Source organism: Gouania willdenowi, chromosome 13 (genome assembly GCF_900634775.1).
Source record: "Gouania willdenowi chromosome 13, fGouWil2.1, whole genome shotgun sequence".
NCBI lineage: Eukaryota > Metazoa > Chordata > Actinopteri > Blenniiformes > Gobiesocidae > Gouania > Gouania willdenowi.
In genome coordinates this window covers 11,660,057-11,804,235 of record NC_041056.1, presented here as the reverse complement: position 1 = coordinate 11,804,235, position 144,179 = coordinate 11,660,057, and the positions used below count along the sequence as shown (strand labels likewise).

At 37.0% G+C, this 144,179-nt stretch overlaps 1 protein-coding gene across 1 annotated transcript; it reads right to left on the bottom strand.

Annotated features, from left to right (window-relative positions):
* Positions 1-58,542: 58,542 nt before the first annotated feature.
* dph1 (diphthamide biosynthesis 1) lies at positions 58,543-142,158 on the bottom strand. The gene is made up of 12 exons (XM_028465626.1): positions 142,052-142,158; positions 139,344-139,493; positions 125,469-125,532; positions 104,696-104,817; positions 93,133-93,287; positions 89,540-89,661; positions 84,450-84,518; positions 84,047-84,203; positions 75,213-75,313; positions 66,822-66,900; positions 60,264-60,398; positions 58,543-58,948 (listed from the first exon to the last, which is right to left on the bottom strand). The coding sequence occupies exons 1-12, from the start codon at positions 142,101-142,103 to the stop codon at positions 58,868-58,870; spliced, it is 1,287 nt and encodes a 428-aa protein (XP_028321427.1). The 5' UTR covers positions 142,104-142,158; the 3' UTR covers positions 58,543-58,867.
* Between the last annotated feature and the right edge of the window lie 2,021 nt (positions 142,159-144,179).

The following is a 144,179-nucleotide window of genomic DNA, read 5'->3' as shown; positions in this document are numbered from 1 at the left end:
ATATGTGTTTCTTATGCAGCAGAAGTAACTCTAACATTTGTTTCTTTCTGTGAACGCATGTAAAACAAGTTATCTGCCCGAAAAAGAAGGAATTACTTTCAAAGTGGGAAGCCTGTTGCTTGGCTCTGATGTGCTGATAAAAAAAATGTGCACATGTACAAATCAACATCTTGGAATGGAGTTAGCTGGCTCTCAAGAGGAAACGGCGCACAGTGTGCGCACACACACACACACACACACACACACCAACACGATAATGCAAGTTGTGTCGATTTGGCCTGTGTCTGGTTTTGGAGTGAGTTGTGTTGAATGTTGAGGATGTGTGTGTGTGATTTTTTTCTTTGTGTGATTAAAGGCACTTTCTGCAGGTGGCTTGTTCTGCCAAGAAAACAGATTACTTCGGAGCGGGGTGGAATAATAGGAGTTGGAGAGGTGAAGGAGTGAAGTCGGAGGACGTTGGGGAGAAAAAGGAGAGAGGAGGGGAGCTAGATTTAGATGGCAGTTATCATAATCGATATGAAATCGTTTTTGTTCCGGTCTCAGCACCTTGTTTTCTCACTGGGGCCCGGGTGTGGCTTCCAGAAGAACAGGCAGGCCAGATGACTTCATTGCCATATGGTATCTAACCTCTCAGTCACACTCATGTAGAACAATACGCAGCGTACCCATTCTCCCAAACACTCCTTTTGTTATAAATGGCAATCAGTAATTGTGATGAAACCATACTAAGTCAGCATTAATCAGGCACTGTAGGTGGAACCAACATACAACAGCCTTCCTCCAGGGAACTCAACAGGTTGTGTGATGTATTTCTCCTGAAGCTGCATATTGATTTGCCCTTATTTCCTCTGTGTTTGGTGTGCAAAGCAGAAATATGATTGGAAAAGTATTACTTTGTCAAAGTGGATTCCATCTGTTTGTACTGTCAGTAGCTTTCCAAAGCTGCCATTTACAAACATATGGCAACCAGCTGAGTGAATTTAGGCAAAATTATATGATATACCACATTATTTGTCATGATTAAAAAATTCACTATGGCACAGTGTAATGTTATTGTGATCAAGCCCGATCTTGGTCTCGAGGCGTGTCTCAAAACCACATTTCAAAGGTCTCGGTCTTGTCTCGGACTGGATAGACTTGACATTTTCCGCCAAAGACCAGTCGAAATCAGTAGCATGGATCTGCTATTCTTCAATTTCATTAATGTGATAAAGAGAATCACTTGGAACAATTCTTCAGTAATAGTTTTTATTTGACTTCAAACATTTAGTGTGAGCTCATTGATTGTTCTGCCTCCTTAGAAATCTTTTTGAGTGCGTTCTGTGTCAGACCAGTGAATGCACACTTTAGCTGTTCCCGCTCAACGTTCTTGAAGCTAAAATACGGCACTTAGGGGTGCTTCCATCTTGCAAATTTGACAACATTTGGAACTAGCATCTGAGCAGTAGGGTCCGGCGAGAGGGGCCCTGGTAACATGCCCCGCCCATTTAGCGTACTGCCCTGATGACTTACGCAGCCCAGCTACGCCAAGAACATAAGTGTCTTACGCACATTCTCCGGTGTGCGTAAGTCCTTTTCCTTTTACAAGCTTCTAACCCTGGAATAAGTGCAGCGCCCCAATAAGGTGAAACATTATATTACACTAGAAATCTAAACTTATTTACATTTGAAGCCACACGGACTCGTGTGAAATAACTAATTTCAAAGAAACTTCACAGAAAAATGAGCACTTGAGCACAATGTAGGGTGATAATAACTAATGATCAAAGCAGAGTTTAGGTTTGGAAAAAAAGTATGTGACGAGTATTTTAAATTTTACAGTTTGACCCACATCTGTTATCATTGAGGAGGCGAGGTTTATGACCTATGCTGCAGCCAGTCAGCAGGGGGAGCTCTAAAAATAAAAGCTCGTCCATTCTTTTTACAGTCTATGTGTCAGAAATACCTCTAAACACTTATTCTAAGGCTCATTCACCTGATAAACATATTGATGTTGACTATTTAAAAATAATTCTGGGGTGGCTTTTAAATACATAAACAGATTTTTTTTTTTTTTTGCAAAAATTTGGTCAAACAAATTCGTCAACATTTGAAATGCTTGTTGTGCTTTGAAAGAGTTGCAGACACCTTGTTTTTGTCTCTCAAGTGTATTAAAAAGAAAACTAGAATTAAAAGGTGAACGTTCTATACGTTTTTAACCTTGACATTGTTGTTAAAAATAGATTTTTAAGGTCTTGACTCAGTCTCGACTCTCAGAAGTCATGGTCTTGCCTTGGTCTTAGTGCATTTTGGTGTTGGGGAAGTCTTGGTCTCAGATAATTTAGTACAACATTGTGGCTAAAAAACCCATTGAACTTAGCTAGTTAATTTCTGCATGTTTTTTTCTTCAAATTTACCGTATTCTATACCATATGTTAGGGTATAGAGTATGGTCCATTAGGACTCTTACCTTAATCGAGCATATTTAAGTTATTATAATCCTTGCTATACCTAGCATTGCATCACATACAGTATAGGCTACTTTACTGTTTCATGTTACATTAACAATGAGGAAGTGTAATCTGGATGAAGGGACATATGAAAGTAAACCAGTTGTCAACACAGGCTTCTCCAAGCCACAAAAACCATCTTCTTTTCCCACACATCCTTTTCCACAGTTAAACTGTCAGGTTTCCAACCACTGCAGCGCCTACAGGGGATTTTCATCACCCTAATTTGCATGAAACTAAACAATTACCGCAGCAATGAAAGACGTGAGTCCTAAAAACTAGACTGAACATATTAAAAATGAGGTAATGATGCACGTGATTTGTTTATATAGTATGTAATGGGGCGTATTGTTCAACAATGTAGAAATAATCAAAATACTGTAACCTGCTGAGACAAGCCTTTTTTTAATGCCCCAGAGCTGCTGAGATTACATGAGTGGCCGCTTTGGTTAATTTTCCTTCCTTGTATCAAGTACAGACTACTACAAAATGAAACATTTAAAATTAGTATTACTTCTGGAAAACTAAACATGTAGCTCTCCACTATACCATACACTAAGCCAGTGGTTCTCAATGTTTTCAGCCTGCGACCCCAAAAATATAAGTGCCAGAGACCGGGGACCCCCACTGTACCTGAAGGTGGTTGAAAACAGGCATGAACATCAATTACAGTCATGTGGAGACTGGGCCAGCTATAAGGGGGAATAAAGGGGAGGGTTTTTTGGGGCCCATCCATAAAGTCAGCAAAATGATGGTCCATTGTTCTATGAATCTGTGATAACCATATTTATTTATTTATTTATCTGAATAATAGCCATTTGGGCCATTGTATATAGTCATCTTAAGGATGTAAATCATTGTTTTAATCAGAAATAAAAGTGGTGAAATAGGATTTTAAAAACCACAGAAAATGGTTGAAGTTGCAAATTAGAGTGACCAAAAACAGACAGAAAAAGTGGTAAAAAAAAAAGGTTCAAAGTGGATCAATTAGTAGGAACAATTAGTTTAAACTGGCAAATAATGGGCATGATAAATGGTGAATGTGGTTAAATTGGCAAAAATAAGCATGAAATAAGATGAAAAGTTGTTAAAAGTGACAATAATAGGTCAACATATGTGACAGTAGGTTGGAAAAGTGGTGGAAAAGGTTTATAAGTGACGAAAATGTCTTGAAAGTGGAAAAAATGTGCAGAAAAGGCATTGACAATTAATGGAGAAGTGGCAGAAATAGGAGTAATGTAGCACAAATGCATTGAAAGGAGCATAAAAATATGAAAATATGTTGGAATATGGCAAGTTTGGTGTAGTTGCAGAAAAAAAATGTAAAAATAAGCAACTGTTCAGAAAACCCATGCAATAAGCGACAACCATTATCAGTACAATACAAAGCTGTTCACAACCACCAAAATAAATAAAATCCCAGGATTGTACATCACAAATTATACCTGAATGTGACCCACCATATGGGCCTCACATCTCATCCAAATTCCAACGACAACCTCAAGTGCAGCTATAATCTCTAACCAGAAGATCCCACTGGGAAAGACATGCAGTTAAATCACATCACATACTTGTGTAATTACTATTTTAAGCTAAATGTTCACACTGTGGAAGTAAATGGCTACATGAAGCTGAGTGTATTATCACCGTAACAGAAGAGAGAAAAAAACACAATTTGGAAAACCCTATAAAGGCCGAAAGCTCTCGCTGGGGACGACATAATGTATGGAATGCATTATAGACACAAACAAAGACGTAAATCTCAGAGAGACATATACTGTAGAAGATTGCTGAGACAGTCAGTATTGTCCATTTTTTGGGAGGTGTCTCGCTCTTTTGTACTTTCTTATAATTGATAATCAATTTGGCAATTGAATTATCAAGAAAACTTGTTTCTTCTTTCTTTTTTGAATCTCCTGTTCCAAGTTTAAACCAGGTAACATTCCTTCTGTCTGTCTTCCTCTTGTTTTTTCAGTTTTAGAGCCACAGAAAGAAAAAAAGAGAAAGTATTTGCCTCGTCTTTCCCTTTCTTACATCTCGCCGTGTCTTGGCTGCTCTTTAAAGGTTTGTAAGAGTGGGTGTTGGTGTCACGGGCTGAGTTATGGGTGCTACAGCCAGGCGACCCGAGACAGAACCAAGTGAGTGAACTGTTGGGAAAATGATGAAAACCAAGGAGAAAATAGGGAGGGCAATTTAAGAGTTCAGAATGCCAAGTTGTGTTTGTTTTCCATCACTGCTGTTCCGGGCAATGACAGTCAGAGAAAACAAACGGCAACACTGATATATTACATACAGACTTTTAACTCTATTTTCAGAGCAATAACTCTACAATGAGTTTGCAATTTTTATTAAAATTTTTTTTTTAAAAAAAGTTATCTCTTGGGAAACCCCAAATTGACTCAAAACAGGGACAATGGGGAGAGATTTCTAAATGTCTGTTACAGTGGGCGGGGCTTCATCCTCACATCAACACAGGGGACCACTCAGCGGCGACAAACATGAAAAGAAGGTGTTCCTCTTGTTCTGCGCAAGCCAACTTTTTGAAGCCTGCGACCATCAGTGTATTGTTTTAGCAATGTCTGACAACTTTTACACGGCACAGCGTGAATACCTGTCTTTATAAGGTACTGTGTGGCTACTGCAGCATTATGAGGCTTCCTGGGTCATCTCATTACTAAAAAGTCATGTATGAGAAACAACTGTAGGGTGGACAAAGACAGTGGGAATATTCCTGATTCATAAAAGCAGAAAAAACAACCACATCCCGTAAAACAATATTAACTTTAGCTCGTTTACCAACAGTTTATTTCACACTTACTCATCCATCCCCGGTTCCCTACAAAAAAATAAACATTAATTTTAGTTGACAAATGTTATTATAGTTTTTGTCATCATTGTTTAATTGCATTTGTTTTTCGTCACTTATTTGCCAACTTCAAACGTGTTGCATTATGACACATCTGTCGATTCCAGTTGTGTTAAACCAGAGTGCCACCTAAATGGTTAGGGTTAAATAAATTGCTAAATAAATAAATAAGTACATTACTTAAAGATTGTACAATGTTGGCTGGGATAAAAGTTATTTAAGGTAAGCAGCAACATTTCAATGAATACAGTTGGGCTATTATGCAAGTGTTGCAAGAGGGGATAGGAAACAAGTAAAGTGTTCAGAAGATAGGTGTGATTTAACTTATTATAATTTGACTGGATTACATTTAATTGATTTGCATTTTATTCAATGAGACCTCCCACATTTAAGAGCACATTTTTTCATATATAAACTTATGAGAACGTAAATTAAAACAACAGTAAAATGTGATTTAGAATATTTAAAAATTTCCCTCAAAAGGCTAAATCTGGAAGTGTAGAGGGAGAGGTTAAGGAGAAGAGACCCAATAACAGACCCATCCTGTTATTTTCAGTTCATGTTCTAATCAATTGTTTCCATCATCATTATTATGACTATCATTTTTAACCAAAACACATTTTAAAATATTCATATTTTTCATGATTTTATTTGTTTATTTTCCACTTTCGACTATCCCCTGTAGTGCCATTGCATACCTCCACCCATTTGGGAAATGCCGAATTAGGGGGCAATTTTTTAACAGCATTTGAATGTAAATGTAAAAATTCATCATTTCTACAACTCTAATCAGCAGCTCATCTTTACAATACAGTGGGAATATTCCCAGTTCATAACAGCAGAAAAAACTACCACATCCCGTAAAACAATATTAACTTTAGCTTGTTTACCATCAGTTTTTGTCATCATGCCATTGTTTGCATTTGTTCTTCGTCAAGTAACGTGTTGCATTATAACACATCTATCAATCCCAGGTGTGTAAAAACAGGGTGCCACCTAAATGCTTAGGGTAAATAATCTTTATCTTTAAGGTAAGCAGTAACATTTCAATGGATAAAGTTGGGCAAAAGGAGATGGGAAACTAATAAAGGGTTCAGAAGATAGGTGTGATTCAACTTATTAAAATTTGACTTGATTACATTCAATTGATTTGCATTTTATTCAATGAGACCTCCCAAATTTAAGAGCACATTTGTATATACAGTATATTAACTCTTTTGAACGTAAATTAAAACAACAGTGAAATGTGATTTTGAATATTTAAAAATTTCCCTGAAAAGGCAAAATCTGGAAGTGTAGAGGAGAGAGAGTTGAGCAAAAAGTCAAGAGGATAAGGAGAAGAGGAAGAGGAAGGACCCCAGCAGCCTACACAGACCCAACCTGTTTGCTGTCTGACCCCAAAGCTTTTCCTATGAATGGAAGGAAATTGTCTCCTAAAAAAACACTATTTAAGAAGCATGAGAAATAATAATAGAATCAATCCCACTTCTGAGAGCATGGACAACAGAACATGAGTCTGACTTCAGGGGCAAGACGGCAAAAGGAAGTGAAGAGAAGACAAGGGATAGAAAGGTAAAAGGACAACAAGGGGAGGTGGGGGGTTATTATATTAGCCTTTAATAAATATCTTACAGATTTCCTGAGGAAATATCACCGATCACATGTAAAATAGTTTAAGTCTGATGTCAACTGCTGCAACATATGAAATCTATTAGCAAAGAGCCACAGCAGACACGGGGCGAGAGAGAGCAACACAAGAACAGAGAGAGAGAGAGAAGCAGTGCTGCTGAAAGTCATACAGGGGAAAAAAATCTCACAGCCTTTCCAAATTCTTCGAGAGGTAAAAAAGTCAGCCAAGACGCAAAATGAGAAAAAGAGGTGGGAAAAGAAAAAAAAAAAAGAACAGAAGCACATACACACAATCGCGCACACGCACACAGATAAACACAGCACCAATCTCCACATCCTGCATTCAGGGCCAGCAGGGAAGGAAAATAAGTGCCCGGGCATTGCTGCCAATCCAATAGAAAGATGGAGAGACACAAAAGCACACACACACACACACACACACACACACACAAAGGTAAAGGCAGGATGAGTGGCCTGGCCTGCCAAGAACGCTACCATCTGTAAAACAACATAACCACAGGGCAACATCTTGAAAATTACCTTTTCTCTCTGGTTAACCGCTTCAACTACTATTGTTTACTTTGAAATTATGGCTCTCTGTACATCATTCCAATTTCCCCTACTTAGGAACTGGCATGCTGCTGGTTTTCTAATTATGTATTAAGGTAGTAGTTTAGGAATAAAAGTCCAAATTAGACACATAAAAATGTGTAAATGACTCTTAATGCCTCTTTTCTTTTTTAAGTGATACACACGCTTATTTATATATACGCATTAACTACTCGACAGGAACATTAAAAGCCATTTAAAACAATTACTTAGTCTTATTATGGATTTCATGCTCTTACACGTGTGTGCAGCATTAGGTTGTGTGTTTTGGAAAGAGGGACGTGTATCGTCTCAGTGGTGCCAGTGTGTCTGTGGCACTGTGGCTGCCATGCTGTTCCGCCAACCTTACCCTCTTTCTCCACCATCATACAAACCACAAGCCAATACCCACAAGCCATAGAGGCCTGGATCACTGTACAACACACACACACACACACACACACACACACACACACAAACATGCATACTTGCACACACACAGTGAACCAACCGCACATACCAAGTAAGAGGTAGATTTCTGGAAAATGAGAATGAGTGAGGTTTCAGTCTTTCACTGTCTTTTCACTAACCCCCCCCTTTTTTAATCATCCAGGCCTGAAAGGGCACACAGAGTTTAGTGGGGACTTGGGTTGTGGGCGGGGACCCGCTGCTACAGAGATGAGCAACAGGCCAACAGCACAGCCTAGCATGGGAAACAGAAGTGATGACTAGTCTGAAATATATCTGTCACAGGCCACAGTATTAACAGCACTTTTCTGAAGAAAAGTGCACATCCATGATGCAAAACCTTGTAAAGTGTGGAGGAAACGACAACAAATCTAAACAGAGTCCAGTTTTATTGGAATTAAATTATATTATCTTTGGAAAACGCATTCATATCTTAGACTTTTGTAATTGTCATTTAAACTATCCGATATTGATATCGGATAGTGGTCCGATATCAGCCAGAAAACCAATATCGGATTTTATCGGAGTGCATCTAAAATCACCAATATAAGCTCTCCAATAAAATGTTCCACTCCAGCACTTCTATCCATAGGTGACTGTGGTTCACACTCCAACAAAGTAACCTACTGTTGTTCTCTGTTTGAGTAATATCACTTGATCAAGCCTTTTCTAACGTTCCACACTACAAAATAAGTAATAAAAGTATTTAAGATTCGTGCTGATATCGTATCGGATCAATATCGGTATTGGCCGATACGCAAGGCTGCAATATCGGTTTCATATCGGAAGTGAAAAAGTTGTATCGGAACATCCCTAATTCAAACACACACACCATCGCTACACAAATCAACGACATTTCGTTACCTTAGCTCACTGTGGGATAAGCTAAAGCAGCCGCAACCAACGTGGGCGCCACATCCATAAGTCAGTTTCTCTACAAAGGAACACTTCTCGAATTTTATGAAGTCATAAGAGTGCTTAACAATGACATTTTATTAGATGTTATACTAAAAAGTCATATATTAGTTGTGCTTTTTCCCCAGAAAGTGAGGAACTCTGAGGTAATTCAACATACTGTAGATTATGATTATGCCTCGCACAATTCATTTAGGGGCCCGAGGAGCCCACCCCCTTTTTTTGGCAATTTCATTTAAAATAGTTTTCTCATTTATTTGCGAGTCAAATATTGTGACAGTAGGTGGTACCAAATCATTGACAAATACCATTATATGAATGGGGCCCATTACTCCGTATGTGCCACGGGGCCCCTGAGTGCCCCATTTTTTAAATGACTGCTCCTCTGTTAATGCTCGTTGAATCAGGCTCTAAGTTGACATGGATATTCTATGAGCGGATGTCAAGAGCCTCTCTGAGACCTTTTTTTATTCGGTGGAACGGAGTCATTTGACTGAATTCTTGAGAACGTAGTACGTGCTATTTGGTGCAGAGACGTTCCGTGGGTCCGGCCATAGTTCATCCAAACTTGTTTTGTGAGTTTTGTACTCTCAACGTATGTTTGACCAACTGCTTTTGACCCAACATGTACTCTTTCTTTTGTCCTCAGAGTTTATATTGATTATTCTTGCTGTTAACAAAAAAAACCTAAATCTGTAAAGCTTTTTTTTTTTTTTTTTTTTATCTAGGCATTAAGATTAGGGTTTTTTTGGTTATTTGTAGAAACAGAAAGGGTTCTATGAATGACTGTTTAGAAGCTTGCAACATTGATCAAATTGTCAAAATAACGTTAAAGTGGAAATAACTTGAAGGAGCATTACAGGAGTAAAAAAAATCAATGTGTCAATACTGTTATTGTAAGTTTTCAGTTACTACATTTACTAGCCTACCGTTAAAGCATCACTCGATATTAGTGTGGAACAGAGCGTACGATACTCAAGTTGTCCTTTCAAACCTCGCTCTCAGAACTCACATCTCCACAGTTCATGTGTGTGAGTACTTAATGTTGAAATGTAGGGTTCCTGTACACGTTCCCCCAGTTGTGTAAGGACCCAGTGGAGTAGAAAGTGATGAGAAGCTGGTGTTAGACCCCAAAGCAGGCCCTTATATGGCATGCTGAAGCTGTTTTCTCTCCTCTCCGCTGTCTTGCTTCTCTCCAAAAGTGCTACAAGGTCGGCAGAGAAGAGGACATCCTTCCAAGTCAACATATTTACATATTTGCAGCGATGTGGGGATATTGCAGTTGAGTGCTGGCAGGCAAGGCACTGGTCAACCATAGGACAGCTGTAAGTGGACATCTGGGTTTGGGCTTTTGGCTTCAGCTCACTCACTTATCCATATCACCCTATCTATATCTCATACAGACCAAACATCAGCTATACCATATATCTGCAGCCTTATGAAGCTCATCGGACCTCCTGAGATTTTATCTTTGGTAAAAACTTGAAATGACCCTACACATGGAGATCTAGGCGTATCTATAGTTGTTATCCATTACATTAAGTAAAACACTCGCAAGCATAACTTTGGTTAATACCAGAGTGTAATGAAGAACTTTGCACTGAAAGGTTTTTATTTTATGACCATCAACCCACATAATCATGTCATGTTTTGCCATATCACATTCATCTTTTGGCTACAGACCAGGAAGATCTCCAGGGAACCCCTCATCTTCCTAACACCCCACTCCAACACACACACGCACACACACACACACACGCGCACACACACACACGCACACACACACACGCACGCACGCACGCACGCACGCACGCACGCACGCACGCACGCACGCACACGCACACACACACACACACACACACACACACACACACACACACACACACACACACACACACACACGCACGCACACACACACACTAACCGACACACATTATTTTCCTCTCTCTGTCCTACTGCCTTCCCCCAGCTCTCACCCCCATAGTTCTTGCAAGCAACACAGCACCATGTTTCTCTTGGCAGAACTCTGCAGGCTGTCCCTGCGTGCCTGAAAAACCAGCGTTTCTCCCCCTCATCCCTGAAGCCAACGCGCACATTTCTCACATTTTCTGCCTGCTCTCTGCTAACAGTTCACTTCAGCCTCATCAGTTCTTCAAGGCACCAAAGACAGTCTTGGACAGACATGTCCTCTGGTTTACTCTATACACTCATATCCTCCCTGCCTTTGTAACCTTTGTCTCCAAAGTCTTTCTATAATTCACTTTCACTTCTTCCTCCAAATTCTTCTCTCTGGTGGTTTCTTGTCCTTTTCTTGCTCTGGTTGAGCAAGCCAGCAGAGTGCAGGTGTGTGACTGTGTGAGTTACTGCAGTTTGATCAGCATAAGCTCTTGATATGAATGTTTCTGAGCATTATAATAGGGAGGAAACTGTATGTCTTACAAGCAGTGTCTCACAATCGAGTGTCATTTCGGGTGCACAAAGAAGTCTGAGCTTTTATCAGACCAAAAGCCCAAAAATACTTAAGTACTTGAAAATAATCAAAATAAAAAGGCAGGAGTATAATAAAAATACAGAGAGCGCTGTGCAGAAGAACAACTAGATGTGATTAGCGCAGATACAAAGGAATTCACGGACATCCCACGTATTACAAGTTTTGACAATGTGTCTTGATTGTTTAATATATTTCGTGTAAACTTTCATTTTAACTTTATTTCCCCAGTGAGGCTCCAGGTCTGGGCATTACTACATAACTTAACATTCTCAGAAATAAAGGAGGGGAAGAGAAAAGAAGGAGGGTGTGCAGCCTGTCTCTTGGGTGCCCTTTTTGCCATCCCATTTCCTATGCATCTGGTCCGTGTTTGTGCGGAGAGGGAGGGAGCGGGGGGGGGGGGCAAATGGGGGATGGCCGTCTGGGGCCGATTAATAACCAGTGATTTATAGGAACTTTTATAGAATAATACAATAAAAATGTGTGCATATGGGTGTGTAATAGGGCGCGTGCGTGCATGCATGCGTGTGTCTGTGCGTGGGCTCACCTCCGTGTGTGTGAGTGCACACAACGCTTTTCTAATTCTGGGGGAATCAAAAACAAATTAACGGGGGGGGGAGAGATAGGCAACGCTCAGGATAAATTGGGCACAGATGGAGGCAGGAAAATAAAAAAAAGAGATCAAGAGAGTGAGAGAAAGAGGAGAGGAGAAGACACTTTGTAAACAAGTAGAGAAGTAGACAAAAGGACAAGGAAGTTAAGGTATCAGAGAGAGTGACAGAGAGGGGGCAGGGGAAGGTGAGGCCATGATAGAGAAGTACAGAAGGGGAAGATGGGGATGGAAGGAGAAAGAAGAAGGGTGAGCAAAAGGACAGAGGGTGATTTGGAGGAAGAGAAGAGAGTGGGAAGGGAGAGATCAGGGGAGTTCCCATGCCCTGTGCAAAGGAAATGGGCTTAAGAGAAGGGTTTTGTGCATGCTGCGTCTGTGTGTGCGTGCGCGCACGCGTGTGTGTGTGTAAGTGTGTGTGTGTGTGTGTGTGTGTGTGTGTGTGTTAGTGGGCAATGAGATGAGCAGACCTCTCTGGCACAGAACACCACTTCCTTGCCAAAGTGCAATCTTTCCCTCAAATCCCTGTTCATCCCCATTCATTCTCATCAGTCTATGATACACACATACACACGCATGCACACTGCACGTACACACCCACACGTGGCTTTTACATTAGGCTCATTACCCATTATCATCTACCTCTTCCAAGTCTCTAGGTGGTGTAGCCGATGTAAACTTACCCAGAGAGCAAGGTAGAGTACAACCAGCACATGTTGCAGGCCCATTGCAAAAAACACAAACGCAGAAAGAGTTTTTCACAATGAAAAAAAACAAAGTATCCAAAGAAAAGCCCCATAAGTGGGGGAAAACCAGTGTCGAAGATTAACCAAACCCACAAGTTTGAACCCCAAATGTTTTCGCTCAGAAACAACAATGCTCTTCAGTACAAAGTGACTTTCTATAGAAATTATTTGCAATTCACTAGCAAAAAGTAAATGTTTGTATTATGATCATAACTAAATATCATGTGTACAAATTAAGCTCATCTGCTGTAAGGTCATCAGAGACCTGGTGATGAACTCAAATCAGTGAAAGTTTTTGACATTGGTTTCTATGCAAAACTAAGTAAACAAAGGTGTCATTTCATAGCACAACACCTTTCAAATAAACAGGGGCCCTTTGCCGATATATGGGCCAATATAAACTTGCTCTTTCAGAAAAAAAAAAATCTTAATCAGATAAACTGGAAAATATTTAGAACCAGCACACTTTAAATGAGTCAGAGTCAGCCCAAGATGGCACAAATATTTATTGTATCTGCATGCCTGCTGTTAAGTTCGTGTCTTGAAACATAAGCACTTAGAGTTTGCAAACTTCCACCAAACACCAAATATCCTCTGATACCCTTTTTAAAGTTATCTGGATTAGTGATCCTGATTATGGTACCATGATCATTCGCTAAGACAATACTATCCCCACGATACAGTTGGTTGAAATGTACAATCTGGATCTCATCAGGATGAAACTTAGTTTGGTAATCGAGAAACCAACCTGACATAACAGAGTCAAATTTCATAAAGATCAGTCAATTACAAATCGAGATATGAATGTTTTTAAATTTCGTCATTGATGAGAGATAGGGATTTTGAGATTTTTTTCAAAATGATCCAGAAACAGTATATTGATCGGGATTCCCTCCAAAATTACTTAAAATATTACATTTTTTGACATAATCCTGCTAACATTCAAACAAATTACCAAAGAAACAAATAAATAAATGTATGTGAAAATATTACCTCAATGCCAGAGATAATTAAAAAAAATATATTGACATGATAAAAAAATGAGGTAATAAACAAATTCAAATGATTACAGCTAAACACACAAATTATAATACAATATGGTTCCAAAGACTCTCATTAGGCATAGCCCAACATTTCAAACTTAATTTCACATTGTTACATTTAATTCAAGGGGAGTGCAATTATAAATACTCAGAATATACTCCTAATATTACTCCACATTCTGTATATTATAAGGCACAGCTTAAGTGAAACTAAAACTACAGCAAAAATCAATGAACTAGCTTTTCCTGACCATTCTTTGGAAGCTGTCATTGAGAAAAAACTGATTGACTGAAAGCAGTCACCTACTGTAATACATGTGTTCCTTTTTTGCAGTATAAAAGTCTTCAATGGAGGAGCAGCAATGCTGTTTTATATCTTAACGACCAAATAGGATTATCATAATTATTGAGATTGGTATGAAGTGAAACGCTTGCGTTTACTTAAAATCCGAAAACGACAAAAGCTTTGTGGCTTCTGATCGAAAACTTTAAGGCTGCATTTATACATCCACTGGAGTGAGTCACTTGAAAAGTTAAAAGTGGCCAGCTTACTAACAAGTACCCTAAAATTTACTGTATTAAAAGACGTTTTAAGGTCTAGGAAAACTGCTCTCCTAAAGCCACCTTTATCCAAAAAGATTTAGGTTTTTCCTCAAGATAACATGTGGCAGCCTTGGTGGATTGGTGAGCTCCAAAACCAAGTTCCAACGGATGCAAATTAAGTGTACTATTCAAAGAATAACAGGATTTTACAATCTGTCCTGCCAAGTGAGTCCCCCTGGGTTTAAATGTGATATGTGTGACATAGAGGCAACTGTCACTTTATACTTTTACACATTAAGTCATGTTGGCACAATAACTCTGATACTGTGATATTATTAAACGATCCGGTGACTGACAGCTCTTCAGTCACTGGGTGATGTAATGCTTAACCCTGAACTCTGACTGTGGACAGACTGAGTCTCAGCAGCAAGTGCTTGAGTACGAATGACTTCCTGCGCTGTGGGCCTGGACTGTGGCATCTGTCAGCACTGCTTGCACCTTTCTCCTACTCCCTCCCTCCACTCCTAGTGTTTCCTTCTTCTTCTTCTTCTTGACCATCCTAGACCCTCCACCCCCACCTCTTCCTCCCTTGACCATGGCCTGAGTCACACTATGTTTCACTTAGTTTTGCTAGTAAATCCTCCCTGGCAGGCCTCTGGAATGCCCTCCCACCCTCTCTTGTTTTTCCTTCCTTCTACCATCCCTTGGCACTGCCACCCACACACCAGATCCTGTTGCTCTCTCTGACCCCCTCGCCCCCCTCTTGGGTTTAATTCTGGTTGCCCTTGAGTAAGAGCTGGAGCCAGGAAAGAAAGAGGGGTTGGTGGTTATTGGCAGGGCAGCAGAAAACTGAGAGGACCTTTGCTGGAAACTCCATCAGTGGCTGAATCACTCTCAGCTGTGCTTTACTAAGAAGTAAGAAGGCTGGCCCCGAAACTATCTGTCTTTCTGAGCAGTTTAGATATCTTTATATCTTTGTCACTGTGACACATGCGGTTTAATAGGAAATGGGTTTCCAAATTTAAAAGCGTTTTTGATACCCCTAACCCGTAATCATATTAAAGTTTATCATGTGTAAAGTATGATTGTGTTTTTGTGGCATTGCGCTAAGAAATAATCATATCAAATTAACGAAATACCGTAAAATCTTCAGTGTGTGGTTTTTACAAGAAAACGTATACGTCGAAGAGTATGTGTCATTTGAATGGTGGCACAAAAAGTAGGACTGTTTCACTACCCCATAATACTGTCGTAACCCACCTTATGATCCTTTTGGTTGCTTTACAGTGTTCCAAAGCTTTATCAAAGATAAGATCTAAAGGGTGTTTCTCTCTTTGTTTCTCATGCAGTCATTCTCAATCTTTAGCAACATGTAGCTCTGAAGGCATGAATTGTGTTCCTTCAAGAATAATTCTGTACAGTAATAATATTTTAGCTGGGCAGCAGAATGTTGTGGTGGTTAGCACTAATGCACCAAAGCAAGGAGGTCAATGCTGTGGGTTTTTATTGAATTCTTTTGGCCAATCTACATTGGCTGTGGGATTTAATGAGTTTGCCAATGTAATTGTTTGTCTGTGTAATATGGTCTGTGCCCTGCCTTATTAAATTTGTAGGTATATATTTATACTTCAAAAAATAGAAAATGTCTCTGATAGCAAAATTGTGATACAGAAATGAAAAGGAACTCAAGTGAATCACTATCTTGTCTGGTAAAGAAACAAGAATAAAGTAAAAACACTTTCCCTGCATTCCTCCCGTTTTTCGAAGGAAATATCTTGATTTATTGATCTAGATCAGTGGTTCCCAAACTTTCCACAGTCCTGTACCCCTTCAGACTTTTAACCTGAAGCCATGTAGCCCCTACTCCTGTACACTTATGCTGCATTCACACCGGATGCGTCATGAAATATCCGTACGTCCAGATTACATACAAAATCACTGGATAGATACGTCCCAGGTGCAAAATTTTTCCTGTGCGGCGTTGCGGTCCGATCTGCACGTCAAGAGCGTTGGCTGTGCGAGCTCGCTCCCGATTTTACGCATATCTGCAAGAGTTGAAAATATTGAACTCTTGCGACTATTTCGCATGATGAAAGCCAATCAGAGTCTTTGTTGACGATGACGTCAGGCCGTCAACACGGACACTGGTCTGTTCACCCATTCAACCATGGAGTAGAAGCTGTGTGTGACCACATGGAGCTGTATGACACGGCCTTTAGAACCAGGACCGGACTAGGAAGGATTTGGCGTGGAGGAAAATCAGCGAGGAGGTGGTAGTAGCAGGTAAAAGTTCTCTCTGTAGTTTTAATCTTTGAAAGTCTGCAATGAGCTAGGATAGCATTAGCCGCTAATCACACCAGCTTTTTTCACTGGTGGTTTATGTTTATGAGAGGAGAAAAAGGAGAGCAGCTCCTCGTTTCAGCAGGCAGTGAAACTCACCGAGTTGGATGTGTTGCCGGTGGGCGGTGCTTTGCTTCAGACGCGCGTATGAACCGAATGGGGACATTTTGTGTTCCTGCGACACATGTGGAACGTTTTGTGCGGTAGACGCGTCCGGTGCCGCAGAACACAATCTGCTGTGAACGCAAAAAACACAATAATGTAACGTGATATTTAATGTAGTCCTACAGGGAAAATTGTCTTGTTAAGGGATTGTATATATTTCATATTTGCGTTTCCTGAAGAAAATGCAAGTGAGGATGCAAATGCTGGCTCGCGTCATTGAACACTGCATTAGCATTAGTCTAGTGTTAGCATTACCCTAGCATTAGCTAGCATTGGCCTATCATTAGCATTAGCTAGCATTAGTTAACATAAGCATTAGCCTAGCATTCACATTAGCATTTGCTAGCATTAGCATTTACAAACAATATCATTACCCTAGCATTAGCATAATATTAACATGAGCTTAATATTAGCAATACCCTAACATCAACATTAACACATCACTAGCATTCGTCTTAGCATTACCTAGCTTTAACTAGCATTAGCATTAGCTTAGTATCAGTACTAGTACCCCCATGACAATTTGCGTACCCCTGGGGGTACCCATACCCCACTTTGGGAACCTAGGATCTAGATTATGTATATTAGTGTTTGTTATTGATCCTGGCACCTTTAAGTGAAAAACAAAAACCAATGAATTACAAAAACCAAGCAGAATCAAAACGACAAAGTCATACTGACCCAAAAACATAAACTGACCTGGTAAAGGAAAATATTCTCATGACAATGGGTGGTGGGGGTTGTTAAATAGTTTGTTTTTTTCCATTTTTATTTTCATATTCCTATTGAGTTGAAAATGTTATACCTAAGTATGTCCAGACTAAAACACAAATAAAAGCATGGTTATTTTTTTCATGGTTACTTTCAAAAATGATTGTATTGTATTATTACCGTGAGCCCATTATTGTCTACCATCTATCACATTGTATCGTATCGTGAACTCAATGATTATAAAAAAAATGAAAAAACAAAACAAAATCAAATGCTGTCAAATTTTACTTCCTGCTGTGCATTGGTTTTAGGTTACAGATTCATATTGGGGATTTTTTTTCATGGTATTGTTTATTTAAAATTTTCATTGTACAATCCACGATTCCACCAGAATTTACAAAAAGCTAATATGTACATCTGCAGTTCTTTTATTATTTTTTAGTATTTTTCAACTGTAATTCTCCACCCTGGCTATTTTTTTTTTAGAAATCTGACAACAACTGAAATTTTTCGTTGGGCCTTAACGTCAAATAAGCAAGTTAACAGTGAACTTTCATAATGACATAAATGTGTCTGTGTATCTGTGAATTTCAACATACGTGCCTTCCCATACCAAAAAAAAAAAAAATCAGCAGTAAGCAAAAAGGAGAAGACGTGTACAAACAAAGGTTGCGTACGTGCCGACCTGATGCCTCTGCTCGACTGCACTGTATGTGAATGCATAACCACACAGAGGAGAAAATGCCCACCACAAAGGCAGAAAGAACAGACAAATTCAGAATGAAAAACAGAGACAGTTGTCAGGAAGGTGTCAATTGCCGTTTGTGCTCGTATATATGCATGGGTATTACAAAAGAAATACTTCACAAATAGGCATGTGTGTACAATCACACACAGCAGGTTGACGCAAAGCCACACACCCACAAGTTTCACTTCTCCCTGGTGTGGCAGCACTCTTGAAACACTTGTGCACTGAGGTTAAGGTTCATGTCCAGGTCAAGGCATTCACACAGTTACAGCACAAGGAATCATACATTTGATATAATTGATGCCAATCATATAGTTTTACTATAGCTCAAATTTTTAATGCATGTACCGGTACTCAATTTAGTTTTTCTAGTGTGCGAGGAAACTTTACTAGTGAAGAAAAAGTGTCACCAGTAAACCTTATATGTTAATAAGGCTGTTATTAGTAGGACGAGTAAAGCTTTTAGAATTTTTACTAGTAACATATTTTGAGTCTACTGGTACTTTAAAAAAAAAAAAAAAACAATATATATATATAGTTTCACATGCATGGTGCAATAACTTTTTATTATGTTAATTATATTTCACCTGAATTTTATTACTGTACCTTTAAAGTCTTGTTTCTTGTGCTGCTGTGATGTGCACATTTATCCCTAAGGGGAATCAATAAAGTTTTATTAAAAATATATTTGTATATTTTTTAAATTCAAACTTAAATTAAATTTAATATTCACTAGTATAGTAGTAGACCTGAAGCCAATGAATTAAAAGGGATTATAACCAAACCCAGTTCCCTGATTGGTTGTAATTTTTTTTTTTTTTTAAGCCAATGGCAAGCTAGGGCTGAGCAATGTGGACCAAAATTCGTATCTTAATAATTTTTTTTCAAAATAACAAAATACGATTGAAATGTTGATTTTCTAACTTAATAAAGTCTTACCAAAATGACAATTCTGGGTTAAATTTTCTGATGCAAAATGCGACACGAACACATTTATTAACAAAAAGCTGCAAGATACGTGGTACTTTTGGCTTTTTTGCCTATAAGGGACAGCACGTGTGAGTGAGTTCTGTATTGCGGCTTGATTAGGGGAAGGCCTTGGTTAGGACTCACACAGAAAACCATATAACTGTGCTTTCGATGCTGTTCTGAGAAGTAGCAAATGCAGCTACTACTAAAATGAGTATTTTAATAAAATAGAAATGGCGATATATTGCCCAGGTCTTTAGCAAGCCTGAATTTTGTTTTCCGTGCCCCCTTTTTCAGCATATGATGCTTACTAGTGACACTTTTTGCTTTACTTGTGAAGTTTACTTATGCAACAGTTGAGCATTAGTAGAACTTAACTATGGTTGATGTCACTGATATCAAATCTATGCCGTAATGACTTTCCATACATTTGAACTTAAAGCAACTTATCATTTATCAGATTAAACAGAATGAATGATGGCAGATACATAAAGACTTTCAGTATGATTACATAGATGAATCAAGTGGAAGCTAATGCAAAACGTGTGAAGAAAAGAGGGTGAGAAGGCCTGCAGGGCCCAGATGAGGCCATCCCAAAGACACACCCACACCACAATCATATGCAAGAATACCAGTGCAAGAATGTGCCACAGTGCCAGTGTGTGCAAGCTGCTTATTATACAGCAGGGAAGAAGTCATCGCTCAGAATCCTGCTTTGGGAAGCATGAGCTGGAGCGAGAATGCCGAGACTTGCCTGCATCGCTACAAGGGAAATGTGTTCATGAGAACAATCTGAATCAGTGGCGGAGAAATATATTAAGCTTTGATAATTGACCCCGAGGAATTAGATCATTGTGTCTTGTTTCCAAGATCTGGCAATCTTTATCTGTGAGTTGACCAACAATGGCAACAAAACAAATAAACAAACAAACAAACAACAATTCAGCCAAGTGGTCTTGAAATCAGTGAGTCTGACAGCAATGTGATGTATGCGTGTGCTCTTGTTTGTTTCAGCGCATGTGACAGGCTGTGTGTGTGTGTGTGTGTCTTTCCCTGTTCTGTTCTTATGAACGTTAAGTTCCACATGTAAACACATGCACACACACGCACACACATGCACAGCGGCAAAAGACAAGAAGAAAAGGAGGAGGCAAGGAAATGACAAGATGTAAGGCGAGGCAATGCAAGGCAAGTTCATGTGTATAGTGCATTTCAGTCATAGGCAAATCAATTTGTTCTAAATAATTAAAAAGTGCAACAGAAATAAAAAGATAAAAAAATAAACAGTTTAAAAAAAATGATAAAAACATTAAACTGAAGTTGAAATCAACAATAAAAACATTAGATCGGGGGTGGGGCCAGTGGGCTGCAGGTTTTAGGCGGGAAAATGAACAATTTCAACATTAATGTGCCCAAGTTACAAATTACACATACAGTATGCAGGCATAAGCAATATTCTCTGAGCAAGATTTATTGATTTTTTGACCGTTTTTTTTATTTAATTTGGGGAGATTTTGTGGAATAACTTGAGAAAAAAAAATTGAGTTCTTTCAACAACAATTTACAACTGAATTATTTAGTCATTTACGTAATGATTAATGTTTTCTCTTTTATTTTCACTTTCTCCTGTGGGCCGAATCGGATGCGCTGAAGGACCAGATTTGGCCCCCGGGCCTTGAGTTTGACACATGTGCCTTAGATTAACAAAATTATTAAGAATCTCCCTCTTACAGTAGAGAAAATGAGAGTTCTTTACTTAAATTTGAAAATATTCACATTAGATGCTGACTTAAGCTCTGCTGCAGTTTGTTCCACTTCTTTGCAGCATAACAACTAAAAGCAGCATCACCATGTTTACTGTGAACTCTGGTCTCCACTATCTGACCTGTGTCCATAGACCTGAGAGACCTGCTGGGTTCAAACCTGACTAACATGTCACTTATGTATTCTGGACCAAACCCATTTACACATTTATACACCAGCAGCAGCAGAACTTTAAAGTTTATTCTGAGGCTGACTGGGAGCCAGTGTAAAGACTTTAAAACTGGACTAATGTGCTCTATAACCACTCTGTTTATGTATAAGCCTATTATAAACGGGGTTACAGATGTCGTGGCTATGAGGAGGGAACACAAGCTGTGGAGAAAGAGGTTATGTTCAATAAACAAATGTTAAAAAGGAAAGTGTTAATGTGTCAATCAGGATCAGCGCTCAAGCAGAAAGACAGGCCATGGTTAGTGTGTATCAAAGGAAGAGCCTGCCCTCTGCTGGTGGTATCTATAAATGCAGATGCTAACATTTCTGAGGGCTGAAACATCTGGACAAGAAGCTGCAACTCAGGGAAGAAGACTTTGTATGCACCAAATCAGAAAAGTTAAGAACCCACTTTTTTATTTCATAGTCTGTTAATTGATAACTCACTAGTAACCTTTCTTTTTTGTATTATTCTGTTCTATATTGTGTCCTTGACTGGCATGAAAGGCACTTTTAAATCAAATGTATTATTATTATCATTATTGTTTTCATTATTAGTTAGATATAACAGTTTTTTGTTTTGGTTAAAAAATAAAATAAATAAATAAATTAAAAAATTGCAGAATTGACACAAGTAGTCCCTATAGCGCAGTGGAAGGTTTTCTCTTGTATTCCCCTGTGTATGTTTTTAAAATATTAACCCTTATTTTTATGTCGTGTTAGTTGATCCAAATTCTCTGTGTAAAGTTTTTTTCTTCCAACACCCACCATATCCCTCCTCCCACATTCCAAAAACCTTCATATTAGCCTAGAATTAGAGTATCTAAATGACCTAGGAATGCCTGTGTAAAGGTGTTGTCTGTTTTAAAGTTTGACAACTTGATAATTGAGGTAAAAGGACGATTTTCTTTGAAATATGTGTAAAAATAAATATTGAATTAAAAATAAGAAAATGTGTTAATGATTTAAAAAAGTTTCACATTCCAAAATCATAGGATTTATCATTTTGTAAGCCTGTACTTTAACATACAAATGAATTCAAAGGTTAATTCAAGAAAATAATATTTTTTTCAGATTTAAGATGAATAAGAAATAACTGCCTCTGTATACGTTAAACAGTAAATATTCTTAGTGTTTAGGGAAAGTGCAGATATGCAAAATCCACAGGGTTTCTATTTGTTAAAAGTCTAATGTGAAATATACATTTTATTTGCAGTAAAGTTGCACATTTATGCCCCTGGTGCTGCTAAGTGGAAGATTGGACACAGATTGTCATTAAATGGCTCTGACCCAGAGCATGTAGGATTAAGACAATGGTTAACTTTACACAGTAGTCTCTGCTGAGATGAGCCATAAATCCCCTTCAACATCAACACACCTTAAGAGTGTTTCTATGGATTGTACACAGTCACTCGTGGGGATATACAATCAACCTCAAGTGGAACTGGCACTTTATAGTGTAAGCAATAGAGGTGAAGTGTTTATCACATGGGCGTCTGGTGATGCTAAAGCGCTGCTCTTAGATGTATGAGGTTTCTCACTTCTAAAGGTCACTCTGCTTAACAGGGTTAAAGAGAGGGCGAGGGAATTTCTTAATGTCAGACAATTATTACTGTTTGAAGCATCAGTGCCACAGATAGCAATTTTCATTACCTTGGAATCAGAAAAAGTGCAATAAAATAATGCGTAATGGGGTCTTTTTTGCTCTCTGGCTACTTTAATAATCACAAACGCATTTTCCCTCTTGGCTTTAAGCATTAGGCGGAAAAATGAGCTCATTTTCAGCCGACATTGTTCATTCATTTTCCAAGATCCAGTTCTAATTTCCCAACACATCCCTGGACTGAGATGTGACTTATCATATTCAAGAAAGCTGTTTGAATTATATATATATATATAACACAAGTAATATGTAGACACATATGGCCCAATCTCTCGATGCTCCAAACAGGTGCATTTAATAGACTGAGAGCAGAGAATGAAAATGTTCATTGTCCCAACGTGGGAATTTTCTGGTCTTACTACTGTCTGGACCCTTGCATAGTCTACAGAGGATAGATAATAATAAGTGTATTAGTTCTGGAAGCCATCATTTAATGATACACCTTCAAACTTTGACAAACAATCAAACAACTTGCATTTTTCCCGCTTTGTGTGGGTGACACACTCCATGATATGTGATGGAATAAACAGGGCTACTGTCAATGTCAGGATCTTGATGTATCATTTATGATATTGACATAATCTGTGTAATATTCAAGAGTGTTCCAATCTGATATTGATTTCAGTATTGGATCATATTCATTTGATCTAAAATCTCCAAATAATAATATGTGTTGGATTTATAGAGCCCTTTTTTATTCAATTGCAGAATATTCTTATATTTAAGTTTAAAATGTTTGTAACCCATTGGTTGATAATAAATCAAGTCAGTTTTTTTATACTTACTGTAGATGACTATTGTTCTCTGTTTGAGTAAAAACACTTGACTAATCTTTTTCCAAAATTAAAAGTAATATTTGGTATTGTATCAAATATGAAAAAGTGGTAACCCTTTACTTGAAGTCTTATAAATAAGGCTGACATTACGCTGCCATTATCTGTCATTAGCATGAATAACGTGTCACCTTTGGAGCTATGTTGGCACTTTTTGGGTTAGGTGGAGGGATATAGTGGGGTTAGGTTAAGGTCAGGGTAATGAATGGTTAGGGTTAGGGTAACAAACACTACTTAATTACAGCCTTCATGACACCTTATTCATGCTAATAACAGGTGTCATGTCATAATAATGACAGCGTAATGTCAGCCTTTATGTATTAAACTTCAAGCAAAGAGTTACCGGAAAAAGTACTATTAGGATATCCCTAAAAATGTAGTTTGTCTCGTTTGAACAATTAGTAACTTTACAGACCCCCAGTAACCCCTTTCCAAAAAAGGAACTATTGTCAAATACAGTGACTTTTTCTGGTCTATAGCTGCTCTTCCCTTTTCACCTCCATCCCATCGACTGTAACTATAACTTTTTTTGCTTTAACACTAGCATGACCAGAGTGGTGTCATTTGACACCTATACCTTTAATGTCCAAGCTGGTGTCAGATGGCGGGTGTGAACAACTCAGCTTGTGACCATTGTTATGTTACTGAGGCCACTACTCCCCCCTCAGCTAGGGTGGGGGGGTGGCTAGGTAGGTTCCAGGACACAAAGACCTTTTGTATTCTCCTTTGTGTTTCCCATACAGCAGCTACATAGAGGTTGCAACTTATATTTCAACTTTTGCAACAGAAAATAGTAAGTAGTAATAGTGAGACGGCAACAGTTTGTTTGCATTCTTGGTGAAATTTATTTAATAGAGATTTTGTGAACATTTCTGGCACTGCCACACCTCCTTTATGCATTTGCCACATGCAAACTTGTCACAATACATACAACGCTTGGTGGCACGGTTTTTCCTGCAGCAACACTTCACCTGGCACAATGCCCTTTTCCCCACATCAGGTGTTGGTGGTTATTGCTGAAGGTTTTGCTCATTCACCTCCTTGGCTGCCATATGAGACTGGGCAAGCTCATTTGCAAGCTCCAGCAAGAAGTCCACCCTCCTCTCCTTGACCCCAGTGCATGCCTGATAAAGCACATGTGCGTTCAGCGCTGCAATGTCAATCATGTTGTAAAACACAGCGACTGGCCAACGCCGTGTTCCTGAACGCACAGTGTACTTTCGAACCATCTGGTCCATGACGTCCACACCGCATTTCATGCTGTTGTAGTCGGTGACTGTGTTCGGCTTTTTTTTCCGAGTAGCCTCAGTCTCCACCACGCTGTGCACGCTACTGAGGAGGCAGACAGTCTTCTTTCATTTGGGCACATAAACAGTCAGTGTGGCACCAGAGGTTGAAAACACTTGTGTGCTGAATTCCTCACGGGCCAAATTCTTTTTAGCTGAATCTGGAAGCTCCAGGCGAATCTTATTGACTGTGCCAAGGAGGGTGCTCTTCCGGCTGTGCAGTCGACGTGCTAGTGACAATGAAGTGAAAAAATTGTCGATTGTAACAATTCTTCCTTTGTCCATAAACGGTTCCATAAGCTTCATCACCACATTTTCAGACAATCTCTCCCCAGGTGGACGACTGGGGTCTTTGCCAAGATATGGGATGATTTTGCACACATACTTGGATTTAAGGTCACATGCCACACAGAACTTGATACCAAACTTGTCCGGCTTCGTTGCAATGTATTGCAAGAAACAGCAGCGAGTCTTAGTTGGAAAAAGTTGCTCATCTATGGTGATGTGCCTGCCTGGGTTGTACGAAGTGATGCGGTTGGCAACAAAAGACCCCCAAACGTCAGAGATTGCAGCAAACCTGTCAGTCGCAACTCGTTCACCACGTGTGTCCTTGTCGTCGAAGCGTAGATGCTGAATGATGTCCTTGAAACGGTTTCGAGCCATAATCCTGTTGATCAGGGGCGGTCCCAGTTTTGCTGACCATGCGTCATGCAGCGATGGAAGGCGGACAATCCCCCACAGAAGCAGGATGGCAATGAACGCCATTAGTTCAGGTATGGCCATGAACCAGTTCTCATGTTGTGTCTGGAGTGCATGCTGGACAGTCCACTCCTGAATGGTCCGAAGCATTTCCAGAGTTATGAAGCAGAAGAAACTCTGTAAGCGACTCCTCACCTTTCTTCTGGCCAAAGCAGTTGGCTCTCCATCTGTGACGTGACCTTCAATTGGGCTGTGATGGAGAGGCCTTCCGACCTGTTCTTCACGCCACACTGTGCCGTCTTTTGCCGTCTCTGTCAGCCGCTCGTGTGTCTCCAGGCGACCTCTCTTTTCTGAAGGTGGCGAATCCTCCTCATGTATAGGGTGATCATATTTTTGAGATGTGATTAATGAAACATTAAAAACACAACTGCCAGCAGTTGTGTTTTCAGCAAACAAAAAAAAGGATGTTTAGAAAATCTTACCGGAAGAAATTTCAGAGTCAGAACTCAGCTGAAGGGATATTTCTTCTCCATCGGAGTCACAGGGGTTGGCGTCATTTAGGATCATCTCCAAAGCCTGCTGAGAGCTGTAAACTTTTGACATCCTTGCTTCTCAGTCGCCAGAGTCAGTGAAATATCTGCCCTGAGTTGGCTATTTTTTCACCTTGAGGTGATAAGCCTTTTCAAACTTTCACTATGGTTCAGTACTTCCGCATTGGGTCAAAGGTCAAGAGGGATAATGTCAGCATAACTGATGGTGTAAACAGAGATTGAGATTGTTTTTCCCTGTTGAAGCATTGATTCTTTGTGCATCTTGTGCACTTTCTTCAAATTTGTAAAATAATAGCTTAATAAAATAATTCATGGACCTGGTTAGTGAATGGTGGACCTCGTGAATTTACCTTTTTAAAGTGAGAACTCAAACAGTCCTTTTCACACTCGGAAATCTTTCTTTACCATAAATAGCAACAATACATTTGATTTATAAGCACAAAAACAATAAAGGTAAATAGTGAAAATACAGGAGTAGGAAACAGGAGCTTGGTTGCTTTATTACTGTTTTTATTTTTCTAATTTTATTTATTGTGGTTTATTAATTGATCACAACACACATGGCTCATATTAATTTGGCCATTCTTATCCAATAATTCCATATAATGTTATTTGGATTAACAAACATCTACCTGGGAGAAACTGGTTTCTCAACACTGGCCATCATTTACACCAACCCCCAAAGTTTGTCACTGCCCAGCTGCACATTCCGATCGAATGGCTTTATTTACATAAGAGAGGTGGCCCACTGAGTTGCAAATGAGTGTCATTTGGCGGCCTCTGGGCAGGGCAGCAGGAGTAAGAAAACCTTGGGCATGCTAGTGTTAAAATTTCTGTTCAATGTGAAAATTGCGTCCCTTTCCATTTCTGTGGTTTAGCTCCTTCCACCTTGGATGGAATTTGTCAGTATTAAATTGAATCATAACATAACCTAACATGGGCTCGTCTGTAAACGGTCACATTTACAGACCTTGGAGTCACTGTTAGCTTACCAATAAACGGGAAGAGATTCGTCACCTTTATAATAAGTAATGACAAGGCCACGGGGAGTGAGGCCCAAGGCCAAGGCAGGCTGACTTAATAATAATGTATCATGTTTTTCTGCAGTCAGTGCCTTCTCCTCGTTCTTCTCTCTCTTCTCTGTTTCAGGTGTCGTGAAGCTGATGATGGCAGTTCCTGATCTGTGGTTCACAGCTCAACTAGCCTGAGACACTCTGATGTTCTATCTCTCTATCCTGTTCTGTCGGTCCTTCTGTCCACTAACCCCAACCAGTCGAAGCAGATGGCTGCCACCTCTGAACCTGGTTCTAACGCCTGATATAAGGGAGTTTTTTCTTCCCACTGTCGCTAAATGCTTGTTCATGTGGATCTTGTTGGGTTTTTTCTTTCTCATTATGAATTTTATATTTTGATAAGCGCATTGAGATGACTCAGCTGTAAATTGCGCTATACAAATAAAGTTGAATTGAATTGAATTATTTTTAATCTTTAACCTCCCATCTTTACCTCTACTTCAAACATTTTCTCAGCTTTAGTCTTCACTTTACAATTTCCTGATAGTCAAACACCTTTCTAGAGACTATAAAACCAAAAAAATTCCCGATGCACGTTGTCAGACGCTCCCTCACACAGTCTCTAAAGCAGTCCAACGGCATCAACAGGAGCTCTTGTGCTAACCTTGTCCTTGGGAGTCGCTACATTGCTCCTGTCTACGCTCACCGTGCCCTGATGAGAGGTCGTAACTGTGGCAACAGCAGCCAACCAAGGTGCTGCTGTCTCATCTGCCTTCCCACTATTACTCGTTTCCTGTTTTACTTCACTGCTGTGGTGAGTCATTGTGCTGATCATCATCATCATCATCATCATCATCTTCTTCCTGTTCAACAACTTAAATAGATTTTCTTTTACCCAGCAGATATGTATTGTGTTGTGAACAAGTTTAACTACTTGTTAAACTTGATTGACCTTCTATTAACTTCGCTGAATAGTTTTAGTTTCGTCATCAATACTAGTAAAAATAATAGAAATAATAACATCTGCCTCACTTTTTTCAATGTCAAACCTTCTGCTTGAAAATGTCTACTTCATTTCATTTCATTTATGTATTTATTTGAATTAATCAATGTGTCAGCAAACAGTGTCGACATGAAAATGCCAGAGTTAGCACAATAGCTACATTTAATCCATTGTTTTAAGGCAGGTGAATGTGATATAACATACAGTTGAACAATAACATTTAACGTACAGTTAAGCTATATGGCACAATGAGACAAACATTAAACTGACTGACGACAGAAAACACGATACCACTTACACTATTTACAATAAAAAAAACAACAGTCCGAAGTTAAAAAGTACAATATTATCTATGGGTGCATGACTGGTTTGTTTTCAACCAATTCTTGAGAATTGCTTTAAAGGTTGGGTAATTGCCACAGTTTCTGATGATTTCTGGAAGTGTATTCCATAATTTTGTGCCTCTGATAGACTCCACCATTTGGCTAAATTTATTAATATTTATTATCTCACATTCTGTGTGGTTTTTTAACCACTGTCATATATTTCCACCTGGTCACATGGGCTACGTGTACAAAAACAAAGTTTGGGTTTCGTAGTCCTACTTGGTAATAAGTGCTATGAAATTAGACCATCTTAAAGGTTAATTCCTATGATTGCTGAGGTCAATATCAATACAAACGGCTTCAAAACCTACAAGCATGAAGTATGCATTGCTGCACAGTTCTCTGAGCTTACACCCCCTTTATCATTCCCCTCTTTACCTAGACAGGAGATAAGATCTAAACAAAAGTTTGGCCGCTTAGCCAAGATCCATCCAAGGCCGAGGCCAATAACGGCTCACTTTGGCGAACACGCTCAGTCATGTGTCTGATCTGGCCCCAAACACTGACAGCAGATCATAATCACATCCATTCAAGGCTCAATCAATGTTTCTGGAGCTTCAGAGTGAATGAAAAATATGCCTCATGGCCTGAAACACGTGCATTTCATTGATGTTGAATGGCTCGGTAGTGAAAAGTGGAATTCTTTTTGGCGAGGTAGAAGGAAATGAAGGCATTGAGAGTCCAGGTCATGGGTACACATCTGTGCGCACAACTGTCACACTCAGCTAGCAACAATGCTTAAAATACAACAAGAAGCAATGAGGCATGAAAAGGTCACGATAAGTAAATATACACGAGATCTGATAAAGACGCCAAAAAGTGCATTGGTTCTTTTTCACTAAGATTAAGATAAGAGAACACGACGCTTGCAGAGTTAAAACCTGTCAGATATAACTTCACTTCGGTTTGTTTCAACCATCTTTATAATTACCACCAACATATTCACCCTTTCATAGAGAAACTGAAGCAGAAATACTCTAAAGGTGTGCATACATTTACTCCAAGTAAGAAAGTTTTATGTTTATTCATATGGAACAGTTTGCCAACGGAAAATTAAAGAGTGTACAGATATCAAGAAATTTAAAAGAAAATATATTTATGTTGTTGTTATGACAATTTTGATTATTTTTGAAAGTGTATAACGTGTTTTTTGTGTGTGTATTTAATCAAAATCATATAAAGATATGACTAAACTAATTTATTAACAGCAACAATGGCTGGAAAACAGGATGCTGAAAATTGATTATTTGTAACTGTAATGTAGGAAAAGGGGTGGGGCGTAAGGGTGGGAACCTCACGATACGATACGATACTTGATACAAAGCTCACAATAACGATTATCTCACGATAGGATGATACTGCGATTATCAATATATTGGTCAGAAATCAATCTACGATAATCTATGACATAACAAGAAAAAAAAAGATTAAGTGAAAAAATCTAATTTTTATTTTAAGTCTCTGAAAGACAATACATTGAAAAAGTGACAATATTTTAGTGCAACATTTCTGTAAATAATTGTCAACACACCAATGTAAATGAATGAGTATCTCCAATAGTGCTTTCTGTAAACAAAAATAGGGTCTTTCTTACCAGTAACACCATTATAATGCAATATTCCAGTAAACAATATATTGGTTCCTTCAACAAACAGTGACAATTTTTTTGTGAAGACCTACCTGCACATTTTAGTGAAAAACCAGAAAAGGTTTTGAAAATAATAAAATAAATGTTAAATCAAAAAATAAATGAAAACAATCAAAAAGCGAGCATATCGATAACCGATCGTGCGAAAAAATATCACAATATATCGCTGTATCGAGATATTGTCACACTCCTCATGGGACTAATAAGTTTACACTTCCACCCACTTCCATAATCCAACACAAAAAGTGTGTGTATGCAGTAATATATGCAATTGTTTTGTTTTTTTGATTTGTTTTTCTGTAGGGAAACCATCTGCATCAAAACTTTTGTTTATTGTAATGTTGTTTTTTGAATTATTGCATTTGTTCGAAATAAAACAGTATATCAATAAAAAAATTAATCAATATGTCTGCTTTAGAAACCCTCAAATTGAATGGAAGTTAAATGATGAGTAGCTGATTTATTTTACTTTGATTTTTTTTCTTGTCTTTTCGTGTTTAGTACACTTCAGTACATACAAACACAAGAGTTTCTTTTTTATTTATTCTCCAACTTCTATCACAAAACAATGTAGGGAAAGTTTTGTTCTTATTATGTGCTTCTGATTATGTGTTATCTCATTTGGCCTAAAGCTGCAGCTTTATTTATCCTGAAAGCAAACGTGTGTGACATTTATGGAAGGAAGGAGGCCTGTAGACGGCTTAGCGGGCCAAGTGAAGCAGCGTGAATCATGGCTGTGGTGTGAGTTTTTGCCCTGACACCATCGGCGACAGCAACGCAATCATTTTCATACAAGCAAGCTCAGCACATCCCACGGAGAATTATTTATTTGTGTTTATCATATCATATAGTAAACAAATGTGCAATTACAGACTAAAATACATTCCCTAACGTAAGTACACAATAAAACTGTGAATGAACTGTGGAAATCCTGCTTTAACAAAATAAATGTTGTGAATCAAGTGTAATAACAGCTAGTGGATGTGCACGCAAAGGTCAGCAAAGTGCACAGACAAGGCAGAACACATGCAGGTACTTCAGATGACCAATACAACCAAGCAGCACACAATATTGCATAAATTGTAGTAGTTTGCAGTTGTCTCTCTTTAATTTTCACTCATTGCATGCAAAAAAAAGTCCAGAATGCAGATAAACAGTTGTTTCCTATAGTGATACATAAAGTGATAAAAGGACAGTTTATGGGACTGACAGTAAACCACCACGTCATTTCTCCTACTTCATCTTTAACAAAAGGTCACACACAGTCTTCAAGCTATTTCAGTCTCCAGTTCCCTTTTACCATGGTCCTTGTCTAAACGTTTTTTGTTTTTTTCCCCCACCAAACCATTATAGCTAAAAAAAAAAAAACCTAAATCATTTTTGCTAACTACAGGCAATAAGAAAAACGGTGTGACTTTTTTGACTTGACCAAAGCTGAATATCTTTCTAGAAATGTAAGACGCTCCTTTATTTTCCCCGCTAAGAACTGGAGCGTTAATGTTTGAGTCTACTAGTTTGACAGATTAACATATTAGGTTACTGTAATAATCCTTCCTGGACGATAAGCCTACGTAGGCACTAACATGCTAAAGCTACTAGCTAAACAAGGTAGATGCCAGGGGGGGTGTCAAACTACATTAGTTCAAGGGCCAAACACAGACCAGTTCGATCACACATGGGCGGCAGGTTTTAGGCGGGAAAACAAAAAATTTGAATATTAATGTGCCCAAGTTTGCACTTCCAGTTATTTATTAAACATAACGTATGGAAGGCCTCAACATCATATACACAATAAGTGACAGATACTTAAATGTTCTTTGATTTATTTATTATTTGAACATTTTTTGTTTAGAAAAATTACAGGGATTTTTTTTTAAATTTTTGAGTTTTTTCAACAATAATTTACAATTGATTTATTTGGTAATTTTCACAATGATTCATGTTTTCTCTGTCATTTTCACTTCCTCCTGCGGGCCGAATCGGATGATCTGAGTTTGACACATGGGGTACAGTATACACATTTTGTCTAAACTGGCTTAAGAGCTGGAAAAATGTAAAATCACACCTCATGAAAATTTTAACATACACAAAATTGCTATTCATGCTAGCACTTAAATCTTATTAGCTTTTCTCATGGAAAAATGTTTTCTCAAACAATGAATTATTGCCTGTGGAGCTAAACTAAACATTTAGATGTGTTTTACAGTACCTGCACATTTATGTCAAGAATTACATTTCTTTGCAAATCCTTCTTCCTTAAATATTGTGTTGAGTACATGAAAAAATGAAATATGATTTTGCACAAGTATTAGACACTAGTCTGAATAAGACAACTAGGGTGAATAGAGCATAGAATGAATATTGTACACCTTGAAAATATCCTTTGTGATATGTTTCAGGCATACTTTGACAGCTGTCTACATGATTCAGATAACATGCCAAATTTCCACGGATGATGAATCATCTGTAAATTCCAAGTTTCAGAAAAATGGTGTCGGCATCAAGAATAAGAATTGAATTCATGAATTTATTTCTATGATCAATTTGTTTAAGGCTTGAATTCCAATTCCAAGACAATTAGAAATAGGAGTAATCTTTCAAAACATTGTAACTGGCTTAGAAAACATTTTCATTACAACTGAACATGAAATAAGGCCGTTATGTTGTTGACGATGGGATAAGAACAGAAGTAACTATCTTATCAACCGTGTGAAGCGAAACTGGTGACAGATCCAAAGTATCACAGCAGCCAAAAAAGTAAAAGGTCTTGACCTTTGGGTCAGCTGAGTAGTAGCATGAGTGAAATCGAGAAAGAAAAAAAAGCAGCAGAAGAGAGAAGCAGTGGAAGCCATTGGTCGCTGCTTCCCTGTCTGCAGGGGAAGCAGGACGGTGCCTGGGTGCAACGTTTAATGAGCTGGTCTCAACCAAACTCACCACATTCCCACAAGCGCCGAACCCAAGGACGTGACTTTGGCCATGCTGCTTCAGCAACCAAACCACAGGCAGTGTACTGTGCTCCCAGTAAAGAATCACGTTCACATATGTGCTCACTAAAGGCTCTTATCAACAGGTTCACTCTCCAGCTTTAGTTCAGATGAAAGATAGGAAAAATGCATTTGGATAATTAATGAGAATGATACATGAGAGTTATTATTCCTATCAGATATTAGAGCTGATATCATCTTCATTCTACTTAGTTTGAGGTGGGATTATTTATGCCTGTGTTTTTCACATGGGTGTTCTTGTACCCCTAGGGGTACTTGAAAGAGAGATAGAAAAAATAACAAATACGGCATTTTATGATGTTTATTTTTAAGTGAAAATGATAATCATAGTAAATATTACCAGCCATTCACAAAAAACAACAACAAAGACACACTAAATGAGAGAAAAATACACAAGATCACTACAAAACACACACAAATATTCAAAACAACATAAGAAACAACCAAATGACCCCCAAAACACACACACACACACTGAGAGAGAATGATTTAAATAATACCAACAACAAACAAAAACAACAAAAATAAACCTCACACAAAATAGGAGAAAATAAAAAAATACTGAGAAAATACTGAAAAATAAAAAGAACGGACAAACGACAACAAAAAACAAACACAATGATGATAGAAATGATCATGATTAGAACATGAACTGAAAATACAATTTTTTCACAAAATTCTAAGCAAAAGTGAAGTGCCATGGCCTCGTCAATAGAGCTGATGCTTTAATCCATCGCTGCAGTAAACGTGGTCACTGTGACAATAAATATTAAATACGCCCAATACAAAACAAAAAAGAATAATATCAACAATCACTCACACTAAATTAAGAACAAATGTAATTCACGGAAGAAGCCATAATTAAATAAATAATAACTAGGTGGACCATAAAGAACCAATAACAACATTAAAACCCAACAGTATGTAAATCATGCATATTTACTGTACATCACATGCATACAGTCAACTCAATACAAGCAAGTTTGAAGGATGATATAACTATAATTTTTAAATCATCATTTACATTAATTAAAACAGCAACATGTGTCCACGTGTGGGGTTAGATGACAAAAAAAGAAGTAAATCTAAAAGTTTTTTCTGAGTTTCTATTCCTCAGACAACTATAATCTTTAAAAAGTTATTATCTGAACTCTCAGGACACTTCATTCCTAACTGGTACTGACTGTCTTGAAATATTGATAGAAAACCTAAAAGTGGTGGACTTGGTGTTCTGGGATATTGAGAGAATAGCTGGTAAAAGATACTTGGTCAAAGATGCTGTATTTCTCTAAAACCTTTGTAGGCCAACACTGACATCTTTTGGTGTTCTACTACATCTACATCTACTCCATCCTTTTCATTTATGATCACAAACATGACAAAGTTACTAGGTTATCAACAAAATAAAATCAAAATAAGATTATGTTTTATTTTCGTTCTTCCCCAACATCAATCCATTCATCTTCAATATATGTTCATCCTGATCAGGTACCATGATTAGGTACCATTATGTACCGGCATTTCTAGTGAATTCAAGGAGAAACAAACCACAATGACGGGGTAGACTGACAGCGATATGGATCATTCATAACAATATTTTAAGAGAAACTGAAACAGCTTTGGCAAAGTATAGTAAAAATGTAGTCATGAGACATGATATCTGAAGAAGAGGAAATGACATCCTTGTTATAAGAAAAAAAGTAGTTATTTAATGCTTACATGCAACTTGTTTTTCTAACAAAGAAACAAACCAACTCACTCAAATAAAAATAAACGACTTGTATACCGCAGGTCATTCCTTCCATCTGTCATAAGAATGTACATTAGCATTGCCTGAAGTGTTTTTTTCTCATCTGTAAATAATAATGTTCCTCCACTTACTATGTGTAATATTACTCATCGTAAAACCCCACTTGCCGCTTATATATATATATATATATATATATATATATATATATATATATATATATATATATATATATATATATATATATATTTATTTATTTTTTTTTTTCTGTACTGTTATCTTGACAAATATCAATTATTTATTTCCTTTTTTATTATTTATTTACATTTTTTCCCCTTAATTTTTGCTGTCTGTGTTTGTATTTAGCTTTCTTGTTGGCTTGATCTTTGTGTCTTTGGCTGTTGTAACATGTGAATTTCCCCATTGTGGGATAAAATAAATATATATAATATAATATAATCTACTTATTACCTTCTTCCAAGGAGGTTTCAGCTTTTACTGGCGTAATATTATTACATTTTTTTTTATTTATTTGTTTGTCTGTGAACAGTATAACTGAAAAACGTATAAATAAAAACAGGTTTTGACAAAAAATGTAATGAAATATCTGAACTGGGATGAGGAACAATTGATTAGATTTTGGGGATAATCCAAAAAAAAAATATACTGATCCTGAATCAGTTTTAAAAATCCATAAATCCCTATGTTCAGCTCTTTGTGCTGGTTCCACAACACCTCCTGCTGGTGACTTTACACATTACATGCTCTCATAATAAGTTATTTTTCACTATCTCTTTTAAGCATACAACAGCATAGCCACATGCTAAAAATGATTTACAAATCCAGATATCTGACAATACCTGGAGAAGAGGATAGTTGGCGCTTGGTGGAGGTTTGCACTCTTTCAGTACTCCTGTTCATTAATTTATTTATTCATTTATTTACATAATTGGAGTGGTAACGATGATGATTTAAGAAAATACAATTTTTACTATTCTAAACACAACGCTCTCATGGAAACACTCTAATCTTAAACTCATTTTATTCTTGGTGAGCAACAGTTCTAGAAATGAACCCTGCATCATGTAAACAAATATTTGTTATTTAAACTCCAAAGACGTTACATTTTTGCACATTTGTGTCATTGGAATGATTCTTTTATCCAGCACCTTTGGCCACAGTTTGAGCCCAGCTGCAAAAACACGCTGACGACTTTAACAAAGGAGAGATTTTCAATGGTTGAAAAGAAAAGGTCAGAGTAATTTTTGTGAATCTGAAATTCAAATATGACTCAGAGCAGTGTAGAAAAGAAAGATTTCTAAGGCAATTCTACTTTGTGTTTAATGCATTGTTAAATGTAGTTTTAAAAGTACCAGATTTTTTCTTTGTACACAATAAAAGTTGTTTAATTGAGCAACATTTGGCAATGACTGTATAACAATAAGGGGCAAGCAACACCTGTGAATGACACTTAATGGCAGGCACTTCCGCTCTGTTGGATTGATTACTGGCTGGGAGGAAGTAAAGTGCCTCTATTACATGTCTCAATCATCACAGTAAAAAAGGTCAGACTTTTAAAATGCTATTCATGGGCATGAAAATCGGGTAAACATTATGTTTGAAAAAACATTGGTCTTACATCCTGACCACCTGCAAATGAAGTGAATCACTCTTGATTATGTCTTTACCATGGTACCCGTCAGTGGGCGGGACAAAAAAAAATGAGCAGAAACACTTAAAAGGAGTTAAACATTGTGAACTTATGATTGCTATCACTGTATATGAGCAGCACCATGGCAACTGTAGCTTGTTTGTTGCCCCCTCCCCAGTCTGTGGACGTCAACGTGGCCTGTGGAGTGGATTCCAATGGAAACGTACCTCAAATTACCAAAGCAGTCATCATTGATCCCTAAGACTCTGTTTACAAGGTGGATAAACCTTATCTTCCTAATTACTGTGGGTATGTTGGAAGAGAAAATACAAGAGTCAGGGTAAAACAACAAATCCAAATTACTTTTTGAGTATTTTGAATTTAAATGTTATCATAAGCGGTTTTGGAACAAAAAAAATGAGGGTGGAGTGAGATTAAATAAGACCCTTGAAGTGTTGGAATTTTTAATCCTGTTCAGAAACCCTTTTTGCCATACTGGGTTAGATGGTCCTTCCATCCTGACAGTAGTCAAAATATGATGCATTAAGAAAAAGATGGTGTCAGACCTCAGTAGGAGCTAGAATCCTGTAAAAACTCTGACCAATCCCTGCCATTCGGTCCGAATGGAATGAACCAATCAGATGCCTGCATGTCTCACACTGAAAAGTGAAACAGAGGTTTCTGTCTTACTTTTGCACATCTTATTATTTGTTTTGCTTCGGGGGGAATTTGTCATTTTTACATCAGATCCACATTCAGATTGTGGGGGCGTGGCTTTTGATGGAGCCCTGAAGGGAGCATGCAGGAGGGGGAGGAGCTTGGAAGAAGTTCTTGCGTGCTCAATTTCACGCTAGCTTTTGAAGGCTGCAACTTTAATCACTGAGAGGTTAGTTAGGGGTTTGATTCCAGGGCCATTCCTCTCTAGGTGTGGAAATGTCCTTGGTACGATGCTGTAGCCTAAATTTCTCCTATCGGTTGATTAGTACCTTTCATAGAAGTTCTGTCCTATTGGTCTGTTAATGTGAGTGTAAACAGGTCCATGTGGCTGATAATGTAAAATGCTGTGGAACTACTTCAGTGGTTATTAAAGCATTTACAAATCAAGTTCATTTACCAGTTACCGTCAAACCCGCAAACAATTCACTGCATATTTTATCCTGATTGGGCTATCTACTGCCAACTATTGGCACGGAGGAGTTTTATAATTACACTGCATACTAATATTGTGAACACTGTGTACAATATATAAAATAAATATCATAATTTCAAGAAAACATTAGCTACTGCAATTGCGAGTGATTGATAGATTAAAACTCAGGAGAATTTTTTACACTGAACATGTGATAATATTGGATTTGCTCAGTAATTAAACATTCATTTGATTGTGTGGCCATACCATAATCCACTACAGTTTGTTGCATATGAGTCAATGAGAGACTAAGACAATGTAAGGTAGCCAAGTGGTCTTAGTATTACAACTGATCAACCCTGCATCAGTAACAAGTAAAATACACCTCTGTAATCATACAGGGCTGATTAGATGGTTCGATCTGCACCAAATGTTCTCATAACAAAACATATTTAACAATAATATCCATCTTAAGGGATGAGATTTGTAACTAAAAATTGGGCCTGGTCCAAAGAAAGTTGATGTGAAATGTAAAGGTTGCCCAAAGTTGAAGATCTCCAGCCTTGGACTGCCAAATCCATCACCTTTCTGTGTTCCTCTATCAAGGTTAGCTAGGGGAGATAATATAAAGATATGTGAGCATGAGTGTGTGGGTGAGGGGAGGGAATGATGACGGTGAGTCATCTGGATGAGTCATGTGCAGTGTGTGTGGACAGCTCAGGGAGAGAATGGAAACGCAGAGGAAGACAAGGAGGTGCAGGCCAGTGCAGAATAGTAGCTCAAGTGTCCTGGTGGTATAAGTGGACTGGTTGAAGAAAACATTTTTCCCCCTGTCTATCACCCTGAAATCAGAACAATCAACCAGCATGCTGTGTAAAACTGAATGCCACCATATGCTTGTCTGACTCACGCAATCCTTTGAGACACTACTTCGACCAAGTTATTCCATTCAATTGATATAACACCAAATACTTGGATATTAACATTAAATACATGTTTAAATGCAAAAACTAACATTTCCACATGAGCGAGCAGTGTTACCAATGAAAAGGAAAAACTCTATTTGAACAGGAACAAACCCAGAATCAGTCTTAGACTGGTTACCATCTACCTGGACTGGTTAGACAGAAAGAGGAGGAGAGAATACAACAGAACATCAGAGCTGGTTGAACTGCAAACGACAGACCACCATCAGTTCACACCTAAAGGTAAAAGGAGAGAAAGAGAGATCGAGGATGAAAAGAAGAGATAAAGCACATGTACTGTAGAAGAGAAAGACCTGTTTAAAACATCATACCAACTGAGGTGAATGGTGCAGTATGGGTTTCAAACCAGGTGGGGGCCTCTCTATATGTTGTAGATTCAAGGAATTGTCTCAAGGGAAGCCACTGTGTTATGTTGAAGCATCTGACGACTCTAAAGTAGTTTAAGATACGTTTGAATTCATTCATCCTTTAGGATACATTCTACAGAACTGTAAGGTTGAGTATCATAAGCTGGGTTTCCATTACAGATTTTACACAAAATAAAAGCGATATTTGTAAATGTTGGCAAAGTATAATTACGCTTCGAACATGCTTCCATTGAAGGTTGTTTTGGGCAGGAGCCTCATAAATCCAGTGAAATCTCATCCCACGAGAATTTGCTACAGGAAGACGGACGCTTAGAACCTCCTTATAACACTCCGTATTCTGTTGTTGTTTCACGTCTAATGTGGCAGTAACGATTTTAAAGTATAATGCTAAGAAATGTCCAGGTCTCCTCTTCTGTTTACACGTACCGCGCCATATATTCTCTGAGAAGTGGTCATGTGACCATGTATGTCACGTTCTGTGACGTGTATTTGCAGAAAAAGGGTTTCCATAGCGTTTTTGCGACACATTTCAATATCAAAACATCTGAAATTCCTCCTCATAACAGTGTAAAAACTTTTTAGCGATTATTGAGTGTTTTTTTCGAAATTCAGGTGTTTCCATTACCAGTTTTTATTGTGGTAGTTAGATTTTGCGCTTTTCCAAGGGTAATGGAAACAAAACAAGAGATAGAGAGATTAATAACTTTATCACTGAACCCAGATGACTATGGTCCCATTGAGGTGTTGTGTGACTGCTTAGAAAAAGTAAACTGCTGGATGAGTGAAAACTTCCTTCAACTAAATCATGACAAGATGGAGGTGATTGTCTTTGGCAACCAGGAAAAACGGACTGCAGTCAGCAAGTACCTTGAGTCTCGATCTTTAAAAGCTAAACGCCAAGTCTGAAACTTTCTAGTTCCGATTGACTCAGATCTGACATTCAGCAGTCAGATTAAAGTAATTACAAAAACAGCCTTCTACCACCTACAGAACATCTCCAGAGTGAAAGGTTTAATGACTCAGAAAGATGACGCGAAACTGGTCCATGCTTTTATCTCCAGCAGACTGGACTATTGTAATGGTCTTCTGACAAGAATCCCTTAAAAGTGCATCAAACAGCTACAGCTGTTTCAGAACGCTGCAGCTTGGGTCTTAACCAGAACAAAGAGGTCTGAATACAAATCTTTACACTGTCTCCCAGTCAGCCTCAGAATAGACTTTAAAGTTCTGCTGCTGGTGTATACATCTATGAATTGGTTTGGTCCAGAATCCATCAGTGAGATGCTAGTCAGGTATGTCTAAAATCTATATCTAGGTCTCACAGATCTAGGGATGCTGGTCAGATAGTGGCGCGCAGAGTTCTCAGTAAATATGGTGACACTGCGTTTAGTTGTTATGCTGCAAAGAAGTGGAACAAACTGCCAGCAGAGCTGAAGTCAGCATCCAATGTGAACATTTTTAAATCAAAGTTAAAGGCACTCTTTTTTTGTGCTGCGTATGCGTGTTGCTTTCTTTCTTTTAATGATGTAAAGCACATTGAATTGTCTGAAATGTGCTATACAAATGCATTTGCCTTGCCTGTTTTCCACCACTTCATTCACATCCATTTTTCCGTTTTCTCTTTTGCTTTTTAGTTCTAGCGAGATTAATTTTGTCTTCTTTTTGATATGTTAATTGGAGATTTTGTTTATTCAGGCAAGGTTTTTCAGGAAATGTGTATCTCCTTATATGTTACGACTGTCAATTGCCAGTCTTTGTCAGAGGGGTTCTGCTGATCGCCTTTGATGGTTCCTTTGAAGTTTCATTTGACATCCCTGTAATAGTGGCAGCGAAACTTATTTTTATTATCCTTGTTTTTGAATAGTATGTTAAGTTGAGGTTTCGTTTGTTCAGATCTTTCAAGATTTTTTTATCTCCTGACGAGTAGATTCAGTAAGTTCTTAAACTCCCTATACTACAACCTCAAAATAACAGAAGTTTACAATAACGGCAAAGAAAGAAAGACAAGCATTGTAAGGCAAGGCAAGGCAAGGCAAATTTATTTGTATAGCGTATTTCATACACAAAGCAACTCAATGTGCTTTACATGATAAAACATTCAACTGTTTAAAATCAAAAGAACATTTAAAATCATCAGTAAAATCATCATGACATCAACAACATGACCAAAAATCAGCTGACAGTAATTCAGGGGCTATCTTATCTGGGGGGGTTGTGAGCTTTTCAATTCAATTGCTTTGAACAAGCCATCATTGAATTTTCGCAGACTTATTTTGTATAGTTCTAGATGAATTTGGAGTTTTGTTGATCTCCATTTACGCCATTAACTCATCCATGAATTCTCCAGAATATTTTGGGGGTCTATAAACGACTAAAAACAGAACTCTTGAATCACCCTTCAGTAAGAATGACATATATTCAAAGGAGATAAAATCACCAAATGTTATTTCTTTGCACTGAAATATTGATTTAAAAATGGCAGCAACTCCACCACCTTTCCTGCAAGTACGACACTTACTGAAATAAATGAAGTCTTGTGGTGCACTTTCATTGAGAATAGTATTACTGATACCATCATTCAACCACATTTCATTAAGAAATAAAAAGTGATGTGTCAAAATAACATCATTAATTATTAGTGACTTTTTAACAAGAGATCTAACATTAAGAAGAGCTAATTTTAAAGACTTTACTGGAGACACTGGTGGACTTTTTGGATGACATGTTATAGGAGTCAAATTTTTATCTCTATAAAGCTTTTTGCTTTTCTTTAATTTCACAATTTTACCTGTGTTACCTGTCACCACAGGAATTAAAGAAGCTGCATTAACTCCATAAGGCCCAGACTTTTTCTGGTTGTTTCTAAAAATAGAGCTATTGCAGTCTGGACCCACAACACATCAGACCTGTGTCGCTCTAATTTGAACACAACTGGCCTGAGGAGAAGAGTGATCCTGGGCCTGGTATCGTCGAGGAGGGATGGGTGGTGCAGATTGGTTCTTTAGAGGAGATAAGATGGGACCATGGTGAGGTAAAGGGTGGGGTGTCAGTCTTGTGCCAGCCAGAACCAGCTCGTTCATCTGGGCAGTTAAATCCAAGAAGGCAGGGGTAGGAGAGAAGCTGGATGAGGTGGAAGTAGGTGAATTTTGGGGTGAAATTTACACTCTCTGGATTGTTGGGCTGCATTTGTAATAAACTGAGTCAGACTGGAAACTTTGTCCAAACATGTGAAATATATCTTGAGTGAGTCAGTTCTTCACCTCAGCGGGCAACTCCACCTTAAATCAGCAGGCAATGAGCAACACTGCGTATGAGCACATCTGGTGAAAATCTATGGCTTATTGACATGAGCAGCGAGGGGGGAATCCTCTGCTCTGACTGACCCATCACGACTTGTGGACGTAAACCAACCAATGACGATCCTGTTTAATCGATTCTCTTCTTCCGTTACAGGTTTTGCAATGGGGAGGTGCTATGAGAGGCGGTGGTGGAAAAAGACATGAAAGATTCACGAGCAGTGGTGATGTTCCAGTAAAAATCTGAGTTCCATGTCCCTTCTGAGTGGGAGAGATGCTGTATTCCAGACATAGGCAAATGGCGGCCCGGGGGCCACATGCGTCCCTCACTTGAGCGACCCCTAAAGTAAATGCACAAAATGACTTAAAAAACATACAAAACTACAGAAATATACACTAAATGTAAATACAGAAAATGACCCTAAAAAGTCACAAAATGTCAACAAAACAAAAAAAACAGCAACATGAAATTAGAGAAAAATTACAATATTAAAAAAACAACAAAAACACTGAAAACGAATACACAAAAAATGTCTCCAAAATTACAAAATGAAAAAAAAAAATACACAAGTGCACTTACAACACTCAACGAAAAACAAAATGAGAGGAAAATACGCAAAATGACTTCAAAAACACACAAAGCGAAAGTAGAAACTCACAAGACAACAACAGGAAACTCAAAATGAGAAGGAAAGACACAAAACGATCACAAAATGACACTAAAAACAACATGTAATGACAACACAACACAAACTCACTGTTCCTCCCAGTAATAATTCTCAGAACAATTTATTCTAAATGTTGACATGAATGTTGATCATGTGGCCATCAGATCAGAAAATCACATTTTTGTGGCCGGTAAAGGTTGCTCACCTCTGCTGTAAACACATCACCCCCCTGGATAAATATGCATTAACAGCAAATATATTTCCATCCGTGTGCACATGGCACATTTGTGATTTTTTACCAGTGCCACTGAAGCATCACGGCTGACATGTCCTCAGGCCTCGGCTTCTAACGAGCAGCAGATTATAAAGCAGGTTGAATCATTGTCAGCGTCGCTGCGCCTCATGTAAAACTATGCAGCTGTGGCGGAGTGAGGGACAGAGATGAGTAAAAGGATGGAGGAGAGGGAGTGAGTTGGTGGGAGGGTGTGAGGAAGGAAAAAGATACAGAGGGTGGTGGGTGGGTGGGGAGTCATGGAGGCGTGTGGGACAAGAAAGAGGTAAAGCAGAATACTGATCAGTGGTGCGTGATGGTGGGGGTGGGGGTCTTTTCCTCCTCTCCCCTTTGGTTGGAGTGCTGGTTCAACTCAGAGAAAATAGCAGTTTCTGATAGAGCGGTGAAAACATAGGAATAAGAAAAGGTAGCTTGAGTAATAATAAGGAGATTATCATTTTTCTGTTTGAAGGGTAAAAAAAAGACGTTGATTCTTATGCATTCAAGAAGATCAAAGGTTTTATTTCCCATCATCCCCTATCTCAGGGTTGTCAAACACAATTTAGTTCAGGGGCCGAATACGGAACAGTTTGATCTGTTTTATGATTTTATGTGGGAAAACGAGTAATTTCAACATTATTGTGCTCTAGTTTGCACTTCTACGTATACATCAAATACAAGAAACTGACAATATTCTAGCAATAGAATATTGTCAGATCTTCACTTTAAATTTCTTATATTTTGGGACCAATTTTTCTATTTAATTAACACTAAAAATGGCTGCAATCATGCGATATATGCACCAGGAGTGTTGAGTTTCATTTACACAATGATTCATGTTTTCCTTGTCATTTTTACTTCCTCCTGCAAGCCTAATTGGATGCTCCGAAAGGCCGGATTTGGCCCCCAGGCCATGAGTTTGACACATGTGCCCGGTAGCTGCTTTCTGACTGAGCGCTTTGCCTTTTTCTCAAACTTATGCATCTGCAACCTTAGTGACTGGATTTTTGCTTTTTTTTTTTAAATGAAGTGGTTAAAGCAGCTATGGGTGAGGTGGAATCGCTGAAGATGATACTGTCATGCAGAAAAGAGGGAATCCAAAGCGTGGCGTTACAGCCTGAGGCTTTTTTTAAAAAAAGGAGAGGGAATGTGCGTGTGAAAAGGCATCTGAGATTCAACCCTCCCAGTGACGTATCACTCTTTCATATTTAATTCATGATGCCTCGGTGTGTATATTGATAGCTGGTTCTGTCGTTTTCTGAGAGTCAGAGCACTGACCAAAGCTGCGTTTGATTCTGCATGACTTATTAATGCTGTGCTCGTTAGTTTGTGGAGCTAATCACGAGCTTTGGGAATGAATGGGTATACAGAAGTAGCAGGGAGGTGACGAAATATAGCTTATAAGGAACAGAACCTAAAATATTAATTTTTATCATCCAACTTGTTGAATCTTTAGCCACATAACCAAGGACAATTGTAGGTAATTGTTATTATCCTAGAAAATCAGTGTACATTGTGCGGCCATCAAACAAACATTCAGATTCATGCACGCAAGTTAGGGTTTTTGTCAATATAATCTTTACATTAGTCGTAGAATTACGTTAATATTAACCCTCCTATTATCCTCAAATATTATTGAGGATAACATTTACCCTTGGGGTCAATCTGACCCCAGGGATATTCCAGACTTACCCACAAAATGACTATTAAAAAAACAAACAAAATACCAAAAAAAATAAAATACACAAAATGTGTATACACAAATAAAATCCTGACTTTTAAAGCAAGAAGAAAAATCCCCCAAAATGACAAAAAAAAAAAAAAATCCCCACATAAAGACTTAAAAAAAACACAACTAAACAACAAATAATACTGAACATGTCAAAAAATACACAATATGACTACAAAGAAACAAACACACCAACAAAAATACACAATATGACAGTAAATTTTAAAAAAAAAATGACAAAAATACAAAACAGGACTCCTAACACACACACACACACACGACAGAGTAACTCAAAGAGGCAGAAAATTACACATAATGACAACAAAAATACAAAAAATACACAAAATGTCTCCAAAAACATACAAAGAGAAATAAATCTTGAAAATCTTTCATCCGCTTTACACAGCTAAAACAGCCAGGGATCAAATAGAACCCAGAGGAACACCAATGTGTGCAAGATGTGTTCAGTACATCGAGAAAAAAAAAAACATCATCATGACAATTTTACACTTAATCAATTGTACCCATCAAATTAGGAAAAGTCATGAAATATGAAGCAAAAAATAAATAAACTATGATTTTTTGGAATGATAAACAGTGAATGGGGTCAAATTGACCCCAAGGACAATAGCAGGGTTGAAGTGATTCCAGTGTGAATATTTCAGTTCAGGTAAACAAATATCTGTCCAATGGAAATATTGCACTTCCTCCATATGTTCTGATGCATTTGTTCATCTGTCTATTTCTACACCACATGTTCATATTTCCTTTTTACACTAAACCAGTGAATCATCACTTGCTGCTCCCTCCCCCAACTCTAACTCTCTCTATCTGCAGTTTCCTTACACCCATAAAATAAACTAAGAGCCAAGCCGTAAGGATACGACACGAATGAAACATATTTTCAAGATATAGCGAATATTTTCTACATCATATATTTTCTTTTTCTCGTAAGCTTTTGTACACAACCATCAATTCATCCTTGTTATCCAAGCATGATGAGGGTGGAAGGTGGGATACACACCAGAGATGCTACTCAATGACTGCACTGACAATACGTGTCTGCACTACACAATGGACATTAAAACATTGTCATAAAAAAACCCTTTGCTGTAACTTTATTCAATTTGATGTTTATGTTCCTATATGGGCGTTCTTTGGTTTTTAAAAAGAAATTGGATTAGTTATTCAATTATACAGACAAAGGTGCCATTTAATCCAATACATTTCATTAACAACTTTTCAGGCATGTTTTGGGAAGTGCTGTGAAGGCCGAGATCCAAATATATCGGCTCAGTCGTGCAATTGTAAAGCAACTTCCAACATGTTTAAAGGGTACCTGTACTGGTCAAGTAGCAATCGTATTTTCTTTCTTTGATTTTTTTTTTTTTTTTTTTTGATTTTTTAGCTATTACTATTGACAAGACTAGAAAGTATATGATGGAGGTACATTTGACATACCCAGGGTTTTTATTGGAGCCAAAGCATGCGGTCAACCCGCGCAATTTACAGGGTGAGGTATAGTCTAGTAGTTTTAGTAAATAACATGATTAGTTTAGTCGACTAAATCTGTTACATATATAGTCAACTAAAATATACAGGATAAGAGTTTATGCATTTTTTTTTTTTTTTTTGAAGATTAAATTACCATTTACCACCTGCTATGAGATAGTATTGATGTTAAATGCAAATATTGTACATGTACATGATGCATAAGAGTCAGACCGCATGAGTTCTGATTGGAATTGGTTATGTGTTACAAATTTCTAAATTTGTTTTCATTATTTGGTGATAATTTGAATTCATTTTTAAATTTGATTCAGTTTTAGTCTTTTTTTGTTATTATTATTATTTCATTTTATTTATTTTATTTTATTTTTTTACAAAAATGCAACTTAGTTTTAAGTCAAAATGTACTCATCAGGACTATTTTAGTCTAGTTTTAGTCAACTGAATAACATTTCTCTTTTAGTCGACTAAATCTGTCACAGATATAGTCAAATAATAAACTAAAATAATCAGCGTAAGAGAAACGATTCAATTACATTTTGTGAACTTGATAATGGATGGTATTAATAATGTTTGCACACAGATCGATCTTATGTAATCAATGCGTATGACCACATGAGTTCTTACTGGATTTTATCTCATGGGACGAAATTATAGTTGTTGTTTTTCAAGTTAACAAAAACATATCGTTTACGTTCAGAATATTTTCTTTTTTTTTTAATTAGTCATGCTGTTATTGAAACTTAGTTATACGAAAACTATGACAAAAAATAAATAAAAATGTGTCAACAAACTTAACACTGGGTAAATAAAAGCTAATATGTCTAATATGCAAAAATCACTCTAATCATGTTCAGTAAATCTGATCAATCCCTGATTTTATAAATCTAAACTCAAATATAAGTGTATTTGTTTAAAAAAAAAAAAAAAAAAAAAAAAAAAACACTTAATCTCACCAACAGGAAATGACATGATGCATTCAGGGGAAATCAGACAAATATTCTAAAGAAACTGACTTTCCTTCCTTTCAACGTTTACTTAACATTTCCTCATCAGATGAACGTGTACATGCTAACATCACTTTTCTTTAGGTGGATGGAATAACCTTACCAGCAAGAAAACGTCACGTGCGTGACGAAGTGAAGCCGGTCTGAGGGGAGGCAAGAGCACGAGCGTCACATCATCCAATAGGAGAGCAGCATCACCATCCACTTCGTTTCCTTCCTCCCCGCGCGGAACCCTGTTGACCAAAATGTTCGTGGATGACGTCAGAATCCTACGTACATGGTACATGTAGGTGATGCTTGTGAATGAACCAGAGGCCCCGCCCCCTCTCTATTACTAGTAGTACGGGACGTGTATAAGAGCAGAGCACCGGGACAGCCCACACACACACACACACACACACACAGGCTTCACAACGAGATACAGCGATTTAAAGTCATCTCACATCACATAGCCATGTTACTTTAACACAGAACTACAGTATGCTAGAATATGTTTTTGTTTTTTTTAAAATTATTATTATTCTTTGTTTAAACATTATTACAGGGTGGAAAAAAACAACCGCCTTTTCTTTAGATTATTCATTTAAAGAAGTTGAACTCGAAACAGGTAAGTTTTTTTTAAATCTTTTACTATTTTATTTTTTCTTCCTCTATTACTATTATTACTCAATGATTATACTAGATGATGTGATTAGAAATGTACTTGATTGATGAACTGAGTAAATCAGCCTCTTCTTTTTGATCTCACCGTTTTGTTTTTGTTTTTCCTCGTGCGCGTTGTTTTGTGAACATACGGGAGAGATCACAGCCGCTGGAAGTTACTGCAGTGTGAGTCATTTTGGCGCACATGGGCTGTGACAAGCATGAAGAAGAGAGGGGGGAAAAAAACACCCCTCACACGCACAGGATCGTGTCCTTTGGGCTGCTTTAGACTCACACTGTCAGCATGGCAACCAGGATCAAAGCACACACAGCGCGAGCTCGTTTTTATGACCATAATGTTTGTCTGTGGGTTAATCAGCGTTGGGAGGAGGTTCGGTTTTGTCCTTTACGCATCAACCGGCAGATGAATACGATACAAGAGCTAAATCTGAATATGATGTAGAGTTAATCATGTGATTTCTGTGATCAAAGAAACACTTCCTTGGCGCGGACATCCTCTCCCGTACACTTATCCCAACGCTTGCTTTTTTAACATCGGGGCTGACATCGTGACGCGTTTTGGAGATGAAGTCAATCTTGCGTCATTTTTGCGCACATGCAGACGCCTACCAATGAGACTCCAGTAAGATTTTTAAAGGCACAGCGCCTACACCTGGCCCCTATGGCACACAGCCTGCATAGATGGAGATGATGGTGATGGTGAATAGAGGGTGTGTGCGTGTGAAAACTCCCCAAGGTAACTCCCCTCAGATGTGCCGCCATGACCAGACTGACAATGAAGACATGAGGGTCGATTCCTCCCCTCCTCTGTTCTGGCTCTGTGAGTCCAGCTGTGCAGGGCATCCCCTATAGACCATGATCAGCATCACTTTAGAGCTCTGGTTCCACAATCTTTTTTTTTTTTTTTTCGTCCCTTTCCCTTTTTTGTCAAATCATGTGTACCCCCTGCATATCATTAGTACCCCCCCCCCCCCTCTCTCTCTCTCTCTCCATGATGTCATATACTTCTTCATTTGTAGAACTCTCCTAAACCCCTAACTGTCTCTTGAACATGGGTTCCAAGGTTTCATCTACAAATACCATGCAGCTTTAATGTGATGACTTCAATAGTGAGTAAACACAGTTTCCATTGCAAAATGTAGCTAATTATTGTCTCCTATTGTCAGAAATGTGATTAAATGGCATCTACGGGATAAGATGATCATTTCAATATATCACAAGAAAATATGGTATTTTACCGAGTACATTTCTAATGATTACACGCGAGTTACGGACAAAACTGTGTCCAACGCAATCAGCAGATGCCTCTGAGGAAGACTGGCAGTTGGAACATGTCAGGAGATCAAAGTAAACATCTGAATAAATGGAATCATAACATCTTAATAGTGCTGTTAGTTTTCCCAATTATTTTGAAATCAATTGTTCGTTAAATCCAGTACCCCCTGCAATGGGCTACCGTACCCCTAGGGGTACACGTACCCCCGTTTGGGAACCACTGCTTTAGAGAATCTTCAGAATGTCGTGATCCATATAGATATTCAAAATGACAAATTCAGAAATGTGTGTAAAGGAACAATATGAGCCACTTTTGATTGAATGACAATAAAATATAGTGAAAATGAGGAGAAAGCATGTTGAATTCAAACTTAATCACAAACAATAATAATTAAAATAATAATAATAACATAAGACAATGTTCATCTTCCTCACATATAATTTGAGAAGCTGTTAAGCCATTTAAATAATGCTTCAAAAATGCCACATTATTCCTCAAACTCTTTGTTGGGATGCTTTTCCATCATCTCCCCAAAACATGTCTATTATAAACGCCAAAAGCTCCTCTTTAGCAATGTTTCCAGCTTTTTGTCTCACCACAAACGAGCCATTTTGATGAAGTGGTAGAAGAGTTTCAGCACCATGGACAGAGACACAGCTCAGAGCAACTCAAAATCAGAATTAATATTGCTTTCCTCTAAGCCAGTGTTTGGAAATGATAAAAACTAGAGAAATACATCTATTATAGAGACACCAAATACTGTTTATTCCAACTATTTACAAAATGAGATTATTTAAAATGTATTATCACTGGTTCATTCCATCATTATTATCTATAGTTGTTTATATGTATATATACTGTATATATGCTGTAGTGGGACAAAAGGGGGTACTTGGATTCAGAAATAAGAGAAAGGGGGGTACATGAGCCAAAAAAGCTTGAGAACCACTGCTCTAAGCAACACATATGTCAGACATATAAAACAAGACAAAAATAAGTGTGGGCGTTAAACTCAGCTTTAACCTCTGATGACGTGTTTTTACACCAGTCTTTGCACCCCACCCCCCTCCTTTCACCTATATAGATTCCTTCATGACAAAATGCTTGAGATGAATAACACGCGAGCTCCTAAGCATCAAGCAGCCTGTGTACAAACATCAGATGAGTGCCTGCGTGGCCTCAAATTTCCTGTCTGCTGACGTCAGTCCCAGAGTTACTCAGTTCAGCTTGCATAAGCCACCGATTCACTCTGAGCTCCGGTCCATCCTGTTCTTGTGGCTGACTCATAGATAATTGGCATGGAAATCAATACTATACCAACACAACAAGTTGGCTTTTGAGAGCGCTGGTCAAGCCATAAATGACTCCAGGGCCTTTGAAGGGGAAATGCTAATGCACTATGCCAGACTAGGCCACATGTGGTCCTCGGTCTAATTTTGTGCCCCCCCCCCCCCCAAAGCAAATCCCCCAAAATTGTATTTCAAGAAGATGGAAGGAATATAAAGTCCAACATAATATATAACTCCCAAACACACACAAATCGACAGCAAAATGCACAAAGTACACAAAAAATTTACAAAAATACACAAAATGACAACAAAGGCAGACACAACAACCACTTAAACAAACAAAATGACTACAAAAACAAACAAAAAACAACACATTACAGAATAGTTCCAAAGAAACTGTCAACTAAATGACAGGAAAATATAAAAAAACAACAAAGATACAGAAAGTGAGCCCAAAAATGCACAAATTGACGACATAAATGCAGAGAATGACAGAAAAATACACATAATTACAACAAAAACACACAAAATAACTCCCAAAACACACAAATTGACAGTAAAATTTATTAAATAAATAAATAAATAAAAAAATTACAAAAATACACAAAATGACGAATACTTAAACAAAATGACTACAGAAGGAAAAAAACAACTACACATTACAGAATAGCTCCAAAAACTGTCAACTAAAATACAAAAAACAACAAAAATACAGAAAGTGACACCAAAAACACACAATTCGACTACACAAATGCAAAGACTGACAGAAAATTACAACATGAAAAACAAAAAAAACATATTAATGCTCAGATCAGTCATTATTCTAAATGCTGATATGAATATTGATCATGTGGCCCTCTGATCAGATACAATCACATTTTTGTGGCCCTCACTGTAATAGTTGCCCATCCCTGCTGTATGCTATACTGTAAGGGAAGTCATTGATAAACCATGAGGCATGAAATGATTTTCCTTATTTTTTTGGGACACACACACACTTTTCTTTCCTTTACTTTTGCTTTACATCTTCTCCTGTTTTGTCCTGTTTGTGTAAAACTTTGCTGCTCTTTTCTGTCAGTCAGTGCATCAATACCTTGGCTCTAGACTGCTTACTGCTAAAACTCCCCCAAAGTACAGTAACAGTCTACAGTCATGGCTACTGATGTCTGTCAAATCTCTGCATCGCTGAGCTCCAGCTCGTCCCACTGAGGCGAGAAAGAACGAGTGGGGAGAAGAAGCCGCTGCACTGGAGGGAAGTTTCCCTGCAACACCGACATCACTGAGCCACAGAGGAACGTCATCCGCTAACCCCCAGCCAATCATGTTCCACCCGCTGTCTCCATGGTGACCGTGGCATTAGATTGTTACTGTAGCAACAACATCACTGGTAACAGTCTACAGCCATGGTCGCTAGGGGGCAAAAATTCACAGCACAAGCAGAGGAGTCGACACGCTGGAATCACACAGAAATGGAAGAAAGTGGATATAATATGTAGAGTATGTATTAAAAACATTTATTTAAAGCTTTAAATGTGCAATTATTAATTATAGACACCAACTTTCATCCATTTTTCTAAAAAAAAATCCTTTATTACCAGAAACTGTGTTTGCTATTAGAACTTCTCTTAGAAGTTTCTTTACTGATTTTAATATAAATGTTATTAATCTATGTTTTCTCTTTTACAACAGGCTTGATTTGTATCGCTGTTATGTATTCTTTTCTAAAAATAAAAAAATAAAAATGACTTTAAAAAGCATTGGGGCTTCCTGTCTTTTCCAACAGTAACTATTATAATTTTATTTAAAGAACAAAAAAGGAATAGTACACAGCAGGGATTGAATCACCTGCAAAAAGGAATTAACTGATTATTATTAATCCTCATGTTCAGTGTGTGTTTGTCCTTCAATAGAAAGTGCTGTTTGATTTCAAACTGACAAGAGACAAACATCACTCTTAAAAAATCTAAATAAAACAGTAGTAGTTCGTTTGGCTAGTTTTACAAGTGTGACAACATTATATTATCTAATATGTTCGAAACCATTTGGTCTTTTCAAGATAAAATAATGTATTTTTCTAAAATGTGTTACCATACATTACAAGTGTATGTGCTTGTGGGTATTTATTACTCGTGGTTAAAAAATTGATCCATCACAATTTTATTATTGACATGTATTTGGAAAAATCAATTATTTATATTTTCTAAAATTGTAATACAAAGCAGGTGATTCCTGCTTTGTATTACAAGCCAAATCAAACAAAATCGATATCGGCTGATTTTTGCAGTTTTTACATGTATCGGCATCGGCCGATGGGGGCAGCTGTGTTCATCGATTCGCATTGTTTAATATTTGTTAAACATTTTTTTACTTGTTCTTGATCACCTGTTTTTAATATTTGTTAAATATATTTTTTTCTTGTTTTTTTTCTACATCACCTGTTCTTAATATTTGTTAATTTTTTTTTTTTTACTTGTTTTTTTCCTTCATCACCTGTTTTTAATATTTGTTAAATATTTTTTTTTACTTGTTTTTTTTTCCCTTCATCACCTGTTTTTAATATTTGTTAATTTTTTTTTTTTACTTGTTCTTCATCACCTGTTTTTAATATTTGTTAAATCTTTTTTACTTGGTGTCGTTCTACCTCACCTTTGTTAATTTTAATAAATGTTCCTTTGACACTCGTACCATTTGTTATCATCATTGTGTCATTTTTATGATGAAATCGAGAGAGCAAAAGTAGCATCGGCTCCAAATATTGGCTCAATAAAATCGGCAGTCCGTATCGGTCATCGGCTAAAGCTGATGGAAAAAAAAAAAAAAAACCACATCGGTCGATCCCTAATACAGATACGTACTTTAGATTTATATAAGTCTGACTTATCCTGACTAATCAAATAGGTGTAATAAACTAGGAATAGTCTACTATAAATAAGGGCTAAATAAAATAATACAATAAATAATATTGCCAATAAATGACTAATTAGTGACATTATGGCAACCATGTGCTGGGTTAGCTCTCTGTTGAATGATCAGGGACAGATTAACCTCCCACACAGAATCAGTCATCGCTTTACACCAATCAGTCTTTTCACACTCAAGACTTTTTCAACCTTCCATCAACCTTCCTTCACACCCACACCATCACACACACAGGAAGAGGATCAGCACCACGCAACAGTAACATTCTACAAATCATTAAAAAAAAAAATCTTTATATGGACTTTGACACACGTAAGTATTGCTTTCATTATGCAAACCTCACTTCTTCATAGCTCATTTAAATGTCCAATCCTAACGCAGTGCAGCACGTACACATTCTGTCCTAAAACACACAAACAGCCAGTTTAACAGCAAATAAAGTTTCGATCAAACACACACGTTTTATTTTTCTTTCACCTACAGCTGACAATGAAGATATAACTAAATATGACGAGTTTGTGAGTGTCATCAGATTTCAGTGCAACAAAAAGAAAAAAAAGGTATGACGACGACAAAGAATCAAGTAACATAATGCCTCTTTTACAGTTATTTTAAATTATAATCTGAATAAAATAATTATAGAAATGTTATGTTATTACAGACAGCCTTTTATAGCTGCCTGATGATTCGCTCTTAATGGTTTACCCGCTCAAAAATGTGATATACAGTATATACAAAATTAAACAGGATGTATATAAAAATGTAATGTATAGAGAAGGTTGGAATCTAACCTAATGTATTTGTTTTATATATCTACCCACAAGAGGACGTTGTTAAAAATATACCAAAAATGAGAAAGTTGCAGTACAAGAATAAGGTAGACATTTAAAATAAAAAATAAATAAATAAATGTTTGCATGTGGCCTGTGACATTTTAACATAGATACTTCTGACATAAATAAACCACATCCCAGGTGTTCTGATTAATGAATTTAGTGTTGGCTCTACCAATACTTACCCTACGATGTCACCAGAATGTACTCATATCTCATGCACCTGTAAAATAGAAAGCACAGAAAGCCTACGGACATGATCAGCATAAGACATTTTTTCCTCTTTTCCAGAATCACAAAATTCATAATGAATGTGTCACAAACCAAGCCTGAAAGCTGACTGCTGCAGGTCATCACAAAAGGTTACAAATGTGTCTGAAGCTCACTGTCCAGCTGATGCTATGTGATGCTTCTCCTCAGAGGAGTGTGTAGTAAGACGACAACACAGTGCCACTCAGCGGTCACTTGGTTTATTATTAGAGTGTGTGTGTGTGGTTGTCTGCTTTGACACAGAGATGACTGACTGACACTAAGCACAAGCACAATAAAGCGTAGGTCACTTTATTTGTTGTTACAGGCTCTGCTTGGCTTTTTTACAGCCATGGTTCAGGTGTTATGGGTCACTGGGCAAAGCACTTCATCCTATGGTTTTACCCAATGGAAAATTAGCTATTGCATGGCAACTATATGCAATAATTTGTGAGTAAATTCACTAAATGTGACTGTGACTAAATATGCAAAATACTGGTAGTACTGGGAGTTTGACACTGCAAAAAGAGAAATCTTAACATGATGAAAGAACTGAAATTAAGGCACTATATGCTGATTTTTTCTTGATATTTCATCTTACCAGTTAGTTTTTGTGTATGAGTATTTTACTGCCAAGTGTTTTTGATCATAGGTTGTGTGTATATATACAGTATATATATATATATAATATGATTAACTGCAGTCAAGTGTGCCTGTGTATGTATGTATATATTGTGTTTTGTTGTTTTTCCTCATGTATTTTTTAATTATTTATTGTCTGTTTTGCTGTATCTGTCATTTGTTGCAATTTTGAGGACCCCCTCGAAAATGAGATGATTCATCTCAAGGGGCTTATCCTCTAAATAAATACATTGGAAATTTGTTTGGTAGATAATTTTGCCCAATTTAAAAAGTAATTTTTCGGCATGTACAAAAAAAAAAAAAAAATGTAAAAAAAAAAAAAAAAAAAGTGAATGTAACCATGTCGGAAATAAACTGAATAAATAAATAAAAATTTAAAAAAAAATTAAAAAAAATCCTATAAAAATCATGTCCACTTAACATTGAAAATAAAAGTGTTTGTACTGGTGTCACCTCAAACAGCCATAAATAATAATAATGAATACAAATCTAATTTTACAGTTAAATGTTTAATGTCCCTTTTACCAATACTGTAAAAAAACAGGAGTCCAACAATATAACTTATTATTAACAGTAACAACAGTAAGAACCCCCCAAAATGATCTTGTATATCACTATAAAGCATTTTATGAGTCTGGCAAAGGAATCTCAGGAATCCACAATAGGTTTTCATGTGTACTTGAGGTTGCTGAAGGGACTCGTCTGAACATCTGTGAAAATATCATAACTAAAGCAGAACTGAGGCATGAAAGATTACAGTGACGCAAATCATGCCAGTAAATAAACAAACCAAGAACCGACTGAAAAGTAAGAAAGGAGAGTTCTGGAATGGCTGAGAACGTCATCTCTTCAAACAGGCTGCCCATGAAAGAACACTTTATATACTGTACATCTAACAAGTGAAATAGCTCCAGTGATGAGTGGGACAAACTTTCCTCAGACTTAAACCAGTCTGTAGATGAATAAGGTCCACACACACACACACTTTACACAATGTATTTTAGTTTACATTCAAAACAAGCCTCATTGTTTTCTGTTCATGCAATATTTTTTTTATTATTTTAGTAATAATCCAAATTCAAAAGAAGCAGCTTTTTTGTTTGTTTTTTTTAAAGTAACCCTCTTGTGATCAATTTGACACCAAAACTTGAAAGCCCCATAAAATATTTAGAGTTAAAATATTTTAACTAAATTTGTGTATCAGGTACTTTATGCTCGTCTTTAATTACATAAAACATGTCATTAAAAACAGCATGGGGTCAAATTGACCCCAAGAGACACCGAAATGTACACTATGCATATTATAGGACAGTGAAAACATTACATTGAAGTCCCCGCGAAATTAGGAAAGGTCATGACATTCAAAGCTAAAATAACGTTTCCACATGTTTTTTTTTTTAAAGGTGTTAAAAATGTAATGGGGTCAAATTGACCCCAAGGATAACAGGAGAAGGTTAAGACGTTCTCAGACACATCATGTAAAAAAGCAAATCTGACAGAATGGCTGCATCACAGGCCCATGTTAGCAAGGGAGTTGTAACAATAGCACAATGGAAAAATAAACAGGCTTGAAACAGTCTTTGTATACAATAAATACATGACGAAATGATTAAAAAACAAAGGAGTGAAAATGTGTGGAGATAGACGAGTTCTCTGAATCAACTGCTGTAATGAGGAGCAGCTTCCAATCAGCAGCCAAACCACAATACTGCATTTGTTTCTTTATATATTGAGAGACTTGCATTAATAAATAATGAGATTGGGAGGTGTAGTCCTGACTCACCCTCAGCCCCCCCGATAGATTTAAAGGGGGAGCTGAGGCTTTTTCAAAATTTATATCACGTTACTATGTCATTCTCTCATTAAACACATACCTGGAGTGTTGCCTCGGTTCATTCATGTATGTTTGAGTAATCTCTAAAAACTCTGACGGCATCCATTTTAGATGTAAATACGCCAGAGTCCTCCTAGGAACGCCCCCACCTCCTGGAGACGCCTTGGATCTTTCATCACCAGCTGAGTTACCGCCCACCGCTCCACAGCACAGCCCCTCCCCCTCCTATGTTCTCTTCCTTAGTTCAGCCCACAGCAACCGCCTCCGCATATTTAGCTTTTCATTTACTTATTTTAAATACTTTTGTAAGAAACCCATAACTTATGATGTACGCATTCAAATAAAAAAGTAAATAAAACTTGCACCCCTCCCCTGCTTCCAGCTCCGTCAAATCAGCTGCAGTCACAACATCTGAGAGATAACTGTGTGTGGATCGTTTACTCTGAAAAGGCAGGCAGCTACTACGATGAGCAGATGACTGCTTTCAAACAAAAGATGATTTGAAAGTGGATTAATAGGTACACAGACGCAATGCGACCCCTATTCTGGGCTATAGCGCCAGCAGCAGCACGGGTAAGCGCATGTGTGTGTGTGTGTGTGTCAGTGACAGATATCTCCATCTGTACGTTAGCATTCCTCACTTTAATAATCATTCTAATGTATTGTAGCGAGGTAAAGATGTAGAAAGTAGCCAAATACAGTGCACAGAAAAACAGAAGTAAACATCCGTGCATGTTTGTATGAGTACTGAAAGGGGGTGTGTTCATGGACGCGTCAGACAAGCTTGGACTTTCTTAAAGAGACAGAGGTGAAATCAAAGCATCATGAACCGTGTGCTGCATTTTCCAAAAAAATGTGGGTAGCATAGTTATTTGAGTATGCTATAGAATGGTACTATGTGCCTGAAAAAAACATGATACCACCCCCTTTAAATATACATCTGCACAACATGTAACGCAGTGTTTCATCTTTATTCTTTTCCGGGGCATTTCCAATTTCTTTAATTGTATTCACATCTGTAACAAAAGGTATGAAAAGTCATTTTGCTTTCAATGTGTGTGTCTCGCAAACATTGAATAAAAGCAAACGCATCCAACGTGTCACACTATTTACAGCATTTCATTTATTCAAGGACAAGCACTTTACAGCCAACTAAATCCTGTATAGACTCTGTTCTTTACAATGTGCTGAAGGTTGTCTTCAACAAATACACAATCTGCAGAAGAAACCATCTGCATGTTTCTTTTCCCACACATCAGAGAGCCACTGTTTTCAGACACCACTGGTTATGTCTCATGTTTCATGTCTTGTGATTCTTGAATTAAAAGCATCTGTTTTAAGACTCTTTTGCTTCACCCTTGCTCTCTGATTGGCTAATTAGTCTGACCTCTGTCCAGCTGTTGGCCTAAGGAGCACTCATGGGTGTCATTCCCCTTGACATCCACAGGGGGTGCACTGGTTCTGTTCACTGGGCTTTGTGGGATGGGCTGGTTTAGAGTCAGGTTTCTGCAGGGAAGCAGAAAAATAGTGGGAAAACTTGGAATAATGACAGTAGAAAGCTCGCAGTGATTAGTAGTAATGGTTTGCAGTAAAAAAATAAATAATGAATGACCAATTCCATGACCAATTATTAAAAAAAACATTTAGATTTAAAAATGAATTAAAGAAAATGCATTAACAAAACCGCTCTAGGCATCTAATGATGAATAATCAAAACTACCAACTAGCCAAATCCGGCCTGCAGGCGAAAGTAAAAATGACAGAGAAAACATGAATCATTGTGTAAAGATTAAGATTAAGATTAAGATTAAAGATTAGATTAAGATTAAATTAAGATTAAGATTAAATCGGGCTTTCGCCTTTAATTGGCCATGTAATGTTAGTACATTATTGGAATTTGTCTTCTGCACTTAACCCATCCCTGAGGAGCAGTCGGCAGCCATTTTGCGGCGCCTGGGGAGCAGTTCGGGGTTAAGGGACTTGCTCAACATCCCACAGTGACGGCCCCGGTGAGGCTTGAACCGGCAACCCTCCGATTACAAGCCCAGCGTCCTTAACCACTAGGCCACCACTCAATAATATTAGGTGTATTCCTGGTTAGAACCATGTTGTGTGATGTGTTATATGTAATTGTATACTGCACTAACAAGACAATTGTGTGGCGTGTGGACTCCAGACAGAGTAACAATGGCTCTAGCCAAAGAAAAAAAAGGAAGTCAAATTAATTCTTAATGTACCTGAATGTCTCGACTAAGAACATATGGATTATATTCAATAAAAAATATTGACAAAAAATAATAATTTTTATTTACAGTTGGACGTAGAAATGTAATGAAATACTTTACTTCTTTCAAAACACACCTACATGCAAGTAAAATGACTGATTTAGAAATAGTACCCATAACAGTAACTGAATTACAGTAACGTGAGTACTTGTAATCCAGTTTGAACATGTACAGGCTTCACGTGCAGGATTATGTAACCATTTATTCTCACTTTACTTAGTTTGTTTTTTAAATTATTACTATTATTATCTTTATTATTATTTTTATTGTGATAAATACACTGCTAATGTGTTGTTGTTTGAAATAAAAAAACAAAATAAATCAAATCAAATCCATTACTTTCACCTCTGCATTTAAAGTTGAGGTCAAAGTCAAGGTCAAAGCCACACCATTAAAGGGAGACGTTCAGAGCCATGTTGCGACTGAGCCACTGGGTGTCAGTATGGTGACACGCAGGTGAAGGGCCTTTAAATACAGTAGGGTCCTACTTTACTACTACTAGTACTCCTCTGTCATTCCACACCACGCTCTCTCACCTGGGCGTGTCTGCGGGCCGTCCTCACTGGCTGGTGGTCGGGGTGGTTGGGCGCCCACGGCCCCAGGCTCTGATTGGAATAAAAGTCCATCGGGTAAACCTCCTTCCAGCCAACCTCCTGCAGAGCAACAGCTGCCTGGAAGATGGAGAGGGGAGAGCGGCGGATGGACAGGTAGTCACAAATCACAGGAAGATAAACAAGCGAGAGGCGCCTGATGGGCTGAGAGTGTATTAACGGCTCCTCCAACAGGAAGCGCAGCGCGTTATTCTGACGTCCCCCCCCCAGTAGTCACATGCTGGGATCACAGTTTCCAGTTTTTGGGTAACGAGCTGGCGGGGAAAAACAAAGTGATGAGACGACACAACAGACGAGACAGGTGTGGTAACATTGAGCGTGAGTAAGTGGCACAGTTGTCATGTTATGTGGATGCACCAGCACAGTGAGGCTCAGCAGCTGGTGAAGCACTGGTATGACAGTGCTGTGAGAGAAGTTTAGACCACTCCATATGTTAGAGCGCTGCCACTGAATATTAATGGTGAATGGAGAGGCACAGCAGTGACTGGGTACATGAATAAACATCCTATAGAGAGCAACACTTGTTAGGATATGCATTTATACCAGAGTTTTAAAAAAAAAATAAAACTGATTAAAATCACATTTTTGTTATTTTTTTCAAATTAAAACACACAATATCAAACAACTGTATTTTATTATTTCACCTCCTCAAATATAAATCTTGTTTAAAAAATATAGTATAAAAATTTAGTAATTCAATAATAATGAAAATTAAAATTAATCTTTTGTAATCACAAAATTATTATTATTTTTCAAATTAAAACACCACACACAATCTCAAAAACTGAATTCTATTATTTCACTTTCTCAAATATAAATCTAGTTTAGAAAAGTGCACTATAAAAATGTAATAATTAAATAAATAATAATGAAAATTAAAACCTTATTTTGCAATCTTAAAATTATTATTTTTCAAATTAAAACACCACACACAATCTCAAAAAACAGTTCTATTATTTCACTTTCTCAAATATAAATCAAGTTAAAAAAATACAGTATACAAATTAAATAGTTAATTAAATATTAACAAAAATTAGAATTATATTTTTGTATTCTTAAAATAATTTTTCTTTTTCAAAATAAAACACCACACACAATCTCATAACAACTGTGTTCTACACTTTCACTTCCTCAAATATGAATCTAGTAAAATACAGTATAAAAATATCTGAGCAGGTGCATCTCATTCCTAGAGTACTACTCGTATCGTAACACTAAATTACAAACATTTTCAAAAACAAACACTTTTTTAAACTAAATCTGAAGGCTTTTAGGTGCCAAAGCTGAACTCGAGTATCATGTTTCAATCATTAAAATGACAAATGGGAGTATATTACTAATAACTATTATACAGCAAACTACAGTCACAGACCAGATTAAAAACTGGCTTCAAAGCCACTCTAATGCAGCCAGTGAATGAGTGTTCACTGGAGTAGCAACAGACTGACGCCACATTTCAAGTGGAAAAAAGAAGAAAAAAAAAAACACATTAAAAAAACAACAATGCATGAACCAATTCTCCTGTTTTCTTCTCTAAATGTACTTTGGTGGACACTAGTGCTGGTTCATCAGCCCAATATCCTTTTTTCTGAGTAATCTATGTTTATGTATGAATCTTTCGAAATGCGAAAAAATACCTAACTAGTTTTGTACTATGGTCTACTGCTGGTGGTCAATCATATACATTAATGTACAGTATATAAGCCCCTCCTTCGTTCATAGACCCTTATACAACTGCAAGAAAGCGCTGACTTTGCTCAGCCAATAGGCTTAGACTTCCTGGAGCGGGCCACTGTCAATCAAAGTGAATGCACGTGCACCGTCACAACAGCATAGCGTCATGGAGGAGCGCTCCAAAACTCCAGTTAACCATTTCACGATGGCCAACGTATAAAGCTTCTACTAACAAAGAAAAGAAAAGTCTGTCAACAAAGCTTGTGAATAAACGTCTATTTGACCACAACAGAATTTATCTCGGAGCTGTTTTTCAAAGGTGGAGGAACTTTCTGCTTTTAAAAGGATTCCGAACGGACCAGGATTTGGCGACATTGCTCATGGACAGGTAATAAACATGTTTTAATGAAAATATATGGCACTCTAACAATAAATGTGTAGTTTTTGTCGTTATGCGACTTTCTTATGTTTTGCAATGCACGCGCACATACATAGTGGCAGTGTTAGGAAGTAGAGCTGTTGATTGCGGGACATCGAGACGTTCTCTCAGAAACTCCAGATAGCAGCTTTAAGGTCTCGATTAGATTATAAACTGATTATTGGTCATTAACGATTCAATTTTCCATTATTGATCTTCCATTTAATATCAATCAGCTGCTAAATTATTTAACTTCTCTTCTGAGTAACACATCACAGCACTTTAAATATTATATAGTATGATTGAAATATCTCATTTAGGAGATCTCACCCGGTTTGTCTCACCATTTAAAAAAAATGTAAATATTCGATCTTTGGAAATTTAAGAATCAATTTATAATCGCAAGTGATCAATTACAGATGTTTTTCCACCATCCCTAGTGCACATATATGTTTATGTTGGATATTTTGCCATGCGGAATATGGCATTAATAAGTACTTAATAATGACTATTTAAGAGTGAATATGTTACTAATTTTCATGCTAATAAGCAACTAATGAATGGTTAAATAGGTGTTCTCTAAACTAAAGTGTTACCGCATTTACTTTCAAAAATATGCTCCAATACTTAAAAGTGTTGCTGTGTTCAAAGTTGATCTACTATGATGGAAAAAGTAATAATCAGTTAATAATTGATGAGAGATAGAGATACTTGGCCAATCAAAGAGTTGTTCTCAACCACTGGCCCATGGGGACGTTTCTAGGGTCAGGCTTTCTGTACGGAATTATGAAGCCAAAAGTGAACCTTCATGAACTACGAACCTACAGATAAATGGAGGTGAAACACAAACTTTTGCCATCATGTGTTACAATCCTGCAGGACTTTTTTCATTTTAAAACCAAACGAATACCAAAGGAATAAATATAGTTTCTGCTTCCAGTATGAAAGGAAATAAATAGAACTACATAAGCACCAGTGTTTGGAATAACAGTGTTTAAAATAACGGCGTTAGGTCTTTTTTTCAGTAACGGGGTAATCTAACTAATTACTTTTTACGCCGTTACTACGCCGTTAATGTTACTGAACGTTAAATGTGGTGCGTTACATGTATTGATTGAATAAACTGTGATCTGAAAGCACCACTGGCTTCATACGCAGCTGTAGGGAGGAGGTGGGTTAAAAACAAGGTGAGCGATCATGATTGGCTAAGGCGGCGTTATGTTTCATGGTAGCCAATCAGAGCCAGTGTTTTTACACACGTGCCAGCACACGCACCACACATACAACCACTACAGATTTGATGAAGCAGCAGAGATGGTGAGCATGGAGCAGTCAGATGAAAAATTGGCATTTTTGAGGTGACGATACAAACACTACTTTAAATTAATTGTGGTCAAAGACAAGAACGTGCATGTGAAGTGTTTATTATATTTTTTTAACAGTAACGCAAATAGTTACTTTCCTTGGTAATGACTTACTTTTATTATAGAGTAATTCAGTCACTTTTTGGAACAAGTAGTGAGTAACTGTAACTAATTACTTTTTTAAAGTAATGTTCCCAACACTGATTAACAGTAAAGAGCTCATGTTTTGCAGAAGAAAGCTACGTTATATCTATTTGGTATTCAAGAGCACAGCTGAGTTTGTTTCAACCCCTTTGACTCCTTTCAAACCTCTGCTCCCTGATGAGCTGATTTACACTGTTGTTGATTGTTAACAAAGTCTGCATTAATATTAAGTTCATTTTCTCTTCTGTATCAATACTTGTTTTATACAACAAAAAAGAAAATGAATTATTTGAAAATCATACAATGTGTTTTTGTGGATTTTTTTTTCTTTCTTATATTCCGTCTCTCACAGGTTGACGTGAACCTATGATAAAAAAAAAATTACAGACTTCTCCAGTCTTTGGAAGTCAGAAAACTTGCAAAATCGGTAGAGTATCAAATATTTATTTTCCCACTGTATGCATTCAGCCAAAGCCTGGTTGGAGAAAAATATGACGAGATTGTGGCTGTCAGAGATCTGTTTTTAATGATGTTAACCAGTGACTTCTCATTGATTATTGCTCCACCAATCATGTAGAAATAAGTGGTTCCAGTGCTGTATTTAAAAAAATAATCTGTGTTCTAACTAATATTCTAATAAGGCTCGGTGGAGCATGCAGATTAAAAAGGCAAAGAGGATCTATTTAGTTCAATTGATCAAAGTATTTCTAGAAATAGCCCCACCCTTAAAGAGAGCCTCACATGGCAAACGTCATGTCTCATATTTGATTTGTTATCCTTAGAACCATCCTACAGTATCCTTCTTCCTCCTCTGCCCTTATTTCACCCTTGTCTCATTCTCCCAGCTTTGCCCCCGAGGCTCTGCTCCTTCACCCTCTCACACTAGCCGCCCCCTGCTATGGAAGCTAGCTTCTGCGGCTAATCCCTGCTCTGACAGAAGAGCCAAGTGTGTCTTATTGACTATAAATATAACATGAGAGACGCTGAAAAAAAACATTTCATCCCCCCACCACCACCACCACCACCACCACCGACTCCTCCTACGCTTTTCTTTGCTCACAACCCCGTCCAATCGCATTTCTCTACACCTGTACCATGATAAACCCCACAACACTAAGATAAATACACAGTGAATTTTTATGGCCACGTTTACATGAGAGCTTTAAATCAGAATGAAAGTTAATTCCTCTTTAAACTGACCTTGTAAACACTTAGTTCTGAACACAAATGTAATTCCAAATTCAACTTAAATCTGAATTAGGTGGCTGGTTTATTACGAATTTAATTCCGAATTAAATAATTCCTCTAAGACTTGTCAGAGGAATAATATTAAACTACATTTGACAAATAATGTATCAAATGTGTGTTTATCTGTACTTTATACTGTAATAGATAAAACTGAAAAAACAAGGAACAAATCAGAAAAGGGCTGCAACCAGGGTTGGGGTCAATTACATTTTAAAATTACAATTCCACATTCAATTATCCATGTTCAATTACAACTTAATTACGATTACATTAACCAGCATTTGTTCCAGTTACAATTTAAATGACAATTATTATTCTTTCCCTGACAGTCAATTACTAACAACTGTCAATAACTAACAATTAATCACAATTACTGAGCCTCTAATAAATAATTTTATTTGAACATATCCTTCCTCTAGTGTTAGCATCTCTTATGATAACAGAGCACTTTGACCCATGTCTTAAATCAGCTGTAAAATACACTAAAACATATTATATATCATCTAATTTGTTTTTTTTTTATCTCCTGGTTATTTTGTTAGACTTCCTAATCTATAAAAATAATGGTATTTATATTTTTGGTGTGGGGGTCTGAGCCTTTATTCTGTCAGTATCTCTTTAAATGGTAAAATGATCCTGAAGAGAAGTGACAGGTAGTGAGAAAAGTTGAAACATATTTTAATAATTGTTAACAGTGTATGTGTCAGCCATAAAACTGTAACACGCTTTAATTAAACAAAGGTTTGTGTTTAATTAAATTGGAAATGACATCTGCAAATATGCTTTTGAAAGTTGACTTGTGGGGTGATTTTTAAATTTTGATTTGTCATTTTTAGGTTATTAGAGAATAGTGACATTTGTGTGAACTGATGGAGGGGAAAGGTTGATGGTCAATTATTTATTAAGTTAAGGGGCAGAAATAGAAGAATTGTATTCTTTTTACTGCTCCTTTCCAATCATGAAAATGTTTCATCTGTACTGTGATATTATTTCATGCAAATAGAGAATCTATGTCGGCTTGCATATTCATTAAAGGAACAAATAAATAAATAATGATCCCGAGTTTTTATAGAATTTCAATGATCGTATCAATTATCTAAACTTAATTACAATTCAATTATGATTACAACAATAAAAACAATTATGATTACATACATTAATTTCCCTTTGCAGCCATTTCACAAGTATTCCTATCAGTGGGAAGCATCGAATGCTAATCGGCTAAGTGATGAACAGCCACGACAAAGCTAAATCTGCTTTACTTTCCTACAACAGCTGCGGCAGTAAACAAACCCTTCTTTGAAAACGATCTTCATGGGTTGCTGGCTGGTGTTACTCCTCCCCTCAGGGAAAAGAAACCCAGCTGAAAGGTGGGAAGGGGTGGGAAGGGGTGGGAGGGGAGGGAGGGGGGTTGTGTGGTCTTATGGCCAGCAGAGGGGGCTATTTTGTAGGAAAAGTGAGCTTGTTTGTGCATGTTTTACTGCATAATAACCAAAAAAATGAAAATACACCAGTACAACATACAACTACATTTTTTTCGGTTATTTGTGCATGCCTGTGTGTACTGCACGTGTGTGTGTGTTTATCAAAGATGAGTGACAGCTCGTGTTGACAACCTGTCAAGTGCGTGTTTACCTCGTACGGGGACAGCAGGGGTTTGGAGAAGGCCGTGCCCCAATCGATGGACAGGCGTGGACAGGCGATCTGGACCCACCTGTGAATGAGACACAGCACTAGTAAGGAAAGACCACATCCAGGAGCAACAGCAAAAAATACATTCCAGAGGTCACGGGCACAATCCTATTAGACAGGCAGTGCACATCTGTGACTGCACACGGCAGGTGGAGTCGTGAGGCAGACGGTTGGGACTTGGGACGCTTCGTCTGGACTCACGGCGGTGCTATGATGATGAGCCGTGCTAAATGATCACATAGGATAGATCTCTATGGGGCCTGGTTGTGAAAAACTAAGAGCAAAGGTGAAAAGGAGCAACATACCATTGAAGAAAAAAGGAAAATGGAAAGGAAAGGTTAGGTGAGAGCGGTAAAAAAAACCAAAAAAAAACACGCACGCACCAGCCAGTCTCTGCGGGGGTAGCCTACATAGCTCGCAGACAGGGTGGTGGAGGAGGGGGTGATGGTTGGGGGTGGTGTGTATTACAGGGACTAAAAAAAATGGATGGGATGGACAGCGATGGAAAGAGTCTGATGTAGAAAAGAGCAGAAAAAAACAAAGCAGGAGAGAAGAGGGAGAATGGCAGGAAGAGGAGTGTTTACTCTAGAAAATGTATGAGAGGGATGAGGAGGGAGTGGATGTAAACAGCTGCAGGGAAACATGAACAATAATAAAAATGGAGACGGGGGTGGAAAAAGAGTCCAAGTGTGATTCCTTCATAGATCGATACGATCCATGAGTACGTCTGAACTGAGGACGCAACGCACACCCGCCAATGTCCTGAATCCAAACAATTGAGGTCAAAATTAATATCGACAAACATTATTTGAGTCAAAAATCAATGTTAAATATCAACAAGAGTATTAAGAAGTATGCAGGAAATGATGGGCTAGCACATGAATGGGCAACTCCATCACAGCGGGGGCCACAAACATGTGATTGTATCTGATCTGAGGGCGACATTATTAATATTCATGTCAACGTTTAGAATAATGACCAATCAGAGCGTTAATACGGGGGTGAGAAGGGTTTTGTTTATTTTTTTTTCTCTTTGTGGTTTGACGTTTTGTCAGTTTTTTGTCAGTTTGTGTGTTTTTTGTGTTCTTGGTTCTTCGATTTGTGTGTTTTTGGGGTCATTTTCAGTTTTGTTGTTTTTTTGTGATTTCCAGTCATTTTGTGTAATGTTGTTAACAGTTTTTGTGTCTTTGGAGATATTCTATCATGTCTTGTTGTTTTGTGTGTTTTTCAGTCATTTTGTTTAAGTTGTTGTGTCTGTCTTTGGCGTCACGAGTTTCACGAGTCATTTTGTGTATTTTTGGAATTTTTGTGTGCTTTTGTGTACCTTGTGTATTATGTTAGTCATCAGATTCCTTTCAATGTTTTTGAGGTACAATTTTTGGGGATTTGCTTTGGGGGCCACAAAAAATTAGACGAAGGGCCCCCAGGCCGCCAGTTGCCCATGTCTGGGCTAACACAAAAACTAAATAAAACAAAAGCACAATCAGTTTAAGATAATTTCCTATTCTTATTTTCCTTTCTTTAAATAACAGTTTTTTTTTTTCAATATCTGTCTAATGAATGAATCCCTATTTATCCGTCTAATATGAACACTGACTAAGTCACAAAAAATTTCTTATTACAATCATTTAACCCACGTGTCAAACCAAACTCAAGGCCCGGGGGCCAAATCTGGCCCTTCAAAGCATCCGATTTGGCCCACAAGGGAAAGTGAAAATGACAGAGAAAACAAAATTCATGGTGTAAATTACCAAATAATTCAGTAGGACATTGTTGTTGAAAGAACTCTATTTTTTTTCCCCAAAATCCTGCAATTTTTCTAAAACTATTCCACAAAATCTCCCCAAATAAAATAAAAATTGGTCAAAAAATAAATATCGGTAAATCACAAGACATTAAAAAAAGGACCTGATGTTATCTTTATGGTAATAATAAAATAAGTTCTTTAATTTACCAAAGTTATACATCTGTTAGTTTTTGTGAACTCAAATATCTAACCAGCCAAAAGCATGGCAACCAAAGTCCATGCAGTGAAAATGAAGTTTAAAGAAAGAGGACAAATAGTGATTGAAGTGCTTCAGATTGTGGCATTGCAGTTATTGCCAGTCAGACTGGTATTTTATTTTAGGAACGGCTGATGTACTGGAAAGTGCACCTATTTCTAGAGTTTAGAGCAGAGAATAACAAAAAAAGGCTTTATCGTGCAAGAAACCATTTGAAAATTACCAGACTGGTTTCAGTCAAGAGGTTACAGTATCTGCAGTAAGCATAAGTCTAAAAAAAATACACAGAACCATCTGTTGGCAAACGCTTCCAAAAAAACTATTTTCTGGCCTGATAAGTCTCAGTTTCAATTACAATATTCAAACGTAATGTTTTCAGGCGGCTGGCAGTGGCATTGTGCTGTGGGCATGTTTACTTGTTACACTTAAGCTCCTTAGTAACAACTAAAGACAATTAAAGGCCAAAGATAAAGTGAGAATCCATTCTGACCATGTCCATCCATGGCAAGAACTTCAACGTCTTCACAACTCACTCGGATGTAGTCACATGGATATTCCCAGCAGTTTATGGATCTGGTGGGAAAGTAGGTTCCAACCCAATCATAGCTGATTCCATCTCAAAGCGAATGGTAACGATACACATGGGAAACAAGTAGTGGCAGGAATCAGATTCTATGATTTTACACATTTGTGCATTTCAATACTCGAGTTAAAGCATGAATAAACAATGCACAAACAAGCTCTGTCTAAAAGGAGTTAGATCATGTGTCAAACTAAAGGCCCGGGGAACAAATCCGGGCCTATAAGGCATTAATTTTGGTCTGCAGGAGAAAGTAAAAATAAAAAATAAAAAGGCACGAATCAATGTGTAAATTATCAACTAATTCAGTTGTAGATATCGCAGTCCCTCAAAATACACAAATTCAATGAAACTTTACAGTATTTGCCAGCGCTCGCAGGTTTCCCATGTTTATATCCCATGATGGCAATCATTTTTAATAGCAAACCGTTGAAAGAACTTCAATTTAACTCACATTATTCCACAAGATTTCCCCAAATTAAATGAAAATTAATCATGAAATCAAGTAAATTAAGGTAAAGATCCTGCAGGGACTGATTTCTGTCACTTATTGCTTGGATATTGTCATTGCCTTACATACTTTACTAATGATTTTAAGGTGGAATTCAAATGTAAAGTAGGGCATATTATTGCTGAAATTTCTTGTTCTCCCGTCTTTAATCTGCGGCCCACTTGAGTTGAAACTGGTTTGTATTTGGCCCCTGAACTAAAATGAGTTAGGCACCCCTGAGTTAGATGATCCAGCACAGATACTTGTGACTCATTCATTAGGGGTAACTGAGAGTTGGGCCTATAAAAGAGAAGAGTCACCAGACACAAAGACTAGATGAATGGATCAGCTCAGTAAAATGAATTGGGCGATACCATATTGCCACAAGAAAGTGGTCTAATCTACAGTTTTACCAACTTAAAAAGAACTAAAATGGAAACCTGTTGTGTATGACTTGAATAAACACTCTAAAGCCCAGATTCCCAAAGTGGGGTACGGGTACCTATTGTCATAGGAGGTAGATGAATAAAAAAATGGAAACTAATATCAGCAGTCAGGAGCCTCCATGCATTGCCACAAATTAGTCGATGTAAGACTACCCATGGTTACAAATAATTATTCTTTTATAAAGTATTATATATTGTTCCTCAACAGGATAGCTACAATTTATAAACACATTTCACTGTAGGGCTTCATTGTATATGACATTACATCAGTGGTTAACGACCTTTTTGAGTCGTGACCTCATTTTAATATTGCAAAGTTTTGGGGTCTCAAGAGACTTATTTTCTTTCTAGAATTAGCTTTTGATACAGTTTGTTGTTGCAAGGATTAGTGCACAAAGATGGGCCAGCTCAGATATTTTTATACGGCATTTTATTTTAACTAGATTTATATTTGAGAAAGTGAAAGTATAGAATACAGTTGTTTAAATTTGTTTTGTGTGTGGTAATAATAAAAACATTTTAAAATACATTTACAGTATTTTTATTATTATAAATTATTGGACATTCCAGGCGACCCCAAGGTTGGAAACTGCTGCATTACATTATTATGTATTTGAAGTGTTTGGGAACCACTGCTCTAAAGAATTAGTTTACCTTCAACCTTTCAGCACACATCACAAACAAAGGTACTGTTAATGGACTGGAATGCAGGACCCGCTTGTATATGCTGTGATATATAATGGGGGAGAAAAAAAACCCAGCATGACATTTATGCTATGCTCATAGTTCACCACACTGCAATACCTGCTGCGACCCAACACACACCGACACTGTTGGGAGGACGTCATTCTGCACGGCTCTATTTCAATTACACACAACATCTTGACCCGCGAAAGCAAGAACAATGAACCCTTTTACAGAAGTGAGCTGGAGTGTCAGTGTGTGAAAGGGATAATGAAAGATTTACTTTTTTTTAATAGCAAACCTAATTGAATTTGAATAGAGATTTTTTTTTAATATCATTAGAAGCCAAAAAAGAAAAGAAAATTAAAACGGTAAGATAAAAGGCCGGGTGCTATTCACTGTCTAACTGAGATAAGTGTGTGTGTGTGTGTGTGTGTGTGTGTGTGTGTGGTGCAGATATCCGTACAATAGTTTAACACCTGCACGGGGACAGCCTAATTATACACTTAAGAGCAGTGCTAAAGGTTCCTTTCTCTTAATATAAGTGAGTGTGTGTGTCTAATGACAGAGAGAGCCTGGGGGTGGTGGGGGCGAGGGTTACGGGGGTGGGGGGGGGGTTCTGCTCCTTGTGCTGCAGCAGCAGGAAGTGAGCAGTAGCGTGTGCTCTGTGGCCTTGTTGTCCACGGCTGAACCTGCCTCATTCTGTTTCTACTTTAACACAGTCAGACTTGATAGGACGGTGAGAAACTCACACAATATACTGGCTTTTCCACCAAGGAGAGAATATTTTCATTTCCATTTCATTTTATTTATTTGCCCGACTTTTAGCAGAATTACATCAAAAGTACTTATAGAATTTGACAAATTTTAACCAAAGATAGACCTCATGCCATGGATGATTCCTTCAAATATTGGAGGGGATGTGGATTAAAATACTGATACTGGATCAGTTTGAAAAATCCCTATCTCTCATCATTAGGTTGGTTGGTTAATTACCCCACCAAATTCCATCTGGATCAGATCCAGACTGCACATTTCATAACGATTTTTCAAAAAGATCGGGGTGCCCCATATATTTGAACCAGTGTAGTGTTATTAATGGAGATAGACAATTCTTCCAAGCCTTATATCACAGCTGGGGCCACAAAAATGTGATTGTATCTGATCTGAGGGCCACGTTATCAAGATTCATGACAGCATTTAGAATAACAACCGATCTGAGCTTTAATACAGGGGGAGAAAATCATTTTTGTCTTTGTGGTGTTGTTGTTTTGTGTTTTTAGAGTCAGTATGTGTATTTTTCTGTCATTTTCTGCAATTTTGTTGACAGTTTGCGTGTCTTTGGAGCTATTCTGTAATGTGTTGTTTTTTGTGTTTTTGTAGTCATTTTGTTTAAGTGGTTGTAGTGTCTGTCTTTGTTATTATTTTGTGTATTTGTGTGTACTTGGTGCATTTTGCTTTCTATTTGTGTGTGTTGGGAGTTATTTTGTGTATTATGTCAGGCTTTATATTCCTTCCAATTTCTTGGAGTACATTTTTTGGGGATTTATTTTGGGGGGGGGCGGCCAGTTTCCCTTGACTGCTTTAAAGTGTGAATGATGATGGTGCCATGATCAGGATCAATGATCCAAGTAACTGCCAATATCTGGCAAAGAGGATATTTGACACTTGGCAGAGGTTTACTGTTTGACTAAATGTTGAGTTTCCTTGTGAATGAAATGTACTATACAAATAAATATCCCTTGTCTAGATACACAACCCATGGAATAATTTTGTTTCCCTTTTTAATGTACCCATTGTTTCCCATTTTGTTTTTATTTAACCAACTCCAGATCTTCCTTCTAATGGCTCAGTTGCTGATAAATAGTTTCTTCCACTGAAATGAATAGAATAAGCGCTGGATGTGCAGTTTTTAATTGACAGCATAGTTCTCAAACTTTAAAGTAAAAAAAGTGACACACACTGACTGAACCAGATATACATGAAAAGTTTAAATCGTCACTGAGAAGTCTTCAAACAAGATCCATGATTTTTTTATATCAAGTAATAAAAATAACTGCTACATTGCATTTTAGTGCAAAACCGCTGGAAAAATGAAACAAGAGACGTGCAAAAATTACAGTCTTTATGGCGGAGTTGAGCGAGACAAAGCCTCAATCGAACACTTCATCTTTCATTATACACAAGTGCTGCTTCAGGTTTAGAGCCAGTGTGTGCAAGGATAAAAAGTGGTTTGAATCTTTTAACAACAAATCTCTTCCATTTATCTATGAATAAATGGTAATTAAGATTTTTTGGTGAATACGCCAGTTTAAAAAAGTTAGGAGATTAATCCATATTTTACATCTTCTGTATATGAGCTGAGCCTAAAATGAGTATACAGACAACTACGTATTGTTTTCCCAGCCTGAATCATGAATACAGTAACAGGTCATAGTGACTACAGTCTGTCCTGATGCTTTGTTTGCCTGGTGAATCATGTGTTTTTTGGGTTTTTTTTTAACTCTGCAGAAACATTATTTTGAAGGGTAAAGGCCAGAACTCCACTACCACTGCATCTGTCACTCTCTCACCCATCACACCTGCTATTACTCTACTGTAATAAGGCAATTGAAGCGAGTGGTGGACCTGAGCGGGCATGAAGCTGCTGCACCTCAGTGTCTCACCATTCTTTATTCTTACTTGTGGTTTTATGTTTGGAAGATCCACTAGACACACTGAACCTGGAGGGTGAATACTGTCCCTAAAGTAGCAGAGCCCATTTCACCATTATATAGAGCATGTATTAGTACCAGGGTTGGGTTAAATTACATTTTTCAATTACAATTACATTTTCATCTGTTCATGTTCAAGTACAACTCAATCATGATTACAATGACCTTCAGTTTTTCCAATTACAATTAAAATTTTAATTACTAGTATAGTGCCCGTCGGAAGTATGTATTCACATTGACATTAACAGGAGTTCCACAGTGTGGATGGGAAAATGAATGGGATATATATATCTATATGATAAAGTCACTGTTGATGACATCATCAGTTTTAACATTCTTGAAACACTGATGACATCACTGTTGATGACATCATCAGTTGGAACCTTCTTGATAGGAACTCTGATGACACCATTGTTGATTTTGGAATGTCCAAATTACTCCAAAATAACAGATGCACACACTCGGGGTATACGCAAGCCGTTGACAAAGTTTTGCACCTTTTTTGCATTATAGATAGATTTTTTTACCCATGACAATTATGTCCTCAATTACTAAAGTTCGAATTCAATCAATCACAATTACTGAGCCTGAAATAAATAACGCCATAAATGAAAGTATCCTTCCTCTTGTGTTAGCTTTCTGTTAGCATCTCATATGATAACGGGTCAGTTTTGACCCATGTCTTAAACCAGCTGTAAAATACACTAAAAAAAATATTATCTATCATCTAATTTGTTTTTCATCTCTTAGTTTCCTTGTTAGGCTTCCTAATCAATGAAAATATTAGTATTTATATTTTTCTGTCCGTATACCCCTACATATTTTTTTTCTTTCTTCAAATTAAAATAAATAAAATGGTCTCGACAGTAAAAAAAAAAAAAAAAAAGTGCCAAATAATTTTACATATACAGCCTTATCGCTGAAATGTGGATGTTTTTCCACAATATGTAGATTTTTCATGCTCTACTGAATTTTCACTGCAGTGTGCTCAACATATTATAACTAGGTTTTATGATAGCCTTATCTCAGGAAAAAATCCCCAATTTTTCCCTTTTTATGCCTTGTCACTGACAGTTTTTCTAGAATTTCCATGACAATTACAAAGTCAATTATCTGAACTCAATTACAACTCAATTAGTAGCAACAATTACACAATTGCAATTATAAATGACCCCCAACCCTGATCAGCACTAATGAGAATCAGCATTATAAAGCAAGGACAATATTTTCCAACCATATTAGCCTCATTTTAATTTAGGTTGCAGCTGAAACAAGTGCTTGGTTTGTTTTCAGCAGGACTAAAAATGGATTCTGAAGACTTAACACCCAATCTGCTTGGCGAAGCACTTCTGACTTAATAAACAGTGTGTCCCAATTCTGAAAGTCAGAGAGGAAACTTGTGCATCTTAATACTCACGCGTCTACTTCCGACATCAGATCCAGCTTGCTGGGGAAGATCTCTGAGAGAAGAACTCGAGTAAAGGACTTTCCCAATGAATGAAGCTTCGACTCCAGGTGCTGCAAAACATTCATCTTTTAAACATACAGTTTCACTACTGGAAAAAAACAACATTCACTTATTCTTTTGATAAGAAAACATTGCATTCTCTGCAAAGTCGTTTGTTTCAGTGGAATGTGATTGAAGTTATCACACAGGTGCACAATTTGTGTAACCTCTCACTCTGCAGAAAAATCGATTTCAGTGTACATAACCATCCTAATGTCTGGCACAATTTGCACTTGTTTGCAGTCAATGACACTTATTGGAAAATAGTTTGTCAACATGCTGAGTGTTGAAGAAAAATGCAGGCAGAAATGCTGAATCAGATGTACATTTTGCAGCGTGAGTTATAGCCAAAATAAAGAAGAAACTCATGCTTATAGACAGGAAACCACAACAGTGTATGACCAAACTTTTGGACAGGTCATTCCTCCCATCTGTCATAAGAATGTATAACATTAGCATAGCCTGAAGTGTTGTTTATTTTTCTCATCTGTAAAAAATAATGTTCCTCTACAGCCTTACTTTGTGCAATATATATATATTTTTTTTCTTTTTCTTTTTTTTCTGTACTGTTATCTTGACCAGTATCTATTATTTATTTTATTTCTTATTTTTTTTACTTTAGTTGTATTGTATATTTCATTTTTGCCTTAATTTATCCCTTTCTTGTTTGCTTGCTCTTTGTTTCTTTGGCTGCTGTAGCGTGTGATTTTCCCCACTGTGAGATCAAATAAAGGATAATCTATCCATCCATCCATCTTCTCCCGCTTAGCCGTTTCCGGGTCGCGGGGGCAGCATCCTCAGTAGGGAGGCCCAGACTTCCCTCTCCCCGGCCACTTCCTCCAGGCTCTTCCGGGGGGACCCCGAGACGTTCCCAGGCCAGCCGAGAGACATAGTCTCTCCAGCGTGTCCTGGGTCTTCCCCGGGGCCTCCTTCCGGATAATCAGTAATAAAATCAATAATAAGGATAATCTAATCTAATCTAATCCAGAAAGCTAAAAAAGATGAGGGTTGGGATGCGGTTGATCAAATTCATGGCCAAAGTTTTTTTGGTGAGGCACTTAATACAGCAGCAGAAAAATGTTATCAGATAAATCCAAAGTGTAGGCCTCATAGATCATTAAATTGAAGATAATTTGCTAAAAAAAAAAAAATACAAAATTAATAAGTTAGAATTCCTTTTTGAAAGTTTGTCTTCTTCTCAAAGAGCAAAACCTTAAAAATATCAAATAAACCAAGTGTTTACGGTGGATATGAAAACAATCTTTCAACAATTTCAACCTTTTACATTGTTCTTTCGTGCAAAATAATCTTCGAATCATTGATCTCTGAGGCGTACACCTTGGATTTACGTCTCCTGCAGCTTTAAGTTCTATGACTGATAAGAATTTTAAATAAATGTTGTGTGAGATTGCCGTCACTCCAGTCAGAAACCTTTATGGCACAAACTGCTACGTCTCAGAGGAGATAAAGAACCTTTATGTCAAAAACACATTCAGTAACATTACAGAATATTCATCAGTTTTTTTAAAAGGATGGAATCAATGTTTGTGTTGTATGAATGTATATTAATTCAATGGTCTTTTTCAAACCAGTAAAATCTGTTAATTTTCAATGAGAGCAAGAGCCAATGGCATGAAAGAGCCATGAAAATAAAAACACAAAAAGCTACAAGTATTTGGATCTTTGGACACGTTCAGAGATTCTGCTAAGAAGGATGACAGACTGTATTTTTTTATTCAACATATTTTTATTGGAAATCTTCAATATAGTTCAAAAAACAACAAAAAAAATGATCCAGTAATATCTATCAGAGTATTAATTAATTAATACTTGTATCCATAAAACAGACAGCCAGCATTACAATGAAAATAAGAAGTTTAAATATAGACATATATACCTGTATCCTCCTTTTTTATGAAGTAATCTAAGCAAATCAACTATCCAAAATTAATCTTTGAAGTAAGGACCATTTAACCATGAATACGTCAGTTTTCATTTGCAGTCTTGCTGTTATTAGCTCCATATGGTACACTTCTTTTAGTTTGTTTTCCCACTGAGTAATAGTGGGGGGCTGTGGTTTGAGCCAAGAGACCGTAATCATTTTCTTAGCAATTAAAAATAATACTTTAAGTATACATTTGATACCATTTAACCTCATATTGTTAGGGAAAATTCCCAATATTATGAAATTTGGCTCTAATGGGATTTCAATGCTGAGACATTTTATTAATTACATTTTGTATGTCTTTCCAATAATTAATTAGTTTTGGACAGTCCCAAAATACATGGGTATGGTCTCCCACAAGACCACAGCCCCTCCAACACCGATCAGAGGTTCTACCAAACCTGGATGTGACAAAGGGAGTTCTAAAAAAATCGAATTTTAGTGTTCCACTCAAATTCTCTTAGGCTCTGACTGTTTGTTATTTCATGTCCCTCCCGCAATGCCTGTTCCCAGTCATCATCTTTGATTATTATGTTCATTTCTAGTTCCCATTTTCCCTTAACTTCCTGTGTATTCTCAGTGCTTTCTTGTTGTAATATTTTGTAATCATGAGATATATATCTACTGTTTATTTTCCTTTTTATTATGGAAAGAAACAATTTCTGATGAACTACGGCCGGGCCCGCGGAACGTCTCCGCACTAATCCACAGATTTCTTTAGGACACATAAGGGTTTTGAATCTAATCCTTGGATGTTTATTCTGACAAATACATTTTGTGAGCCATTTATTGAGCGTTGTCAATGTAGACATTGGGATTTTTATAGGTAGTAATTGAAACAGAAAAAAGCAATCTTGGTAATATGTTCATTCTAATTGTTTCTATCCTCCCTACTAGTGAGAGAGGTAAAATGTCCCACCTCGTAAAGTCTTTTAATTTCATCCATCAGTTTACTACTGTTGGCTTGAAATAACTGTGATGATTGTGGAGTAATTATAATTCCAAGGTATTTAAATCCTTGATTAGATCATCAAAAATGAACTTTGCCTCTTGAATTCATGGGCTGTTGGCTTTTTCACATCATTATTTTGATTGCCCTGGCGGACACCTCTTTCTAAATGAAAGAAATCAGAGCAACATCCATTTACTCTAACACATAATTTGGGATTTGTGTATTTTATCTTTATCTATTCCACAAACTGTGGATGAAAATCCATAACAGAGTTTTATATAAAAACTGCCAATTGACCGTATCAAATGCTTTTTGTGCATCAAAGCTGAGTAGTATTGAGTTTTGCTTATTGTGTTTGGCCTGTGTTATGACATTTAAAGTTCTTCTTATGTTATTGATAATATGTCGGCTTGAAATGAAACCTGTTTGATGCGGGTGGATGAGGTTTTTAATATGTTTTTGTATCCTTTTAGTTAAATACCAGTCAGTAACTTGAAATCATTGCACAATGTGAGAGTTTTTGGTCTGTATCCATTACAATGCGCTGCATCTTTTCCGTCTTTATGAATGACTGAAATGATGGTTTCAGGCCATGAAGTGCTTATGTCACCATTCTTAAATGTGTAGTTATAAACCCAAGTCCACAATGGCAATAAAAGATCAATAAAACATTTACAAAATTCTCCAGGAAGCCCATCGGTTCCTGGGGATTTGTTGTTGCATAGTGGTAAAGTCTATGTTTTTGTCTCTTTAACTACCTCTCGGATTTCATTCTCCGTTATGTCCGCTTAATGTTTCTTCTCAAGATAATAAAGGATTTATTTTATTCATTTATTTATTTAGGTTTGTAGGAAAAGCATCACATTTATCTTTTAATTTGTCGTTCACTGGTTTTAGTTGCTCATAGAGTTTTTTATAGCAGGTTGCAAACGCAATAGCTATTGCCTTTGGTCTGTAAACATCTTTATTAAATATTGGATCAATTATATCATGTACTACTCTATCAGCTTGTGTTTTGCAAAGTTGGAAACCTAAAAGGCGACTAGCTCTGTTTCCCATCTCAAAATATTTTTGTCTCGTAAATCTCAGAGCTCTTTCTGCTTTATATGTGAGAGTTTTATCTGATTCTTTTAGTTTTATTAGTGTATTATTTGATCCTGAATTTTTATGTTCAATGTCTTATAACTTTATTTTATTTTCAAAATTGATCAGTTCCTCTAAACACTGTTTCTTGAATCTAGAGGATATTTTAATCATTTTCCCTCTTCTTACAACTTTAGCTCCACTCCACAAGATAGGCGGATCAACTTCTCCAGTATCATTTATCTCCAGGAATTCTATCAAAGTTTGTTTTAGCTCTTGAACTTCTGCTGTATTAGCGAACAATGAAACATTCACCCTACAATATTTAAAGACGTTTCCCTTATTCAGGTCAAGGTGCAAAATCACAGGTGTATGGTCACTTAGTGTTATTGTTTCTATTTGGCAGTCGGTTGCTTTGTACATGTTGCTGAGAGACGCAAAAAAAGCCTACCCTTGAATAGCTATTATAGACATTAGAGAAAACTAGGAAATCTTTCTTACTTGGATTAGTATCTCTCCATGGATCCCCCAGTCCTAGTTCTGTTAACATGTTATTAAGTGTTTTTGTTTTCTTATTTTGCGGGCCCACTTCTGATGGTGTTCTGTCTAATTTACTATCTTGCACAGCATTAAAATGTCCCCCAACTATAATTATTCCTTTTGTAATGTTTGCATTCATTTGGAGCGTACATGTTTACAATAGACACTTCCTCCCCTTCCTGATCGGCCAAGTACCATTACAAATCTCCCAAATGTATCGCTGATTATCCTTTCCGTTGAAAAAGCCAATGATTTACTGATTAAAATAGCCACCCCTCTTTTTTCCCCAATATGTTTGGTTTACCCATTCTCATCTAAGCTTTTTGTGTTCGAGCTAACTTAAATGAGTTTCTTGTAATGCAATGGAGCATTGTAATTTATTTACCTGGTTAAGTATTTTTTTTTCTTTTTATAGGATGATTTAAGCAATAGACATTATATGTAACAACAGCTAACTTTCCCATAAAGATTTGACAGGTTTATAAAGGAGTACCTCATTGTTTTCTCATACACATTACAAATATCAAAGGGAATGTACCCAAAAATAAAGTTATATTTACAGTATATTTTTCAAAACAGTGTTGACCTGTTTTGTTTTTAGTTTGTCTTCGAGCTGTAGACATCTTTGGTAGTGTCTCACGTCGATTTATAGCGAGAAATGACGGCTATACTGGCTAGTTTTTGGGTCTTTCCCCGGAGCTAAGGAATCAAGCTCAGGAATTGCATTAATACAGATTGTATTAATGCAAAATGACACTATAACATGCTGTCACATAAGAAATGAGCTATCGTGTGCACAAAGACTTGAAACCCCTTAACTGATATGCAGAGATGAGTTCCAGTGCGACCCTGCAGTAAGGTGTATGAGGGTGGGGGGGTGGGGGGGGCATATACGACAGAAGTAGCACAGTTCATCTCCTGACCTGTATTTAAAGACTCTTGAAATCCTCAGTGTGCTACGCGTCTGTGTCCCCCTGAGGAGCAGCAGGTCATCATGAAGCTACTGCTACTATTTGTAATCACACTAAGGTGAACTGAATCAGCCCTGGACACCACACAATTAAAGTCTACATCCAGCTCAGTGATTTTTTCTATTTTGTGGATTAAGGCTTTAAAGCTGTGTCCAGGTGACTGAAGTGTCATCAACAGAGCTAGAGAAGAATCATATTCCCTTTTTGAGATAAAGGTAAACATGTTATGCTCTGTACAAGCCTGTGCTCTTATCAGCCTCGATGACGTCCCTTTACTGCAGATACTATCGGAAACTAAACTTCTTAATCTTTAAGGATCAAAATGGAAGAACTTATGAGTTTTTATTCAAATGCTTCTTTTAGAAGAAACTTTCCGATTATCTTGCAAGAACACGTCTTACATCACTGGCCACTCTTACAGATCTGATTCACACACACACACTCAATAATATAATCCTGAAAAACACAGACGTGTCTGCTAAACTGTTATAAAAAAGTAATAATTCTTATAAAATCCTTAAATTTCCTTTAAATTATGACATCATATTTCCTTTAATTAAATAGAATTTGGTCATAATATCTAGGAAATTTAAAGTGAAGATCCTGTTGAGACTGATATCTGTCACTTATTGCTTGGATATTGTCGGCTTCTTACACATTTAGTATTTTATGTGGACGTAAAAGTGTTAACTAGGGCACAATTATGTTGAAATTATATAAAATTTTAGATGAATGGAAAACACTTTGTCGTAAACCAATGCATTCCTTTAACAGAGTGCAGGATATTGCTGAAAGTTTGCTCAAAAAGTGTAGCACAAAGACAGATTTTCATTTAACGGCTCAGGACTTTCCTTTTAAAGAGCTGCTGAGAATATGCTGATGCAAAGTGAATGTCTTGTAAGCAAGTTATTTTCAACCTCTGTGCCATAAGATTCATCATCATCATGACCAATCACCATAAACATGAGATGCCGTGTGATCAGAATCACTACGTCCGTTTGCTAGAATAAATCATGCACAAGAAGTAAGGACCTTTGTGCTTGGTATAGATCAGTGGCTATCTAACTTTTTCTGCTGCGCCCCTCTTTGATGAATGCAAAACTCTCAGGACCCCAACATTCCGACAACGTTTTTTTTTTTAAAAAAACCCCAGTGGAATCTGTCATTGTGTCCTTGGGCAAGGCACTTTACCCACATTGCCTAGTATGAATGTAGTGTGTGAGTGAGTGTTGGTGGTGGTCGGATGGGCAAAAAGTGTGACCTTTTTTGAAAAAAATTCTTCTTTTTCCAAATCTCATAAAAATAACAGTATTTGCAATAACATATTTTAGAACAGTAATAAAGCTCTTTATTAATAAAATGCAAAGAAAAAAAAACACTGTCTAGTTTTTATGCGAAAGGTTCAGCAAGGTCATTCTAGTCTCGTCTCTGGAATGCTCTTCCACACACTCTGCGGATGCTGGACTCTGTAGATGTTTTTAAAAGTCATCTAAAGACTCACTTTTTTAATGGAGGCTTTCTTGACACACTCCTGTTTGTGAATGGACTCTTTTATACATTGTAGCATCATTGTAGTGGACTTTTATATGCATTGTGCCCTTTTTAAACTGTAAATTGTGAAGCACTTTGTGACCCTGGTCTGAAAAAAGCGCTATATAAATAAACTTTACTTACTTTACTTACTTACTTACTTAGTGCCACCTCCGCACCCCCCCCTTTATGACATCACTCCCCCCCAGTTTGGGAACCACTGTTATAGATCATTTCATCATTGTAAGAAAGTGTTTTTTTTCTTTCTATTATTTCAGGATTTTCTTTCAAGGGGTTGTGCATGTGTTCACAGCATTACATGGCCAATCCCTGATTATGTTAAAGAGTTGCTAAAGCTTTGTGTCCTTAGCCTCACACTGAGGTTATCAGACTAATGTCTTCTTGATGTTCTTTGTAGCAGACTAATAACTACGGGGGATTGTGCTTCTAAAGACTCTGGATCTGTCTTCCTTTGGACCTAGGGACTATGCGCAGCACATTAACATAACCTGTGTTTTTAATCCACTTTGTAATGATAACAAAGCAGTCTAGATGATTTGCACATGAATATGTGTGAATCAAAATGTGATTTGTAAATAAATACAATTATCTGTGAAGTCCATTAAATATTAAAAACCATCTTCAGGACAGATTACCTACTTACCAAACTAAATTTCAGCATTTTTTTTACTTCAGCGCCGGATATGGAATGAATGGTTATTGCCATTGATTTAATGACATAAGATCAATACAATTGATTGAATTTCATGGAAATACGTGGAAGATATTAATATTAATGTCCCGTTCTGTCCATTTCTTAAGTGACATGGATGAATATAGTCTCCATCAGTGGTCCCAAACTGTCATGCAGTGTGCAGATGTGCAAGACTGATAGAGACGTATCCACACAAACTCAGTGCTACTGTATAATCGCGGCCAAAAGAGCATTTACTAAATAGTGACTTCTAGGGGGTGAAAAATCATGCAAACAATTATATTTCTTTAAATATTTTTGTTTATTTGACGTTCTTTTATTTATTAAAGCAACATAAGGGTAAATCATCCATGGTGGTTAATACTTATGATAGGCACTGTATCTAATTTAAATAACTCAGTATATAACTCAATATTCTCAGTTATCTGGACCAGTGATCCTGATAATGGTACCATGATCATTCGCACTTTAAATGTCTATCCCAATTAATAACCATACAGTAGGCCCAAATGTATAGGCACCTCCATTTTACTGAGAAAAGTCACGAAAAAATGCACAATCTGGATCTGATCTGCACGGTGGGATAATTGAGAAACCAACCTGATGTAACTGATTAAAGTTTCATAAAGATTACTGTTACAAACTGAAATAGTTTTTCACCAATGATATGAGAAGAATATCAGTATATTGATCTGGATCCCCTCCAAAATTAAATTTAATATTTCATGAGGTAAGTTCTATCTTTGTAGTGCTGCTAAAAGTCGAACAAACAAAGAAATAAATGGTGGTAAAAAATATTCCCTCCTTAGTCGAAGAAATAACAGTTGTTTTTTTATTGTTCATCAACTAAAATGTGGAAATAAGCACCTGCACGGGCCGTCTCATTTACACTACATGCTACTAAATTGCTTGTCGCTTAAATGTGAAAACCCCTGCTTAGAAAATTATTACAAGCTATTGCATAAGTGGCCTTAGGGCATGGAGAGCTTTGAAATGAGTCATTCTCACCTCCAGTACTTTGGGGCTGCCCTGTCTCCCCAGTGTGCCCAGTATCAGGCCCCATCTCTGAGCCACTCGAGCCTTGTCAATAGCCTGAAGCCTCAAAGCACGCATGGCCTCATGGTCATAGTATTCCCGGGTGAAAACCTTACTGTATGGGTCATATCTGCAAACAAGTCAGAGATTGACAAATGTAAACAAACCTTTTAAATTAGACAATTTGTTACAGTTTGCTATTAGGTATTGTTCGATGTTAGAAATTCAAGGAAAGGTAGGTTTAATTGTAATTGTAGTTAGCATTAGTAGTGTTGTAAATGTTAAAACAGCATTTTTGTTCATAATATCAGTCGAAAAACTAGAGAGATTTCAAAAAATATGATATTAAAACTTATGCCATCTTAAAATAAAATACCTGTAGGCAGGAATATCTGGGTTTGCAATCATGATTGACTCCAAGTGAAATCGCCCATCTCCGAGATAACTGCACACAAAGCAATCAGTTCATCATTTAAAGCTTGAAAAACACAAGGATAAAGCTTTTTTGCAGACCGCCGTCATCAATCTCATTTAAATTCTGGATGCATTTAACCATGTTGAGTACTGAACAATTATTGACTGACTGTATTAATCTGATTTGTTTCCCCCAAATCTGTTTTTAACCCTCAGGCATCACTGGAAGTTACTTCTCTCTGAAATCACTCAAGCAAAAATTTTTTTAAAACTACCAGTTTGATATACACTTCTTAAAGACTACATTTTCATGGTTTCACTTTAACTAGAGGGTAAGATAATAAAGGAAGACTAGCTAGCTGTAACTAAAAACAGTAAGAAATGTTGAAGTATAAACATGCAACACTTTATTTTTCTCAATTCATCCAATTTTTTTATTTTCATTAAATTTAAAGCAGACCTAAGTAACTTTTTCACCTTCATACATCCTTCTCGTAGTCCCTGTTGGTGTAACAAAAGCGTTTATGGGGTGATTGGGGGTCTTTCATCCCCCCAGAAAACCGTACTTGTGACTTTTCCTGCCTCAGACCCGGTGGCAAGACGTACTGCTTTACGGCAGCTCAATACAAGCTAATGCTAGATTATGACCAGCCCCGTGGCTACAAATTCACTTTTCTCAAACTTATATCATGGCAGAGCCAGCAAAAAAAAAAAAGGCAGGAACGGAGCAAGTAACTCCATGCAGTGACAGCTCAGCAGAAACACACAGCAATCACGCAAGCAACCCAGCGCTCCATCAGGCAGCACACACACAAATGTTCATCCATCCATCCATTTTCAGAGCCGCTTTGTCAGCACACAAACACATCACACACATTTCCACACTCCCTTCCGTACTAGTCCCACATCATTCATGTATTTTACTCGTCTCTCTGGGACAATATGCGTGAAAGCACCCTTAGTGCCACTGTTGTATTAGGATTTTTCAGTGATCGGTTGCTACCGTCTTGGGAGAGCAAAGGTGCACATGTAGCTGTGGGGTGTGGCAGGTGGCGGGGGGTGCAGAATTTTTACGACAGTGACATAACCAAAAGGGACCTTTAAGGGGAGCGCTAAGCGCAAGTTACATAGTTCTGCTTTAATAGAAAATTGTCATGTTACTATTTTACCAGCCACTAAACTAAAATTTTATTTTAAAAATGTGTCAAAAGAAGAATTGTTAGTAGATATCCATACAAACAGAGGAAAAATGATGGGGCTGCCTTAACCCTATAGAACACTATCAGTGGGTGATTTTCATTTGATTGTGTTTGTCAGAGTGTCTTGGGTTGTGGGGTAGTTTCAGCATCTTCTCTGATGTTTTACAATGTGTGGGTGTTCCCCGACTACAAAGCTCACTTTTTCCTTTACCGACTGCATCTAAAAAATAAAGTAAAAGTGGTCCTGAAATTTCTTTATTTAGTCAATTGTTGTAAATAAATATACCAAAGTGGTGATCGAAAAATGCTATTTTTTGTTAAAGAGACTAATGTTTGCCTTCTTTTGGGAAGCCTCAAATCCCCAGAAATCAGTGGACCAAAGACTAAGTTTCCAGTTTCATTATTTCTTTTTCCAAGAATTTTTGATACCTAAATTCCTAATTTTTCAGAAAATTTTAGTTCATATTTTTCGACTCCACCCATGGTAGTTTTTCCTTTTTTTCCATTTTGTTAGGCATGGCATAGTTGAAAAGAAAATACTACAACTCTAATTTGTCATGTATTGTCATATTTTGATAATTACTTTTTATGGGGTATTATTTATTGGGTAAAAATCACCTGGCGATAGTGATGGTGTTACTAATTTTAGCGATAGTGTTCTGGGGTTAAGGGTGGAGCCTCAGTCCACCTTCATCAGGCATCCTGACCCTAACAACAGCAGCAGGCTGCTTACAGAGAACAAATCCCCCCCCAGCTCCAATTAACCCTTGATCTGGTGTTAGAGATTCAGTGGACACTTAGCAAGTGTAGGTTAAAACGGTAAATCCACTGTGGCATGTATACACCTGCTAGCACACTAGAAGCCCCCCCCTGCTCTGAGTGGGACTGAGCTGCATCCTGCTGTTAGTGTGAGGCGGTTCAGGTTGGTACTATACTCATTACAGCACCGCCTCAGTGGCTCAACAGAGAGAGAACATGCAATTATAGTCACTAATTGGTCAGGGTTAGAGCAGCTTTAGGCTTTGGCTGCTCCGAGCTATGGGTGGTTTACTGTAAAGGTGACCTGTAGACACAATATGAGCCTTTACATGTGACTCCAGTGTGTCTATATTAACACATACATGCAAGTTTCCATCACAGCACACATGGAATCACACTCCTTTAAATGTACATACACTTGTACAAGTTGTGTACACTTTATTTCCACCGCATCACATATTTTTCATATACTTCAGACCAATCCATCGATATAAAAATATGTTATACATTTCAAACCCTTTTTATGTTTCTATGGACTTTTGAATGAGAACCTCTTTTTTTCAGCAGAAAAAAACACTAAATATGCAGTATTTCCAAAGTAAAATATTTGAGATGAAAATATTACAGCCTTGACCGTGTCATTAATTGATAGCAGAATTTAATTTAATGCATTATCATTTTTGGCACAAGGACAGTTTTAAAGGAAAAAAATACACTTGTACACCTTGTATATTTTGCAAGATAAGAAATCCAGGCCTTCATTGAAATTTCCCTCTAACTTTAAGCAAATGGTCTCTGGATGGTTGGGGGTCATTACACCTAAAAATATTTTCCCTTTATTTTGAAGGTAGAAGCTTATATCTATTAGGCATGATTACAGTATATAAAAATATGTGGTTACAATGGGAGTCAATGGGACAAATTTGGTCAGGAGATTATCAGTACCAAGTGTCAGTATGATGCATATCTCCTTTTATATACACTTCCAATGCACAGGACTTTGGAATTAAGCAATTTAAAATGTAAAAACAATAATGGCAAAATGGCATACAGCTGGCCTTTTAAAGTGACCGGAATATTGAGAGCCAAAATAATAAAAACACCTAAAATGTCACTTTTAGGTCACAAAGATGCTCCGAGGGTTAAAGAGTATACAGCACATTTGTTCCCAGCCTTTTTTTGCACATTTTTCACCCTCTCATTGTGATTTGGCAGCCTATACATTTTAACAAAGTAAAAAGAAATTGATCTGTGGCTTGAAAGGCTCTCGTCGTTGACTCCAAGAAACCACATTGCCCCTATTCATATTTTATGTTGCTCACGAGCCCTTTAACTGTTGAATTAAAAGCAATGCATATTTGTATTAAGTCACAGAACATCCGGAGAGGCCGAGAAGTGCAGCAGATGGAAAAGAAAATTCACCTATTAATTCCTATAGCTTGCTTTTTAATGTGTGTTAGATGAAGCTTGTTATATAAGCTTCAGGGAATGAATGATTTCTAAAGGTTTAACAGGAGCAACATAGAGAAATACGGAATCATCCAATTAACTCTAACACTTCAGTATTCACACCATTGACAGAATACAACACATGCACATTTTATAGCTCTATAAATGTACTCATAAAATTGATAAAACAGGAAATTAACCTTTCCCAAAGGTGATAATCACAAAATTAAAAAAACAGACTTTAAGGAACTGCTGTTTAATGTTTTATCAAAATATTACTCTGCTAATAAGTTGTTAGGATCACATCATAAAATACTTTCTATACCGTGGCTTTTAAATCTATTCCTGTCCTGTTAAGGGAGTGTTTTCACACAGAAACATGGAGCTACTTCAGCAGAATAAGTGGGATTATGCATCACATCTGTAGCTCACGTGCATGAAAGCACATGTGCATGGTGAATGTCCATGTGAGAACAAGAGTGAATAACAGCAGCAAACCAGCTTTAATGATTTTTACTCTTACCACACGACACCAGACATCATACACATCATTTAAGGAAGAAAACAGAAAAAAACTTGTTTCCAATTGAATGCTACCAAAAAGTAAAAACATTGTTATTTACAGGATCATTTTAGTAGTGCCTTTCAAGTACAGCATCTAGCTGTTTACTAATAAAATAATATTAATAACAGGGTTGGTTATTGATAATTCAATACCACTGGCAGTCACTCCAGTGGAATCTGTCATTGTGTCCTTGGGCAAGGCACTTTACCCACATTGCCTAGTATGAATGTAGTGTGTGAGTGAGTGGTGGTGGTGGTGGTCGGAGGGGCCGATGGCACACTTTGGCAGCCTCGCTTCCTTCATTCAGCCCCAGGGCAGCTGTGGCTACAACAGTAGCTTACCACCACTAAGTGTGAAGTGAATAACCCCTAATTCTGTAAAGCGACTTTGTGTCCATAAAAGCGCGATATGAAATTGATGCATTATTATTATTATTATTATTATTATTATTATTATTAATTATAATTGTAATTTAAAGAATATGTAGTTGTCATGATCGTAATTAAATTGTAAATGCATTTAGATAATTTACTTTGTAATTGGAATTGCCATGACACTTCTATAAAATGGTCAATTATAATTTAAAGCAAAACTGGGGAACAATATTACAATTCTATGTACAGTTCTACACATATGTAGTTAACAATTATCAAAATATGTTTAATATCAAGCTTTACCACATTTTACCATTTAAAAAAAATATTAAAACTTATATTCTAATCGACTAGGAAATAAATTAGGTGAAAGATATTTGTTTTTAGTGTATTTTACACCTGATTTAGGACACGTTATCATAAGAGATGCTAACAGAAAGCTAACACGAGAGGAAGGTTAACTTTTATTAGGATTTTTTTCAGGCTCAGAAATTGTGATTCATCTTAATTGAACTTTAGTAATCGTAATTGACTTCCTGAGGATAAAAAATAATTGTAATTTATTATTGTAGGAAAAAAAAATTGTAGTTCTTGTAATCAAACATGGGTAATTGAACAACGTAATTGTAACTGAAAAATGTAATTGACCCCAACCCAGAGTAATAATAACAATAACAACACAACGGTACGCAGGTTTCATACATACATTATGGCATCAACATGACGGTCCAAGCGAGGCGACGTGCAACCCAGAATTTCCCCCGGTGACAGAGGGCGACACTGTGGGACGAGGATGTCATACTCTGTCTTGAGGGCTGCACTCACTGCCTGCATAAGAAGGGATAAAAAATAAAAAGAAGTTAGGGACAAGAAATGATAAAAGGAGTTAGAAAACACTCAACATTATTCAGAATAGAATTTTTAGTACAATTTTACACTTTCTTTGTTCTGTTTTTATGCTTCCACGCATCAAATTTGAAGTGAATAATTCATAGCACTAATAATGCTCTATTTTTAACAAAGTACTTATTTTTGAAATAGCCAAATAGAGCATAATTACTTCCCCTAGTTTCAAGTATTCAGAGTGTGGAGCACAATCTAGCTCTGATGGTAGTATGCACCTTCAATCAGAGGGGAATGGAATGGAAATGATGACAGTAAATTATACTTCATTTTGATTGCTCATTAAGTTGATCTTAAAGTATTGCATTTGGTACCAGCTGCACAACCCTTTACCCATATAAGGTTAAATATCATGATCAGGTCTGTGTGCAATGGAACCTCACTGCAGTTGTGATGATGTTTCATTTTCAACACAAACTGGGTCTAATAGCCACAGCTTTGCTGCTCAAGATTTATTGCATTATCATTTTGGTATGAAAAAAAAAAAAAAAAAAAAAAAATAGGCATTTACTTTATTGCAAAACCAACCTGAGAAATAAATATTCAGTTTTTGTACATTTTTATTCTAACATGCCATTTAATTTTTTTTTTTTTTTTTTTTTTTTTTTTAAAGGATTTTTTTGGCTCTAGTGGCCTTTATATGACAGTTGCTTGACAGGAAAGGGGGTCAGAGAGAGCAGGGAATGACACGCAGGAAAGGGTCCCAGGCCGGGAATCGAACCTGGACCCGCTGCAGGTGAGGAACTATAGCCTCTGTACATGGGGCGGGCGCTCTACCCACTGAGCTAAACACCACCCCAACATGCCATTTAATTAACAAAATGGCAGTTTAATACTATGAATTGAAGTAATCGTGTTATAAACGCATACTGTATCTTTTTCTGATCAACTTACAATTAACTCACTGAACTGCATTGTTACGTGCAAAAGCAAAAAATGTATTCCAATGTATGTGTTAATTTAATTGTACGGCAATATACATTAAAGCACAGTGAGCTTATGAAGGGATTTCTTTTTATCCAAAAGTAAAAAATCTAAATTTTAAATAGCTATACATACCAACATAATAGTGTGTGTGTCTTAAATTACTTTTATATTATCTTGCTTAGGGCTACAGATTGCTGTATTTATAATATAATAAGCAAAACCTTAAAAAAAAAAAACACACACACAAAAGAAACTACATACAGTGATTTTTAAAAACAAAACTGAAATCTGTTATGTTTTTTGACCTGGATGAGTGTGCAGAACATTTTATCACAATCCATAGGAATAGTATAAGTCCATGATTCTCAAATGCTGGAAAATTTGAGGTTGGCACACATGCATACACAATACACCACATACAAACATATTGCACTCAGCTCAAAAACACAGTATAACTTACGAGGCCAGAGTGCGATTTAAAAATAGCAACGCTTACATTAATAAATGTACAGAGTGGTGCTTAAAACAGCATGTGAAACATACCAAAGCTTTATGGAAGATGTAACCTGACAGAGAACTGTTTATATAAAAAGCAGCAGAAAGCACGACACTGATGAGTTCATCCCCCTGTTCATCCTCCATATACGTTGCCAATTTTACACTTGACAAGTTGCAAAGCACTTTACACAGTCAGTCACGTTCACCTACTGTCACACCCTTAGTGACGAGGCTGCTGTGCAAGGTGCTGGGTTTTTATTGATGATATCCTGGATGATACAAGACACTGATGCAAAGAGACGTTTGGAAATCAAATCAAACAATCATTCTTGACCTAAAAGCTCCCAAAAATACCTGAGTTTGATTTATTAGATAGTTATTATTAATTAGCAGTTAGTAGGAGTGTAAAAAATAGATTTATAAAAAAAACAAAAAACATTGTTTTTAATTTTTTCTTTTCCTTTGTTCCTTTGGGAACGAAACAGGGAAGAGGAAGTCAGAGTAGGAAATGGAACGGGTGGGAAGAGCTGACAGTTTTAAAGTGAGACTGAGATGTGATGCATATTGTGCATATCGTGTTGTGTAATCAGTTTAACCAGTCTGGTGGTGACAAGTGAAGAAATTGAAGATGGTGACACAGCACGCAGCCTAAGTATAATGGTGGTGGCCGTGAACAGAGAGAAATAGTGAGTGGTTATACCTAAAACTGCTATTTGGGATAAATGTGTCTAAGGTTAAGCCCAGTATGAGCTTATTCCACAGCCCAAGGCGTGCCAATGCATTAATGATCAATGTTTGTGCAGGAATTGCTTCTGCAAACCCAAGCGCCGCCCTGGGCCCAAAGATGCAGCCAGGCCAGCAGAAACTACAGTGGCAACTTTATAATGGTTTTGCTACAGTGATATACATATTTTTAGCTTCATTCAGAGGGCCAAAGTGGAAAAGGTTATGCTTCCTCCCTCCCTTGTTATTCTACATTTTGTAAAAAGTCGATTTTTCTCGCGACTTGACGTCCCGTAGCGGAAACTCCTCCTCCTGACAATTTTGGCTCAATGTGAGCTCCTTCCTCTCAAACTAGCTCAGAGCTAAAACAAACATTGTGGTTTAATGTAGAATATATATTATACTTTACTGTCATATATGTAAAGCTACATACACAAAATGTGGTCTCTGCATTTAACCCCTCCCTGAGGAGCACTGGGCAGCAACGGTGTAGAACCCAGGGAGTTGTTCCATTTTTAGTATCTGTTATACCATCACGTTTCTCTTTTGAGATGATCTGAAGTGTTTGTGACCCAACGCGACGCAGCTGTTGGACTAAACAGTGGACTATCACCTTGAATGAACTACTCCTGTAATAAGTAGTGGAAAGAAGGAGAAGAAAGCTCCGGTGAGTGTTTGAAGAATCTGACTCAGCTGATTTACTCTGCTCATGATTATGCATAAGTAGGCCCCAAAACAGCCTGTTTTTAGAACTGCTCAGAAAGTCACTTTTAGAGGGCTAAAACTGCAGAAAACAGGCGACTTTGGGAAAATAAACCTCAAATACTATGTTGTTGGGGTTCTTAGAACAAACAGAGATGGTGAAAATTTAGATAATACTTATATAATACTGAACCAGTCAAATTTTCAATTTTGGCTGCAGTTTTTTTGTGCCAACTGCTAGTGATGTAAGGATATATCCCAAATCGGCCAAAAATCTATGCAAATAAGGGGGATTAAAATTGATACAGCATATATATATATATATATATATTTTCTAAGCCAGGAGCTGAAGCAAACTTTTCGTATATTAGTTTAAAAAAAAATCTTGACAATTTAAATAAAAGAATAAGAACCTGTTTTTTCTCCAAAATACGATCTCTGTTAAAAATGTAATGAAAAAAACATGTTTTTTTCTAAAAACATATTACAAAATTAATGAATTTCTCCATCACACAAAAATTCACGTTTACCTGTGTGCCTGGTTACCTGCAGAGCTGCCACAAACTGAATAGTGCTGACAAGTGCCAAAGATTGTCCAGGAAGGAAGTTGAACTTGACCGTGTCTAGGAAATGTGCATTGTCCATGTGGATATCCACAAACACGTACAGCATCTTAATCCCCGTGGTGGCGTCTATGGGGACTAAAAGAACACAAAGAGAAGAAGAACACATGAATATTTCCTACGGTTATATCAGGTATGCCTGGGTTGTATACACTATTGATGTGGCCTCATTTTAAAGCACTGCACATGTTTTATGGTGAAACTCCATGAGAACAACATACTAATACGTTTATCTAATAGAGCTATATCTAGTCTGCGTGACTGGCGCCCTGTCCAGGGTGTACCCCCGCCCAGCGCCCTATGAGAGCCGGAGATTGGCACCGGCAGACTCCTGCGACCCTGTTAAACAAGAATAAGCGGGTATGAAAATGGATGGATGGATAGTCTGCGTGATACCACTGAATCTCATGTTGAGCAGCTTTCTCAAGCACGATCAGATGCAAAGACTTTAATGATCTATAAAAAGAAATGGGACACATGATTATTATTAATGAAAATTCATTTACGGGCCATTTACAACAGAGCCGGAGTAGGGATACATGTGAGAAATGTTAGATGGCATTTAAAAACAATAGGTGAGCGTCTAAAATGATCTTACTAACATTGGTCAACACATTTCTTAAGTCATTGACGACAACAGTTGATATTGCCTAAATAAAGTGTTAACTTAGGATTTGAAGTAATTTTTTTCTAAATGTTCCCATTTTTTTCTATCAAGGCATTTCAAAAGCTTAAAACTTTGCCTTAATCACAGTGAATGACAGTCAATCAAGAGATTTACTGGGAATGGTTAAAAAAAAGATAATCGATCAATCGCAATTTTAATATTGACAATTATGATTGACAATCGATTCTTACATTTCCAAAGATGGATTATTCATTTTTCAAACTGTGATACAAACCAGGCCAGTCCTCATACTTTGGATATTTTAATAACACCATATGCTTTTTAAAGTGCTGTAAATCGTTACTCAAAAGACAAGTCAAATAATTCAGCAGCTGACTGATGTTAAAAAGAAGAGCAAAAATCAAAAGTTAATCGACAAATGTTAATAATCGAAAATCGTTTTGTAATTGAATCAAGACTTCAATAATCTAAATCAAATCAAATGGGGAAATTAGGATTATTAACCACTCCTAATTGATTAAACTCTCTAATTTAGCTTAGCATAGAAATGAAAATGCAACACAGAATAGATTTATTCAAATTAAGCCTCTGTGTGTGTTGATGTGTGTTCTTTCTGCTCCAACTACCAAGGTAAATTCCTTGTACTGTTTTTTTTTTTTTTACTTTACCTGGCTAATAAAATTACTTCTGATTCTGATTTATGGTAGATAGAATTAACAAAACTACAGCATGTAGAACAGATTTGAATTCAACAGGTTAACATATTAGTTAAGGTTAAAAATGATTATTTTTACATATATATCATTCAGAAATGGAAAAAGGGATCCATGAGGAGTAAAGGCTCTCCAATGTGAGACAACCAACTGCAATAGAAATCCAAGTATCTGCTTAAAGAAATATATTACAAATCCCAAAAGCAAAGGTGGGATACATGCAAGGATTTTATCTCCAATCTCGCAACTGTGACAAAATGAAGCACATATAGTGAGAGGGGGGAATCCTCGGACTGATCTTTGCAAATACTTGACGGAAAATGGGATTGAGATTAGAGTGAGGATTGGGGGAAAAAAGCAATTCAACTTTAAATTTGGTAAAAGCGTGCCATAATTGAATGAATAAAGTCTAAACAACACAGTGTGGAAGATCAGAGTGGAAAAAGTAATAAGATACTGGGAGAGTGGAATGGTTTGGAGTGTGTGAGGGCCATCAAATCACATGGTAGAGAAGTGATGAATGGCTCCCAATGTTCAGTAGCAGAGGGTTTAGAGAAAATGGAAATCGGTTTAAATCGACTTTGAATACATGTGGCACAGAGGGTGGTGTTGCTGCCGCTCAGCTATAGGATAGAGCTTGATATGTGCTTTGGACTTTGTGACCTGAGCAGGATCTATATATTCTTGCACTGTAAATAAAGCAGGAAACCAACCTACACAACTATGAACGACTCATGCATCTAGAACGGATGTTGAAGCTCAAGGGCAAAGATGTGTAAAAACCCAGACTGTGGGCTGTCAGTTTATATGCACTGCCATTATGTAAAGGGCTGAGGAAAGTGACATCGATCCATGTTCACATTAGCTTGACTGTCTGAGTGAATGCACTTAGCTGCTGCCATTAGATCCACAGTCTGTGAGATAGCAGCGACCATTGGCAGTCACGTCACTGCTGCTAAATATTGTTGATCTAAATGAATATACAAACATAATCAAGGAATAGTATGATAGTGTATAAGTATGTTGGATTATTTACAAACCCATATCGATGATAGAATAATGTCAGAGCGTAATGGACTCTCCTAAACTACTTTTGGTCTGGAATGAAACAATGTGTTGCATTATGAATGGGGTTTACATATTTTGATTTCCAAAAAAGAAAACACTTGTACTCAAAGTACTCAATCTTTTTTTAAATCTACCTTGTAATGGCAAAATACACTATAGCACAGTGTTTCTCAAATGGAGGTACGTGTACCCCTAGGGGTACGTGATGGCACTAGTGGGGATACTTGAGAAAGAAAGAGAGAGAGTGGAAAATGAATAAATAAAGTGGCAGTGTTGACTGGAAAAGATAAAAACTAAAGAAATAAATATATTGAGGAGCCACTAAATCAGTATTTTTCAACCTTGGGGTTGGGACCCCATGTGGGGTCACCTGATATTTCTGAAAAATTAAATTTTGTATTTTTTTTTTTTATTAAAACAATTTTAAACAACTATATTTCTACATTTTCACTTTGTGAATATAGCTAAACTAAAATACATTAAAAAATAAATAAAAAATCTGATCTCAAACATTATCAAAAACTAATTCTAGAAAAAATGATTTGGGTCTTTGGGGACGGCAGAAATTCTTGATATAAAAATGGGGTCAAAAACCAAAAAAAGGTTGGGAACTACTGCACTAAACAGCATTGTCACTCATTCACTCCATCATTATGACCTATAGTTGTTTTTAAATAGTTTTCTGAGCAAAATGATGTAGTCGGACAAAGGGGGGGGGGCTTGGATTCAGAAATAAGAGAAAAGGAGGTACTTGAGCCAAAAACATTTGAGAACCACTGCTACAGTAGATAAGTTGTTGTTGTCCATATGGTTTAAACAATTATTTCTCTGTTTAAAACAAAGACGCAAAAATAATCTGAAATCAGTGGTGACTCAAGTCAATCACCTTTATTATGCATTATGTAACAATCTGTCCTTGAAATATCTCATATAAACATTCTTGAAATCTATCAATCATTGAAACAATGAGAAACATCTCCTAGAAATTAAAACTATAACAAAGAAAACTTCAAGGCTTATAAAACATTAAATAATCATTAAATATACACTTCAATAAATAGCTGTGACCTTAACTTCCTAAAGGATAAGTTTCTTTGGAGGTTTTATCATCCAGGAGGGTTTTTAAGCTGATATTTTTTAATTAAATCCACCGGTATTTAGTCTCTTTCAGTCTCTTTATTCTTTCTGCTGCGTGTCTGACATTTCGGTCAAAGCAAAGCGGTGTCGGACTCGTTAATGATTCCATCATGTGTGAGTAAGACTACCGTAATGACATTGGTTGTAAAGAGCAACTCCTTAACTTTAAGAAATTCATAATGGCATTCATCAGATAAAGAGTAAAATTAACGTGTTCCTAGAGCTGCGGCTCTGAAACCCAGACATTTTTATCCATTTATAAATTCGTAAAGATGTAAAAAGAGGACGTATGCTCACCCTAATTATGAGAGTTTCTGCCATTCTGATCTATTATTTGGGTGTAACTCTGAGCTGCTACATTGTGAACATTGAGGACTATTGTAACAACAGTTGTTCTCTTGATGCAAACAAGTCCCAATCCTTTATTAAGATTTACAGTAGTAAAAAAGGTATTTCGTTTTTGATTTAAACAATGTAGACCAAGGTAAAGGTATACAAGGCACATGAATAATAGAATCTCATTGATACAAATGCAGCAGTGACAGAAAAGTAATGAGAGTTTATATTTACCATCATCTGTGTTTATAACACCGTCTATTTCCATACAGAAAGTTTTCTTTATGTGAGAGTGATTGTAACACAGTGAAGCAATAAGATGAAACGATACGGTCACAAACCTCTGACAGTCAGGCTTTGTTGTTCCCTTCAATTACAGTCATGTCAAGATCGAAAGATCCTTCTTAGTCCAAGACGAAAGGTTGTGGAATATTTTGAGCTTCATGTGGGCTTTAAACAGAACTATGAATATTTCAGATTAGCTCCTTCTATTGGTAACTGCCAGAAATACGAGTCTTTATCAACTAAAGGTTGGTCAAATGCTGATAAACCTGGAAAACCAATTCTTGGAAAAATTTTCGAATATTTTCCCTGTCAAACATAGTGGTGGTAGCATCATGCTGTGGGGATGCTTTTCTACAGCAGGGAGAGGGAGAAGACGGATGAAGCCATATACAGGAAAACCCTAAAGAGTCTCCAAAAAACTTGAGACTGGGACAAAGGTTCCCTTTCCAGCACGACAACCTGGGAATGGTTTAGATCAGGGGTCTGCAACCTTTATTCTCAAAGGTAGGGATGTCCCGATACAACTTCCGATATGATACCGATATTGCAGCCTTGAGTATTGGCCGATACATGAATCATTCATACTTTCATTACTTCTTCTGTAGTGTGGAATGTTAGAAAAGACTTGATCAAGTGATGTTACTCAAACAGAAAACAATAGTCAGCAATTCAAGTTCACTTCAGTTATTTTATATTGTCAGTATATGGTGGGAACAACTGAAGGCGGGGACAAAAACTTATCGGAGCGCTTATATCGGAGATTTTAGATGCAATCCGATAAAATCCGATATTCGTTTTCTGGTTGATATCGGACCAACATCTCGGGACACCCCTACTCAATAGAGCCATTTTGCCTCATCTCACCTGGATTAAAGTCCTTTCGGAGCCGAAAACAATACCTTCTCTATGATACAGTGTATTGAATTCTAGTTAAAATGATATAGAATAATGTTTGATTTAACTTGATTTATATTGATCATGTAAATGGCAACTTAAAAACAGTTTAAAATCAAATCAAATAAATTAACAAGAAATAACAACAAAACAGTATCTTGCATCTTCAAATTTGTACTCATCTCAGTTTACATGAACAATGTTATATAAAAAAATTTCTTTTTTTTTAGTTCATGTTTGTGAAGGGCTGCAAAAAGTAACTTGAATTTGACAACGCATGATCATGTGGTCAACACATGCTAATTTCTAATTTCTTGCCACACATAAAGCATACATATTTAACTGACACATTGGCGGTTAAATGAATCTGTTCCCACACAATTAAAATCTCTATTTACTTCCAGAATATCTTAAAGAAATGTATCTTACCAGGTATTTAAAACTTGAGGTTAGCCACAGGTGGAAGGAAAGTGGAGATGGTCTGTAGATGTTGCAGGAGGTGAAGTAGGAAGGTGCCGAGTCATTGCACAATGTGATTTATTCTTAGGTTAACAAATTGTTATATCATGATTTTTTTTTTTGTCAAGAGTCAAAAAGCCACATGAGGCTCCAGAGCTGTAGGTTGCAGACTCCTGGTTTAGATCAAAGCACATTAATGTGTTAGAACGGCACAGTCAGAGTTCAGACCTTAAACTGTTTGAAAATCTCTGGTAAGACTTGAAAAGTGACTTTCACAGATGCTTTCCATCCAATCTGACTGAGCTGTAGCTATAGTGCAAAGAAGAATGGGTAAAATGTAAAGATCTTGATGTGCTAAGATGATAAAAAAAAAAACAGACTTGCAGTTTTGATGGCTCTACAAAGTATGGACTTTATACTTTTGCACACCACACTTTCCAGTTTTGTAGGTTAAAGTGTTAATGTTGAGGTTTTGTGAGACATTCAAGGCCTTGTTTTAGATCCAGCAAGAGCATAATCTTCAATGTATGATCCTTGTCACTGATTATATAAGCAAGCAGTTATTGAGGCACTTTTTATTCCAATTTGAAAAAAGCTTATATGTGCTTAAAACATAGATATTAAATAACATAGTTGTGCTTAGGAGTAATTTTAAAACCACTGCACTGTTATTAAGTGGTGTGACATGAAAGATCATCAATAATCTCATGTGCTGCAATTATTTTGAAGTAAAATAACCTAAGTACTTTCAACATGTGTAGGCAGAGTAATTGAAATAGTCCTCCATGTCAGTTGTTCGCAGGCTACATCAGGGGTGTCAAACTCCTATTAGTTCAGGGGCCAAACATGGATCAGTTTGACCTCAAGAATGTTTTGACCAGAGAGACATGTAAACCCATGTAAATTTGCGATGGTAAAACAGGGGACGGGACCCGGATAAGCAAACTGCTTCTCTCGTCTCCTTTTTCGGCATGTGCAAAAAAGAAAAAAAAATGTAAAAAAAAGTGAATGTAACCATGTCGGAAATAAACTGAATAAATAAATAATAAATAAATAAAAAATAAGTGGGCTGTAGATTTTAGGTGTGAAAAAAGAAGAACTTTAACATTATTGTGCCCTAGTTTTTAATATCAGTTCAATTCACTTAAAAAATTATTGATTTTGTAACCAATTTCTGTGTCATTTGGAGGAATTTTGTGAAATAGTTTATGAGAAAGATTTGGGGAAAAATGTAGTTCTTTCCACAATTTGCAATGAAAAATGACAAAATTCATGTCATATAAATAAAAGATAAAAAATATTGTAAAGTTGGTGAACTTGAGAAATCGACAACTGAATTATTGGGTAATTTACACAATAATTCATGTTTTTTGTCATTTTAACTTCAACCTGCAGGCTGGTTTGAATGAACACAAGTATTTCCAAACCAATAAATAGGTGTACCGTACATATACTAGAGAACTAAGATCTTCTTACAGTAATCAAAACATTTAAAAAAAACACCAATTTGAACAACAAGAAACAAAAAAAGTGAAACAGAACAAAAAAGTCATAATTAGTCTTGTAAAAAAAAAAAAAAAAAAAAAAAAGCCTGATTCAAATAAATGAAGCCAAAAGACACTAAAGCCAGTGCAAAAAATTTAAAGATAAAAACAATGTCACTTTGTTTTATCTTTGTTCTTATCTTTTCAAAGTGAAAATAATTCATATTGTACACCTCTGTACACAGCGAACCTTTGGTCGAACTATCTAACTTTGCAAATGTTGCAGGTGGCCTATAATGATGCTCTGCGTGTGCTTCTCGGGACGCTGAGATGGTCCAGTGCGAGTGAGATGTTTGTCACTGCTGGAATAAACACGTTGCATGCCACACTGCAGATGCTTACGGACAGTTTTATATGTCGTTTGAAAAAATCAGTGAATACAGTAATTGGGTCTCTGGTTGATGTCACCTACAGTGCCTTAATTCACTATCAGTCGAGGATGTGGAGGCACTGGTATAGCTGTCTTTTTAAAGTGACTGTGTAATTGTTATTTCTTGTATTTTTGTTGGTGTTTGTTATATTGCGTCTTTCTGTCTCTTTGGACCTCGAGTCCATAATAAAGTTGAATTGAATTGAACATTCAGTAATATAGTACTGGAAACTTTCCAGTACTATATTGCTGAATTTCAAACCAACAATGTTAATTTGCGATGCAAAGAGTTGTGTCAAAGTGTAGTTGCCAAAGTCATATCAATCACTCTTTTAGTGTACATTTAGTGTACATTAACAAGTATTACAAGCTTAGACTAACTTACATTATAAACTGAGTTTTAAAGGTTGATGAGCATAATCATCGACAGACCGAAAAAAGAGTTGTCTATCCTTTCCTTTTATGAGCAGTATTTTCCCTCTTATCTTTGGCTCTTTGTTCTGACATCTAAAAGAATCCATGATTGAACTCTAAAAAAGTTTGAGTCATGGCAAAGATTTTTTCCAAAAATAAATATTTATACTAGTCCAACACATGGCTTTGTGGTGCTGTAAACACATTCTGAGCCTAAATAAGGCTGCTTTCTCATAGCAAACACTGTAGCAGTGTTGATAATCCTCTGAGGCAGGTGGAAATCAAAGGGGAGCAGGAGCAAAGGGAAGACAGTTTTTCTGCAAGTCAGTTGGCACACAGTATCTTTCATCTTCCACAGGTGGCTGACATGCTGGAAAAGCTGAAGATGATGCCATCATTACAGCGGTTATTGTCAGATTCACTTCCAGCATGAGGCTCTCACGGAGAAAGAACCCTGCATCGATGGTAGTAGCTTTGGTTGTGTTTACACCTTAAATAAAACCTACATTTAATCCAATTTAACCTTGTGCATCCCATCATATATACATACATACATATCTTATCTCTTCTGTAAACACATACCAATCAGCCAGAACATTTAGTTTGCCGTCAGTGAAGTTATTACCGCTCTTATCTTTTGATCGTGTCACCAGATAATGGTTGGAGTATGTGGGGCAGAAAATAAGAATTTTAGAGAAGTTGTATATGTAAAAGACAAGAAAATTGGAAATGGATAAGAACCAAGTTGGGCAAGCACTATTTCATATAAGGCTGAAGTTTTGATTTGATTTTTTTCGAACATGAACACAAACATTTACCACAATGAGAAAATAATATTAACAAAAAATAAAAAATCAAACAGAGCAAAGAGGAAATAAATCCTACACGTGAAGCCTGTACATGTTAGAAAAGGACTAAGAAGAAGTACCAACTTATATGATCCTACCCCTTGTAAAAACAAGTACTATACTTTATTTATATACATTAATCTTCATATGTTATACACCTATTTACACTATAAAAAGACAATTCATGTAAAAAAACACTGAACAAAAATATAAATGCAACACTTTTGTTTTTGCTGCCATTTTTCATGAGCTGAACTCTCTGATCTAAAACATTTTCTATAAACACAAAAGACCAATTTATCTCAACTATTGTTCACATATTTGTCTTAATCTGTGTTAGTGAGCACTTCTCCTTTGCAGAGATAATCTGTCCCACCTCACAGGTGTGGCATATCAAGATGCTGATTAGACAGCATGGTTATTGCACAGGTGTGCCTCAGGATGGCCACAATAAAAGGCCGCTCTAAAATGTGCAGTTTAGCTTTTTTGGGGGGGGGTTTGGTTGGTCAGAAGACCAGTCAGTATCTGGTGTGACCACCATTTGCCTCACGCAGTGCAACACATCTCCTTCACATAGAGTTGATCAGGTTGCTGATTGTGGCCTGTGGAATGTTGGTCCACTCCTCTTCAATGGCTGTGCCAAGTTGCTGGATATTGGCAGGAACGGGAACACACTGTTCTATACACCAATCCAGAGCTTCCCAAACATGCTCAATGGGTGACATGTCCGGTGAGTATGCTGGCCATTCAAGAACAGGAATGTTTTCATCTTCCAGGAACTGTGTACAGATCCTTGCAACATGGGGCCGTGCGTCATCATGCTGCAACATCAGGTGATGGTCACGGATGAATGGCACAACAATGGGCCTCAGGATCTCGTCACAATATTTCTGTGCATTCAAAATGCCATCAATAAAATGCACCTGTGTTGGTTGTCCATAACATCCGACTGTCCATAGCATAACCCATCGCCACCATGGGCCACTCCATCCACAACATTGACATCAGCAAACCTCTCACCCACATGACGCCACACAAGCTGTCTGCCATCTGCCCTGAACAGTGAAAACCAGGATTCATCAGTGAAGAAAACACCTCTTCAACGTGCCAGACGCCATCGAATGTGAGCATTTGCCCACTCAAGTCAGTTATGACGACGAACTGCAGTCAAGTCAAGACCCTGATGAGGACGACAAGCATGCAGATCAGCTTCCCTGAGATGGTTTCTGACAGAAACTGTCTAGGTGGCTGGTCTCAGACGATCATGGAGGTGAACATGCTGGATGTGGAGGTCCTGGGCTGGTGTGGTTACACGTGATCTGCGGTTGTGAGGCCAGATGGATGTACTGCCAAATTCTCTGCAGATGGCTTAGGGCAACAGCTCTGGTGGACATTCCCACGGTCAGCATTCCAACTACACCACCCTCAGAACTTGCGACATCTGTGGCATTGTGCTGTGTGATTAAACTCAATCTGTTTAGAGTGGCCTTTTATTGTGGCCAGCCTGAGGCAAACCTGTGCAATAATCATGCTCTCTAATCAGCATCTTGATATGCCACACCTATGAGGTGGGATGGATTATCTCTGCAAAGGAGAAGTGCTCACTAACACAGATTTAGACAGATTTGTGAACAATATTTGACAGAAATAGGTCCTTTGTGTATATAGAAAATGTTTTAGATCTTTGAGTTCAGCTCATGAAAAATGGAAGCAAAAACAAAAGTGTTGCCTTTTTATTTTTGTTCAGTGTATATCTATATAAATATACACTTCTTATCATCCAACGTTTATCTGTCCAAACATACACATATATATGTATACACACACCTATATATATTTGTTTCCCTTTAACAATAATGCTTCCAGAAAATACATTTTATGTATGTCTTTTTAAATTGCTTTAAATTCAGACTTTTTTTTTTTAATTTCCACACACTAACTGTTCCACAACCTGGTTATTCCGAGATGGCAGCTCCTGTGATTCATTAGTAGATAGAATGCTGCCAAACAAACACACAACATACAAACTGCCAAAGAAGTTAATAAATATTTCACAGAAAGTTGTCAGAATCCAGAAACTATTGCATCTTGACGCACACTGTTAGAATGCTAACGCTGACCCAACAATAGGCCGGTCACATTCACAACTAAACTATAAAGTAAGTGAAGAAGTTGGTCTGATCTGATTCTAAAGGCTGATGAAAGTCAAACCCTGTGCTTATTTATTTTCTTAATAATCAATAAAAACTGCATCATCTATACAAAAGCGAGCACAAACATATGAAGGCGTAGTACAGCAGCAGCACGTACATTTGGTTACATTAAAATTCTGCCAGTCGGTGCTGGTATTTGAGAGACTCAAGCTGCTTCGGCAGAGATGTACTGAAACTATTGATTTAACATTTCCTTCTATGTCTTGCAAGAGACAGTGTACAGAGGCGAAGGTGAAGGTCCTCCAGAAGTGCTTCAGGTTGCAAAGGACACCTCTAATGCATGTTGCCCATTGATCTGCTGGGAAAATGTGATGCCCAGGCTCCAAAGGTCTGACATGCTCTCAATACTTGAGTGCTCACACTACACTAACTAGTTACGCTTTCTAAAGGATCAATAGTTCTGTCTGCTCCTCAGCCTTTCCCTCAATGCAACCCACTCTCAGTATACAGGTTGGGGTCTTAGTTTGAGTGAGTGAGTGAGTGAGTGAGTGAGTGAGTGAGTGAGTGAGTGAGTGAGTGAGTGAGTGAGTGAGTGAGTGAGTAACAAACAGTCTAAGCAGGTGGTAGAGAAACTCACTGAGACAACTGTGGCCGTAGTGCACCATGAAATCAGCTCCCAGGGCTCTGGCAGTGAAATCATCCACGCAGCAGGCGCCGTACGTCACGTCGCCCATCACGATAGTATCTGCCTCTGTGAACCTGGAATGCAATCACAAACAAACTATAACAATAGTGAGGATGCATATGCTATGAATCCGCACTAATAAGTAATATCCACAAACATATTCACCCAATGCAGTGTGTCAACACTGATTGATTCTCATACTTAGGCAGATACAGTGGATTTGGAAGCTCAAAGCGATCAATTTCCATTCACTTGCTGCTGATTGACTCAGTACAAAGTCTGACAGCAATGATTGGGTCAACCTATGAATGTATTTGTTGATGACTGAGGAACATTTTCTAAAGGGCAGTGAGTGGATTAACATTTAACATTAGAAGTCCCAGGATTTTCCAGACTCCCTCTCAGGTCCTGGCAATGGCTCAAAAGACCCTCAACCCAAACTGAAACTGACAATCAGCATCCTTTCATTTGTAAATGTGACCATTGCTGGAGGAATCAGGGGAGGGGGAGATGAGAGACTGACTCACACAGAGAGTTCCAAACATGGAGGTGGAAAGGAATTTTTTCACACCTTACAAACCTTTTCACTCACTCGCTATGGTTCAGTACTTCCGTATTAGGTCAAAGGTCAAGAGCGATAAAGTCACCTTAGCTGACTGTAAACAGTGACATAATTACAAAAAAGTGGTATCGGTTTCCGAGGTAGAAATGCTGAGTTAGCTGCTAAAGCTAATGCTGCACACAAGCTAAAAAATCTGTTTTTTTCTGGCTTTTCAACAGTGATCAACTGTCATTGCTGTTTCACTTATTGACTTGTCCATCTTGTGCACTTCCTTCAAATTTGTAAAATAATATCTTAATAAAAATAAACACGGACCTGGTTAGAAAATGGTGTACCTCGTAAATTTACATTTTCAAAGTGAAACTCATACGGTGCTTTTCACTTTGGGAAATCTCGCTTTACTATCAATAAAAACAATATATTTTATTTATAAGCGCATTTCAAAAACTCAAAAACACTTTACAGTTGTTAAAACTTAAAAAGTAAATAAAATAAAAAAACTACCAACAATAAAGGTAAATATAGAAAATACAGGAGTAGGAAGCAGAGGAGCTCTAGCTATAATACTGCGTCGGGTATGAGTATCATCAGCAAGAACTGAAAAAAAGTGGCTCCCCTCCTGTCGTGCCTTGTTTACATAACAAAAGCGTCTGTTTGCAGCTTAGGAGAAGGCGTTAGGTAAAAGCCTTCCGCTCAAGTGACCATTCTGTGGGCTCCATAGGTATAAATATAAAATGACCCATCAATGGGGCTTATAGTGTTAAGAAAGTCGGCTTGAAATTGGAGGGTCACCGGTTTGAATCCAACCTGGACTATCACTGTGGGATGTTGAAGTAAGAAGAAGGGTTCTCGGCAGCGCTGTTGAGCGTAGGGGCCTCCTACGCTCCTCTACAAAGTGGTGTACCCCCCACATTGTGTTTTGACAAGGGTAGGGGGGTTCTCTGTTGGTTTTCCCTTTTTTTTTTCCTGTTGTTTTTTTCTTTTTTCAATCGTTATTGGAGGACCTATATCTCTCTAACTACATTTATCATAACCCTTCACCGATTCAACAAATCACTTTTGGCTTTATAGTAAGGCAGTAATAAAAACTTTAGCTTTACTTCACAAAATTTGGCTCACTGGCGCACCGCGTGATCCCCCTAGGCTGTATAAAAAATAAAATAAAAAAAAAACCTGAACCTTAACTGCTGGTGTTGTACACTTCACAAGATTACAACTACATTTAGCATGCTCTTTTATCCAAACCAAAGTGCAAAATTGTATGATAAAGCTCAAGTCAGCAAGATAAGGGTATTGGGTCATCAGTTATTCAGGTGCAAAAAAAGAGGGTGCAGAACAAATAAAAAAAAAAATACATGTCTAGACAAGCATTAATATTAAGGTTTGGAATGGCCTGTTTCGGAATATCTGTGACCCAGATTCACAGCACATCTGCCTTGAAACCGGACAGAAAACCTCAGCATCAGTTAATGCTTTCAGCACAACAATAACATTTTCAGATGAGATGCTTTGCGCAGCATGTGGGTTGTGAAAATGTAGTGCAGAGAGTGTGGGCTTAATGTTCCATTTTGTAGTTGTAAGATGTTAAAAAATATATATATATTGAAAAGAAAACTTACAAATTGCACAGGCACCTGTAGACCCAGAGCTGTTAGAAATAATGGTGGCTTGCACAGCTTTAAACAGGCCTTTCTTTTTATTGCCATTTATGAATAAATCAAAACGCTAAATCATGCGTTAATGGTTGAACAGAGTAAAGACAGGGTCTGAAAGCTAAAAGAAAAATTAGAGGAGGAAGTTGCACAGTCAAAGAGGAAAGGAGGATAAATGAAAAGGAGGTTTTAAAGGTGGTTATTGCCAGGTAGATGCAGCTGCATTCTGACAGATTTAGGCTACACATAAGGGGTAGAAAAGAAACGAGACGGAGGGTTTGGTGAGGAGACGTTGGATGATAAACAGTCACAGAACAGCATCTTCTGCAAAAAGAAGGTTCCCAGTAATATATCAACCGTTACACAATCCTTCACCAAACTTTCTTTTTTCCCTTTTCTTCATATCTTTTCATCCTAACTCCTTTAATGGCTCCTCTGGTGTGAAGTTCCTAGTTTTGGGGTTGAGTTATCCTTTAAATCAGTGGTTCTTAACTTCATTGAAAGGACTGAACTCTACAAGCTTTATCAGTGCATTTACCAAACCTTTCGTAATTAGAAAAATGAAATGCGATTTCTTTAAAGTTTAAAGCATGAGTATATATTTTATTTGGACATGCAAACAAAAGCCTGAGCTGATTATTTTTTTTTTGCATTTTTTCAAAACAATTAAATCAATATTTAAAATTAAAATCTAACATTGTTATCTTAAAGGGCACATGACTGTCAAATGATGCTCAGTTTATCTTACGGTTACCGTCATTTTTACTTCTACCCAGAGTTGCTGAAATCAGGTTAAGAACCACAGCTTTCACCTTAAAATAGTCAACTCTTCCCCACCCCTTCCACCGTCCTACCCTGACTCCCCCTTCCCTGTTCCCTTCCCCCTCACCTTGGTGCAACACTGCCCTCTCTTTTTATATTCTCCCTCTAATCAAGTTTTTGTTCCCCTTCCCTAGGGTGGGCTGGTGATGGTCACAATTATGCAATAAAATAAACTAATTTTCTATTAATTGCAATAATAAAACATGCATTGCGGTTGCAAAAAAGATTGCACTACATGTATAGTGTTGAACTCCGACAGCATGTGCAGACAAGGCAAAAAAAAAAAAAGCCAAAAAAGACTGCTTTAAATGATCCAACCAATTATGCTCATCACTGATCATTTACATTTGTAAATGTGTGTCTGCTTGAGCTTCAGCAAACATAACGTACTAATCCAAGAAAGACATTTATGGTTCTCCAGAAAATGTATAATCACATTCAGGTTCAATCAAAGTTGCTAGACAGATACACAAAAATCCTTATGCTCTCCAGGTCCTTGTGTGCTGACTTTGTCAAAAGTTGCATAAAAGAAAATCTACATTTATGCTAAAAAAAAAAAACACTCTACCCATTGAGAACAAAATACTACGCCTTCCAATCTACAGCAGATGCTGCAGAACCATTTACAATTCAAAACATAACCCTACAGAAGATTACTCTATCTAATCAGTCATTTAGCTTCCATAAATATCATCACACCATCTCAACTGGCAGTGCACGACAAATCTAGTTATTTCCAGAGTAGGTACACAGAAATTTCATGGTAATAAATGCTGCAAATCCGATTAAGAGGCTGATATGAGATGTGTGATGCTACTGGGACACAGAAAGTAATTATCGGGCACCATATAGTCCCACGTCCCCCAGGGAGAGAGGAAATAAAGGAGAGGGTGATGAAAGACTGTAAGGCCATTAAAAGAGGAAGGCATAAGGAAAAGTTTATCAGTGTTAACTCAAAATCCCAATAGAGGATACAGTACATTACATGTTCACTGAGTTTATATAAAGTCCAGGTGTCCTCTGGTTTCTCTTCATTTAAATAAATTTATCCTTCCTTCTAATTCTCTCCATTTCTGTCCTTATAGCCACGTGTCGTGTGCTTTTTTTGTGCTACATCTCAAGAGTACTCATTCTAGCCATTCCAGCTGAAAGGTCATTAAGATCTAATTAAGATGTCAGAGAAGCTTATGAGCTCCATAACAACTCTAGATAATTAGCTCTTTAGCATATAGTTCAATATGTGTGAGAAGCTGCCGATTTGAATCAGTATCACAAAAACCTCTGAGTGCTGTTTCCCCCATTATGTATGCAGACACACGGCAACATGTGTACACTCTCACACTGTCTGTGCAATGGATACAAGCTCATTGTATCTCTTTTAATCAACAGGTTAAGAAGCAGAGGTGTTTCACATAAACAGCTTCACCACTCAGAGGGTTTTTCTCCCCAAGCAGCAAAAACAGGAAATCTGGGGATCATATCCTTATCATTGACATTGAAAGGAATTTATTCTGCTGCTGCCATTAATCAATGACTTGTTGACACCAGAGATGAGAGGAAATATTCTCCCGTCTGTCCATGATTCACACAAAAGCAATAAAATTAATGAAAGTAACTGGATGGAACAGGTTTTCCCCATGTGGCTCAATCTTTGTGGCTCTTTTGGACTAAGAAAAAGAACTATAGTTTCTGAAGATGAATGGAAAGTTCTTGTGTAAAACTAATACGACGTCAATAAATGAAATTTTAGGGAACAATGTGCAAATGAAGAAGGAAACTTTCAAAGCCTTAAACAAGATTAGACTATGCTTTTCATTGTGGAATACTGCTGGTATTAATTAGGGATGTCCCAATACAACTTTAGCAACTTCCGATTCGATACCGTTATGACAGCCTTGCATATTAACCGATACCGATATCGATCCGATATCAGGACAAATTATACATACTTTTATTACTTATTTTGTAGTGTGGAATGTTAGAAAAGCCTTGATCAAGTGATGTTACTCAGACAGAGAACAATAGTCAGCAGTAGGTATTATAAAAACTGACTATTTATTATTAACCAATTGGTTACATACATTTTAACCTTAACATAATATCTACAGTATTCTACAACTGAATAAATATAATATATATTGGAGATTTTAGATGCAGTCTGATAAAATCGATATTCGTTTTCTGGCTAATATCGGACCGATATCCGATATCAATATTGGATCGGGACACCCCTAGTATTAATGATAAATATTGTATTTTCAATGAAGTTGTGTCATTAAGCCAGCTATCTTATTAGGTTTTTTTGGTTAGCATTTGCAATTGTTTTATTGTTTTATTTTTGCATTTGTGTTAAGTCTGCCAGTGCTACCACAAACAAATATACTTTTTTAGAATATTACCGAACATTCTCACAAAGCCCAGTGTTGTAAACTCAAGATTTTCATTCATAAACAGTGTAGTTTTATAATTGACAAGTGATTTTACAGCCAAATGCTTTATTTATTTTTAAACTGCAATTTTTTTTTATCCTGACCATTAAACTGAGTGCAGCCTTGATTTAAACTCCTTAACTGGAATTACCATCTTATTATTTTCACTCTGCTGCTTGAGTTTCAATCTCCAGATCAAGCTAAACCTTCAGCTTAATGCCACTGATGCACCAACCAACCAGAAACGCTGATTGAAATGCATATGGTTTAGGATATTTATGCTAATTTACATATCTTAGTTCCTGAGAGCCTCTATCAAGCATGTTTTTTAATACCACCCTGCTTCAACACACCTGATCTGTCATAGTTTGCCCTTTATTTGGCTTTTTGCCACCAAAAACAATCAGTCGTGTTGTAATGGTTAAGTGCGACTAGAATATTGTGGAAGCCAAGAGTGTTAAATTTCTCCATTCATTTCAGATGAAAACCCTGTCCAGGGAGATGGAAGTTTGCTTAATGTCTGAACACATAATTATTAAATACCTCCATAAATAATACCTCCAAAATCCAAAGCTTCAGAAGAGTCACTTCCTGTAGGATTTGGAGAAAATTCTAGGTTGAACTTTTGCACAGTTCCAGTGACTTCTCATCTAAATCCCCTCCACGACTTTAATATTTATAATTAGTCCTGGCCAATAAATGTTACCAACTAATCTACATAACAGCTGTCTACCATGTATTCAGCTCCCATTTTCATATTTATTCAAAATTCTCATGTAGGCACAATGACCCAATCTTCAAAAATGAAGGAAAAAAACTATATATCAATTCTAATCCTTAACTATCCACTGAATACTGCCTTTTAAATTATACTCTGCCTGTTTTCTACTCCTTACATATTATAAATGCAGGGGGAAAATAATTATTAAATCATGTCTGGGACTATCATATTCCTTCAGTTCATTCTGCACTTGTTTACACTAAAATAAAGAATATTGAAAGTTTTAATGAAGATCTACAAAGCTGTTATTATTCAGCTGATGATTTCAACTGGAATATAACCGCAGACTGCCTCGGCTACATCAATCATTTCATACCAAAGCAGTAAAACAATCCCTATAAATGTAATTTCTTTGTTTTCTTGGTGATTAGTACATTGAGTGTTTTGAGTTTCCTTTTTTTTAAAAAAGTAAATAATGAACTGCATTTAAATTATAAATGAGATATTTATTCATTTAAAGCTAAAAACTTAGTGGTTCCAGCAATTTCTTTTTTAATAATATGTTAAGAAACCTCAACATAACAAAAAAACTTGCTGGAATTATGTGGAAGTCACACATCAAAGCAATCAGCAGACACCTCTGAAGAAGACTGGCAGTTGACAGTCGAAACATGTCAGGTAGAGGTGTGCCAAAATATAGATACAACGATATATCGTGAGGTTTATAGATTACTGCCGCCAAATATTGTTTTTTTTTATTTTTTTGTTATTGCAACATACAAGACATGAGGAAAACAATTCACAGTGTAAGTACATGATACACAGAGATAATGCAGCACGTATATGTATGTTGATACGTTCACACCAAACGCATTTCGGGAGTGAAAATCGTGCCTAACTCGCATATTTGGACGCTTGTGCTCATTGAATACAAACGCTTGTCACCAGTGTCGAAAATTCTCGGGATGCGCATCCACCACGTCGAGGGGAGGGGCTTCTCTGTTGCCGGTGGTGTTCATAGAATGGATGATATTGTGGTGATCAGTTACGTTCATAATTCACCCAGTGACTGTGAAGTGGAGGAGAACATTGCGTGAAGGCGGTGTTTCCAGTCAGATGTATTTTGGTGTGACTCAGTGTGTGCACTGTGATGTCAGAGGACTATAGAGAAGTGTGGCGGACGCACGTCAAAAGCGTCTGCTGCGTGAAAAGCTTCAAAACGTGCCGCACAGGAGGCGCAGGACACATAGCGGGACCTCCGACGCTCCCTAGAGGTGCGTCCACCATGTATTGTAATTGTAAACCTGCTGCTTTTGAGGCTTTCAATGAATTTGGTGTGAATGCGCCGTGTGTGTGTGTGTGTGCTTGCGTAATTCAGAATTTAATTTACATTAATAATTAAGTGTTTACAAGGTCATTTTGAAGATGATTTAACTTTTATTCTCAATTAAAGAGGAATTAAAGCTCCCATGTAAACGTGAGTGTCTCAAAGTGTTTCTCCAGGCATAATTTCATGCTGGTGCATTGTTTTCCCCCAAACACAACCTCATTTGGCCATCCATGAAAAAGCTACTTAACCTCCCCCTTTTCTATAGCAATACATACTTCCTATGGGCACTGCACTAAAGTATTAATGAAAACTTGTTTCGATTGTGTTGAAAACATTGGAATGAGTGCTTTTTTCTTCACCCTATTCCATATTCAACAATGGTAGGGTAAACTATACCACGAAAAAAAGTATAATGGATTTCAGGTTTGATATTTCGGTTGACGTTCCATGGAAGCTTTAAAAATAAATAACATTTTAAAATCCTGTAATACCTGTTTAATACACTGGTTGATGTGTGCTTTGTAAAGTGTTGTTATAGTGTGCTTCCACACATTTGAATAATGGAGCAAAATGTATAATAAATGTACACAATAATTAACTAAATTATGTTTTTAAACATTTAAACAAAAGCAAAGTAGGAAGTTGTTAGTTGATTTATGGATTTTATGACTGATTCTGAATCAGACACCCAGACTGAATACTTGAAGCTCTGTACAACCTTGACTGACTCTGGCTGGATGTGTGAAATGAAAATGAAGGATTATGCCTGAGCAGAAGCTGCTCCATGATTCCACAGAGGAGAGCGTATGCATGGTTTTTTTTATATCCACTGCAGTCAGAGTGGTTCTCGACACAAGTGTTCAGCAGGTAAGGGTTCAATGCGTCCTGTTTATTAGTAGCAGAAGAAGAAATCCTTTATGTGGTGCAGGCTCGAGGTTTCTCTTTATAGCCCACGTCATCTGACCAGGGTTGGGGCCAATTCCATTTTTTAGTTACCATTACATTTTCAATTACAATTCCAGTGACCAGCATTTTTCCAATTACATCTAGTTCATAATTATTTCTTTATTCTCAGAAAGTCAATTACATTCTTAATTACTAAAGTTCAATTACTGAGCCTGAAATAAATAACCTAATAAAAGTTAACCTTTCTCTAGTGTTAGCTTACTGTTAGCATCTCTTATGATAACAGGTTCTAAATCAGCTGTAAAATACACTAAAAACAAATATCACATTTATTTCCCATCTATTTGTTATATTGTTAAGCTTCCTAATCAATGAAAATGTAATATTTTCGGTGTGGGTGTCTGAGCTTTCTTTGTGTCAGTATAGCCCCAGATTTAATTTTTTTTAAATGGAAAATGCAAGAAAGCTTGATATGAAACATATTTTAACAATTGTTAACTACATATGTGTAGAACTGTACAGAAAACTGTAACATGGTTCCTCAGTTTTGCATTACATCATAATTGACAATTTTTAACAAATTTTCATGGCAACTACAAAGTCAATGATCTGAACTCAATTACAATTTCATTACGATTACGACAGCAATATATTTTTTTTTATTTACAATTACACCATAACTGTACTTGATAATCAATTAGTGTTGGGGTCAATTATATTATAATTTTAAAAATCTCTTTGCTGATGTAATCGAAATTACATTGTAAAGATAATCAACATTATTTACAATTTAAACTCAAACCTGGAGAACCATGTTACAGTAGCTAAGAATTATCAAAATATGTTTCATATAAAGTGGACTTGTCCATTCTCTTTAGGATCATTTCACCAATAAAAATAAATCTGGAGGTTTACTGAAAAAAGGCTCACCAAAAAATATAAATACCAATATTTTCATTGATTAGGAAGCCTAACAAGGTGAACCTTGCCTGCAAAATGGATTCTCCTGGTGTTCACAAACACCAGAATCCATCTGGTGTTGCTCCCAGCTTTGCCTTTCGAATGGACTAGCTGGGCTTCCGCTATTAGCATAGCTCCAAAATAAAAATGGAAAGATGTCGATGCAGGAGGATGTTAACGTGCCCTAAACTCACATACTCATGTTGCAAAAATGGGCAAAAGTCACTCAACGACATATTGACTGCAGCATTACCATCCCAAAAGAAAGTTTTCACCAGCAGAGACTTATTGTTGTTGTAGCAGAGTGATGACATCATTTGTTACTGTGTGATTGGCTAAAACTAATCATGGTGCACAGGCGCTTCACCCAATCAGCTTCAAACATTCTGTTCATGTCCCTCCCTGGTTCCAAAAGGATTCGTCAGACACAGACACAGATCGATGTGGAGAACTCGAGTTAAACGAAGGGCGACACATCAATCTGGATCTTGCCAGGTTATAACAAGTTTACCAAGAGATGAAAAACAAATGAGATGACAGACAATATTTTTTAGTGTATTTTACAGCTGATTTGAGACATGGGTCAAAGCTGACCCGTTGTCATAAGAGATGCTAACAGAAAGCTAACACAAGAAGAAGGATTCATTTTATGGCATCATTTATTAAAGGCTCAGTAACTGTGATCAATTGTAATTGAACTTTAGTCATTGAGAACGTAGTTGTACTTGACTTTCAGGGGAAATATAATAATTATATGGTAATTTTCGTTCTAATTTGAAAAAATGTTTGTCACCAGAATCAGAATTTAGTTGTAGTTGAACATAGATAATTGAAGATGTAATTGTAATTGAAAAATGAAATTAACGCCAACCCTGGACACAGTCCACTATCCAACAATCATGTGTATTTTATTCACTCCATGCAACATTGGCCTGTTTGTGAGTGAGCTCTGGATAAAGTGGGTGGGTACATTTCTTAGAAAGCAGTGGCACTTCCCCATGAATAGTAGTGTTGATAATCAGATTTAAATGTCATATTGTAGTTGAGATAATGTGAGTAAAAGAGAAAGAACAGGATACAAATTAATCTCACAAGACATAGTTTAGGTCCACTAGAGAGAGACTGTTAGGACGAGGAGTCAGACTGAAAGATGAGACTCTCAGTAATAATAGTAAATCTGTAATCTATAATCGGATCCCTGCACATATGACAGAAAATATCCTTTCAAAGTACCCTTTCCAAAAATAAATCTGGCAAGAAGTGAAGGGTAGGAGGATTAAATGATTTCCACTTGGCTGCTAACTGCATTTTCTTTCCTCCACGGTTCTCCCCATCAATTTCACTTAATTTCACTGTCATTCTGTAACAAAAACACTGTTTTCCTCAAGTAATTTTGGACACACAACTCCCGAATAAGATACAACACTTAAATGTAGTCGTTGAGCATTAGCAGTGAGTAAGCAGAAGAGCGAGGCACCGAGAGATGACACTCAGACAGATGTATCAGTACTGCTATTATATAATCCTTTAATTCCCTCAAAAAACATCACCACTGCTATTTGGTTAGTGTCGATTTCATCTATTTTCCATGGCATTTATTCAAAGCCCTGATTTATGGGTCATTATGGAATAGCCCACTGTTTCATCAAGCTGGTGCCCCAACTATACAGCAAACCAGAGCCTTCATCAGCACAGCGGCAGTCTTTTTTTTCTTTTTGCAGGACCCTTATTGATTCTCTGTAAAACAAAGTCCTTTCAGACATCAACTTATGTGATTTTCTATACTTTCAAAAACACAAGCTTGAAAATGCAGCACTCTGAGCTTAGTAATAACAGTAATAACCACATCTTTGCAGCAATTACCAAAGCAAAACAACAATAGGGCCACAACTAGCCTTTTAACTGATGCAGATACTGTTGTTTAAAGGGCAAATCTCTGAGTCAGATCTTATGTAATATCTGTAGATTATGAATCACTAAATCTAAAGCTGCTGTGACACACTGGTCACCAGTCAATTGTGGGCATTAAGACAGAAATCAGGATAAGGACTCATAAGGGGCAGCTTTCGGGTTATTATTAACTTTGCAGCAATACCTCAACACTAAAGCTTATGGTCAATGCTGTTGTCATTTATTCAGCTCTTGTATGGCCCTTATTGATTTTATATTACCAGAGGGAGAGGAACACAAATCCACATAGCTGCTTACGTATTTACTCCAGAACAAAATGCCAAGACCCACAGAAGAAAATAGTAAAAAAAAAACATTTGAGTTTTTGCATGTGTGCCAGAGCTCATTTGGAAGTGGAGTTTTAAATGCCAAATCATGAAACAAGGTTAGAGACAAGTCAGCAATTCATCAAAAAGTTGCATTCAATCTCAAAACCTTAGGACTGATCCCTTTAAATGTTTAAAATCTATACATAGAATTTATTATCAGGTATTTTAACAATCAGATTCCCTGACGGCAAATGCATAAGTTCTCAGTGTGAATGTGCTGAAGCAAGGCCTATTGCAATGTTTCATTACTGCATAGCTAAGATGCATTAAAAGAAACTTACTAAAGGCTCAAACTATGTGTTTAAAAAGCCTCAGAGATCGTTGTCTCATAAACGTGAGACACTGAAAGGTGGCAAAAGTATTCTTCCTTTGTGAGATTGAGAGATTACACCTGGACCGTTTAACATAAACAGGATATCCCACATCACATTTCGTCTTGGTGAGACACTGGAGGATACTTCATTAAGATCCAAGATGTGTTTTTTTTTTTTTTTAATTCAATGGAGTGTCAGGTTGAATGGGCTAGACTTATCACTCTGAAACTGTGAAACAAAACTCGTTATGACTTTGATGAGAAGCGTGAGGGTGAGGATGCACTGAACTCTGCAATGTTTGGCTGAATTTCAAAGAGTCTGAGTCTTAAATCTTTCTCCACACAAAGTCTTGTTCTTTATTTTGTTTGTCAAAGCTGAAAATCCACTTTCACACAAATACGTGGTAGCAAAGGGCATCGAAGTCTTGACAGCACATTTTACTAGCGCTGAGCAATGTAGCCAACGTCATTTTCGTCGTCTTTTTTTTTGAGGAAATTGTTTTTCTTTCACCCCTAGACGGAGGTCTGACAGAGGCCAATGTGTAATTTGTGGCAATGCATGGAGGCTCTTGATCGCTGGACTATTTATATTCTAGTTTCCAATGTTGTAACGCTATTTTACATTTTTGTTCACGTGCCCCCGATGACAATTTGTGTACCCATACCCCACTTTGGGAACCTAGGTCTTAGGCCACCCTGCATGTTCCCCCCGATCTAAATCACAATGACAATAATTGGTCTTCTTAACGTTCCTTTCACCCTCGTAGAAGCAGACGCATTAAACACTCCTGTGCAGTCATCAACCGTAGTGAGCCTGTTAGCGACTGAGCCCTTTCTTTTTTTTTAGTGCTCGTAAAACTAACAGCTTTAATGTGTTTTCTTTCGGCTATTGTAACATTATACCATAAGTCCTCGAGGATACACGTTACGCTGACTATTGCTCTGTTTTTACACAGACTTTTTGGGGGCATAATAAAGTGTGAAAAAGTGTGTAAGAAAATCACATTTTCATGTTGATGTTCATTGTTTTTGTACCCTCATCTGGATTAATTTAATTACCTAATAAGACTAGGATTTTTCCACCTTTTCTCCTTTAACTGCTGTAACATCAGTGGAGTGAAAATTCGAAGACATTTTACAACAAGCTGTAACATTCTTTGAACACATTGGCTTCAGTCTGTGCATATTAAACGGTTCACCATGAGAGCAATTACAAGGAAATTGTGCCTGGAACTGTGCCATTTCAAGTAAAAGCCATTTTTGTTTCAATTATGCTTTAAAAAAGGTAGGGGTGGGGAGCAAACAATACTAAGAGGTAGGAAAAACATAGTTGTTTACATGACCATTACAATAACCATTTCCAAATACAATTTTGTTTGGTTGCTTTTATCCATTTTTGTTATCTTCAGTAATAAAGATAAAAAATCTGATTTTAGCTCCAAAAACAATGTCCCCTCCTCAGTCCTCAACAATGAACAGTTTCATCCTAAAGTGTCCATTCATTTTTTCCCCCTGTATCTCTAGATGGAATCAATTGTACCTTTTAGTGACGGCGAAAGCAATTTCCAGGTTGATATCCTCCAAGACATCGTATTATCTAGTGTCAGCACCAATCATGATGCCCAGTCTTTTAGGGACACAATGAAAGAGATTGTGCCGCCTCATCCTGCACTTATCAGTCATGGTTCATAAAATCTGCAGAATGAATTAAAATAGTCCATCCCTTCTTTACACCTAATACATCAGCATATACCACATACCTTAGATCAGTGGTTCTCAAACTTTTTTGGCTTAAGTACCACATTCTACAATGTTTTGCTCCAAATTCTATGAAAAAACAACTATAAAGCATAATGATGGAATACACATACACATTTTAAAGAATCTCATTCTGTAAATAAGTGGAAAGAAACAGTATTTTGTGCAGTGGTTCCCAACCTTTTTTGGATCGTGACCCCATTTTCATATCAACAATTTCCGGTAAATCCGAATACATTTTTTTCTAGAATTAGTTTTTGATCATGTTTGAGATCAGACATTTTTTTTGTTTACTGCATTTTAGTTGAATTAGAGAAATACAGCTGTTTAAGATTTTGTGTTGTTATAATTAAAAAAAAAAAAAAAAAAAAAAGAATAATAATTTAAAAAACTTAAAAATCTATGAAGATTTTTCTGAAATTTCAGGTAAGGTTGAAAAACACTGATTTAGTGGGTCCTGAATAGATGTATTTCTATAGTTTTTATCATTTCCGGTCATATCATACCTGGGGTGGGACCAAGATTGACACTTTGGTTGTTGATTTTCCACTCTCTCTCTCCGTAAAGTACTTGATGTAGTGCCATCATGTACCCCTAGGGGTGCAAGTACCCCCTATATGAGAAACACTGTACACTTACCCACACAACCATGTTGCACATGTGACCACATGTAGGAACAAACATACATGCTGGCAATCCTACACATTCACTCCTTTATGAATGGAAAAATCTGTTGCCACGACTCAGCTCAGCTGTGCTGTAGGCGCATTGTAAAGTGTGACGATGTGAGGCCATGGAGGCGTTGGAGGCTCCTTCCTACACGGCGCCCTCTTAATGGTGGATTTGACATTTACCACAGGAAGCTGTGGGCTGTTGCTGCTCCTTCTACAAAAATTATTCTGCCGCGCAAGGTACTGACAAAATTAACTTTAGGGAATGAGATGTACATACTGTCACTTGATTTGCCAAAACAAAGCACTTAACAATTTTTATTTGAGTCATTGCACTGATGGTCTGCCTCATCAATAGACAAATGGATTGACAGACAGTGGGATCTTAATTAGAAAGCCCAGATTCAAATAAATGAATATTGGCGCTGTTAGAGCACAATGTAACAATGTTGTTATAAATTAATTAGAAAACATTATAATTGTTGTAAAAACAAAAAATAAATAAAAATAAAAGTCAAAATGTAATAACTGGTTAATAATGTAGAAAAAGTGCTGAGCCCGGAACGTATAAAAAGGTAAAAAAAACCCCAAATGTTACAACTGGTCAATAATGTAGCAATTATTTTTCTAATTTACAGGGTTCCCACACTTTTTTCACAATGATTTATCAAATTGTTTCCAAAATATTTTACCCAAGTTCCATGACTTACTGTAGTTCTGAAAAGCTAAGATTTTTTTTTGCATATGCATTTCCTGGTTTTTATCGTACGCCAGCTGAAGTGATTTTACCTGCGCACAGTTGAATAAATGAGGTGGAGAGTGAATTTGCGCAAACTCATGAGATCTTGTGATTCCCGCTCATTGATGCTGCACTTTCACTTTGAGATAACGCTTAACATCTTTGGGGTTTTACATATTTTAAATATTAAAATATATTTCCAAAACTTTTCCAAAAGATTTAAAATATTCCATGACTTTTCAAGACTGGAAAATCGTTTTTTCAAATACCATAACTTTTCCAGGAACCTCATGACCGTGGGACCCTGAATTCATTAATATTTCTTTCTTGTATGCTGCTGGCCCTGAGAAACTGGACTGACAGATTTTTTTTTTTAGAAAAAGCCTGTTTTCTCAGCTTTTTGCTCTGAAACTGGCTCTATTCAACAGCTGATTACAGAAGAACTAAACTAGCTACAAACATTTTTGTTTTGATGGAAGTAGAAACTTTAATCTTTCAGAATCTGGTGTCACATTTCATAGTCATAGTACAAATATTCTGTGGGTCTTTAAAATGCTGTAAAACGGCTGGCACTGAGGGGGATAGAAATTCTGAAAATGGCTGGCACTGAATGAGTTAACCTTTCCAAAAATGTAGGCATCTACTTACCAATTATATTATTATAACACATTGATTAAAAAGAAAAGAAAAAAAAATCGAAGTTTTGCATCCACAGCTACACATGACTCGCTGCACAACAGCAGCGTATCCCTTTAAATTTCCTCCACTGTCACAACAGCAGTAGCAGTAAATGGTTGTAACTTCATAAAATGATCTTTCATACGAGGAACTACACAGCTGGCATCCCATCAAATGTAGAAAGACATTAAGGTCTGCCGACAGCACATACATCATTGGCTTCCTGCACACAGTTTACACTCTTTGAAAGCTTTCAAGACAGCTTTGAATCAGGAAAGGACAATGTTGCAATAAAACTGACTGTGTGTTGGCTCTATGACAGACTGGCCCTCCTGTCCACTGTGTACCCTGCCACTGTATGATATATCAGGTAAAAGGCAGTAATTTGGTAGTTTCAGATACTGTTGTGATTTAAACTAAGCAAAAAATGTTAAATCCTATTAAAATGTGCTTAGGATGTGTGCGTGTGTCAGTGATTTGTGGTTTCAACCGTAGTGTGTTAACTGCAGTATGGCTGTAATTCTGAGCAGCTTGAACTATAATTCAAAGATTAATCCCACCTTAGCTTTTCCTTCTGAGGATGGCTTACCACTTTCATCCCCAATTAAATATGGAATACAGGATGGTAATGGCAGAGCTGACCAACAATTATAAATTAGTAAATGCAAGATAAAAGCCCTTTAGCAGGCCAAATGCACACTAGCTTGGATTTCTCATTAAACAAACAAAAGAGTGACATACTGGTTTATTCCAAGTACAATACGCACTTTTTATTTGACTAAACATCCAGTAAAATAGTTTTTACTCAATGATTCAATCTTTGAACAGAGAAGCCAAAGTCTAATAATCCCTGATTTGAGATAGTCACGATACTCCTCTGACTTCTGGGCGACAACATGTCGGACTTAGGCGGAAAAGTGAAATTGAATTTTGAGCCCTCCTGCTCCACATTAATAAATGTTATTGCTATTTTGATTTTACATAATATTACACAGTAAAAATATGACTATGAAATGGTTATGTAAATTCTCAAGTTGGCTGTAATATTTAAGACGGAGAGAAAACAATGGGATCTTTAAGATACAATAGGAAATGTTTTGGGATTTAAATGATAAACAAAATAAAGAAATTTTTTAACAATAGAGTCAATATTCATATTTATTTTGCCAAAAATCGATTTATTGAATTTGTAGATAAAAAAAACAATTCTTATTTTGCAAATTTGAGTTTAAAAAAGAAATAATTTTTTTTTTCAATATATATATTTTTTTCCCACCAATTTTTTGGACTTTTTTTGGATTCCGTCCTTGTGGGTTACCGTAGTGCGATGTGAGCCAGCCCCCTCTTTGTTTACATGTGTTTACCCTTTGAGTAGACTATGTGTGTGCCACAGGCATGCTTAATTTTTTATTTGCACTATGCTGAGATGCTAAGGGAAGAGTTTATCATTTTTTTTTTTATTGTAATGTTATATGTTATAAAATATGTAGTTATCTGATTTCTTATTCAGAAAATTGAAGCTTGTGTGAAGTTACTGTTGCACTTTTGCTTAAACCTGGGTTAAAGCTTTAAATTGTTGAATGACTGAGCCTCATTTACTTTTTATTTTGGGATTGTTCTATGCATTTTAACTCTTGAGGACAATCACAGCAATTAAGTTGCACTTTTGACAATATAGCTGATGTCTGCAGTCATTTTTTAGTGCATTAAAAAAAAATCGAATTTTTTTCAGGCAAAATTGCTCAGCACTACCTGTGACATTTCAATATAAATAATGAAAAATTAAATGAAATAAAAACTGCAGAAAACTAGAGACAAGCTTAATCCATCCATCCATTTTCTGACCCACTTGTTCCTTTTTTCCAGGGTCTGTTCTGTTGGTGCATCTCCAGCTCCCATTGGGCGTCAGGCGCGGGTACACCCTGGACAGGGCACCACTCCATCGCAGGGCAACACACTCACACTCACATTCACTCCTACAGGCAATTTCAGAGACTCCAATCAACCTAAAAGTCATGTTTTTGGATTGTGGGAGGAAGATGGAGTACCCAGAGAAAACCCATGCAGCACGGAGAGAACATGCAAACTCCACACAGAAAAAACCCAACAGTCCACCCCAGAGCTTAAACTAAGGAGGTGGACATGCTAACCACTAGGGCTAGGTGATATGGATTTAAATCTTAATATTTTTAACTCAATAAAGCAGTGTTTTTCAACCTTGGGGTCGTAACCCAATGTGGGGTTGCTTGGAATTCAAATGGGGTTGCCTGAAACTTCTAGTAATTGACCGAAAAAAATGTAGTCTAAAATAAAATAACATTTTAGGCTTTATGCTTTTTCAAATTAAAACACCACACACAATCTCAAGCAACTTTGTTCTATACTTCACCTTCTCAAATGTGAATCTAGTTCAAATAAAATACAGTACAAAAATATCTGAACTAGTGCATTTTGTCACTTTGTGCACTAATCCAGCCTAATGTAACACAATATCAAACTTAATAAAAAAAAATAAATTCTAGATATAAAAAATGTCTCTGGGGTCACCAGAAATTTGTGATTTCTGGGGTCACAACTTTCTTTAAGTTGTGAACCATTGCAATAAAGTCTAACTAGAAAAACAACTCTGGGTTAAATTAGCTAATGCACATTTCAGCTGCGCAATATATGCCACTTTTATCTTTTTCGCCTGTAAGGGACAGCACGTGTGAGTGAGTTCTGTTTAGGGGAAGGTCTGAGTTAGGACTCAAGAGCTAAATCCATATTACAAATATTACATTCACTGTATCAATATTACACAATATTGAGAATTCATTTTTTTGTTTGCCTACAAAACAAATAATTAAAAAAAGAACAATGGCAAAAGCAGTAAAAGTAAATATGTGTTAAATGATGAGGTATATGCTGTGCTTGTGTGCTTAAGGCTGTTCTCTTAATGGGAGCTAATGTGACTAAACCATAGTTAGCCTGTCCAACTGTAAGCAGCACTGAAGTAAATCTGTTCTTACGATGTGCATCCAATAGTCAAAGAATCCATCTAGTAATACTGTTAAGTCTTAAAATGCTTTTTATATGCGACGGCACGAGCTGAATAAACAAGTCTTAAGGGAGAAAAGTTTTCCAGCCAGAAGGAACAGGCTATTATGCAGGCGTCTGCAAGTGGATGGGAGAGAGGCAGTTAAACACTGCGACGAATGATAGAAAACGCGGAATGAGAATGACGAATAAAGTAATTAGCGTCTGCTAATTGCTCTTATTAGATTAGATGGAGCCGATCTAACGCGCTCCATGATGGACAAGGACAACTCAGACACACAAATGTGGAGTGCTAGGCGAGCGCGCTTTGGAAGCTTTGCAGCACACAGTGGAAGCTCTCAGTCTGATAACAGCCAACGAGATAAGAATAAATCATACCGTCTAAACATCACTATGGCATCTTTCTCGTGAATCAAAAAAGAGAAAAACGACTGTACCGAGAGTGACGGAGAGATTACGCAAAAGAGAACATCTGGAAAGGAGATAACTAAAATGATGAGCGAACAAGAGAAAGTATACAAACATGTTGGATGGATAACCCACTGTCCCACTCACTTGCAGATTTTATCATGTATAGAACAAAGTATAGTGGTATGCATGCCTGGGTGTAGTCATAGCAAAGTGCCTGTAATCATGAAGAATTCAGCAACCAAGCAGATCTGATGTGATCCATGCTTCCTGCATGAAATCAAATATCCGGCGAGCCTGAAAATGTTACGCTAGTTTCCGCCTCTCTATTCTTTATCATCTCAGTCTTATAATCAGGTTGGTATTGACTAAACACATATGAAAGAAATGTCCCAGGGGAAACTGCTGAACGATAGCAGCTACTGTCTTTGGAAAAACCATTGAGCAATACAAAGAAAGTATGGGACACTGGGAGCGGCCAGATGTCTTTAAGAAGCTAAGAATATTTTTTTAACAATTTGAGCACATTTTTTTCTTATTTTTCACCCTTTTTCTGCAACTACACAAAAGTTGCCATATTTCAACCTCTTTTATCACTTTTCCTTGCCATATTATTGCTCCTTTTAATGCATTTTTGCTACATTACTGCCATTTCTGTCACTTCTCCAGCATATTTCAATTTCATTTTTTCAACTTTCAAGACATGCAGCTCTTATAAACCCTTTCTACCACTTTTCCCACCTAAATGTCACATATGTTGGCCCATTGTTGTCCCTTTTTTAAGCCTCTTTTCACCTTTCCACTTGTTTTTGCCAATTCACCCCCATTCAAGATTTGTCATGCTCATTATTTTCTGATTTTAAAATCCTATGTCACCACATTTTCCACCATTTTTGGTCACAAGGATTTACATCTTTATGATGACTATAAACTATGGCCCAAATAATAATAAAATTCCTGGATAACAGTGGATATTATTCAGATAAATAAATAAATGTGGTTATCACAGATTCATAGAACAATGGACCATCATTTTGCTGACTTTATAGATGGGCCCCAAAAAGCTCTCCCTTTATTACCCCTGGCCCTGTCTCCACATGACTGTTCTAGAATGTTCACGTACAGTATGTGTTCAACCACCTTTAGGTATAGTGGGGGTCCCCGGTCTCTAGCACCTTTATTTTAGGAGTCGCAGGCTGAAAAGAACCACTGACTTGATGAAGCACTTTAAAAACAAACTAAAACTTTTGTGTGTGTACGTGTCTGTGATGAATAAGATGCATTTAACAGTAATGATCTCTGTTTTATCTGCTTGGCTTAATGATAACATTGTTGAACTTTCGTTATTAAAACGCTCATTCTCCTAATGAATTTAAAGCTGTGCTGGATACGGTTTGAACAATATGATTGGATGTTGATGAATGAAGCTCACAGACAGACTCATTCCTTCCACCACCTTACCTCTCGATGATGTCGGCGATGACACATGCAAACATCTGCAGGCCCTCTGGAAGCTGAAGAGCAACTGGCAAAAAAAAAAGAAAAAGAAGGTATACGCTCGTATTAGCTGTGAAGACAACATGTGATTTAATGGATTCTGGACAGCTTGGCTATACATAGCCTCTGCCTCTGGTTTAAAGAGTTCCACTGACAGTGAACAGTGACATTTCAGGGCAATTTTCCCTCCATCACAGCACCACTGCTGGTTGAGTTCAGCAGGTGATGGGGATGGTGGAAACGCAGCCCAAACCAATCACGCTGGGTCTGTCTCACAGCTCCCGGCAGGTCATCGTCTTCACTCATCACACTCATGATAATTTCACTCAATTAAACCCTAAACCTTTTTCAAGGTTAAATCCATGACATAAAAATGGATTTAAAAGAATTCAATGAACCAGTAACTTAAGCTGCCTCAGCTGTATTCATACGACAGGAGAACTAACGACTAACAAAACTACCTAAAACTGTTTAGGGCAGAAATGCACTAATTGGTTTTGACCCTCTTAGCTAGTATTCTGAAATTAATGAAAGAAAATCTCCAAGTTAAGGTTGGCGCATCTTCATAATTGCATCCTGTCAGTTGAGGGGTTTCTGGAGGGCCACATCCAGCATATTTTAGATGCTGGATAGATTTAAATTAAGATTAAAATCTAGCTCACTACTGGGCTTTTTATGGAGAGGCAGTATAACACATTCACAAGCCTTTTATTGAGAGTTTTATCAGAATCAGAGTTAGAAGTACTTTATTGGAGGGGGAAATAACTTTTTTTTACAGAGGCTTGAGAAATATTGCAGATGAAAAGAAGAAACACTAAAGAAAGAAAAGGAAACATACATAATTCAGTAAAAAACTGTCAATTAAATAAGGATTAAATATAAGGGCACACATTACATTACAAAAAAAATAATAATAATAAAAAATAAATAAAAATATACAAATGTACAAATATAATACAGAAATATACAAGAATTAAGAAGCTGTCGAGTTATCAATTCAATTGATAAAGTGCCAAATAAAAAATGGTGGCTTGTTCTCCGTTGGCTAAAGTACGCCTTTACTCGTTGACTTCAGTCACCGGGGTGTCAGCTGCACACTGTTTAAGGGACCTTAAAGGTGCAGTCTGCAACTCTTATAAAAGTGACTTTTTTTATATCATATTTGCTAAAGCTGTCACTATGTAAGGACAGCTTTACATCAAACTAGTAGTTTGTGTGAAAAAAACAGGCTCATTGAGCCCCCCTGCTGCTCCTGCAGCCTTTGGCAGATTGCCAGAATGCACCGCGACTGAGCAAAAAGAACCAATCAATCCCGGGACTGTAGCGCCGTCTTTTTTTCCAGTGTATGGTCTGGAGGAGTAGAAGATGGAATTACCAACTTTTCTGCTTGAAAGGTAATTACTGCTGTTTGATTTACATTATGTTTGAGGCGTAATTGATACACTAGAACTCTGTAATGCATGTGTTGTTTGTGTGCGCGCAGCAGCCTCCATTTGAGCTGCTGTAAGTGACACTGTGTTGTTGCTGCTGCTGTTGCTGAGGTATGTGCACATAGAGAGAGAGAAAAGCACTGCAGTAATATGCTTTTAACAGAGCATGTTATATTACTGTGATGTTGCTGTCTGGCTAACGTTAGCTTGTTAGCTCCTCTGAGGGAGGGACTTTGGAAAGTTTGGAGGCAGGGCAAGAGAGCAGCGGCGAGGGAGGGGGAGAGAGGGATCTGAAAGTCGCGGACTGCACCTTTAAAGGCCCTTTAGGAGTAAACGTGGATTTCAGCTATCGGGGCCATTATTTTGTCAGGTAACAGATTTTGTCACAACACCCGTCTACAACTTCAGAATAAAGGGAGCCACTGTTTTCCTCCTCCTGGCTGCTTTATTAATAAAGAAAATAACCAGAAATAACCTCTAGTATTAGATATGATCTTTTAATAGAGCTTGCCATTAACATTCACGGTACCCTTTAATCATGAGATCAAATCATCAAATAAACATTATGAAAATGTGAGGCACATACTAAGATATTGATGACACGTACAGCACTTAAAAATTAGGTATCAGAGCGTGCATTAAATGAGTTTGAGGAATGGCAGGCTACTACAGGGTGGATAACGCTTTTCATAAGAAGTGATGATTTAAAAATCTGTCTGGATTTTGTAATTTAATCAGACTAATGTGTTTTATGACACAGCACTATTGTCTCCTTCAATCCCTTATAGCCTATTAGTATAAAGTCACAAAAAAACAAGCACAGGAAGCAAATAAAAGGTACAAACGCTAATAGCTGCAATTAAATTTAAAGTAAATATTAGAAAAAAGGCAAAGAAAATGATCATTTCCATTGACTGGTTTGTTGTTTTTGTTATTCCAACACCTTTTGTCAATTGTGTTATTGCTTCTGTAGTTCTTTCGGTTTGTGAACATAGATTTCACAAACAATCAAGTAGAAAGTTCCAAAGGTCTAAAGTGAAGTCTGAGACTCACAGTCTGAGTGCCTACCTGGAGAATACAGCTTTGTTTCAATCAACCATGACATTCTCTCTCAGTCAAAGTCTGTCGCAGCGTACCTCCATAAATCCATCAGCGTCTCAATGGACACTTATAATTTGAAAATGCTGAAATGAACCCATAAATGTTTTCACATGAATAAATTCAGAAGACGTCTTAGGACCTCAGCGTTTGGAAGACATTAAACAATGAAAGCAGCGACAAGCAAAAAGCAGAGCAGGTAGAGAGAAGGGGGCGGGTTTGAGAAAGGGTGATAGATGGAGTGATAGTGAGAGAAAGAGCCGGGGCACTTCTTATTGATGAAAGGTTAAGGGATCAGCGAGAGCTCGGGCAGACAGTGAGAGACAGGCCATTAGCTCAAAAAGGGCAAGTTTGTTAACACAGAAAGGTTTCACAACACATCCCAGACATAGCTGACAGAAGCAAAAAGCTTTTCTCTACCTGCAGAACTCAGAGAGAACAGAGTCTGATGATTAGTGAGCGAGTACATGTTCAAATTTACATGCAGGCATTCAAACTAAGGGTGTAACCATCCATCTATTAGATCGATGAATCGATTTATATTCCTACAATCCAACTACATCGATCTGTGCTTGTCAAGTTGGCCTTGCGGATGATATCAAACAATCTAAAATAGTTTTAAAAGGCAATCAATCGATTACATCGATACAAGGAAATAACGCATTGGATTTATGCACAGCAGACTTTATGAGAATATTTTTAATATTAAAGGCCCCATGTTACGTTAAATCAACTTTTCTGTGCTTTAAACATCATAAAAGTGCTATTTGATGACGAATTTGACGCGGCACTGAGCTGGAGAAGCCGCGCCTCCAGGAAGCTCTCTGCCATGATTGACATGTATACAAACACGCCCACATAGGTGAGCATTTCGCGCAGTGCTATGTATGTATTTTCTACAGTCTATGTATGTACCGGTGAACGCCCCGCCCAACTGTTAGCAGACAAACAAAACAGAGAAGTCGAGAAACACGAAATTGATCAATCCACCGTTTGGGGTCCAGTGTGTGGAAAAACTTTCGCTTTAGCACAGATGGAGATATTCTAAGAGTCGCTTGCTGTGTCGATCGTCGGCCAACAAGCGTTTCTGACAGCGTTCACTGGTAGCGACAGCTCATTATCATTAACGCTGCAGAAGCCTCATGATAACCACAGATATTGGTTGCACTTCATTTTAATTGAATTATTTTCATGTTGAAAAAACAAAGCAGAAGAGTCAGATTAACCTAATATGTATTTTTTATTGAAAACATTGAGAGTATTGAAAATGAGAGCAGAAAAGGTGAACATCCTGTTACCTTAAACTGAAGTGTTGGTTAGACTTTATTCAAATAAAATGTGCTATACGACTGTCCGTGAATGCATTGCAGCTTTGTGGCATGCTCACATCATGCCGCATTGACTTTTTTCTTTACACAAACTGAACTCTACATTGGACATAAAGCGTGACTCCATTGGGTTGGGTTGGGGCGGGTTCTGAAAATAGAGGCAGCAGCTCGGGACGGGCAGTGCGGGTAAGATTTTGCCGTACACGCGGGGCACCGCGGGTTGGAAAAATCCTGGCCCGCGCTTCACTAATGCATGCTCACAGTGTCAACGCCCCAGCCTGTACATGCAGCTCTACAGACAGGCTCCTGCAGCTCCAGTCTGACAAACATGCGTCAGGCTCTGAAGGCAGCATGAGCAGCGCATGGCATGAGCCTGAACAATGTGCTGCTCTCATGTCTTTGCTCCTGAGGGGATCACACAGCATGCGTGGCTGCACAAAGGAAAAGTATCGAAAATACCGTTGCTTGTCATTGTGCATTGAACTGAACAGGGCGTACTGAACGGTTCGGTAAAATACCGAATATTGTTGCATCCCTAATAATGGTTGCATTATTATTTTAGCTAAAAAGTTACTGAATCGATTTCAAGTCACTAAATCATCCTTGAATCAAATCGGCTAAAACAAATCATTTTTAAAACGAATCGTTACACCCTTAATTAAAACTATACCTTCAAACAAAGAAGTCAAATCACATGGGCCTTTAGAGATTTAATAAAAGTGTTGACCTTTATTCAGTAAATGTTTTGTTATTCAGATTAAAGTTTTACCAACAGCTGAGTTTTCATTCTCATACTCAACAGTTTGTTGAAACATTATCATTACTACACAAACACCATACAGGGAGTTCAAAAAGCACTTAAACGCCCTTAATGTTTTATTCAATTATCAAGTGTATTGAAAAGCTATAATGTCCAATCGGCATAAGTTTATACTGGTCCGTACATAATTGACGCACGAAAGTTGGGAAATAAATCCTATATCGTTTATGGCTATGATTCACCTTAGCTTTAGAAACTACTCAGTTATTATCAAGAAAAAAAAAAAAGCACGAAAATTGATTTTATTTTATTTTTTAAGAGATCAGAATGGTTGTGCCAGCTTGGACTGTGACGTTTAAGTTGTAAAATATTTGGTACCAAGTTGTGTCCTTTATTGAAAAAGGTTAAAAAATCAGACCATTCTTTTTGAAACTCATTAAAACAACAAAATGTACAATAATATATTGTAGAAAAGTAATAAAGAAATTAAAAAAAAAAACATTTTTTTTTCCATTTCTCATACTCAATATTCAGAAAAGGCATTTGCTCATAGTTTTCTCTAAAAAGTAATCTCCAGAGCTAAGAGCTTACTTTGCCCATTGTGCAGGATATTCACACCCTTTGCTGACAATCAATGACCAGGAGGTTACACCGTAGGCACAGCCGGAAAAACAGGAGACTGCTGCTATAAGGAAAATTTAATCCTCAGCATAAAGCCCAAACTAAAGTGATTAAATGGTGATCGTCCCTCAGGTCGTCAGACTTGAAAATGTATAATCTCACTTGTTTTAATACTCACCACCTCAATATTAGAACAGAAATTCAGCCTGTACAAGTGTGTATATTATTATTATTATGATTATTTAGTTTAGTTAGTCCACCTTAACAAGATGTGTAACTATCCACAGCCTATCTCTCTTTGTATTTAATCGAAGCAGATAGCTGCTTGGGTTCATTCTTTCTTACTATGAATTTCATATTAACTTTGTCAAGCGCATTGAAATGACTTTGTTGTCATTTGTGCCATATAAATAAAGTTGATTTGATTTGATCTCTGATAGTTCATATGATCAGTCAGATACCATTAAGAAAAAAAGTTAATCATAAAATGTATTTACCCTTATTTACTGCCTTATGGCTCTATTCTTCTACTCAGCAACTTTGGTGATTATTTAGAAACTTTCCTTCATTTTGGACTGCAGGATTACTTCCAATCTGTGCTTATTAGGAGACCTGGCGATGCTTGACCTCCTGGCACACCAATCGGTGTTTATCTTTGCAGCACTCACTATAGCTAAAAAAAATAATAAAATAATCCTAATGAATTGGAAAGACACAAAATTCCTAAGCATCAATCAGTGAATATCCTCAGAGTTCATATCCCTGAAGAAAATGTCTGCAGTTAGAAAAAACATGGAACAATGGACTACTTTTTTTCTTTTAAACGCATTAAATCTTAATTTATATCTGTTTTAGTCCCGCTGCTTGGATAAGTTGTGTTTCTAGATGCGTCTGTGATCTCCAGGCGCGGTGGGGGTGCTTGTCTGTCCCTTCTATAGTGGAGGTTCTGAGTGCCTCCTCCTTCTACCCCGCAAAAAAATGTCTGTAGGATGGAGTGCTAGGTGCCTCCCAGTGGAGGTCGGATGTAGAGGCTTTGCAGCTCGTTCTTTGATCAGAGCCTTCAGTAATTTAGGAATGGTGGGAGAGAGAGAGGAGAGTCTTCTGCAGTAACCACAGAAGCAGCTGTAAAGGCCTCAAGTTGGCTGAGGCTAAAAAAAGCAAGTCATGGAGTTATAGCTAGCTGTCTGCACAGCCCTGACTGGGTCACCGGGAGGAGGTTGTACTATGTTGAAAAACCCTAAACACTTGATTACAGGGACATTGCTGACATCAGGATAGTTTTTTTTATTATTTTTTTATTGATCTTTCTTTTTTCTGATTTTTATTCCTTTGTTTTCATCACATTTGCCGTTGTTTTTTTAACCTGTAAAGTGTCTTTCAGTTTCTTGAATTTTAACAACTATGAACAATTATATTCTGATGAGCTATACTAAACTATTGCTTGTTAGAAGTGTGAACAAAGTAGAAATAATGAATTGTTAACAAAATAAAAGCACAAGACCTTTGATCTTTTACACAGCAGATTCAGTGGCCCTACTAAAGCTCTGGCCTTTGTTTCTGATTTGATGTTGCCATGCAATTTAGATCCTGTCCACATGTAGAAGGGTATCTGCTAAAACAAATATATTTTTCTATGGTTTGGCCTGTCATCCACACAAAAATGTAGGATAAGGTCTTTAAAAAAGGGCTTTTGGAAAACTACGACTAAAGTAAAGATTTGGGAAAACTCCAGTTTTGCGTTTAAGTGTGGACATATATAATCAGAGTTTTAGGTTTCCAAATGTCACTGGGACTGTTCTGGTGGCATTGGTGTGGGGTAGTGGTGCCCGGTTGGGGGTGCTTGGGTACGTCAGCTTGCCGGTCTGTGGCTGGTGGGGTGGCCCTGCTTGGGCAATTAATAATGTCCTCTCTAGTCAGGGGGGTTCCGGGGCCACCTCCCTGTGTACTGTGTTGTATCGTGGGGCCATGGTCCTGGTGCGGGCACTGGTTTCTCTGCTGCGCGGTCGCTCCCTGTTGCGGCGGAGCGTGCCCAGCTGTGCCTGGGGAGTGGGGGGTGCCGCATTCCGTCTGTACCATCTATCTTCTCCGGTGGCCCGCTGTATGGACGGGCCAGGCTCAGACCAGGCAGGCCTCCTGCATGGACCGGGTCTCAAACATCGTTAGGCAGGTGTGCAAAGCTATAACGCTGCACTGGGGACCCCAATACATAAAGCTGCCAACAACAGAGAGTGACATCCATTCACTTGTGGATAGGACATTTATGCGGTTTAATTTTTTAAAACGATGTGTGGACATAACTTTTTATTTTAAACGGAAGAGGGTGGATATACATTTATAGGAAATAAAGCGAGAAATGTGAACAGAGCATATGATAATATTGATAAAATATTAAATAAAATAAAGTTAAATTAAAACCATCAGCCAATAAAGAGAAATAAAATGCTACTGTAAGAATTAAACTAACCAAAAGTCCTGCCTGATGGGAGACAGACCATGACTTTAAGATGATACCACACCACAGGATTGAACATATTTATATTTTTGGAAGCAAAACAAACTTTAGTGCAATTAAATAAAACTGGAAACACACTTTTAGGGGTTGGGTGTTATGAGCAGGAGTTTGCAGAGAACTGATTTGGCAAAAAACCTGATAAGTTATAACAGCTGTTAAATGACAAATACCGTTTTTTTCAGTGACAAGTGAGCTGTCAGCAGTGAAGATGAGCACACTCCACCATTTGCTGACTTTGAGATAAGAGATGAGTATATAAACTGATAAAACTGTCATGAATAAAACAACTAATAATGTACCGTACTCTGTTCAAAAGCAGAGCTTCACACATAGACATTTGTCCAGGTGTTTAATATTCACTGTTTTAAGGCTTTTACACATTGGTTAAGCAAACTAGCACAACAAAATGTTATGCTTGTTGGAAACAACAATGAACGCATGATAAAAGTCTCACAGGTGGGTAAAACAAATTTGATAAAACATCGTATTAAGGGTTTTTATAGTTTCAAGTCCAATAAGAAAAGAAGTTTGACATAAAATATATAAAATATGATCACACAAGTACTGGTAGATACCAAAGCCTTTCATTAGTTTGACAGTTTCTGCACTGGATGGAAAATGTTATCCTGCAATACTAAATGAATGTGCTGCTACTTACATCACTTGGTAAGACTGAAGTTTTTTTCAATCTTTTTTGCTTCAATGATTCTGTTCTTACATTGAATCTTGAGTAACATTAAATTAGCTTTAGACTGAAAACAATACCAATAGAAAATGGTTTCAATCACAAAAAAAGGGATTCGTTTCAAATCTTTTCTGGGGAAGAAGACTCATTGCATTTCACAGCGTTTATTCTAAAGGCCTTAGAGTTCTTTAGATCTCATCTTTTCTCATTTTTCCCACACCCTACCCTCTCATGACAGTAGCCTGAGAAAAAAAAAAAAAAAAAGAGGAATGAAAACAAAAATGGTGGAGAAAAAATGCTCCACAAGGTGCTTATTGTCTTGGAGCTCAAGGCAACATCTAAGAGAAAGTGTCAGCTGTGATAATCTTTTTGATTATCTGTGCTTAAGTTGTGAAAATAGAAGAAGGAAACTAAACAACTCCCTGGGTAGTTCAATAGTACCGGAGGGAGAAGCATTCACAGATTCAGGGTCTCTTAACACACTCAAGGCGATGCTTTGTTTTGTTTTGTCAAAGTTTCTTACGAAAACACTAAAACACAATAGGATGACAAGTGCCAGGCAGTCAGACAAAGTTAAAATTAAATGGGCTTTCAAAACAGTTGCTGCAAATCAAAATACAAAAGGTAACTTAGATAAATAACAAATAGTCGGGATAGAATAGGCAAGTAAACATTTTGTCAAAAAGGTTGCAACAGTGTTTATTAAATAGATTGAAATGGCACTAAATAATAATGTAACAGGTCATATTACATTGCCTGACTTGGGATAATGTCATTGGATAGGTCTACAAGCGGATTGGTAACACAATAGTCTTGTCACACCTATTATGTAGTTAATACGATGAATATTATTATAAATATTATTCATATATTCATGAATAATATTATTCAGTAAATGTTTGTGTATTTCTGATGTCCTTTTGCTTGTTTGTTAGTACTGTGGGTTTGATGCAGAGTCATTTATTTGTGTTTTTTTGTGTACTTTTGTTGTCATTTCTGTAATTTTCTTTATCTTTTGAGTAATTGTGAGTATTACTGTTGTCGTTTTGTTCATTTGTAACAATAATAATGCATTGGACTGTATATAGCTGTTTTTCATAGCTTTACATTGATGTGCATTATTCTTTTACTCCACACACACACACACACAATGGTGGTAAGCTACTATTGTAGCCACGGCTGCCCTGGGGCAGACTGACCGAGGTGAGGCAGAAAACGATAGTGTTGTCCAGTTTGAGCGATGTTCCCATATAGTCTATTGAACCATCTTTGTATTTTCTTTCAAAGTCAATAACAGTCAGAAAATGGTGTCAGTAAAAGTTCTCTAATGTGGTTGCAGATTTTTTTTTTTAAAAATAACATTACAATAATTGATAATGGTGCTAGTAATGAGCCTAATAAATGTCTTACCTTGTTATTTACAAACCTTAGATGATCAGGTAGAGATTTAAGAACAAAACAAAAACTGCTTCTTTAGAAGGCCCAACATCCTTCACATTATTCTCAATTTAAGACAATTTTCCTAAATTAAGTTTCTCTCCCAAAATGGAAAACAAAATGAATCAGCAGAGGACAACATGATTAGACTTACTCTTAATCCTTTGTTACCTGATTTTAAAACAACAAAAGCTAAAAAACTCAAATGATCTTGTTAAATAAATGTGTGTGGTTAACACATAGGCTACTTAAAATAAAAAATGAATAAAGGGCAATCAAAAGGTTTTGATTATTTATGAGTTGAGGAGAAAAAAAGATTGTTGGCAGTTCTGACTGTAAGTTTCTCAGGTTTAAATAAACAATTTGAAACAGAAAACGGGTTAAAAAAAAATAAAAATAAAAAAAGGCAGATAAACAGATGGGTCCAAAGACACAGGGTGGCAAAGAGAGTTCTGTAATCTGAGTTCAGAAAGAGAGGATGAGCATCAATAAATAGATAAATAAATCTCCCAAAAACAACAACAGAAAAGGCCAACAGGCAGCAATAAACCACATGCTTCTCCCAAAAACATCTAAGAGAATTATGCAATCCTCTTGGCATGCCATCTGCATATTCCTCGCCATGAAAGGAAGGGACAGAAAGTTATCACATTTTGACAATTATATCAGTGATGGTTGAGGGCCTTTTTTAAACTGCAGGCGGTCGCTGAAACATTAGCCTGTGACCCGTTTCACAGTTTAAAACAAAAATCAAGAAAAATGTAAGCCTAGAATGAAGCATGAGAGCAGAAACTGAAGAATGATGTAGGTTCAAGGAAATAGCAAAAGGAACTTCATTCTTTAGAAAAGATTTTTGCCCAATTGCACAAACCTGAGTATTAAAACATTTTCCAAGGACCACATGATGTTTCATTTCAAATAATAAATGTGAATGAAATAGAAGAAGCACAAATGTACTTTCTTAAAATGAATTCCAAATCAATTGGACACAAACTATAGTTTGTTAAAACCCTGGGAACTACCTTGACTTTTACAAAATCAGTCATAAAATATAATTTGACTTCCATTTAATTCTTACTCAGCGATGGTGTTAAACTCTTCCGTTGTCGGTCATTTTGACTAAGGGTCATAAAAATGCTGTCATAATCTATTTTAACCAGTTATCTTTTTTATTTTTACATTAACATAATGACATGTTCACCCGCATTTCATTTTCATTCATTTTTATTTAATGTTCAGTTCGAAAAAGCTGAACAGACTCTACAAAGCAACATTAAAATACAAAATTTAAATTTAACCATTTGAGAAGGCCTTCACATTTTTCCTTCACCGTTTAAAAAAAACAAAAAAAAAAAAACAATCAATGACGCAAAATATTCGGTAAACGCAACCCCTGGTCTTCTTAAACTCACAAATCTCACAAATACCATCTTTTCATGTTTTATTGAACACAGCGAGCAAACATTTCACAGTGCATGGTGGAAAACCTATTTTACCCAGTAGGCTTAATTACTCTAAGAACTAATTGACGTCAGGAGTCACACAACCTGGAGTCCAATCAATGTGACAAGACTGGAGGTGATGGTTAGAGCTGCCCTTTAAAAAATACACACCAGTTTAAAGTTTGCTGGTTTGGAGAAGCATTGCCAAATGTGAACCATGCATCACGGTTATAAGATGTTGACTTACATTAAGTTGGGAAGTGTTACAAAAATATCCCTAAAAGCCTTGAAGTTCATCAGTCCACAGTAAAACAAACTGTTCAGGACTGTTGCTACTCTGCCCAGGAGTGGACGACTAGAAACGGTGACTGCAAGAGTATGAAGTGAAGAAGAAGTCGACCGATAAATGGACTTATTTCAATATCAGTCATCGGTCACTTTATTTTTTTATTTAGCACTTTAGAGTAGCCATTGAAGGAAAAAAGAAAGAACATAAAATACATCCATTCGTATGTATGAAAACACAACAACAAAAAAAGTAATAATAATAATAAGCATGTGCATGGGAGAGGTAGAAGCCAATAGACTTATATATAAAAAGCTGATATAATAGGATAAGGATCTAATATAATAGTGCCTGATCAAATATCCTTATTCTATTATATCCTTAATAGGGTAAAGATTTTTGTTTTACTTGGTTGTGTACGGGTATATTTAAAGTTCAATAAATGTTAAGAGTTCTATTGGTGTATTTAATCTAATTTCTAATACAGTATATAGATTTATATCATATGAGTGTTTGAATTGTCTTTCATAATCAATGTGCTGTGGATGCATGAAACCAAAGCTGAATAGTTTGGAAAGAACACACAACGCTTTGTATATAGAAAAACAATGTACATCAACATTTTGTCCCAACTGTGAAGTATGGTGGTGGGGGCATCATGTTTTTGGGCTGCTTTGATAACTCAGGGCTTGGATGGATTGCGATTCCAAGTTAATCGAGACATTTTGCAGGATTATTTAAGACCTTCTGAGTGATGCAAAGACAATTAAATCAACCTGATCGTCTGCAATATTTACATTTAAACTGCCGTCTCTGCTGCATATCTAATCAGCCACTATCTCAACCAGTAGTCAACCAACCACCAGGGGGCGAACACATAGTTAAGGCTTCATTAATGTGCCTAAATAACAAGTGAGAGACCTTCAGAGGCAGCTTTGAGTCACTTGGTGGACTGATGAAAGCTGTAAATGAGTTGCATTTCATGTTAGCCCTTGGTACATTTTAAATTCTTGGGTTAATTAGTGAAGTATAATTCTAATTTAAAGTTTCATTTTGCACTATAAACTGTTCACATATTTCTGGTTTAAAACCGGTGCAATAAATAATTGTGATTATACTCGTGATTAAAATATTGATCCAAAATAACCGTGATTATCATTTTGGCCATAATGGTGCAGCCCTAGTTCCCAGAATACAGAAGTACATCATCAACAGTGGATTCAGCAGAAGAAGACAGGACTTCTGGAGGGGCCCATGTGTCCTGACCTTAACCTCATTAAGATGCTGTGGTATAACCTCCAGAGAGCAATTCACACGAGACATCCCAATACCATAGCTGAACTGAAGGGGTATGAATATGCACACATTCTCTCCAATCTACTAGTTGAACACAGATTTATGAAATAATATAGATAGATTAAAAGCTGAATTGCTTGTGATAATGATAAATATGAGGTGTAGGTCCTTATTTTGAAAAGGCCATTTGCCGTTACGTACTGAATCCTTTATTATTATTACACTAACCCACATGTGGATTGGAGCATCCAATTCAGCCTGCAGGATGAAGTTAAAATGACAGAGAAAACATGAATCATTGTGTGATTATATTGCGTGATTGCAGTCATTATTAATGTTAAACAGTCGAAAAAACTCAAAACTCTTACAAAAAAGTAACATTTTCCTAAAATTATGATATCATATTTCCCTTAATTTAATAAAAATTGGTCACAAAATCTAGAAAATTTCAAGTGAAGACCCTGTTGGGACGAATATCTATCACTTATTGCTTGGATATGTTCGGTTTCTTACATTATTTGTTTTCTATTTATACGTAGGAGTTAAAACTATGGCACAATAATGTTGAAATTACTCATTTTCGTGTAGAAAATCTGTGGCCCACCTGAGATCAAACTGCTCCGTATTTGGCCCCTGAACTGAAATGAGTTTGACACCCCCGCACTAACCAATCAACAGTAAGGTAGCACAACCTGTTTCAGAATATCTCATGATAGTTTTAACCCAGCTCATGGTCATTTATTATTAGTGAATGAACAATCTAAAGCTTTACGTTTACAGTCTGTGATGTTTGGCTTCTCAAAACAGGTAAAACTCTGATAATAAAGAGTATTTCTAACATCCCTGTTATTCACACAGCACAGTAGCCTAATGGTGCTTTTCTCACTCAATCATCAAGAGCAAAGTGACTCCACTGCACCCCATTAGAAAATAATTGTGCTCACCTCTTTTAGCACTGGTCTGTCTGACTCTCCAGACTGTCTTGTGGATCTCAAAATTGTAGTTTGCAGGCAATGCCTTGATTGCCTCCTGCAACTCCAGGTCGTGGAGGATTTCATCTGGGATTTGATTGGCTACACGTCGTGGTCCGCGGACTGAAAAGAGACGTAAATGAGCTCTTAGTAATTTAACCAGGGGCACAGATGGCTGGAGCCTTTTTCTAGCTTACTCTGGCTGAATGGCTAAGTACACATAAAATGCTGCCCACAGAAAAACTCTAAAAAAACACAAAGTCGAACATTCAATCCCAGGGTTGAATTTAAAAGCACAAATAAATGGAACAGAGAAACATGTTTCAATGTGGTCAAATTAAAAATGAACATTTTCAAATGCACTACTCGTATGGGCTGAGACTTGTGCCACTAGAAACAGAATTTGAATAGTTGGTATTGAATTTGAAAGTAACAACTTGAAATTTAATTAAAAAAAATCATCTTAATACATTCCAAAAATTAAATATTCAAAATTCAGATTCATTCATTACACAGAGACACACAAGTTCCGATCAGCAAGGTTGAGCAATCAATCACTGATTCATGGATCTCCTGTTTACGTCTACAAAAACTACTTTATGGCCATTGAGGGTTTAAAGATGAATTCAGTCAAACACCCAGACGATTAGGATTATTCTGCATATGTTTATAAAGAAAATTAAATTCAATTTAACTTTATATATATATATATATTGCACATTTGTTTTCTAAATGTTGATCTTGTTCTCTACAGCTCTGTTAATAAAGGTCCCTGTGTGACATTTAGCATGTGGCTTTAACTGAATTACCTTATTTGAGGGGTTTTCCATTAGAGCTGCACAATTTTGACAAAAAACCTAATTGCGATTTTTCTGAGATATTGCGATTGACAATTTTTTAATATATAATTCATACATTTAAATGGATATGCGTTTTATTTTTTTCCAAATTCCGTTTTCGATTTTTCAAATTCCATTTTTTCCACATTATTTTTTTTTTTAATTCAGGTTTTTTTTAAGAATTATTAATCAATTTTTTCAGAAAATATTAGTTTTTAACTTCTGTGAGGAATAAATAATGAGTAAGATACAATTAAAAGGTGGATATAAATTGTAGTGACATGAATTACTCTGACTGCTCATTTTAAATTATTCATGTCATATAAAGATGTATGAGAGCAGGATCATTTAAATTAGGTTAATTTAAATTAAGTTGATAAAAACTTAATCAATAAACCTGATCAGATTCAGTAAACCACTGATCCCTGAGGGGGAATTTGCAATTGAGTGACATTTATAGGGCCCTAATTATTGCAATATACAACTACACAAAACAAATATTATTTTAATTTACTACTTTGCATGCACTCGTTTCATAATACATAAGATTTAGTTAATAAATATTTTATGAGTAATAAAGTTGTCGGTCACATTTTATTTGGCATTATTAAATAATTATGCATATTTACAGATATTGTACATGATATGAGTGATAACACGTGTTATAAAGGCTATTGTCCTTTGGTGTGTCCTTGGGCACAATAAGTTTAGGAACCACTGCAGTATTCTATAATAGTTAGGGAAAACCTCAATTACACCAGAGAAAACATTTTGGTTTGATTGCATGCATCAACGCATCATCTCAAGGCAAGGGCAAAATATTGAGACATATATTGTATATCGTGATATAGCTTGAAAATATCGAGATATTAAAAAAAAAAAAAAAAAAAAAAAAAAAAAAAAGGCCATATTGCCCAGCCCTACCTATATCTGTATTACAAATGACACAATGTGTCTAAGAGCTAAATGCCTAACAGAAGTGACTAATAGGAAGTGTCTCCTAGTACGTAATGCGTATCTATATACCGGAAGTCTATCCGTACAAAAGATGCCATTGCCAGACCTTTTCTACATAAGCGTATTGTGCCTGTGTTATCACCGTGTCAAGGAGGGTTTGAATCCCACTTTTGACATATATACTTTTTCATTTCAACATTAACAAATTCCACCTTTTAAAAATACATATACGGAATAAAATAAACATTGTAGGGTATTTCCTGGGTTAGGGTTAGTGGAGTAGTTAAAAATAAATATGAGCTAAAAATAAAACTGACGGAACTTTAAGTCACGTGGTGCCCCCCTCACGTGACCTAAACTGGCCAATGAGGGGCGCTGCGTACGGATATAGAGTGAGTTTATTGACACGTATTACTCACTGCTAGCCACTGCCTTACTAATAAGGCAGCCGATATAGAACGTTTTATTTTACTGGGACAGAGATCCTCATATCAATGGAAAATATCCGTCTGCTACACAACGTAAACACGAAAGCTAGACCCTCAGTTTATATTAAACTTCATTAAAAGACAAACAAATCTAATGTATTATCTGTTTACATGGATGTGTCTGAACCGAGAAAGACAGATCAGTCTATAGAACTCTAAATACTGCCTTTACCTCAGCCTGAGTGAGCAGCCTACAGCTTTCCTAACAGATGAACATGAACAAATGTCATTTTACAAGTGACAACAACTGACAGTATACTGCTATTCTAACTGAGCAGTGCGTAAACACGTCCGTTAAAACGAATTCAATATTGAAACTGCATGAGTTTAAAGCAAATATACATGTTCTTTTAAGCTCTTCCTCTGAGAAATGTCAAAAACAGAAGAGGAAACTTACCAGCGGGCTTCTTTGGAGGAACAATCTGCACCTCTGACAACGGCGCAGCCATGTTTCCCTTTCACAAACACGTGAGGGAGAAAAGACTGTACCAATCAACTGCAGACCACAGGCATGAGAAGCTGAGCACCAAAACAATCGATGACATCCACACGAGCCAAGCCGTGTTTTAATGTAAAGGAAATTTATTATTTCACACACGAATGAAAAAATAAAATAAAAGAAGGAAATACAATGGTAAAAACAAAAACGTATTGTTAATTTTAGAAGAAGGAAATAAAATAATAATTTGTTACACAGTACAACTCATACTGGACTTATATGGTGAGAAAATTCAAATAAAAATGTATTTTGTGATAATAGGTGATCCTTTAAAAAAAAACATCTAGCATGTTTTATTAAAAAATAGAAAATCTTGTCAAGTGTCAAATTATTGAAAATAAAACATATTTTATATAATTAACAAAAAAAACACTAAAATGACAGTCAGGAAGCATAAAATGTAACAAAAATAATCATTAAAGAAAAAACTCTAAAAATTCAAAATCAGGGTTGTCAAACTAATTTGACCACAGGGGCCACATACAGCATACAACCTGTAAAATAATAACCTATAACTAAACATTATTAGGATATTGACCATCCTTTCAACAATACAAAAACTCTCAAAAATTAAACATGTACAATACTTAATTCGTTATGTGCATTAAAACTGTCAAAACATAGGGGATTTTTTACATTTATTTAACCAGTCAAAAAAAAAAAAAAAAAAAAAACCTTTAAAAAAACAAAAGAAAACATTAACAACAGAATTTACAAAAGTGGTTCTCAAAGTATAGCCCGTTCTCTCAGTTCTTAATCGAAGTACCCCCTTTCTCCAGATACAACATCTTGCTCACTATAGAGGATATTATGATGGAATGAATTGAATTGAAGTGATAACACACATTTTAGAAAAATCTAATTTTGTAAATAGGTAGAACAAAACAGTATTTACTGCCCCTGAATAGATTTATTTCTATTGAGTTTTACCATTTCGGGTGACTCTTGTATTTTTAGTTCATGTTCTAATCAAGATCATTTTCATTATGATGATCATTTTAACCAAAAATACACATTTTAAAATCTACATATTTTTAATGCTTTTATTTCTTAATTTTCCACACTCCTGCAGTGCCATTGCGTACCCCTATGGGTACACGTACCACCATTTGAGAATCACTGAAAACAGTGCGCCCTCTGTTGTCAAATATGAAACTTTGTGTGTGCACTCTTACAGAGCGCCTCCAATGGTCAATTTTATCATAAAAATGTAAATAATGTAAAACATTAGGTTGATTTCCAGCCTGTGGTTGTTGATTTATCCCATGATTGAATGTGTCATTTTTATGAGGTAAAAATTAGGTTTAACTGTCAGATTTGGGTCAGACGAAAAAATGGGACCCGATACGCACTCCAGTCCTCTCATATAGAGCGCCCCCAATGGTCAAATCTAGATATTTCAGTTAATTTCATTACTTTCTAAATATATAGCTAATTCACCCAGCCGGCTTATTCTGGCCCGCATGCCACATATTTGACATCCCTATACTAAATAGTCTACTTTCAGTATCAGTGCATATCTTTAGTTACATAAATACTTATTTATGTTTTCTTGTGTATTACAGTTTAAAGAGTAAGTAAACGCCTGCTGTCTCCTGACCTGCCACTAGGACGGAAATTCAAAAAATGCCTTGATTAGGTGAGGGCCAATAGCAATAGCCTTTATAATACAACTTTTCGCGGTGACGTCAACATTTGCCTTAGCAACGCCCTCCGCCATTTTAAGAGGCGTTCACATTTGCACGACAACTGTTATTTACACTATTTACCGCAGACAACACAAATGTCGTACAAATATTTCAGCAGATTAGAGCCAAAGGCCAAGCACCGATATGAAGGGAAGATACACCTGGTTGGTTTGGAATCATGTCCATACCAAGCACCTCAAGATTCATGGAAAAAAACGACCCGACAACCTGGCCAGATCTCCAATGGCCTGCTCTTTATGAGTACCTCATTAACAGCCCTGGCGTCTACACAATGGAGAAGATGAGGACTTACAAAAGCTTGGATGCATATATTTTCT

Excerpts from the sequence above, each read along its gene's own strand:
- dph1 (XM_028465626.1), bottom strand. The coding sequence starts at position 142,103 with ATGGCTGCGCCGTTGTCAGAGGTGCAGATTGTTCCTCCAAAGAAGCCC. Across the intron at positions 125,533-139,343 it reads ACAGACCAGTGCTAAAAGAG|TTGCTCTTCAGCTTCCAGAG; the intron begins GTGAGCACAATT and ends TTTTTTTGCCAG. Across the intron at positions 66,901-75,212 it reads CTGATGTCGGAAGTAGACGC|GTGGGTCCAGATCGCCTGTC; the intron begins GTGAGTATTAAG and ends TCTCATTCACAG.